This window comes from Canis lupus, chromosome 32, assembly GCF_011100685.1.
Source record: "Canis lupus familiaris isolate Mischka breed German Shepherd chromosome 32, alternate assembly UU_Cfam_GSD_1.0, whole genome shotgun sequence".
NCBI classification, from domain to species: domain Eukaryota; kingdom Metazoa; phylum Chordata; class Mammalia; order Carnivora; family Canidae; genus Canis; species Canis lupus.
Window position 1 is genome coordinate 9,721,792 of NC_049253.1, and position 124,232 is coordinate 9,846,023.

At 38.1% G+C, this 124,232-nt stretch overlaps 1 protein-coding gene, 1 long non-coding RNA gene and 2 pseudogenes across 2 annotated transcripts; 2 read left to right on the top strand and 2 right to left on the bottom strand.

Annotated features, from left to right (window-relative positions):
- Positions 1-1,884: 1,884 nt before the first annotated feature.
- Positions 1,885-95,546, bottom strand: EGF (epidermal growth factor). The gene is given in 24 exon segments (NM_001003094.2): positions 1,885-2,905; positions 4,821-4,926; positions 7,894-8,011; positions 11,040-11,204; positions 16,342-16,486; positions 18,063-18,185; positions 21,482-21,607; positions 22,301-22,417; positions 26,900-27,022; positions 30,189-30,338; positions 31,027-31,194; positions 35,676-35,899; positions 37,140-37,244; positions 41,420-41,568; positions 43,832-43,968; positions 45,043-45,168; positions 46,060-46,182; positions 51,616-51,738; positions 53,016-53,141; positions 65,856-66,058; positions 66,991-67,224; positions 67,593-67,774; positions 69,893-70,092; positions 94,878-95,546. Coding segments are annotated over 24 exon segments (3,636 nt in total). The 5' UTR covers positions 95,005-95,546; the 3' UTR covers positions 1,885-2,669.
- Positions 47,841-48,171, top strand: LOC119867203 (annotated as a pseudogene).
- LOC111093671 lies at positions 61,742-62,793 on the top strand. The gene is made up of 2 exons (XR_005382646.1): positions 61,742-61,989; positions 62,444-62,793. It is a non-coding gene; the product is annotated as an uncharacterized LOC111093671 (long non-coding RNA).
- A 10,373-nt stretch (positions 95,547-105,919) lies between the features above and the next one.
- LOC119867235 lies at positions 105,920-106,026 on the bottom strand (annotated as a pseudogene).
- Positions 106,027-124,232: the final 18,206 nt, after the last annotated feature.

Consider the following 124,232-nt stretch of genomic DNA (forward strand, 5'->3'; position numbering starts at 1 on the left):
GTGTCTCTGCCTCTCTTTCTCTCTGTGTCTCTCATGAATAAATAAATAAACGAATCTTTTTAAAAAATAAATAAATGCCACATATTTTCCTATGGAGTTATGCTGTCGCTTGCGTATGGCTACTAGCTACAAAAGTCCTATCAAGTTCTAAGCGGGAAAGTACTCTCTGCTTCAGGAATGTCTAAATTTGGAAAGCTCAGGTCGAAACAATGCATACAGCTAGAGTTTCTCATTTAAAGACAAAAAAAGAAGGAAAAAGTAAAACAAAGCAAAAGATAACAACATGTTGCCTCTCACAGCTACTTAAAATGACTGGGTATCTTCCTTTTCTCCCCAGATTACTTTTTAAGGATTTATTATTTAGTGCTTTTAACACAATTATCACACAATAATAATTGATTTACATGAAAAGGACATGAGCTGGAAATTAAGGCCAATAGTAGAACTTGTTTTAAAAGAATACAGTAGGGATGCCTGGGTAGCTCATTGGTTGGGCATCTGCCTTTGGCTCAGGGTGTGATCCCGGGGTCCTGGGACTCTGCAGGAAGCCTGCTTCTCCCTCTGCCTATGTCTCTGCCTCTCTCTGTGTGTCTCTCATGAATAAATAAATAAAATCTTCTTAAAAAATAAAAGAATACAGAGTAGTCAGCCTTCATTAGATGCTAGAAAAGAGGGTGGAATGCCCATTTTATATGTAGTAGGCAACATGTTAGTCAAACAGAATCACAATCAGGCATTGTGCCCAATGAGACCATGAGAGTTAGGAAATAAAAATATTCAGTTTGGAAAAAATGAAAATCAAACATCTCAGATGAAAATGCTCTTTTCTAAAATAATTTCTTAAAGGAGGATATTTCTGGTAGAAATGTGGAACCATAAGAAAGGGAGCTATCTCTTCATGGTGACTTGGTGATTAAAGAATGCAAAGTACGCTTTTTCTTTAATCTGACCAGGAAGCCAGTGTTACCACCTCGTTTGGGATTTAACATGGTCCCAATTTATGAGGTATTAGATTCATTGAAAGTCTTGAAGGAAAAGGGATTATCTGGTTCAAAGATAATGTTACGTTATGAGCTACTATGGTCTCATGTCATCTCTTTAGTTATCATTGAAATTCTAAAAGAAAGAGGTAGTAAAATTTTTAAAAATTGTATAATCTGTACCCTGAAAACTTCAGAAATGCTTGATTTTAGGAAGAAAAAAAAAGATTCACATTTCAGAATATAATGTCGCCATAGTTGGGAACATTCTGAGTATTGTTTTCTGAGGTCATTTCACTCATTAGAAAAAAAAAATAGGTCTTCTAATCCTTCAGGGTACCCACTGTCAATTAAAGGAAAATTTTATACAGAATAAAGAAAAATCTGTATTTGTATAAATCTGTGAAAGGGGTCACACTGAATAATTATCTAATATAAGTTATCCTCCTCACCACTAAATCTTTACCAAAATTTCTAAGTATTGACTTGAAGAGATGTGCTTCAAATCCTTTTTATGCTGATTTCTGGCCTAACCAAAGTCTAAGGAGTTGAAAAGAAATGCAAGAAAAGATAAGCAAAAGAGCCAGCTAATGCATAAACTGAATAATCCAAAGGCCCAAATAGTCTACACTTACTGTATTAGGTTGTGTGATTTATAACAACGTCTTAGCTATAAGAATAAGATTGAATTAGAACACCTTGTGAAGTTTTACTTTACAAAGTTACAACAATACATTTCAAAACTATTTTTAGAACTTTAACAATAGGAAGCTCTGACAATCACCTTGGCAAATCACTTTGGTTCAACTTTAATATCCCTTAGAATATAATTTATAACTTAACCAGGAATACAAGAAAATGTTTATGTTTTATGATGATTTTATTTAAATAATTAGAAGATATTCGTTGTTCAAAATGAAAATAAATCTGAAAATTTGCTTGCAATCTCATATTTGAAAAGAAGTAAAAATTCTGTGCCAACACATGAAAGGAAAATTTACCGTTTTCATTAAAAACATTTCATGGGGAAAGAATAGTAAAGCTTGAGAAACACCGACGTCTCTTGAGTTATTTTTTAAAAATAAAATATTTTAATTCAAAGATTTTAAAATAGAAAAAATAAGCCAACTCATTCCAAAGAAATCAGGTTCTAAGTTAATACATTTTTTGGTCAATTTATAAAAATTCATTCCATGAAATTAACAGCATGGACCACACCGATGGTAGGTTAGGTACCTACAATGTATCATAACAGCAATTTTAATATTCTAATCATTTTTATAAGATTGAACTAAATATTCTGTCCAGATAAAAGGAATTACCTTATATAAACAGACAAGTGTGGTTACCTGCTTTCACCTAATTTCTTCTGGGGCTGCAGAGAAAAAAAAATCTGTCTGTATTGACTACAGAAGATAACACAGAGTAATACTGTGTTCCAGTTTCTAATGAGTTCCCTAGTGATTCTCCCAGTTGCTCTTACTTGAAAATCTGCAGTGGGACTGCTTGAAGGAAGAAACAAAAGCACAACTACATATTTGTCTCCAGGACCCTGGGTTGGTGATTAGTTGAAGAGATTGTGGCACCAAAATCTGTATTTTCCCTCTACTTTTTGAAATGAAATATTACCGTCTATCAATACAGTTTATACTTTTTGACCTTTTAATTCCAGTTGTCACTGAATCAGCTTCATTTGGTGTGGTGGATCTGGGGCCCTTTGTTGCAATAAGGGTTAGCTGATAGGAGAGACTGTGGCTTCTCAACCCCCAAAGCAATGGGCTGTGCCTCATAGGAGGGGACAGAAAAGCTCTGCTCCATTGACTGAGAGCCGGTGCCTCTATTACTGGATGGTGGAGTGCAGCAGCCTTGCTCTGTGTCCTTATATAACTGGTGTTCATTTCTCCATGAGGTCCGTTTTACTGACCCTATACAAAAGGAATAAGAAACTTTAGGGTTCACATCATTCACAATGTCCATTCGCAATGTCCAGCAAGAGAGGCCCTAATGATAGTGATTAGAGAGTAGGCCTGAAAGATGAGACACAAAATGAATCCATTCTCAGACTCTCTGGACCCGATTTCTAAAAAATTAGTCTTGGTTGGATGAGATGATTCAAAGGCCATGCTTGACATTCTTCTGACATTCTCTGTGCATTTCTCTCCCCTTCTGGGAGACTTGAGAACAGAGCTGAGGTGCACTTGCATGCCTAGCATGGTACTTTGCCCATAGCATGGTGCTAACTCAACCTGCACCAATTGATGTTGGTTGAGGTCAATGAATATGGTTCCTTGGATCCACCGCTAGTACAGCCTGTGTTTTTATGGGTTTTCCAGGAGCAGAAAAGGAATTGGCTCAGAGCCAATCTCAATCTTTTATCTCATTCTCCATTCTACTTCCCTACCTTGGATCTTTTTGTGCACTTTTATCTCGTGCATTTATGAGACAGCTGGCCGTGATCAGAGGGTGTGATCACTCAAATTGGGAGACAGTTTTATGAATGGCCTACAGAGAGTAAGTCAAACCACAGTAGAATAAGCAAAAAAGCTATTCTAATCTTTTCCTGTGCACTTAGCTAACCAGATCCTGAGTTCTTTTCTGAGTTTAACCATACCTTGGTCAAATCATTGTGCTACTGATTAACTGGAAAAATTATATATACCTCCACAGTGAATTACTTCTGTAACAAAGAATCATGTGCTTTTAGCTCCTCAAGAAAAAGCAATATATAATGATAGGATATTCCATTACTTTCTCATAACATTGGTAATAATAACAAAACCCAAGCAACTTTTGAAAATGCCCAACGTTTTCATTAAGTGGGGAACAAACCTGGTAACAGTTTATATATAAAATTTTATTTATTGTAGTTTTAATATTCAATTCTAAAGTGTACCTTAATATCCAAAGCCTTCACCAAAGGAAAAAAACGTTCTACTGAATTTGGGTTACATGGCAATACACGTATGAGACAGATGCAGAGTGAGTTTTGTAAAACAAGAATCCTATGTTCTCTCTTTAGGGAAATTTGAAGAGGAGAGTAACAAGCATATTCACAAAGGGCAGACATCAGAAAATATAAGCAAAGCTGAAACCCCCCCTCAGCACAGAAACTGGTTTTGTTGGCTCAAAGTTTCTCTGAAACTTTCTAACAGCGTATGATTCAAACATGTTCAACCTTGTCCTCTGAGTTATGAAATAAAATTGATATCTGAGCCCCATGCTCAAGATGTTTATCATAATGCAACTCTTGGCAAAAGTATTATAAGGTATCTAATTCCATTTCCACCTGAAGCAGATTGAATTCCAGAGTAGTCTGAGAACCTGGGTTGTTTTTATGGACCCTCTCCCAGTAGCCCGAATGGACTTCACAGATGGCCAGGCATTTGGCTGAGGGCTGGCCCTTGATAAGATGTAAACACTCCCAAATCCCCAGGAAGACCCTCAGAACAACTTAAATTCACAGGAACCTTCCTACTAGAACATGGAACACGTTTTCTTGGAGTCATTTACAATTTCACCAGAACTATACCTATGGCTACCAGTACAGATCCCTAACCCCAAGAATGATCTAAAAAATGCAGCTGAATTCAAAATAGTCACTCATTGTGTGTTTGCTCGAAGTGATCTAGCAGACTGGTATGTGACCAGAATTTTGAGCGAACATGGTAATCTCGTGCAAGATAAGAATCTAATCCAAATGCATTTCTCTAAAGGTCTATGGCATTTCACTACAGCTCAGCTGCTCACATAGCTTATACAGTTTAAGTATTGTATCTGCGCATCCGTGAGAATTTCACATTCAGGAAAACACTCAGGATCCAGGTAAAGATAGCCACTCACCTGGCTCTGGAGAGGAAAACCGGCTAACATCTGCTGACTCACCATCCTTGAGGGCCATAGGTTGACTTCCATTCCTGAGATTTTGATGTTCCTTTATAACCACAAACTGCAGAGTATACAGGGGAGGAAGGGAGGGAGAGGACATAGCTATAACTCATCAATGATTTCAACACGCATTAAGTCAAAGTCTATGGCTTCATTGTGTTCATCATATGGAAGGTGGAAGCTGAAAGAAAGGCCCTGTCAAATTTCTCTCTCTTGCTAATAAAAGATTCAGTTTTCAACTGGGAGCCTTATGTTGATTAAGGCAGATAGGCACTACCAATGCCTTTACTGAAGATCTATTCTAATTCTGGTATCCTAACTTTTGGGTCATGGATCCCAAGGGTCCCACTGTTTTATTTAAAGCAATCCAAGAATCCCTAAGTGTTCTAAGCATTGCCCAAAGACCAGACAAATAAGAGCTCATATATGTATGTACTCCAATTTTTCAAATACATGTGTTTGTTTAGTTAATAAAATTCATTTAAACATGCTACCAAGTTCTGAGGAGGCTGGGGTCATTAGCAGGTAATAACAACTAATAGCATAACTACTGTTTTGCAGGAATCCCCCAAATGCCTTTTCATAGTTGAACACTTTAGCAACAAGAATTCTAAAAGGCAGGCCCAGAAAGATTCAGCATTTCTCTTTGGTCAAAAAAATTATTATTTTTGTCCTTATTGTATCACCCACAATTGATTGGGCACTTGGAGTGTAGGCTGACCAGAGTCCACTGGCTCACATTCACACTAGATGGATTAGGTATTAAAATAGATCGATGAAAGAAAATAGGTCAATGCTAAAATGAAAGAAAATAAGTTATCTCATGCCTTAGGACAAATAATGCAATTTGCAAAAGTCCTTCCTCACCAATCAGTAAGGGGGACTGCCCCCAAGATTTTAGCTGATCATGCTCTCTGTTGGTTCAGAAATGGACCCTCCACAGGAAGAGTCCATAACTCAGAAATAAAATAAGGAAAAGGGAATTGAAAAAAAACAACAAAACCCTCCCTGCTCATATTTCTCTTTGAGAAAAGTGTAGGAAGCACAACGACTGGAGTCAATTAGGGAGAGAAATGTTGGCGAATCCCATGAACATGTGTTTCCATTTTCTTATTTTCCACAATGCTAATTATCCTTCACTGCTTTCTCTTCATTAATGGTCTCTCTGCAGTGACATATTGCAAAATCGTTACACGATCCATTGTTTAAGGGCATACGCCATTATTTCTGACTAAAATCTAAAGCCAGCCCCTCTGCACTGCAAATTTTCCAGCCACATGTTTGTCTGCCCAGAAGAACATAGGTCCTCAGATTCTGGGATGAGATGAGAAAAGCAGCTGATGGAACCAAATTCGGTTCTGCTGCTTCTCCTGCCATCTCAGAGGCTCAGCTCTCTCTTGCTCCCACTGAGATCTGTAGCAGCAGCTGGTGTCAATGACAATTAGAGTGGACGGTTATGATGGGTTGGGGGGCTGAGCTCAGCAGCCCAAGGCCTCCTCCTACAGCTTGGAGCCAACAAGCTGCTAATGACAGTGGCAAATGTTTTTGATTTTTTTAAAAACTAGATACAGATGGTTTCTCCTTCTTTTCCAATGATTTCAAGAACATGAATTAAAGTTGCTACTCAAAACCTGAATGAAATGCCATAGAGCCCAACAGGTGCAATACAGGTCAGTCAGAAGTCCACACAGTCATGAGCACTCAAAGAACTGAGGATGTTCTAGAGGTAAGCCCACCAAGAAGCACACACTTAGGGATCTGAAGATACAGAAGGAATCTCAGAGGTCATCTAATCCACACCCCTCAGTGTCCTGAAGAGGAAACAGGGGATAAGTAACCTACTGAAGATTCAGACAGCCAATTAGTAGGAGTGTAAGGCTAGACTTCACATTTCTTGTTTTATTTTTGTATTTTAAGTCGTAGCCAGAAAACAAGTATACACTGAATGCCTATAAGAGGCAGGATCAGTGATGACCTGTTGAGCAAAAGCATGGCCACAGGAAAGCTATTCTCTGGGAAAGAGTATGGTGGGGGCAGGGGAGTGGGGGAGTGGTGTGGGAAGGAGACATATGTTGCCTCTGCCCCTCCAAAACATCCCCTAATAACCTTTTCCCTATTTGCCCACAGGTTTCAATCCCCCAATGGATCTGCCACGTATTAGACCAGCCTCTTCTGCAATATATGCCCCCAATAATACCAGCAGTACACACTGAACCACTCAAGTTGTCTCTGACAGGTGTCTGGAAATGGAAATTCCAACAGTTTCAAGGAAGCTTAGCCTATCTAAGCTTGCCCTATACGGTTTCAAGATCAGTTACTGAAGTGGGTGATTTATGAAGCATTTTGAACTTCCCAATCACTATGCTTTTTGGAAAATGTATAGGTTTGCCAGATAAAATACAAGACACCCAATTAGATTTGAATTTTAATGTGAACATTCACTATAAGTATGAACTTATCTAGGTGTCCTGTATTTTTATTTGCTATACCTGGCAACTATTTTGCTGCTGAAATTTAGGGATTTAAAATGTATGTGAAGAAAAAAAATATTAAGAAAATTAGAGGGATCCCTGGGTGGCGCAGCGGTTTGGCGCCTGCCTTTGGCCCAGGGCATGATCCTGGAGACCTGGGATCAAATCCCACGTCGGGCTCCCGGTGCATGGAGCCTGCTTCTCCCTCTGCCTGTGTCTCTGCCTCTCTCTCTCTCTGTGTGACTATCATAAGTAAATTAAAAATAAAAAAAAATTAGAGCATCAGCTGTGTTTCAAAGAAATGAATAAACAAACGAACAAACAAACAGCTACAGTGAGAAACCAGAAGAAAAAAGAAAGAAAAGTAGAGCATAGTCTTGGGCTTTTAAGAAAACGATTTGAAAGAGATTACCTAAAAATTGGGAAAGACTTTTTACATAACTCACAAAAATACAAGTTAGAAGAAGAAGTTACAGGATAGAAGAAAATTATGAGAAAAAATTAACTGGGATCTACATGAAGCCAATTTCTTGCTTCATGTACTTTGGTCACATTACCCAAGGTTGGGGACAAGAGGCCATCCTAGCCTCGCTGTCTGAAGGCCTGCTACTGCTACCTTCTCTGCTTGGCTCTTCATAAGGATTCTTTAAATTTTTTGATGACAACTTCTTAGTCCTGCAATAAAGCCAAAATGTGAGACAATTTCAAAACAACACACAACCAGTAGCCCACTCAGTGATGGTCAGGGACAACCACTTTTGCTATTGAAATATAGGTACCTAAAATGTCTGAAAGAAGAAATATTAAGAAAACTAGGAGCATAACTTTGGGTTTTCTCTGTATTCTTTTCTGCAGAACTTTCCAGATGATATTTCATTTTTTTCAAGGTTCTGTGAGATGGCTGGGTTCCTCCCACTAGTCTGGTTGCTGAAAGGCATCAGACACAAGAACACAGAGTGGAGGACCCAAGAGAATACTATCTCATAATTGCCAACCTAGGAAATAGGATAGGTCTCTTGCCTCTAAATCTAGCTTCATAAATACTTGTTTGACAAAGATGAAGCACAAAGTCTATAGAAGGCATGGTGTCATGCCCGAGAGGAAGGGGAGTAAAGTGGGAGAGATCTAATAATAGGCTGGGATACCTGTCCCCAGAGCTGTAGCTTCTAGAGGGAGAGAGAGAGGTACATAATGTATGGAGCAGCCATTGAAAGGAAGGCAATGAAGGAAATGTGGTGGTAAAGACCACTAGCCAGGGACGCCTGGGGTGGCTCAGTCGTTGAGTGTCTGCCTTAGGCTCAGGGCATGATCCCGGAGTCTCAGGTTTAAATCCCACATCAGGCTCCCTGTGGGGAGCCTGCTTCCCCCTCTGCCTGTGTCTCTGTCTCTCTCTCTCTCTGTGTCTCTCATGAATAAACAAATAAAATCTTTTTTAAAAAAAATATTAAAAAACCACCAGCCAGCCCAAGATTCCAAAAATAGTGCTGCTATCTTGGGCAGGTGGCAGCTAAGTCCCTCTAGGAGACAAAGAGTATCAATGTTCAATCGAGACAAGAGAGGCAAGGAGTGATACAAAAGGAGGAAATAACTGATTCTAACTCTTTAAGGAAAATCATTCAATATGCCTCACTTAAAAACTCAAGGGTAGAGCTGTATTTATCGGTATACTTTGGTGACATGACAATATTTAGACTAGAAGTCTTAATTTGATCGTCTCAGAATCAATACACCAAAGTACTGATGCAGTCAAAAACATAGTCAAAAATTTGCAGGGGGGTAAGCTGCTCCACTGATCAGAGCCATTAGGTAAATACCCATACATCTGCTCAGAAAGAACTTTACAACTTTGGATGCCTTTCAGTAAAAAGAAAAAGAGAAAAGGTTCTGAGGAGTTTTCTTTTCGAAAAAATAATGCTTATCACTTTTGATTTAGATATATGGGGGTCAGAAGCTAAAAATGTTCTTATTTGTACATAAAGTCTACTCTAACCAGCTGAGCTGGTCCTTGAATTCTAAGTCCAAAGAGCCAGCAATCTGACATTAGCTTTCAATCCAGAGTTCTGAAGAACATCAGCAGAAAATAAAATTTATTTATTATGTCATAACCCACAGAATAAGAAAAAAATACTTAATAATTATGGCACACATGAACTTGAGTTTCCTGCTTCAATTCTTTCTACACTATTTGCCAAGCATCTACTTTTCTTTTGGCATTCTGTCCAATGGGACAAATCTTGATTATTTGATACTCTTTCTACAAGTCCAATACCAAGCTAAAAAGTGACATAAATGGTTACTGTTGAACTTCTGAACTAAAAATTTCAAGAGAACCTTGTCTCTCAAGGTGTAAAAGAGGTTCAGAACATGTTACTCTTGGTGGGAAGATTATAGCTCATAACAAATCCCCATGATAATAACATAGTGTTTATTAAGTCCTCTATGCCAGTTCTAAACTCTTAACTCAATTAATTTTATAATAACTCTTGACATTATTACTGTTCTTTGTTCCCATTTTATAGCAAAGGAAATTAATGGATACAGAGGTTAGATAACACGCCTGTTATGACTTCAGCATGACTGGGACTTGTACCTGCGTAGTCTGATCCTAAAACCCATGCTCTTAACCAGAATGCTAAGATACAGCAGGATCTCAGACGAGCACATCTTGGATGATATGCTGAAATTCTCCATAATACATGACACTTGCCATCTGAGTGGCTGCATAGCACTGGTAAATGTGGTTGAATTTTATTCTGCAGGTGGTCATGTAAGTACGTACTCCCTACATTTTCAGAGAATTGGGACCATTAGGTAAGTTGGCCTTAGGTTCTTCAGCCATAAAATGATGAAATGGAGTTAGATAATTCTACAAAGTTCCCTTCAGCCCAAAAGTGTAATGACTCAATAATTTTGTACAACACAAGCTCTAACAGTACATAAAATGCTTGTCAACATTGATGATAGTGGAGGATGAAGCCCTTTTCAAGAAAAAGGAAAATGATCCCTTCACCTTAATGTAGTATTTTTTGAGATTAAATGTATAAATATTTTTGCTCCAGAGTTTTCAACTTTTACTTTGAAATTACTGAAAACGCAAAACCCAAGGACCTTCCAAGTGAGGGAAAACACTGATTCTCTTGAACAGAAGTTAATGCTTTGTGGGAAATCCACTGCGGGGGAAGGCAACCATGAAAAACTAATTATGCCGCCCACATGCGAGCGGGGGTGGGGTGGGGGGAAGCAGGTGACGCCTAAGAGAAGAAAAGTGGACTATGAAAGTGCATTATGCTCAATAAAAACCCCATAAATGGTGCAGATAGGAGCACCCGGGGGGTTCAGCAGTTGAGCATCTGCCTTTGGCTCAGGTCATGATCCCGGGGTCCCAGGATCGAGTCCCGCATGGGGCTCCCCGCAGGGAGCCTGCTTCTCCCTCTCTCTCTGTGGCTCTCATGAATAAATAAATAAAATCTTTTTCAAAAATGCAGATATACCGACAAAGACTGGAATGCAACAAGGACAAGGAAAACCATCGATGTTTTAGAGCAGCCACATCCTCAGCCATTTCTTGTTTTCTTTTATGGTCATTCCCCCTTTCAAATCAATGTGGCAAGTGTGCAGAGAAGGTTCATCTCCCGGAGGCAGGCATGCCCTCGGGCGGGCGGCGCTAGAGCCAGGTGCAAGGTGCACGGGAGGGAAAGGTCACCTGTAGCAGTGCGCGCCCCCCAGCCCGAGCAGCAGCAGCAGGACGAGCACGGCCACGCCCACGGCCACCGCGGCGACCTGCCGCTGCCGGCCCTGGCCCGCGTGGCGCAGTTCCCATTTCAGGTCTCGGTGCTGACATCGCTCCCCGACGTAGCCAAAAACACAGCTGTAACAACACACCAAACACAGGTCAGCCGCAAGCCCTGGCCAAACACGCAGATATTTTTCAGATTCTATATCCTGCTTTCAACCCCTGCATTCCCCAAACTGGGCTCTCTAGAAGCATATGGAAAATCCATCAGGGGTCAGTTGAAAGCACTGTGATGGACAAGTTCATGCAGCATGGGCCCCCGCCCCCCTTGGTCTGTTTGCACCCGGACTGATGAGGGATTATTTGCATGCCGCCTCTATAAGGCATTGCAGAACATTGATTAAAGATCAGCTTCTGTTAGGCTAGAGAAGCTACCTTTAAGACCAACGCAAAGCAACTCTGCCCCGAGAGCCCAGAGAGTTTTTGAACAAATGTTTGGCCAGATTGCAGAGAGTATAGGTCAAAGGAAGGAAGAATTTGAAGGCAGAGTGAGTCCCTCACTGGAGACCAGGCTTATACAACAATGTGTAGTCTCTGAACAGGAAGGGCAGCCTAGCCGGCCAAGGAAACATTTCTTTTCTTTAAAAAAAAAAAAAAAAGCAAAACAAAAACAAAACAAAACAAAAAAAACCACCACTGGCCCGAGAGAAAAGGTCTCAGTGAGGCCACACGGACATTTGCGTCCTTTCTCCAAGGGAGAGAAAAATAAGTGGAGGAAAAGGAGCTTTCAGTGTTTCATTAGCGAAATGGTAACTAGAGTCACCAGCCACCCGCGGGAGCCACGGCCGTGTAGGTAAAAGTAAATGAAACAATGCTGCCATCTACTGGGAATGTATACTTCCAGAAATTATGGGATCGTGGGTACAATCGTATTCTATTACTCTTCACAGGAGCATAAAAGTCAAAAATATTCCTTTGAGCATTTTGAGCTACTCACTTGTTAGGAATTTCTCCCCCCCCCCCCCCCCCCCCCGCCCCCAGCCCTGGGTCAGTTATCTATCTGCGCCTCATTCCAAAAGGACCTGAAGAATGAATGCCCAGGGAATTGATACTGGTTCTCACCGGGGGAAGAGAGCTTGGAAAAAGCATGAGATGAAACTGCAAAAGATCTAGATCCGGGGATCCCCGGGTGGCTCAGCAGTTTAGCACCTGCCTTAGGCCCAGGGTGTGATCCTGGAGTACCTGGATCGAGTCCCACATCCGGCTCCCTGCATGGAGCCTGCTTCTCCTTCTGCCTGTGTCTGTCTCTAACCACCCCCCCATCTCTGTCTCTCATGAATCAATAAAATCTTTAAAAAAAAAAAAAAAGATCTAGATCCTAGTCCCAGTCTAGCTTGAGTTGGTCATAAGAGCGTTGGAAAGTCACTTTCAGAGAGAAGAGGAATGAAACTAGCATTTGTTAGGCAGCCTATGTATCTGACACCATGCTAGGCACTTTTACTCGCTTTACTTTCAATAGCAAATTCCCATTTTACAGATGAGAAAAGTGAGGGTCAAAAGAGTTAAGTAATTTGTATCAGGTCTGGCGAATGGCAGGGCTTTGGTTGGTTGGTTGGTTGGTTCAGCATAGCTGACACTGTTACATTAGTTTCAGGTACAACATAAGGATTTGACAAGAGTACACAGTATGCTCTGCTCATCACAGATGTAGCTGCCATCTGTCCCCACGTATCCCTGTTACGATGTCACTGACTATACCCCCTTATGCTGTGCCTTTTATTCCCATGACTTATTCATTCCATAACGGGAAGGCTGTATCTCACTCTCCCCTTCACTCATTTTACCCATCCCCCTACCCATCTCTTCTCTGGCAACCATCAGTTTGTTCTCGGTATTTACAGGTCCCATTCTGCTTTTTGTTTGTTTATTCATTTTTTTTTAGATTCCACGTAGAAGTGAAGTTAAATGGTATTTGTCTTTCTTGTCTGACTTATTTCACTTAGCGTAATATACTCTGGGTCCCTCCGTATTGTTTCAAATGGCATATCTCATCCTTTCTGTTGCTGCATAATATTCCATCACAAACACACACACACACACACACACACACACACACCATCTTCCTTATCCATTCATGTATCAATGGACACTTAGATTGGTTCTATATCTAGGTTATTGTAAATAATGCTGTGATAGATATCTTTTTGAATTAGTGTTTTCCTCTTCTCTGGGTAAATACCCAAGAGTAGAATTATTAGATTATATGGTATTTCTATTTTTAATTTTTTGAGGAAATTCCATGCAGTTTTCCACAGTGGCTGTATCAGTTTATATTTCCATCAGCAGTGTATGAGGGCTCCTTTGTCTCCACATCCTTACCGATACTAGTTACTTTTTATCTTTTTTGCTTTTAATCAGTGAATGGCAGGTTTGATCCAAATGGTTTTCTGATTTCAAAGCCTGTGTTCTTTTTGCTACATTAGGCTACTTCCTTTTTTCTTGTTTTTTAAATTTTTAAAATTATTTTTATATATTTTTTAAATGAAGTTCGATTTGCCAACACATAGTATAACATCCAGTGCTCATTCCATCAAGCGCCCCCCTCAGTGCCCATCACCCATCCTCCTGCTCGCCTTCCCTTCCATTACCCCTTGTTCATTTCCCAGAGTTAGGAGTCTCTCATGTTTTGTCACCCTCTCTAATTTTTCTACATTGGGCTACTCCCGAAAAGGGTTTTAAGCTCTGTGCACCTCAAGTTATTCTTCTAGAACGGATCATGAAAGAGATAACAGGATCTAAGTGTAGGAAGAATAACAGACTGTCAAGTTATTTCAGGCTTTCCTGGATACTGTTTTAATTCTAGCTATCTTTGGTTATAGTAATTTACTACCAATGCCTAGCAGCCACTTTTAAGCTGTTGGATGTTAATCTTAGAGATTTTAGGGTCTCAGGAAATATGCCAATTACATGGGCAAGAGTCCTGGGCAGCCAAGCCAAGCAGTAATATCAGGGCCTCTCTGGGCCATATAAGGCCCAAAGCAGTAAGCCAGCATTTCACATGGATGGGCCATCCACTACTAGTTCTTGGCATTATTAATTAGTTCTGTTTAACCAAGCAAAAGATTCTTGGGTTTATCTAATCGGATAAATTATTCAAATCTGAGTTTTTTTTGGTCAAATAATTTCAAGAAATTCTAGATTGAGAAAAGGTCAACAAAACTTTTTCACATTGTGGTGTATGTACTATGATCAAGAACTGAGGGCTAGAGTATGCAGCATTTCTCAGACTGATTTGACCACACAACTCCTTTTCCATGAAACATTTCACAACACTGGTGCTGGGGCAGCTTGATCTCAAGAAGACCTAGCCAACCTGTGGGTTGGTTCAAAGCCAAATCAGAATGAATGAGGACCTCCTTTTAGCTCAGGGGGCTTGGTCTTCTGAGAATCTCCAGACCAGGGAAACTTTGAGAAAGATGTGGGGTGTGGAGACTTCAGTTCTCACATCCTCTGCACCCCAGGCAGCCAGGGGATCTCTGTATCTGAGGGGAGCTTCCACTGCCTTCAAGCAAGGAAAGAAGAGGAGCCCTTTATAAACCTTCTCATGGTATTCAGAACCCTGCAGAATGATGTCCAGGAGGTGTTTCTAATAAAAGTTGGAGTGGTGAGCACTCCTAGAGATGTGTTATCATAGAATTTAAAAAATACAAGGTGAGGTCATTGAGGCAAAAGGAGGAAAGGGTTGAATGTCTGATTAAACCACATTTTTATTTAATGTAGAATTTAAAAACAAAGTTATGATCTAGATTAATGGGACCTCTGGTGATATTTTAAATATTGCTTTTGATTAAAGGTCCTTAAATATGAGTGTTATCTCTAGTTTAATTGTCATTTTGTAGCAATTCATGTTTAAAACCTTATCAGGGAACAAGATATTTTCATCAGGATTTAATGACAGAAAAGCAGTGTACTAAAGAGTTCATAAATCATTTAATGAATCGATGCCATCGGGTCAAATGAAAATAATGTACTAAATGCAATTCGTAATTGTGAAGTATCCCTCACATTATTGTAATATCTCTCATAATCTAAAGTATCATAGAGATAAACAAATCATGATCTAATAAAGTAGGACATTTATCTTCATGATTTCATTATTTTGGATAATAAGGAACCATGAATAAATAAAAAATAATTTATTCTTATCAAAATCAAGGATAACTACTGTGAATATGGATTTATCTTAGGTTAGAAAAATTACAGCGTCTGAATATGAAGGTAGAATTCTATGAGCATTGAGTCATTTTCACTAATATTCACGAGTATTTTTCATTATTTTTGTCTGGCTGATACGATTTATAATGCAAGGCACTCCTATTTAGACTATGTTTCTGCTGATTATTATTCATAAAATAATAAAAGCCTTTAAGCTTATAGCATCTATTCATGAGGACCAGAATATTTTATCACTTCTTCCTTAGGCACAGGGAAAATCATCAATGAGTCAGGACTCTAGCCACAGGAGACCTATTTATTTTTCTGGACCTATCAGCTCCCTCTGATTGACTTCAAAATCCAAAATCCATTAAAAGTAAAATTTGATGCAGAATTAGATACTGCCAGAAAGGAAATGTTTTCTGAGTAAGTATGGTAGGAAGACTCATAGTCACCCTTAAATCTACTTTTCAGTTGACTGTGCCCACTATTGAAACCTTCACAGGGATGAGGAAGGAGCAAAAACAGCAGGCCCCATTTCCGGCACTTGTTACTAAGCAACCGAAATGTAAACGCCAATATTAGAAACTGAAGAAAAATATTTTTTTTCCAGTTTTGACAATTGAAGGTAAGAAGTCCAGTGTGTATATATTACACTTTTGTAAATTCAGAAACATATTGTGGATGTTCTCCACATATGCAGCGGGAAACAATTCAAAGTTTTCAGGGATTCTTTCACAAACTCAAGTTTTCAGCTAGAACGAGAGGTTTAAGCCCCAGACTGTATCAGTAGTAACATCAAGTTAAGTAAAAGGGAAAATCACCAATTCCTTAAATGTATATTTACTATTGGCAGCTAGGGGGTTGGGGGTGGGGTTTGCAGAGAGGGTGCAATACATGTACACACACACGCACTTTATATATATATGTGTTTATATATTTTTCCCTAGCAAAAACCTAATTATAGAAGAACTTCCTTGATACAAATTTTATGAATTAGCAAAAGGTTACAGACTGCCACATCATACCTCTTTGCCATCACAAAGACTTGACTTACTTGCATGCGTATCTGTCGACTGCTTCAATGTACATACACACACCATTATAGAGGCAGTACCCATCATAGGATGAGGGGCATTCCCGATAACCATTTCTCACAGAATAGTGACTGTCCTCCATGGGATGAGAAGGCGGAGTAGAGTCTACAAAAATCAAAGACATTAATTTTACTTTCTGAAGTGATTAGGTCTTTCAGGTATCAATATCAGGAACTAGTCTCTGTGAACAATTTGTGATATAGTGTCTTTTAGTGACAAGAACTCAGAAGCAACTCTAGTTTCACTTTCCTAACCAGACTTCACATCATTCACCATGAAGCCAGCCATTCTTTCTTTAGGTTCAGTATTATCTGACATAAAGCATATTGGAGGCAAGTAAGGGAATGGTCAATTCTAAATTATTGCAAGGATCCCGAGTCACTGGTCTCATTATAAAAGTCATCTGTCATCCACAAACACACACTCATGGTGTGAAATGACAGCCAGCTTTAAGAGGGTCTCACTGAACAAAAGTACCTCTTTATGGCTTATAAACTACCAACCAATATACAATCCATTATCCCCAGTATCAAAAATTTCTCCCACACAATGCTTCTAAAAATGATTTAACTTTCAAGAGGGACCTTCAAAGACAAGACCAGCAAATTCAACAGAAAAGAAATGCTACCGTGACAGAGGGAATGTCAAGGTGGTAAGGTCCCTTTTATTGAGTGGTTCTCCACTCATTAAAAGGAAAACATTAGGGTGTATAGTTGACTATACAAATATTAGCAGTCTTTCAATGCCTTTAAGAAAAGCAAATTATGTGAGAAAAATAATATATTTTTTAAAAAAGACCCAAGTAAGTACAGAAATTTCCCTTCTTAAGATGTTTCCTGCTTGCAGAGCTGAAACAGATAAATTGCTGGCAGTGGTGGCGACAGAGTCCCTGATCCTGGTTTCCAGGGTCAGGATGAAGCCAGCTCCCCCCTTCTTGAGTGCAGATGCTGAGAAGATACTGCCCTTTGGGGAAAGCCTTGAGGAAGCACAAGTAGACCATTAACATTTAAAAAGAAAGAAACAAGAGGTGCCTGGTTGGCTCAGTCAACCGAGCATCTGGCTTAGGCTCAGGTCATGATCCCAGGGTCCTGGGATCAAGCAAACAAGCCCCCCCGCCCCCAATACACACACATATTGGGCTCCCTGCTCAGCGGGAAGCCTGCTTCTCTTTCTCCCTCTGCTCCTCCCCCTGCTTGTGCTCTTTCTCTCTATCTCAAATAAATAAAAATCTGGAAAAAAGAAAGGAAAAAGAGCTGAAGTTCCAATTCAGATCAAGAAATACTAGTTTTTTAAGGTAATATTTTAAAAGCTTTAAAAGTGATTCAAAATGTTAAGGGTCCAGATATCCTTCCTGATCTGCCTTGACCTGCAAAATTTTTCCAGCAGCCCCAGAAATCAACATTACAAATTAAGACATTAGTCGCATAGTTAAAGAGAACCACCTGTATTCCCACCGTTATTGAATTGTGAGCAATAAAAAAAAGAATTTATTCCAGATGCTATTAAATTAAGAAAACTTGACTATTTTACATTCCCAAGCTTAGCATCAACCTAATCAGGAATATAAACTCACCAGCTCAGTTGAATTGAATATTTCTAGAATCTCTAGAGAAATACATAGGGGTATAGAATTTTCCGAAATTAAGTTCCTTCCTTGGACTGAGACCACCCACCAACCTACCAGCACATATCTGTCCAGGTTCAGACAGGCTGCCAGCGCACATGCAGGTATAGTTTCCCTCCATATTTGTACAGGTGGCATTTTCCCCACAGGTGTGCATGCCCAGTTGGCACTCATTAATATCTGCCAGAAACAAGGGAGTAGGGAAGAGAAAAGTGAGGTACAGAGTAAAACCCTAATGACGGGCAGTCAGCTTCTAGTCTTCTACATATGCAATCCAACCCACCTGTTATGAACTGAATTGCATCTCCCCCCAAATCCCCATGTTGAAGCTCTAACCCCCAGTGTGATAATATTTAGAGATAGGGCCTTCAAGGAAGTAAAGTTAAATTAAGCTATAAGAGTGAGGCCCTAGTCCAACAGGATGGAATTTCTTATAAAAAAAGGAAGGGGGACACCTGGGTGGCTCAGTGGTTGAGCATCTGCCCTCGGCTCAGGTCGTGATCCCGGTGTCCTGGGATCGAGTCCCACAACGGGCTCCCCACAGGGAGCCTGCTTCTCCCTCTGCCCATGTCTCTGCCTTTCTAAGTGTGTCTCTCATGAATAAATGAATAAATAAATCTTTTAAAAAAATAAAAGAAAAGAAAAAGAAGAGACACCAGATCCCCCACCCCTGAACTACAGCAGAAAGACCATCTGAGTACATAACAAGAAGGTGGTGGTCTGCAAGCCTAGAAGAGCTGCCATCAGGAACTGAATCAGCCAGCACTAGATCTGGGACTTCTCACCTCCAGAACTGTGAGAAAATAAATTTCTATCTTCTAAGCTAGCCAGTCTATGCTGGCTTCTGTCATGGCAGCCTAAGCAGACTAAGACATTACCCTACCAGCCTCGGTTTCTGTTTCCCTCACATCTTCACATGAGCATTAGTGCTCATTTAGGCTCTTCTCTACCCCTAAATAGACCTGTCATATGTTCATGCCTGGAATGCTTTCCATTCCTTCCCATTTCTGCCTAATAAAAATTTACTCATGCTCGAAGGTCCATCCACAGTGATACTTCCTTCATGAGGTCTTTCCTAATACCTCAGACAGATATTCTTCCTGTTGGGAACTTTCATTGTAGTTTTGACTTCTCTCATAATACATACTTTCTTCACCACTTATCATGGCTCCCTGTCTGATCCCACTCTTCTCACAAGCAAGCACTACCTCCATCATTCTGGTATTCCTCACACTTCTGATTACTGTGTCTTTGCACTTAATAGGGCCAAATAACTATTTGTCACATTGAACTACTATCCTGAATGGCTCAATTTTAGTCTTTTTTTTTTTTTTTTTTTTTACTTCCATCCTGTTAAAATTTCTATGGACTGTTACCTTGAGAGTCAGAGAGAGCTTTTCCAAGAAGCAAAGACAAAAAAACAAAACAAAACAAAAAATGCTCTTGGCCAAGAAATACAACCACTCTTAAGAATAACAACAACAGGGATCCCTGGGTGGCGCAGCGGTTTGGCGCCTGCCTTTGGCCCAGGGCGCGATCCTGGAGACCGGGGATCGATTCCCGCGTCGGGCTCCCGGTGCATGGAGCCTGTTTCTCTCTGCCTGCTTATCTCTGCCTGTGTCTCTGCCTCTCTTTCTCTCTCTGTGACTATCATAAATAAATAAAAATTAAAAAAATATTAAAAAAAAAGAATAACAACAACACTTTTATATAGCACTTATTATGTACAGGCATGGTTAAAACACTATATCCACATATATATGGAAGAGGAGAAAGGAAGGAAGGGAGAAGGAAGGGAGAGAGGAACAGAAATAGTGGGGAAGGGAGAAAGTGAGGGAGAAAGACACACAGAGAGGGAACAGGAATAAGCCCATTCTTCCATGTGGCCTGAGGACTCCATGCCAACGAGGCAGGCTGGGCCATGACACCCTGTTGCATGTACACTACTGGAAAGAGGTAGGTTAGTGACAGAGAATCCAGAGATTAATGAGTTTATACATCCAAAATGTATACCTCCCTTTCTCTTCAAAGTAAATTAAATATAAAGCCTGTTTGTCTAAATCATCTATGAGTCAGTTTAATCAGAGCAGTGACATTTTCCTGACTAACAGCCAAATATGTGCTTAAAAGAATATTTACAAATGACTGTGGACTCCACAAAACTAATCTGATAAAGGTCTGATTTAAACCAACCAGATCCAAAAAAAACTTGGTAGTCATGACTGATATTTCATCTTTCACCTTAACATGTGGGAGAAAGCAGTATCATTTTAGTTTCTTATCGGGTCATCTGCCCTTCACCGTGAAAAGATTTGCATGTTTTCAGAAGGAAAAGAAAATACTGAAAGAGACATGTTAAAGCCCTGTTAAACTCCAGGGAAGCACTTCACTGGGCCACAATGGTTCAGGCAGGTCCCCACTTGTGCTGCGTTACTGTACTACTGACACCTGGAGTGGTAGGAGATGTGCACGAAGTGAGCTCCCACCCCAGAGGCCACACCCAGACCTTGGCAGAGGACGGTGATTATGAAAGAGGTCTTTTTTTTTTAAATTTTTATTTATTTATGATAGTCACACACAGAGAGAGAGAGAGAGAGAGGCAGAGACACAGGCAGAGGGAGAAGCAGGCTCCATGCGCCGGGAGCCGGATGTGGGATTCGATCCCGGGTCTCCAGGATCGCGCCCTGGGCCAAAGGCAGGCGCCAAACCGCTGCGCCACCCAGGGATCCCATGAAAGAGGTCTTAATCATTCTCTGCTTGTATCTAAATGTCAGCGGCTTGACTCTCCCATCTACTGAAACTTAGCATCAATAACTGCTCAATGAGCCTTCCACAGAACCACAGCCTCTTTCCAGGAGGCATGCAGCAGTGACTTCCAACAAGCCTGCAGTTCCCTACTGCTCAACTGCAACATTCAGTGACAACACGGGGCACCTGGGTGGCCCAGTGGTTGAGCGAGTACCTTCAGCTCAGGTCTCAATCTTGGGGTGCTGGGATCCAGTCCTGCATCAGGCTCCTTGCAGGGAGCCTGCTTCTCCCTCTGCCTATGTCTCTGCCTCTCTCTGTGTGTCTCTCATGAATAAATAAAATCTTTAAAAAAAAACAAAAACAAAACCCAAACCATTCAGTGACAATGAAAATGCTGGATGACGCCCCCATGACTGCTGGAGGTGTGGAGTATTGATGAGGCACTTGGAGTCACTCAAACCCCAGAGAAAGACTTAGAAAGGAGAGGGGCACAAAACCTCTGCAGGGTCTTGCAGGTGACTAGTGCAATCATATAGCATAAGGGCTCAAACCTGACTGTTCATCAAGAATTGAGATCTGTCCATTTGAACAGGTCACACTATTTCTCTTTTAGTCTTAATGTGTGTGGTATCTAAATTATATCCTTCTCAACGCATCACACCCACGGTGTTTTCTGATCCACGGAGGCCTGCCTCCACCCTCCTCCCTTGGCACACATGCTCTCTTACCCAGACAGTGGATCCCATCGCCTCGGTAGCCTTCTGAGCACTGACAAACATAACCACCTTCAGTATTGACGCACTTTGAGGAGGTAGGAGGGCAAATCGTGATGCCCATCTCACATTCATCTATGTCTGTGGGCAAAATGATGAACTAGTGAAATATGTAGACAATCCCAGTATAAGTGAGAATCATAGGAAAAAGAAGTATATAAGCTTGCAAACAATCATTCAGCCACTTACAGATACTATTTGGAAATTTAATGCAAACTCTGCATCTTGGTCATAAAGTTCACTTCCGAATCAATTTTTACAGATTGCTTAGGTGTCTGATCAGCTAAGTATGGGTAAATAAATCACATTGTGCCAGAGTTTCAGACTGTAAGAACTGAGATTTTTACAGTAATCACTAACAAAAATTTCAAGGCTATCAATATAAAATGGAAAACTATCCAGCACAATCTACTTATTAAGCTGAAACTTATGACCTAAGATTTTAGAGGGAAAAGTTGTTTTTATTGGAATTGTTGAATTTGTGAATTGACTCAAATTCAGATTCATGCTTTTGAAGCTAATTATAAATTTTCCTCCTTACTGTCAACTGCATACATTATGTAATTTTAATATAAACTCACTGTAATATAACAACATATTATCTATTTCATATACACTATATGCCATCCATCATCTTTTTAGCTAATATCAAATAATTTTTTTCAATCCTGCTGATTACATAAATCCCCTGGAGCTTTTGAATCAGTATTATCTGAAAGAATGTTTCTGGTTCACTATTTTCCAGATATTATGTGTATTGGCCTTTGCTCTTACCAAAACATAGCTTTCCATCCCCAGTAAATCCTTTCAAACACTGACATGTGGCATTTTCTCCCTCTGAAACACACTCAGCCCATGTACTGCATCCCACAGGAGCACAGTCGTCAGCATCTGCAAACAGCGAGAACCCCATTAGATCATTTGCAGACCTCCAAGGGAAAATGGACTTGAAAGTTTTCCAGCACTTCTTTCTGAGTTCTGGGACAGGTTAACCTCCAAATAGAAATACTTAGTTGACCTGTAAGCTATATCTATATTAAAGGACCTACAAGGTGCACCTGGGTGGCTCAGTGGTTGAGCGTCTGCCTTTGGCTCAGGCCATGGGTCCTGAGATCGAGTCTCGCACCAGGCTCCCCAGAGGGAGCCTGCTTCTCTCTTTGCCTATGTCTCTGCCTCTCCCTCTATGTCTCTTGTTAATAAATGAATAAAATCTTAAAAAAATAAATAAAGGATCCATAAGCCATGTGTTCCCATTTATATGCTCTCAGTAAATCTGTAGTCTTAAAGAACTATTTGGTATTCAAAGAGCCCTGTGTGAACTTGTTTATAATTTTTTTAAAACATTTGCAAATTTGAACTATAAAATCTCCAGGAGTAAAGGGGCTCAAATATTAACAGTTTTGTTTATTTGAGAATTCCCAACCACCATGACATACAATAGAGGTCAAGTATTCTTATCCCCCAAAGAGACATAGACTAATATATAACAAGTCGATCTGTGTACCAACATGACAGAGGTACAATAAATAAGAGTTTATTACAATCAAGCAAGATACAATAAAAAGACTTATTGTCAATTTACTAAAATTATGTTTCATATATTACAGAATATGTATGTCACAATGTATGTTTATTGTCAAGATTTATGCAGTGACTTGCAAACCTCAAGGCACTTTTATAAAGTCATGAACCATATAAACTAAATGCTGTAAATGGACCATTTTATTTCATACTCCATTGAAATGCAAATGCCCCAGGGGACAGAGCTGCATGTGGAGGCATAAACATGAGTAAGTTGGTTTTTTTTTCCCCTTTACTACTTATGTATATAATCATTCTCCAAACGCCACAGTTGGAGTTGGGGGGATCTAATATACCACAGCAGGATATAACCTATCATCTCACTATTCATTGGTAAGTTTGCTCATCTGAGTATAGAAGAGGTAAGAGAAGTCTTCTAAACTTGCCCGTAAATTAAAGAAAGTTAGATGAGTAGGATTCAGATTCTATGTGAATGCAGTTACGTTGGGTAACTGCATTTGATTTGCTTAGCTCTTTGAGTAAGATTTCTCTTGTGGGAACACATGCCCTTCATTCTTGCTTGGTCATCTCTCACTCATGACTTTTCAAGATGGACAAGTTCAGACTAAATCAATTATCCATTTGATTTGGCATTTATTTGGAAGACTAGCTCTCAAGTCACAAGGCTGTTCAGCATATGGTGGACAGTATCCAATTGCCCAAGACATTTTAAATCACTTGCAGAATTGCCTTAAATTAGAATATGATTCAGGATTTATTTGGTAAGTTGCAAATCCCAAGGCAGTTTTTGCATAATGAAAAGCAATAAATATGCAGTTGTAGGGGGAGATGGGCTATAGCCAAAGTGCTCCCTGTCACAAACTAGCTCTGGAAGAGACAAGTGCCTGGGCTTCACATTCCTGTTCTCCAAATTACATACAGGTGACACTTTTTGTCCAGTCTACTTCACGTGATTATTGTAAGGACTTGGAAAAAGTGATTAAAAAAAAAGACCTGACAATAATAAATTTTATATGTATGTAAATAAGGATGATAAAGAACAAGAGTATTGTGACACTCTGAATCAGAATTAGACTTACCTGATTCAGATAAGACTCAGAAAAGACTCTTGGGCCTATTATTTAAACTAATAAAATGAATTCATTTAAAAGTACCTTCTACATGCCAGATCCTAGTGAGAACAAACAATACAGAGACGGAGAATATACACAGGGGTTCTGCTTCCTTGTGTAGTTATTGAAGTACAAGTGTGATAAGCATGCTCAAAAAAAACAATACCAGGTTCTAAGACACCTGAAATAACTCATCTCACCTGCTTAGGAGACTAGGAAAAGCTTTCAGAGTGAGAGTATATTAAGCTGAGACCTGAAGGATACACAGGACTTGGAAGGGTGTAGAAAGAGCACTGTGGACTGAGAACACAACATCTGTCTGTTACAGGCAAGGCCAGTGTAACTGAAGCCAGCCAGAGAAAGTCAAGGACAGAAAGGCACACACTGAGGCTGGTGAGGTGTGTAAGGACTAGTTCACCAAAGCCCAACAGGCTGTGTTAAGAATTTTAAGTTTTATTCATGAATTTAGAACTCATTATTTTAGTAAACTCGACAACAAAACCTTTTTATGACTGAATTTCTTTGCCTTGTTGGATACAGATCTAGTTGCTATATACCAGTCTGTGTGCCTCTGGGGACTAAGAATATATTGATCCTAACCTAAAATCTATTATAGATTTTTCAAATTCTTTTTAGCATAGACACTTTAAGTGAAATCTCACTACAAAACATAAATATGACCCCTTAGCATAACACGAGTAGAACAAAAACCTCATAGACTAAGACAAAATAGAACACAATTCAGATATGGAAAAATGAGGTAGTTTTCACAAAGACAATCACTTCCATCTATTCTGCACAAGGTATAGTTTCATGTATGAAACAAAACACAGCTTATTATACAGTATACATATTCCAAATCTTTGCATCTCATCACTCCCCGATCCCACCCATGTGTCTAATTTACTGTCATTCATCTTGGTCTTTGAATCTCCCAAACATTAGTCCTTCAAAATATGCTCTGAACCTTTAAGGATCCCTAGCAACTTTGAAATTGTTCTCAATACTATTATTTATATTGTTTATAATAATTTATTTATATTGTTTTAGTCTATCATTTATTTGTCTCTACTCATACGGTGAGCTTCGAGAATAGGGCTATATTAGCTCATCATCATATCCACAGTGCTTAGCATAGTGTATAGCAAATAAATAATCACTAAATGAGTAATATTCCTAATGTGCTAATGCTTTCCAGACTTTTTCTTGACATGAGTTAAGAAAACTTGAGGTAGCCTAATTCTTGTATACATGACCAAAACTATTTGGTCATGATTTTCAAAAGTCGTTGGTAAAGTCAGTACCTTAATATATCTTAGTCTCAGTTTTCAAATCTATAAAGTGATGGGTTGTGATAAGAATCAAATTAGAGGGGCACCTGGGTGGCTCAGTTGGTTAGGCTTCTGACTCTTGATTTTGGCTCAGGTCATGATATCGGGGTTGTGAGATCAAGCCCCATATCTGGCTCTGTGCTCAGCAGGTAGTCTGCTTGAGGTTCTCTCTCCTCTCCCTCTCCCTCTGCCTCCCCCTGCCCAACTCCCTCTTTCAAATGAATAAAGAAATCTTTAAAAAAAAAAAAAGAATCTAATTAGAGGGTATAATGCCTGGTAACTCTAAAGCTCCATAAAAATTATTATTACCAAAAATATCCACCTCTGTGCTGATATTTTATAAAAAATCATACCAATAAGTTCTTTTTTTTTTTTTTTAAGAGAGAGAGGGAGAGGGAAGAGGCAAAGGGAGGGGGAGAGAGTAAGCAGGCTCCACTAGGTGAGGAGCCTGATGCAGGGCTCTATCTCACAACCTTGATATCATGACCCAGGCCAAAATCAAGAGTGGAATCCTTAACCAACTGAGCTACCCAGGCATCCCTGTACTAATAAGTTCTTACAGGGAGAGGTGAGAAGTCTCCAAGGTCTTGTACACAGACAAAACAGTCTGCAGACCACAAAAGTTGGATGAGCATTTTAAATGTATCTAAGGTCTTAAAGGGGAGCTTTCAAACTTATTTTTAGACACAGACACTTTGTTAAAATAAAATCTTAGTCAGAAATATAAGTAAATAAAATGTGTCAATGTAGAGCAGCACTGATTACAGGGTAGAGAGCAGAATGAAGGGGTGAGGTTTTCAGAAGTTCCAGGGCTGAGTGAAGCCCACTTTGAAAACCACTGACCTCATGAGTGAATATAGAGTATACAAGAATTAGGCTACCTCAAGTTGTTATATACTGAACAAATTATTTAGCATTTTGGTGATAAATGTGCAATATAGAAGAGAACAATTCTAACATTTGCTGTTTGTAAACTTGGAGAAGCTGAGGCAACCAACCTATATTGCTTCCCAGTTACTATCTACTTTTCACACTAATGCAAGTATAGCTAAATGGGCTAAATATCAAAATTACTAGGTATGGATGGGGATGGACTCAGTCAAATCTGTCCGGTCTTATTTTTTCACCTTTGTTTCCAAGTTAGATTTATTCAAAGAAGTTTCCATTCAAAGATTCTGAATGAGTAAAATTCATGTCCAGTCTCCTATGGGGCCATCTTCCTTGGGCACATGATTCAGAAAAGAAGAAGGACCAAAGTTTGAGTCCAAAGTTTGGCATCAGGAGTTTTGTGTAGATTTTGTCAAAGTTAGAGAGCTAAGTCAAAATTCTGATTGGTAAGATGGAAATTGTTGGAACCAAACCTATATTGGAGAATTCCTTATTCATACCTGACACCATGATTTCGGCCACTAGCATATGCTGAGATTCTGTAATGTTATCTTCAAATCCTTCACTTCTGGGTAAGACATCCCCTGGCGTTACGTGATTACTTAGATCTGCTTCACTACCTACTGAAGGTCAAAAGATACAGAAAATACAGTTAATTTACCTTATATGATTCAAGAAGTTTTGATTTAATTTACATTATAGCTGTTTGTTGGCTGTAAGTTCAGACTTACTCTTACAGTAAGAACATTCAGAGAAACTAGCAGTGTCTTGGTGACTTAGAAAACCTTGCCTGCTCTCCCACACCCTCCCAGCTTCACTCAGTGCACTTGGTTGAGGGTTGGGGGAGCCAGTGGGCAAAAGAACAGGACTCTTTTAGGTACTGGCAAAACCAGTAAGAGTAGAATAACAAAATTCTTATGCACATAATCAACTCACAGTCAACAGCCACAATTACTAAGGACAAATTAGTAAAATAATCTCCCCAACCTGCCTTCCATTTATACTCCTTCCTTAGGCTGCTTTTGATACTTATTTTAACTTTATTTTACCAGTATTTAGAAATATGGAAAGGTATAAACAAGCCATAATTTAATAGGTATGGGACCTATGCAAATCCCCAGTACATGGGAAAATTGGATCCTCTAAAACATTAAGTGTGTTCTGAAAGCGTGGTCAGTGAACCCCCGGGTTCCCATTGCAGAGTTCATAAGGTAAAAATTATTTTCACAAAATGTAAATACATGTGAAATTAGACATTAGGTAAAACTGTTGGTGCCTTAGCATGAATTAAGGCAATGGCACCAAACTCAACTAATAATCACATTCTTCACTGTACACATTCACACACACACGCACACACACTCTAGTTTCACTTAAGAAGAACCATGATGAAGTAGTAAGAATTATTAATTTTTTAAAGTTCTCAACCATGGCATACTTGGCTTTTTAATATTCTATGCAATGAAGTGGGAAGTATATCTAAAACACTGCACATTCAGAAGTTACGATGGCCGTCTGGTTGTCGGGGGGGAAAAGCACGTGTGTACTCTGAGCTGCAAACTGAAACTGGCCTCTTTTCTCATTAGACATAATTTTTACTTGAAAGACTAAGTATGTCATAAACACTTGGAAATTTGGCAAGCATTTTTTCAAAAATAAAGTGAGTCTGTTGTTCAAGAAAAACAATTGGCAGTACTTATTGCCAATGATAAAATTTCAACTTTCAAGTGAAAATAAAATTCTGAAAAATTTTTGCCACCACCATGACCTTGATGAAAATCCCCAAACTCAAAGACTTGTCTAATGAATTGACGGTAATAATTAATAAATGTGATTTGTATGTGTGTCACACTTGGAAGATATGCGCAACTCAGCCAATCCGTATGTTCAAATGACCAACATGATGCCACAAAATTATGCACTAGTAAAAGAGCCACTCAAAGTACAAAATAGACCACTGGATTTTAATGTAGTCGGTGACAAAAGTTTATTGATGTGGCTTCAGATTCTGCACTGCAGCTACGGCTTAAGAAACTATGACCCGTCCAGTTCTGGCATAGTATCATCTAAAAAGGCTATTAAATTATCAATCCTCCCTTTTCCAAATCCATGTCTGTGTGAGGTCAGATTTTCTTCATATCCTTCAAGCAAAACAACACAGCAACAGATTTAACATAGAAGCAGACATGAGAATCCAGCTGCCCTATATTAAGCCAGATATTAAAGTTATACCATAAAACAGTGCCATTATTCTCACTACATGTTTTTGTTTTAGAAAATAGTTATTTATTTCCCTAAAAATATGCTATGCTTATACATATGGAATATTATTATGATTTTAATATATACATGTTTAAAAGTTTTAGTTTTAATTTCTAATATTATTGATAGATATAACCCACTTTAACAGAAGTTCTTTGGGGTTTTCTATCATGTTTAAGAATGAAAAGGGGTCCTCGGGGCACCTACATGGCTCAGTTGGTTAAGTGTCCAACTCTTGATCTAGGTTCAGGTTATGATCCCAGGGTTGTGGGGTCAAGCCCTGTGTCAGGCTCTGTGCTCAGTGGGAAGCCCACTTGCGGATTCTCCCTCTGCTCCTCCCCCTCTCACGTCCTCTCTCTCTCTCTCTCTCTCCCTCCCTCTGCTCCTCCCCCTCTCACGTCCTCTCTCTCTCTCTCTCTCTCTCACACACACACTCTCGAAGATAAATAAATCTTAAAAAAAAAAAAGAGTGTAAATGGGTCTTAAAACCCAAAATATTGAGAACTGTTGTTCTAAAGCTACAATTGATAGAAAATTCTGAAAATCCAAAATAACCAATTCTGGTCCATAGATAACCAATCCATTTGTTTGCTATTAATCTACCACCTAATTTATACCATGCCTACTAGATAAATGAATTTAAAAAACATTTTTAATACAATTTAAATTCTCTTTGGTATGAAGTTATCAAGGGATGAATTCAAAGACTCCCCAATTGCTTGCATGCACATTCAAGGTAAGCAAATCAGCACTACTGGTTACACATCACATTTGATTTCCTTTTCCATCCTCTTCCTCAAAGTCATATTTAGTTCTTTAAACATGGACCACAAGCCTTCTCAGGCTACATTCCCTACACTTATTTACTATTCTAAAGTTATTTACTACAAAGGACTTTGCTTTTCACATTAAAACCAGTTATAAAAAAAAACAGTTATATGATAGGAGGATCGTATGTGATCACCTCTAAAATTGAGGCCATAAAACATCTAAACAAAATGTCTCTGATCATTATCTGAGGTGGTAAAATGCTGGCATTTATTTTTCCAAGTTTGGGCCACTCCATTGTAAGTGGGGGGCCAAAGGACTGGAACCTAACATGTTGAATATTATCATTTGTTCATTTTACTAGAGGAGGTCAGTTGAATTTAGTCTTTAAAAAGGAGACCAAATTCATCAGAGAAAACAAACAAACAAAACAAAAAGACTTGGCATCCCTAAAAGCAGGGAAGCTGGGTTTTTTTGGAGGGGAGGAGGTGCAGAGGCAGAGGAAAAGATGGAATCTTTAAGCAGGCTCCATGTCCACAGCAGAGCCCAGGGTAGGGCTCGATCTCACAACCCTGAGATCATGACCTGAGTTGAAAGCAAGAGTCAGATGCAGAACTAACTAAGCCACCCAGGCGCTCTGAAGCAGAAAATCTTTTAATAATACAAAATACTGAAAATCAGCAATAGCACAAGGATTGATAGAGAACTATATTCCTGAGCCAAAGTAAGATAATTTAGCCATATAATTTATCATCTTACCTGCCGGTATCTGATGGCCATTCAGAGCCAGACACATTTTCCCATCTGGGGCTTTCACAAAACCTTCACGACACAAACATTGAGCAGTTCCAAACCTCTCTTTGCAAATATGTTCACAGCCTCCATTTTGATATAAGCAGGGCTGTGCTCCTTGTGGGGGAAAAGAGGTACATTCACAGATGGGCTTGGAGATTGAAAAAGTGCCATTGGTACAAACCACAGCATTATAGCTTTTGGGGAGAGAAACTCGGTGTATCTAAATGGAGCCTATATCAAGAACTATTTCGGGAGAGTTCCAAACAGAGCCAGTTCTTGGGTAAGTTCAGAATGTTATTACCTTATGAGTATTTATTGAATATAGCCAGTACTTTTGTTCAAGAAGTTTTTTAGGCAGATATAATCCCTATTTCCTGACTCATAATCTAGTCAAACCAACAAAGAGCAATTCAGAAGGAGGTTATTAGAGGACACTGGAGGATGCTCACTCCCTGGCACTCTCAAGGGCTAGGAAAAGGCCCCAGAATAGATAGAAGCTTTCGCCTCAGGTGTCTAAACTGTGCCCCGCCCCATCCCCACCCTCAGTGCCTTTAACCCAAGGAGTCTGTGAAAAGGAACAATTAAGTAGAAGCTGGTCAGGAGAAGTAAACATGAGAATGGGGAGACAAAGCCCAAATTCACTACCAGATTGTCTTAGTTTAGACCCAACCCAATCTCAGGAAATCTTAACATCTACCTAAATTAATGAGAATTGCAATACCCCCCTCCGCCTCTCACATCAAACAATTAAAATGGTTATAGATGCCAGCCTAAGAAAGACTGTGTGACATGGCCAGTGTACCTGGTTTTGCCAATGGATGAACTACAACCAGTGATGAAGGCTTCAGCATGCTGCCTCGGAGACGTACCCTGTTTTTGCCAGTCCTCTTGTCCACTCTTATTATTGATGGCATAGTCCAATCAGAGAACCACACGTGATCCTCAAACACGGCCATAGCAAATGGGTGACCTGGAAGCAGTTTCAATCCATTACACACATCTTGTCTTTGCCATGAATATTTTTAAAAGAACAAGGCTTACAACATGCTCACACGATTCCTACACTGCAGCATTCCTTTCACATAGCTGCTAAGCAAGATACTTGCGGCTACCTCCACCTGCATCACGGAGAACCCACAGGTTGAGGGAACCTCGTCTTAGAATGGGAGCCTGGTGGTAGGAGGTCCCAGCGTTGACACACAGCATCCGCAGAGTGGGGGAATGTGGGCTATTGACAGAATGTCAAGGAGGGGGAGGCCAGGGTGACAATGTTTCCATGTTTGGTGACTTGGTCACTATAGGCTAAGCTTCAGTAAGTTATTTTATCTCTCTTTGCATTAGGATTCTTGCCTTTTGAGCAGCAACAATAAGTGATAGACTAAGTTGCCACTGGTTGTTGCAAGGATCTTTAACAATTTGAAAGAATTGAGTAATAGTGTCTCCTTAAATTCCCATCTGCAGCAACACATCTCCCTGCATTGGATCCCTGCACTGGATCCCCGCCTCCTTTCCCATCTCTCCCGTTACCTGGTATTAGTCCATTGGCCTGTCCTCCTGGGCTCATTCTTCCTGTCTCCTCTCACACCTGGTTCTGTCAATTACCCTTCTCTTTTACACCTTCATTCTCTTCATTCTACTAGCTTCCTTCCCTTAGCTCATTAATATCCTCATCTTCTTGGCTCCTCTAGCTTCTTTTTGTCTTTTTCCTTCCCTTCTTAGCCAAGCTGTTTAAAAGTATCTATTATCTCCTGCCTCCATTTTCATGGCTCTTATCAACCCCTAAATGGCTCTTCCGACCCCACCTCAACTAACCACCTCTCCATGCCCCTGGAACTGCCCTGATAAGATATTCAAGTATTTATAGTAAGCAGGGAAATGCTGTAATACACTATCTCAAGTGGTTAGAGGCTAAAGCTGCAGAGTCCCACATTTGGAAGCTTTAATCATGTCCAGTCACATTTCCCAAGCCAGTTTTTTTTGTTGCTGTTGTGGTTTTTGTTGTTGTTGTTGTTGTTTGTTTGTTTCTTTAGCAAATGAGCAATGGATTTAGTAGATTAGAATGAATGTCTCCCTCTTTTGGCAGCAAACTCAAAATCACTTATCCTGGGGACAATGAGTCTCCAATCATCATTATTGACCAGGGCCATTAAGATGCGTTTTAGTCTCTAGCCTTTGTCCTTAACTCAAGCAATAAATGTAGCAAGGAAATTTTTTTATACAGCTGTGAGGTGTTTGGTTTTTGTTTGTTTGTTTGTTTTGTTTTGTTTTGTTTTGCTAAGGCAAAAAAGATTTAACATAAAATGTATCATCTTAACCCGTGTGCATTTCAGTATTGTTAAGTATCTTCACTTTGTTGTGTAGCCCATTTCCAGAATTTTTTTATCTTGCAAAACTGAAACCGTATATCCATTAAACCACAACTTCCATTTCTCATTCCTTTTAGTCACTGGCAAATATCACTGTATTTTTTCTTCCCATGACTGTGACTAATCTAGATACTTCAGGTAGATAGAATCATATGTATTTGTCTTTTATGATTGGCTTATTTCACTCACCATAATGTCCCTAGGGTTCACACATGTTGTAGCATGTGTCAGAATTAGCTATGGTTTTTAAAACCTTTAAAAATTTTTTTGTTTTTCTCATTTTTAATTTTGAAGTATACTTGATGAGAATTAGTGAGAGTTTTTCAACAAATCCTCACACTAGACATAATTTTCCTTATGTTTTTAAATAGTAGAGCTACAGTTGAATGTTAAATAAAAAATTAGTTTCTTCAGGGGCACCCGGGTGGCTTAATCAGTCAAGCATCCATCCCTTGATTTTGGCTCAGGCCTTGATCTCAGGGTCATGAGATTGAGCCCTGCATCAGACTCCACAATGAGCATGAAGCCTGCTTAAGATTCTCTCTCTCCCTACTCTGCCCTCTGCCTCTCCTCATCACCCCCACGCACACTCTCTCTCAAAAAAAAAATGAATGAATGAATCCAATTTTTTCTCTTTAAATTTTTATTCTGTGAGTTTATGTCTTTATTTCACCTCCCTTGCAAAATTAAATTTTAATGTAATATATTATTTAATTTTATTTCAATTCAATTAATTAACATATAATGTATTATTGGTTTCAGAGGTAGAGGTCAGTGATTCATAAGTCTTATATAACACCCACGGCTCATTACATCATGTGCCCTCTTTAAAGTTCATCATCCAGTTACCCCGTCCCCCCATCCTGTCCCCTCCAGTGACCCTCAATTTCTTTCCTATGATTAAGAGTCTCTTATGGTTTGTCTCCCTCTCTGATTTTGTCTTGTTTTATTTTTCCCTCTCTTTCGCTATGATCCTCTGTTTCATTTCTTAGATTCCACACATGAGTGAGACCATATGAAAATTGTCTTGATAGCTCAGTCCAATAAGCATCTGCCTTCAGCTCAGGTCATGATCTCAGGGTCCTGGGATCGAGCCCCGCATTGGGCTCCCTGCCCAGTGGGAAGTCGGCTTCACCCTCTTCCCTCTGACCCCCCATGCTCTGTCTCTCAAATAAATAAATAAAATCTTTAAAATAAATAAGTAAATAAAAAATGTTAGTTTAATCCTTAAATCTTTACATTAAAAATTCTGAGTTAGCAGCTGAGAAGCCACCACTTTTATGCCAGTAGATGGCACTGTAATGATGTAAATGGTCACTTAGATATTTTCATATCAAATATTTGATAACTGCTTTTAATAGGAAGTTGTATTAGTCACATATTATAGCACCACAGAAATTATTCACTAAGTATTTGCTATGCTTTTTGGTTTAGCATATGGTATCTTTACATTCTGATTTGGATAATTCAAATCCCTTTATACCTCCATATAGCGAAGCTATAATTTTCCATTTATTTGGGTGATGTATTTTTTAAATAATATATGTCCCCACATCCCAGGCTCCAGGACTTCACAGGAACCATTTTTATTTTACTCTCTACTGTATCTCTACTTCCTAAAATGATTCAATAAATATCTGTTAAGTGCATGGATGAATAAAGTCTATGATCTTAGATGGGCTTATGATTTATTGTAAAGTATACTTTTAATTTTCAAGGAAACTTGGAAGTATGCAAGATTTTCAGTTTTACTTATCATGACCTATTTAATGTATAATACAAATCTAGAAATTCATATCTTCTAAGCCAAAAAGAATGACAAAAATAAATATCTTATGCGGATTATTAGTCAGCTTCTTCATAAAAGAGATAGACTATATTTTTGTATCTTCTCAACCAACCAGTTTCTGAATCTCGGAAGCATCTTCAACATCTTTCTGGCTCTTGTGCTGATATTTAATCTATGACCAAATCCTCTAAATTTTTCGTTCATAGTAATTCTTTTTAATACTCTAATCCTCCATTCCACTTTGAAATGGCAATGTTCTATCTCAGGCTTTCATCAACTGTTGACTGGACAACTGTTGGAGTCTCCTGACTAATTTCCTTCTCTCCAGATTTCAATCCAACCCTTATACTGTTACTAAGGGTTACAGTGAGGTGCCAGTCTTATCATACACATTTCCTGCTCAAGAACATGCAATGGCTTCTGGTACATTCAGTATTTCGCTCTCTGTCTTTTTAAAGGATTTATTTATTTATGAAAGTGAGAGCATGCGTGAGTGCACACGGGGAAGGAATGAGTGGAGGGGCAGAAGGGAAGTCGACTTCTCGCTGAGCAGGGAGCCCCACAGGGAGCTCACTTCCTGACCCACAGATGATGACCTGAGCTGAACCAATAGTTGTACACTTAACTGACTGAGGCACCCAGGCACCCCCAGTATTTCTCTCTCTCTCTCTTTTTAAAGATTTTATTTATTTATTCATAAGAGACATAGAGAGAGAGAAGCAGAGGGAGAGGCAGGCTCCATGTAAGGAGCTGGATGTGGGATTAGATCTCAGATCTCCAGGATCACGCCCTGGGCCCAAGGCAGGCGTTAAACCGCTGAGCCACCCAGGGATCCCCCAGTATTTCTCTGTTAACACTTAGCATAGACTATAGCATTTTAAATATATTTATGAACATACATGACATCCCATGAAAAATCGGAAAATATAATAGGAAAGAAAACTATATTTATTAATCTTTGCCTAAAACATAAGAAATGACAACAACTGAACCAAGTTCTTATTCCTAGAGAAGTCGTAAATTTTTAATATTTTCATTCTGATTTTGGGAAATCTTGGCAAAGAGAAATGATTATTCATCACAATGTTTTATCCAGTATTCCAATGTGAAGGTAATCTTTGTAGCTCAGACATTCCCAAAGAAGTCTGTCTCCATATCTCTCTCACAGGTGAGTGTATGTTTGTGCGTGTGTGTGTATGTGTGTGTGTGTGTGTGTGTGTGTATAAACACACTTTTTATTTAACACGCATCAACACTCAGGTCAAGATGAAGAAATCACCCATCCCAAAGTCTCACCTACATCGTTCTGGGCAAGTCTTTGGCGTTTTGAACCATCCAGATTGGCCATCTCAATCACAGACAGCTTGGTATCACACCAGTACAATTTGTCAGTTACATAATCAATCGTTATTCCACTGGGCCAGACCAGATCAGAGCTAGCTATAACCAGTCGGCCAATGCCTTGAAGGGAAGAACTTTCAATTCGTGGATTAATCCCCATATCAGTCCAGAATAATCTCCTTTAATCAAGAAAGCATACAACAAATAAAATTGCATGAAAAAATTCTTCCATTCTTTCAACACTGAAAACATCAATGTAAAATCATTTTAGAATAAACTGAAGTAGTACACCAAGGAATACAGAAAGTATAACAGTGTACATCGGACAAATAATTCTCAATAGCAAAAATTATCTTTTTATGTAGAGCATCTTGGACAGGTAATGCTGAATTAAAGCTCAGATCATTGGATAAAGAAGAAATTATTAGTTTGAAAAATTGTACTATATTACCAATTGAAAGTGTGTTCAAGAGCATATTCTTAAATTAGTGTTTCATGCTGCAGAAGGCAATAAAATCTTATTAGCCTGTTCCTTTGCTCTGCATATGTAAAACTTACTATATATGTAAAATTACAGCATAAAGGAAATAGCATATTTATCTGTTATCTAGTTTCATACAATGTACTCAGTTAATTTGGTTGATTTTAAGTTCCATAAATCAGATGCTGAGGCACATTTTTTGAGGTCAATATGGTTCATTATCTTTTATGCTAGTTTGTTTAGAGATGGTTACATTTTCACTTTTTTAATCACGTGGCTGGCTCCAAATCAATTACCAATTACTACCAATATATTATTTCCCATCACCCTCATAAAATTCCCATTATAAATTAAATAGGGTTAGTTTTTAACCCTTGTTTTTTAACAACTAGGAAGGAATTCATTATTCTACTTAATTCTCTAAACCTGAACCAACATTTGTCAACAATATGTTATTAATTCACAATTAGCAACACAGTCCTCTAACCTTCCGTGATTTCTTTTTCCAGTTGTCTAAATCTAGGAATGACCTATCATTAGAACTCATCCTATGATTTTTCTAAATAGAATTCATAAACCATACAATCTAAATACCATACTTTGCTCAGGAAAGCAATAATATAGATTTTTAAAGGAAGTAGTTTTATGGGTTTGCATCTATAGCCCACTTCTTTTTTAAAAAATTAAATTTGCTTAAAAGGAAGGTTATCTGAATAACAAAATGTTTATGTAAGAATAGAAAGTCAAAAGACATAAAAGGTTGGGGAAGTCATGCTAGTTATATCATTTCTGAAAGTTTGAACTAATCTCATGGATTCTCTTGATTTCTGATTCCACTGAACACCTGAGATCTTAAGAAAAATTCTGAACACTAGTATATCAAACATGAACTGTCTCATGACCTCTATGGGCAAGTGCCTTATTTTCACAAAACTTACTTGGCCATTGGATGAACAGCAATTCCTCGTGGCTGAGAGATGTCTTCCTTGATGATTACCTCACGATGTTTTCCATTTAAATCACTCCCTTCAATAAGAGATTTTCTAAAATGCATGCAATATAAAGGAGCTTGTTATATCAACTTTAAATATCAACTTTTTAAACAAAAATACTCCTTTTTCTCTGTTACTTAGTGAAATGCACAAAGAGGCACTCTAAACCACCTCCACCACATGTGTGCACACATATACTCTCAACACAAGTCAGGACCAACACATGTACACACACACACACACACACACACATCAGGACATACATTCACAAATTCTATTTTTTTTAACACAGTCTTTCAATCAGCATCCCAATATTTATCCCACACAACTAAAATACACAGTGAAAGGATAAGGTACAAGGCAACTGTGTCAGGGGTCTGGCAGGGACAAAGTCAGGAGCATAAATACCACCAATCCTTTTTCTTCACAACATCCCAGCTCCTGCTGAACCCAATGAAAGCCAGAGGGGGAGCTGTACTTCCTGGTTACAGATCACAGGAAAGAGAGAGAGTAGGCCTCAAAGAGCCAAGAGACAGCCAGCATGAGGACAGCAGAAGGGAGATTTATGTTGACTTAATTTTCTTCCACATAATTCTAAGACAAATGGGAGTACTAAAATTATTATTTGCTCATCTTTACATTAAAAAAATAATAATAACCCTTTGGGTTCTGGCAGAGGAGAAAATCCTTGTTTTCTGGTTTTTCTATTTATTTGTTTGACTTTCATTATCAAATAAATATTAACTGAGCACCTACTGTGTGTCAGAGATTGACCTCAGCATTGGAGACGATAGTAAACAAAACCCTGTCTTTGTCTTTATAGAGCTTAGAGTTTGGCAGGAGGAGAGGGAATTCTAGTATAGAGAATGTTAACAACGCAGGTGGCAGACCCAGGGCAGATGCTTTAGTCCAGCACACTCTCACCCTGTATACTAACCTGGGCTTCCAAGCAGCATCCAGAAGCAGGTAGGACCACAGGCTGAGGGGAGAAGAAGAACCTCCCCTCCCTACCATGTGGTGTCCGCTCAGCCTGCTTCCCTAGCAAACTAGAAAGTATGGTTATTTTTAATTCATTCAACGAACATCTGGAAGGGCCTAGCCCTTGTTCTTGTGGGCCTTCCCAGAAACACAGAGCAGTACTATTCCCCTTTCCCTATTCTACTAAGCACTAAGGAAGTCTCTGGGGGGTTTATCCAAGTGTGGTTACAAGCACCTGGTGGGGAAGAGGCTTCATAGATTCCTCCTCATAGTTTTTATGAAGGAGAGAAAGCAAAGGTAAAATTGGCTCAGGGCTTGTGCTGGCCAAGGACACTTTGCAAATCACTAACTCAGGGCAGTGGATAATTTGAAGCCATTTGTACTCCTGTGCCACTTTTAAAGGATAATTCTATTCCCAGATGAAGTGATCATCGGGAAGGTACTGCCGGGTGGACGATATTTTTGAATTCGATGTGTCAAATTCACTCAATCACAACTGTCATTGAGCCTGTCCCTTGGTGGGAGGGAAGGAATTCTGAGGCCACTTGCTTGTGACCAGGGGAGATAAAACTGTCAATTCTGGTTTCACTGTTACATCATCTCTGAATTCTTACTGTTTTGAGCAGGAGTGAAATGATGAGAATCAGAGTGACATAAGCTCCTGAATCTGGAGCTGTCTTAGGTAGGATTGCTGGAATTTACTTTCAAAGCTCCCCAAGGGGTTCACCCAATAATACACATCTATTTGATTCAGCAGAAAACAAATCCCTAACTCCAGTGTTGGTAATGAGAAAGCAAAGACGAGCACAGATATTTGGGTGCATAGGAGTTCAAGCATGACCCTTCATCTAGTGGAGCATCTTTCTCTTTTTATCCATGATCTAATTGGCCTGGATGCCACTGGCATGCTCCAAAACCCACCCTGTTTCCAGCATAGCAGTTATCCATCTGGAACCCTAAAAGAGTGATTTATTCCACCTGGTAGGTATCAATCATGAGCAAACATATGTTTTTACCCTCCTGATTCATTTTTACTGGGCTTTTGACTTTAAGAATCAGGATTCCTCAATGCTAAATAATAGTATTGCCAGTAGAATTATCAATTAGCTTCCTTCCTATTGTTAGATGTTAATTTGAATCTGTCTTTTCCTCAGCCAATATAAACTGTAAGCATCCACTCTGGCTCTTTTAACTGGTTAAAAGTTACCATATAATCTAAAATCATGAGCTTGGAATCTCAGTTATTTAAATCCAATTTCTAGCTAATATCAAGGTTTTCAAGCTATAAACCTCTCATTTCCAGACAAATTAAAGGTTTTCTTTTTAACAGCTGCTGTTAGAGGGAAGAGGACTTAGAAGGGCTTGTTATTACTGAAGCCAATGAACTAGGGAATTTGAGGTCTGACTCTTTGGGACACGGAGGTGTGTGACTAGCTCCTGAAGGCATTGCCTTGCAGGAGGTACCATGAGGCCATTAATCAAATGTTGTTAAAATTAAAGGTGCTGTGCAAATGTGGGAAATATGAGGAGACCTGGCTCCTCAGAGAGACCAAGAGCGGCTCACATCTGCTGTCCTGATCAACGTTTACCCTTCGGAGAACAACCATGGACAAGCTCTGTTATTATGCACAGCTGACATTTTAAAATGTCCTTTTAAGTAGGTTCAACACAGAAGAGGTTGCTATTATGATTTTTATCATTACTACAACTGAAATTCCAGATCTACCTTTTGCTGGCTGTTTGCCATTGGGAAAGGTACCTTCCTCTTTAATTCCCAATTTTTTAATCTTTAAATTGGGGATAAGAAAACTTACCTTTTTTGGGATTCATAGTGTTATGGATATAAAGCTATTAGCACAATGTCTAGTGCATTCCAGTTATTCAATAAATGGATATCCAAAGAATAAAGGAATAAAAGTATGTTTATGTAAACCAAAATGAATGAATGAATGAAAATATACTTACCCTGGACATAAAAGTACCATGTTATTGATAACTGCACACCACTGTACAGTTGGCTCATTTTTAAAACACCATTTGTTTCCCATGTTTCTAGGACATAGAAAACCTACCTCCAAGCATATAAACCTGTTCCCTGGGACCTCTCCTTCTGAATTGGGACCGCTGATTTCATAGAGATGAACTCCTAGGTGAACTCCTAATTCTATCATCTTCTTTTACTTTAACTCAGTTGCATAAGTTGGCTACCATTACACTCTATGGCTTTAAGTTATTCTGAGAAAACATGCTAGAGCACAGAGAATTTAAACACTATCTTGTGACAGCTGCCTATACTCTGTGGTTAGCTGTCTCTCTTGGAAGCAAGGAGAGGGCTCTCATTAGCACACATAGGAGCACCCACTTCCTTCCTTCACCCTCCTCCTGTCACCACCACTCCTGGGGCTCACACAGGCCATACATACACCAAATGCAACTGCCCCTCCTACAGCCCTAAAAGCATTACCCCCAGGGTGGCAGACACATCAGAGTTGTTGTTCTGTTCTGTTCTTTCCCACGTAAGGGAAAGTAGACCATCTCTCCAATCTTGTGAGGACTTTGCTCACAACTCCCATGTGAAGCCTTGCTCCCTCCTTCATGCTCATTCACAGGGAGACAGAAGGTGAATTCCGGTCTCTAAAATGAGGGGGGTTGGGCTACTTGTTTCCTGGAACCTCTTCCAAAGCTCCCTCTGGGTGTGGACACACTTCATTTGGCAATTATTTATGCCCAGCCTTATTTATATATCTCTTGTACTGATATGTAGAACAAGCATTTGTACTGGTTTTTTTTTTGTTTTGTTTTGTTTTGTTTTGTTTTCTTCTGGGTCCACGTGCCTTAGCTCCCTGGCTAAACTATGAGCCTACTGCAAAGATGGACACTCCTCAGGCTTCTTTGCATCTCCGTTACCCAGGACAGGGCCTTATCCATATCAAAAAATTGATTGTATTCAGACAGTCTTTGCATTTCTCCGATTACCACAGCCTACAGTGCAAAAACACATGTTGCTTTCTTGGTCCTCACCATTCTCCCTTGGATATAGATCCAGTCTTGATGAGAAGAGGAACATCCTGCTTGGTAGTGTGGAGAAAGTGGAGGGAAAATGGACAGTGTTAGGGGCATCTTTCCTCCAGTCCCACTCAAGTGCCCAGCAATATTTTCTTGGGTTCAAAGTAGAGGATGAGGCCAGCAGTATTACCTATGCCATCACTCCCATCCCACATGGCTTAAAACTAAAGGAGGAAGCATACCCGCTGTCTGTCCAGTAGAATTTACGGTCAATCCAATCTATGGCAAGACCTTCTGGCACATCCACTCCTTCCTCAATAAGCCTTTCTCGCTGGGAACCATCCATGTTAGCTCTCTCTATCCACTTCAGGGCTGTATGGGCAAAGTATATCTACAAAAAAAGAACATAGGCATTTCTGTCAGATTTGTTTTTAAAAATTCATGTGGAATATATATAAACATGGTTATTAAATCTTCAGATCATATAGTGTAATCATTAAGAGCTTGGCTTTGGAGATAGACACAGTTGCAAATTGGATTCCACCTTCTACCTCTGCTGCTTCCCAGATGTCTGTAAACATAAGCAAGTTCCTCCATGTCTCAGACCTTCAGTGTCCTCATTGGTTAAATGCGGATAATATTAAACTAAAAAGGAGTTATATATACACGTGTGTGTGTGTGTGTGTGTGGTCCTGTAGCCCTGTGCCTAGCACACATTTCTATTGCTACTGGGTGATTTATTAATCTTTGATAATTGGTCAATAACAAAGCCATTGTACTTAAACTCTAATGGGTTCTACAGCCTGAAAGGGAGCTATGATGAGCAGTTTAGTGGGGGCTACAAGCCAGGCTGTATCTTCTGCTGTTCAATCTGCAGACTACACTTCACTGCAAGCCTGGACCTACAGGTTCCTCTCCTGGTTTGGGCCCTTCTTTGTTTAATTGCGTTGGCCAAGTCATTAACCTTAATTTTTCTTTACTGTAAAAATGACAAAGTCTAGATATTTGCTAAAGTTTCTTTGATCTCTGGCCATATTGAATTTCATTTTAATTAATCCACCTTGGTCAACAGAACCTAACTTGCAGGTGCAAAGCCCTTTTTTTAAGTCTCCTATGCAGACTACCAAACAGATACAAGAATTTTGTGAGAGTTTTAAAAACAGTTGTCAGCTGACAATTTAATGATGGCATTGGTGGAATTTTAACTGAGTATGTATATGTACATAAACTATAATAAATGATGAGAATGTTCATACAATGGTAATTTATTAACTAGTGGATTATCATCTTTGTAGATAAAACAGAAAAGGTTTTATTCCATAATACAAAAATGGGTACTTCTCCTATTAAAAAACACTAAGCTAGAGCTCTTCTCAAACTCAAATGTGCATGCGAATCATCTGGAAATCTTGTTAAAATGGAGATTCTGCTTCAGGGGTCAGAGGTAGAGCCTGGGAGTCTGCAATTCTAACAAGTTCCAGGTGATGTTGATGCTGCCAGTCCAAGGACCACAGTTTGATGAGCAAGAGCAAGAGAACTTAACCAGGGAAATGAAAAACAGCCACATGACTGTAAGTCCATTCTGGGTCTAATGCTGACTGTGTTGAGGGAAAAAAAAAACACACACACAAAATTAGTTTGGTAATAAATGAATCTTGAACTGACTTTTTTCTATTAATTGTTTATTTCTACAAATACAATTCTTCCATGGAGTCCAATAGATTCAGTTCAAGGAAAAGAAAGAAGGGTTTTTGTTTTTTTTTTTTTGTTTTTTTTTTTTGCTAATGTTTGAGTATGAAACTTCTAAAATAGTTATATTTGGCTATCAATCCATAGCAATTACACACAGAATCAACCTGCTTCACTCTGTCTCTTTTGACCATTTACCAGACTGCTTCAAAGCAGGAAGATACAAAAATACAAAGTTTAAAATCCTAGAAATTAATGCACTATCTAGTAATAACTAATTAACTAATAACTATGTATATTTATAATTACCGTGTGATTAACCTCCAGAAGACACCATAACATCTTGTTTTAAGTACATGCTAACCGAGGACAAATATAATCCACCCAACCTCTCACTCCTTCTGCTATCCGCAAATACCTAAAAAACTATTTATGGCAGTCCTCCTGAGTGTACGGCACTGTGCTAGCCTTCCAGACTCATCTCCAAAGAGAAGCTAAATTTAAGATCCTGCTCAACCGGGGATCCCTGGGTGGCTCAGCAGTTCAGCACCTGCCTTTGGCCCAGGGCGTGATCCTGGAGTCCCAGGATCGAGTCCCACGTCAGGCTCCCTGCATGGAGCCTGCTTCTCCCTCTGCCTGTGTCTCTGCCTCTCATTCTCCCTCTCTCTCTCTCTTTCTCTCTCTATCATGAATAAATAAATAAAATCTTTGAAAAATAAAGATCCTGCTCAACCATTCTCAATAAAATGATTGAATCACTGTAAGGACTAGGCTAAGGTTATGAGAGTAAGAGTGTCCTTGAAATTTCCCAAATTACGCTCCAATGTCTGTATGTACATTTTTCTATGCTTATTCATTCTGAGCTTAGCACAGGATTTTCAAGTAGCTCAGGTCATCTATTAGGATAAAATCCTCTACTCTGCCCTTAAAGCATAGCCACATCTGTTCAAGTGACAAAACCATACCTTATTTTCCACAGGGTCGTGATCAAGGGCAAAAACCATTCCCATTTGCTGGCTGAGCAGGGTTCCATAATCTGTTCCATCAAAATGCATGTGTCGAATATCTTGAGAATTGGCAAACAGCAAAAATGGTTGTGGTCCTGTTAACCAAATTCAAGTATGGCTGTATTTAAAATATGCCTTGGAACCCGATAAGCACTTCTGACTTTTCCTTTTCACTGTATCCTCTTTCTACAGTTTGCCTTCTTAATTTCCCACCAAATGTGGTATAGGTTAAGACAGTCAAGAAGATTTCTTCTATGAGGCGATATTTTATCAGAATTCCATTTTACTGGATTCCCCTCTGTCTGGGTGCCTGCTTTTAAAATGCAAATTACTTATAAAAAGAGCCAGCATTAAATAGCTAACCCCACAGCTAGATGATGCAAGTCTTAGTCCCATAATCTCCTTGCTTCACACATATAGAAACATCTTAATATTAGCAGATTATATAAATTCATGTCCAAATAAATACCATTCTCTGACCTGGGTACTTCTGAAAGGGAGGCATGATTATTCGGGTTAATAACAAGGCCTCTGATATTTTCAGAGCTCAGATTATGCTATATTCACTAACGCCCTAGGAAGTTAAGAGTCTTGGGCTCTAAATCAAGCTCTTCAGGCTCATCATTATGTCATCTCAGATTACAAGCATAATTAACCTAGGAGAGATAACATCAATTTGGTATAAATCTAGGAATCCAAGGCTGCTGAAAGATTAAGAGATGTAATATCAGAAGATGAAAAAATTATTCAAGCATTCAGCAACATATTAAATTTTGACATAAAAAGGACAGATTTTGTCAAAGTATTATTATAGTTACATTCACTGGAGAGATGAAAATCAAATCAATCAACAAATATTTATTAAACACTTCTAAACTATAAAGTATTTTAAGACTATTCTGGTCGTGATTTTCGCATATACTGGAATGCCATACTAAATGTCATGACAAATCTTTGCTGAGTACTAGTAAACTTAAAAACATTCCTCAAAAACATGATTTTTGTGATTCTTATTTATATTTACAATGTTATTTGTTTTCTATCTCCAAAAATAAGAAGTCAGACATTCTACTCAGAAGCCAAAAGCAACATAACTCTCCATCTTTCTAAATAAAATGTTTCACATAATCTTTTTGCAGCGACACACTTTCAAAGTCCGCAGCACTAACCTGATGCTGCACAGCTTTGTTTGTCCAGTTGTAGGTCATACCCAGGAAAGCAACCACATTCCCAGGATACTGGGCTGAGAGGGAGGCAGAGCTGGCTACATCCACCATTATCAGGTGATGAACAGCCTACAAAAACAAGCAGTTGTTAATGATGCGTTCAAAAATAAAACAATTTTTCATCAAAATAGTGAGTGAACTAAGTATATGTTGATTTTTAAAATCATTTCCACAGTCTTGTATACTGCTGCAATCAAATTTATTTTTCAGAGACTAGGAGCAAAATGTCATCATATTCCATTTTCCTATAACCCCATGTCTTGAATGTTAACCCTTCACAACCCAGCAACCCTTGGCCTCTGTACTATCACTGAGTTTGAAAAACAAGTGTACTGACAGTGGAATAAAAAATATATTTTGATGAGTTTGACAGCTGGTCTAATTCTTGCAAGTGAGTAATGTATTTTTTTCTCACATATATTTCTGGCCCTGTGATTTTTTTTTTTTTGCTTTCTTTATTTAAAAAAAAAAGCCACACATAACTATATGCTAATTTTAAGTTATATCCAGCCCTCTATATGCTTAAATCTCTATGAAGATAAAAGTAGAGAGGCATTAATTCGCTACAAGGAATAAACTAAAGACTCTGCATCCATCATCTTGTTCAACGCTGGCCACAAATCCAGGAGGCAGGTCTACTAACTTCCACAGATGAAAAAAAAAAATGAAACTAAGGGAGGGCAAGTAGTCCAAAATAACACTGCTTGTAACAGGTAATGAATGCTACCTCAGAGCTGTCTAACTCCAAAGCCCTTGCTCATAACCACCACGCTATGCTGTCTAAAAGCAAAAAAAAAAAACACAAATAAAAACCTGACAAAAATCTACATACTATTCTGCTGCACCAATATCTTTTCAAGTATAATGTTGGAAAGTCTCTTCTCCATTATATCAAAGATCAATCTTTAGGTGTCACTCAGAAAGTTTGTTTTCAAACAAACAAAAAGTAAATAAACTTACCACTACATGTTTTTCCATCTGCCTCAAGCACTGAGCCTTCAGGACAGAAACATATGGGACCATCTGATGTCAGAACACAGTCATGGCTACATTTAGATGTATTGCTCGGACAGGCAATTAATTCTAATCATTGAAGCATAAGGTCAAGATTAGTGTTAAGTCAGATTTGTGGAAATTTAGCAAAATCAACAGCTAAAAAATGCTACACTAAAAAGAGTAAGTTAATGACATTTCATAAAGACATTTATGAAATGCTGTGGTAAGGGTGATGTAAAAATACAGAAAATCCTCAAATCTAAAAAATTAAAGAAAGACTTCTCTTTTTGGCAAATGACTCTAGCTTCCTCTAAGTTTCTTCTATGTCAAATAATATTTTCAAAGTTATTAATCATCAAAATTCCAAAATATTTTAAATATAACTTAGCCAAAGGATTTGCAAGTTCATCTGGAAAACTAATTGTATACGTAAAAAAACTAAGAACATGGTATGAGTGTGGTTAGGTGTAGGAAGAGAGTGAGAGGCTCTTAACAAATATCAAAATGTATCATAAAGGAGCATTAACTAAATAAGTGCAGGTATAGACAGAAAAGATAATAGAGCCAGAGAGAAAGCTCATTTTAAAAAAAGACTCAGGTATGCATAAGAATGTAGTATATGATAAATGTATTTTTTAAAGATTTGTTTATTTATTTGAGAGAGAGAGCTGGCATGCATGTGCACACACAAGTTGCAGGAGAGGCAGAGGAGGAGAAATCTTCAACTAGACTCTCCATTGAGTGTGGAGCCTGATGTAAATCCACAAGCCATGAGATCATATGACCTGCACCAAAACCAAGAGTCAGATGCTTAACCACCTGAGCTACCCAGATGCCCCTGTGGTAAAGGTATTTTAAATCATTGATCATGTGAATGATCATCCAACATGGCACAGAAATAACTGAGAAATGATTTGAAAAGTTACATCCCTACCTTACACCATACATCAAAATAAATTACAAGAAAATCAAAGATTAAAATAGAAAATACATGTACTATAGAGGTCTTAGAAGTTTTGACAATCAAATGAGATTATGCATGTCACATAGTGTATTCCATAACACATTAACATCATGCACTTAAGTATATTTGCCAACTGGTAAATTACATGGTATTAGAAGGGAAAGTTCCAGAGACAGGAACAAATGTAGTGGGTAATCTCATTACCATTACCCATGGTAAATTCATTACCATCCATCTATTTTTAAATGCCTTAAATGTCATAAGCACTTACCACACTCAGACTGATCTATTCATCATCATCTCTGGAACAGGGCTAGACAATGCATATGGTCTTAAATATTAATTTCTACTTAGCTATGTTAGTAGATTCAATAAGAAACCTATAAGAAGGTACGAGAGTATGTAATCTTAAATTGAAAGTGGGCATGTCCATATAAATTTATACTTTATTTCTCTCTTTAAAAAGTGTTTTCCTGGCTCTGATGGCCTGAAAGGCTAGACACAATGACTAACCTAGTAGTAGCAGATTATGTTCTCTAAATGTAATTTTCTCATTAAAAACAAGTATCATTCTTTAAGAAATTGCTAATGCCAGGTCTAGAACATAGAATATATAAGATAAGCCTGGAAAATATATCTTACGAGATAACAAGGAAATCTAGGATATTATTGTTAATGGCTGCTACAACCATTCATTGAAAGACTGTTGGACTCTTTCTCAATTTCAACTACCTTAGTGGCTGTTCTTGTTTGGAAACTGTCCTATACCTAAGGTGGGAAGATGGTGGCCTCACAGCACATGAAAAAGTTGCTGGAGTAGATCAACTCTAGGCTCAAACTCATTATGAAGAGTGGAAAGTACAGACTGCAATACAAGAAAACTCTGAAATGATTAGACGAGACAAACAAAACTGGTGATCCTCACTAGCCACTGTTACCCAGCTTTGCAGAAATCTACAGTAGAGTACTGTACCATGTTGGCCCAAACTGGTGTCCATCACTAGAGTGGCAATAACATTAAATTAGGCACAGCATGTGGAAAATATCAGAGAGTACACACACTAGCTGTTACTCATCCAGGTGATTTTGATATCATTAAAAATATGCCCAAACAGGGGATCCCTGGGTGGCGCAGCAGTTTGGCGCCTGCCTTTGGCCCAGGGCGCGATCCGGGAGACCCGGGATTGAATCCCACATCGGGCTCCTGGTGCATGGAGCCTGCTTCTCCCTCTGCCTGTGTCTCTGCCTCTCTCTCTCTCTCTCTCTCTCTCTGTGTGTGTGACTATCATAAATAAATAAATGAATAAATAAATAAATAAATAAATAAATAAATAAAATATGCCCAAACAACTTCCATGGAGGGTGTCAGAGTAGGAAGATACTAAGCTCACCTCATCCCATGGATAAATCTAGATAACACCCACATCGGTGTAAATAACCCAGAAAACAACCTGGAGACTGGCAGAAAAAAACTGTCCACAGCTTGTTGTAGGGACATGGCTAGGACCCAAAGTGACATGGCAAGACATACCTTGGGAGGAAGTGCCAATGCAAGCACAAAGAATGGAGAAGAGCAGACCCTCACCTCCGGCTCCCCATCCCAGGCATGGGGGGACCCACACTGGGAAGATGAAGTACCATAACATTTAGCTATGAAAACCAGAGAGGCTTGGCTCAAACAGCAGGACCTTTAAATACCAGTGAGCTCAGCTGAAGCTGAATCCCCACCCTTGAGGAGACAGCACAACAAAGAGCAAACTGAGATACAGCATAGAAGCAGCAGTTAGAAAAACACCTGGAGTATACAAAAAGGAGATTTATTTACTAATTTCAAAATGTTCACTAGAGGGAAAAGGATCTTTAGGAGACTTCTCCAGGAACAAAAGAACTGGCTCATGCTATTTCTCTCCCCCACCCCTGGCCCAGATACACAGACACCTATGGGAATCAGTAGTGCCAACACTCTCCACCTAGCTCACTAACAATACATCCTGCCCCCACGCTCTCCTGTAGACCCCTACTGCATCTAACCTGTCCTAGGCAAGAGTTCTCCAAAGTGGCTCCACAAGATTGGCATAATGCAAAGAGCCGCATCAGAGGCCAGCACCACTTAAAAGTGACTCTTGTGTTGGGGAGAAGGGAAGATAACCACACACATGTTTGACAGCAACTCGGGATAGACATCAAGTCTGACTGCGAGCCCCAGCCACCACTGAAAGCCTCTCAGGAGACAAACATAGGGAGAGTACCCTGCAGTTTGGTGCAGTCACAGCCCTGGCAAACATCTGTTATGACTCAACTCAAGGCCAAAGTGGTCCCAGACTGACCCATTAATAACACAGGGGCCAAGGATGTCCACTCACGATTTTTATTCAACATAATACTGGAAATCCTAGCCATAGCAACTAGGCAACACAAAGAAATAAAAAGTATCCAAATTGGTAAGGAAGATGACTCTCACTATTTGTAGATGACATGATACTACAGAGGAAAACCCTAAAGACTCCACCAAAAAACTATTAGAACTGATAAGTGAATTCAGTAAAGTCACAGAACACAAAATTGATCTACAGAAATATCCTACATTCCTATACACTAATAATGAAGCCACAGAAAGTGAAATTTAAAAAAAAATCACATATACAATACCACCAAAACAATAAGATATTAAGGAATAAATTTAACCAAAGAAGTGAGAAGCCTGTACCCTAAACACTATAAAACACTGATAAAACAAATTCAAGATGACACAAATAAATGGAAAGATATTCCATGCTTATGGATTGGAAGAACCGATATTGCTAAAATGTCTATACTACTCACCCAAAGCAATCTACAGATTTAATGTAATCCTTATCAAAACATCAATAGCATTTTTCATAGAACTAAACTAAAACAAATAATCCTAACATTTGTAGGGAAACACTAAAGACTGAATAGCCAAAGAAACCTTGAAAAAGAAAAGCAAAACTGGAGGTATCACAATCCCAGGTTTCAATATGTATTACAAAACTGTAGTAATCAAAACAATGTGGTACCAGCACAAATATAGACACATAGATTAACAGAACAGAATAGAGAGCCCAGAAATAAACTCATAATTATATTGTCAGCAATCTTCAACAAAGGAGTCAAGAATATGCAATGGGAAAAAGACAGTCTCTTTAACAAATGGTGTTAGAAAAACTGGATAGCTACTTGTAAAGGAATGAAACTAGACCACTCTTTCGCCATCCACAAAAATAAACTCAAGATAGATTAAAGAACTAAACATAAGACCTGAAGCCATAAAAATCCTTAAAGAGAGCACTGGCAGTAATTTTTCTGAAATTGGCCATAGCAATGTCTAAATATGTCTCCTAAGGCAAGGAAAACAAAAGCAAAAATAAGTTCTTGGGACTACATCAAATGAAAAAGTCTCTGAACAGCAAGGGAGGCAATCAATGAAACAAAAAGACAACCACTGGATGGGAAAGATATTTGTAAATGACATATCTGACAAGGAGTTAGTATGTAAAATATTTAAAGAACTGATACAACTCAACACCCAAAAAACAAAACAAAAAAATCCAATTTTAAAATAGGCAGAAGACATAAGCAGATATTTCTCCAAAGAAGACCTACAGGTAACCAACAGACGCATGAAAAGACGCTCAACATCACTCATCATTAGAGAAATACAAATCAAAACTATAATGAGATATCACTTCACTCCTGTCAGAATAACACTACTGGATATTTACCCAAAAAATATGAAAACACTAATCAAAAGGATACATGCACCCCTATGTTTATTGCAGCATTTTGACAATAGCCAAATTATGGAAGCAGCCTAAGTGTCCATCAACAGATAAATGAATAAAGGAGAATTGGATGTAATTGGATGTGTGTGTGTGTGTGTGTGTGTGTGTAATGGACTATTATTCATAAAAATGAAATACTGACATTTGCAAAAACTTGGATGGATCTAGATGGCATAACGCTAAGTGAAACAAGTCACTCAGAGAAAGACAAAAAGAAGAAAGAAGTGAGGGAATCTGCAGAATAAAAGTGAAGTATTAAGCTAATAGAATACATAGTTCTTGTCTGGATGGTTAGTTAAACGAATCAACTGTTTAAAAAGACCTTTTAAGGTAATTTGAACATCTAGACAACATTTAATGTTATTAGGGAATTATTGCTGATTTTTTTCAGGTGACAATGGTATTGTGATTATACCTAAAAACTAACTAGATAATAGATGATAACAGGGAATCACAGCTAGTGTTTTAGATATAATAAAGTATCATGATTGAGTTTTTACATGCTTATCTTTCAGAGATACACAGTAAAATATGGATAAAGAAACAAGAAATATATATATAGATAGATTTATATACGTGTTTCCCAACCTTAGAGGTTTTAATTTAATAAATCTGGGGTCTAGTCATTCATGTACATTCTAAAATATCAAGATAATTCTGATGCATACTGCTGATCAAGGACCACCAACCCAGATCATAGCTACCTTAGAAACATCACTGAAAATGAAAGAAAATAATGCGATAAATACTTACGATGACACCGTTTCCCATCAGGAAGCAGAATAAATCCTACAGGGCATGTGCAATAATAAGATCCAGGGATGTTTTCACACCCAAGAGTACAGCCATGATTCCAAAAGGCACATTCATTGACATCTATACAATGACGACAGTAAAACATAAATGGTTATTTTTTAAATAAATTGTAATATTACTAATAAGCACAAAGTATAATATCTCACACTTGTATTTGCTATAACTGAGAATGGAAAGTCTGTTTTTTTTTTAAAGATTTTATTTATTTATTCATTAGAGACACAAAGAGAGAGGCAGAGACACAGGCAGGGGGGAGAAGCAGGCTCCACACAGGGAGCCCGATGTGGGACTCAATCTTGGGTCTCCAGGATCACGCCCTGGGCTGAAGGCAGGTGCTAAACCACTGAGCCATGTGGGCTGCCCTAAGACTGTTTTTGCTACCCTGGCAAATAACGAAATAAGTCAGTTCATTGTCACGAAAGTCATTTTTATTGTCACAGTTTATGCTTTCAAATAAATCTGTATTTTCATACTAAAATTGCCTTCAGGAAAAAGTAGTACAATTTCCCATGAAAAATGTAGCCATTGAAGTCAGGGACTCTTGAAAGTCCTTGATCAGGAAATGACATCCCCTGCTCTGCTCTTCAGCACTCTCGGGGCTGACAGGAGCCCTTCACTTGAATACAGGAACATTCCCCAGCAGATTCACTGCGGCAGAAACCCAGCTTTCAGGCCAATGTTCTATGCAATGGCTCTCCCCCACTAGTCCCAGGTGAGCAGAAGGCATATACTTAACTTATACTTAAATGTCAGCTTTACCCGACATCTCACCCCAACTAATTCTACTGAATGAGTGCTACAGTCATTGGATGCTCTTAATTAGTAACTCACTGGACTTCCCAGGAGAAAGGATACAGTATTTCTCCTGGGTTCACTGAACTGGACCTGAAGCTTCAAAATAGGAGGAACCCCAGATAAACAGTCTCAATGCACAGTTTCCCAAATTCCTACCAGAACGTTATGGGATATGGTATGGAAGTCACTCTTTGAGGATCGAATGATAGTCATGGAACCATACTACCTTAAACAATTTGAAAATACTGACATTTTGCACACTGTCAAACCCACCGAGGTCCACGGAGTCCACTCAGAGAATCCCTGCCTTATATTAAGTTCTGAGTAGCCTCTGTGAGTATTTGATATAGGAACATGACGCATAAAGATCTGAAAGTTATTACAAAAACTTTAATGGAAGAAAAATTAAAATCATTTTTCTGGAGAAAAAGGGGGGAAAACCTCAAGTTGGTTTTGCTTTGAGGCTCTAGATGACCCACTGAAGACCAGCCACTGGCTCAGGTGGGCTGTCCTTGCTTTTAGGTAGCTACCCTGCACATTACCTTCACAGTATTTTCCATCTTGGCTTAAAGTATATCCCTCTGCACACGTGCATGAATAGGACTTTGAATCTTGACCACACGTGCTGCCTCTGCAGTTACCTTGCTTCCATTTGCAGAGTTTCTGATCTAAAAGAGAAGATGGGGAAAAAAAATAAATGAAAGAGAAGATGGTTTATTTGGATTGGGGATGCATTTTGACAGGGACACTCCTTGATCCTTTGTGGTTTTTAGAAGTCTAATTTCCCTGTGACAAGAGCAGGGGTGTTGTCTTTCACAGTGGTGGCACTGCTCAGGAGCCAAACGGTACTAGCCTGGATTCTGAGGCATTCAGAGAGGCAGCCCACTTATTTCTCTAATTGTGTTATTCCTACCAAAGTACTTGGGATTGGACATCCTAATTAGCTGGAGATTTCATTCCTTGGATTACAAACACTAAACACATCTTACTAGATTTTTCATTCTGCTTCATTTATTTTTTTTAAAGATTTCTTTATTTATTTGAGAGAGAGAGACCGTGAGCACACAGGGAAGGGGGAAAGGGAGAGAGAGAGAGAGTCTTAAGCAGTTTGGCACTGAGCCTGAACCCCTTGCCCAACTGAGTCTCATGACCCTGAGATCATGACCTGAGCCTACCACATGAGCAGAAACCAAGAGACAGTGCTTAACCAGCTGAACCATCCAGACACACCTCTGCTTTACTTTTTAATATATGTTTATATTTATACATATATAATTTTATACAATTCTCAGCGTTCATCAAGGTAAGTGTACTCTTGGGGCACCTGAGCGTCTGCCTTTGGTTCAGGTCGTGATCTTGGGGTCCTGAGATTGAGTCCCGCATAGGGCTCCCCATGGGGAGCCTGCTTCTCCTTCTGCCTGTCTCTGCCTCTCTTTCTGTGTCTCTCATGAACAAATAAATTCATAAATAAATAAAATCTTTTTTTTAGAAAAAGATAACTGTACTCTTAATTCCCTTTATTTCACTCATTCTGGTTTACTTTTATAAAAAGAATATAATAAAGCATATAAACAAAAATTCTGAAAATGAAATATCTGTTTAAGAAAAAAAGCTTTAGGGATCCCTGGGTGGCGCAGCGGTTTGGCGCCTGCCTTTGGCCCAGGGCGCGATCCTGGAGACCCGGGATCGAATCCCACGTCGGGCTCCCGGTGCACGGAGCCTGCTTCTCCCTCTGCCTGTGTCTCTGAGCCTCTCTCTCTCTCTCTGTGACTATCATGAATAAATAAATAAAATCTTTAAAAAAAAAAAAAAAGAAAAAAAGCTTTAATCCTAAGAACATCTTTTTTTAAGTATATAAGTTTGATATATATATATACACACATACATATATATATGTATGTGTATATATATATGTTTTTAGGCTGTTTTTAGGATCTTTATTTAAAGAACAACATCTTTCAGACTTAAAATATGCCACTGCCATATGTCTTATCCCCAAATTTCTGAGTTTATTGCTGCCAGTATTCCGTGTTTTACAAAATAACCCATGGTAAATAGTAAAATCTGCTTAGTAGGGTATGTGCTTGGGCTGAATTAGCCAAATATATGGAATAACAAATGGCCAACTTTGCACCTTTGATTTTCAGAGCCAAGATCAAGAGACAAACTAGTAACAGATATACCCTGTTCAAATTTTGCTCCATCTTACTTTTTGCCAATTTTAACAATGACAGGACCTTTGTAAAAATATTCTGGGAAATACAGAGTTAAACTTGAGTCTAAGGGAAGATTTCAGGATCCAGGTAGATATGGAGGCCAGAACTCTGGCAAGAGGTGATAGCAAAGGAAGAAGACCAGGGTCATGGATCTGGAGCCCTGGCAGAGATGTGATCACTGACAGCCTATGAATAATGAGAAGTGTCAAGGACCCAAAGGAAGGACTGCTAAAAACAGTCTTGCTGTGAATGACACAGGGACCAAAACAGCGAGAGCCTGAGCTCACCAGTGCAAGAAATTGAGACCATTCTCCAAGTAGGGCTGTCCTCTGGTCTCTGCTTATATACTTAATAAAGATGTGTCCTCACTCTAACTCTACCAATTTCCTTCTAGTTCAAGTCACTAAACACTCTTCTTGACCAGGAACACCATGACACAGTAAAAACATATTCTTGCCCTCTTGAAAATGTCACCAGTGTGCATTGAGACTACCTGGCATTTTACCCTTTAGAGATCCTGATTTGGTGAATCAAGAAAAAGGCTCAGGAATCTGCATTTTCAACTAAATCTGAGTGATTCTGTTGTCAAGAGTCTTCATACCACACTTTGCGAAACACCTGCCTAATGTATTGATGAAACATCCCAACCTCCCTACAGTTATGAACACCTCCCTTTAGCAAGTCTGTTATGAACTTAGTTCTTTTAAACTTGTTTATTCAGATGTCATGACAGAATTAAATACAAAAGCAATCTTGCCAATTATTCAATACTGTTGCATTATTATGTACTGAATCAGTTCAGATCTACACTAAGTTTCTTGGATATTGATTCCAAACATTTTGTTTCTTGTCTGTGGTTTTTACACCAATCACACATGTATAGCTACATTGCCTTCAGATTCCTACATGCTTCAGATGTTAAAATTTTAACTAAGTAAAACGAAAAAATAAAATGATCCAAATTTTAAAAGTAAATGACTAAACATAGGAGACTAAATACATCCACTTTGAATTGCTAAAAAAAAAAAAAAAGGACATGTATCCTTCTGAACTTTAATTTTTATAAAGTTTGAAAGGGAATAACAACAATAAAAATACAGAAATGTCTGACTTGGCCTTTCTTTTTTAATTTGAAGATCTAACTGGCTTTATTAAATGATTTGTGAATGCAGCAGCACCCTACTAGGTGAAGAGCCAATCCTCTGATTCTGCCTTTTAAAGGCACCAAAGTGTTACCACTTTCCTGAGGTAACAAAAAATTGAGGAATTAGGCTTCTTAAAAATATCCCTTAAAAAAATCTTGCCAAACCCAGTATGATAGGTGAGTACTGGATTAAGGACTAAGAAAACCAAGTTTTCTGGTTCTGCCTTTACATCGATCATTATCTCTTTCACCTTGGTTTCCTAATCAATGAAATAAAAGTGTTAGAATAAATATTCTGAGTTCCCTTACTTAAAAAAATTTTTATGGTTCTATACAGAATCAGATGTTTGTGGTAAATTCCTCTAAGGAGTCTCAAACCTTAATTACTGCTTATAATGTGTTGATAGGGATTCAAACTGCTTAGTGAAGACAAACAACTGTGTCCAGGGTACATGAAATACTCTGTTCTTATCTAGATCCACTATTATTTATCCCTCTTTTGTACTTTTCTCCTTCCTCTCTCCTATGCTTACCTGTGCTCTTATCATCATTATCATCATCATCATCATCATCATCATCATCATCACCATCTCGTGTATCTCATTCACATTTTATAGCCCAGAAAGCACACAGCATAGTGCCCTTTCACAACTCAGGTATGCTACAAACATAAAATTAATGCACAAAAAAAACTGTGATCATGTCACTTGCAAGGAGGAACTTTTAGTTCCTCCTTGAATTTCCAGTCAACCTGAGGGTTAGAACTCAGATGGACTATGCTAGCCCAGTACCCCTTCCATGCTACCATGCTGCTGATGGTTTGACTGGTACTCATTAGCAATATATTTCACTCTTTAACGATGAAGACGGGCAACAAAACAATCACCATTTTCCTCTAAATGGTTAGGCTAAGAATGCGACCTGAGTTCAGGCACTAAACACTTTAAAAGGTCATTTTAGGAAGTGGCAAAACATAGAGGATTGAAGGCTATATTTTTGTTTAATCTCTTTAATCTCTGCTGTTCTTTAGCTTCAAATTAGGCCAAAGCTAGCACTCAAACCGCTGCTACTGACCTCAGATAACACCCCTTCCCAGAGCTCAGCAGTGCGGCTTAATTACCTCTGAGATCAAATTAAAGCTCCTAATCATGGAGTTAATGTCCACCACCAACTGCACCTTCAATAACTGCCTGCCTAACACACAGACTTTCATGAGCTTTTCTGCACCAAGAAAATCTATAGACTTTACCCTGGTTCACTTCTGAAACAATGCAGATGGGATTCCCCATCTACTGATCATCTTCCCTCAACCTCAAATTCAGTATAAGACTCGCTCATCAACAAAGCCTTTCTAGTCTCTTCCATTTAAACCTATTTACTTTAACCAGTCTTATACTGCAATATTAGCACCTCCAGTATTTAATATATTAATATATAATATTAATAACGTTTTATAAAGCATTTACATGATCTCATTTAATTTTCATGACAAGCCCTTGAGCTATGCAGAGCACATATTATCTTTCATTTTATTAAGAAACCGTATCTTAAGTAATAAGGGGTAAACCTGAAAGTCAAGCTCAAATCTTCTGGTTATAGATCCCATCTCTAGATACATAGAAAGACAGACAGACACTTGTGTGTGCATTATACATGTATACTTGTATGTATGTACATATATGTAACTATAAATTTTTAAAGAAAAATAAATATTACATATACAATATTATATATTTTCTTTTTTTAAGGTTTTATTTATTTATTCATGAGAGACACACAGAGAGAGAGAGAGAGAGAGAGAGAGGCAGAGACACAGGCAGAGGGAGAAGCAGGCTCCATGCAGGGAATCCGACGTGGGACTCGATCCCGGGTCTCCAGAATCATGCCCTGGGCTGAAGGTGGCGCTAAACCACTGAGCTACCCAGGCTCATATCTGTTTTCTATAAGAAACTAGTTATATTTTTGTTTCATTTATTTATTGTCTTCCTCATCAATGAGTTCCCTGAATAAAATGACTTCTTCAATTTCCTCAAAAAACTTCCCAGACTGTATAATGTAGGTTTATTCTTCTTTGTTCATAGAAAATAACAAGGAAAACAATACAAGAATAGTCTCTTGGAATTCCTAATTGCAATGAAAACAAACCCCACTTAACCAGAATTCAGGTACTTTGGATCCTTATCCATCTAAACCCCTCTAAGAATCAGAAAGTAAACAAATCAACAGCCTCTGAGCAGTTAAAAAATACATGCTTTTTACTCTCAGATGAGCCCCGTGGGCCCACTCAGTCTTTTCTTATTTTGTACCCACTTCTTACAAGTGTGATTATGACCAGCCCATAGCATAAAGATGGAGATGTGAGGTGTTCATGCCACTCTCATTGTCACCACCCATCTCAATTGCATTCCCCATTGGTACAAGTGACTACATGATTCCAGTGAGCCCAGAGGTAGCCTCAGCCCAGCTTTCCAGACTGCCAGAGACAGCTACTGGGAGAGGGCAGCTGAGATCCCTATTGGTCTTCTCTCCCACAAAAACTAGAAGCCTCAATTCAGGGCTCCTCCTGGAGAAAAATGGTACAATTGAGAGTCAAATGATAATAACTGTAGTGAATGAAACATGTCAAATATTTTTTTAAATCTATGAGTTTATCAAGCTGCTTAAAAAGATACCCTTTATCTGAAAACAGATAAGGGAAAGAATCAAACATTTAATTTACTTTTCCTATAAAAGATCCTCCCCAGGGAAATCATAGCTGAAGTAGAAAACTCCTTCAGCTAACAAATGCATAAGCAGTTATAGAATTAGAGTGTCACCTCTTTGAAACTCTAATGAAAAAATGGCTCTAGGCAATGATAATCAATAGCTTCTAAAACTATTATGTGGAAGGCTGATGGGAAACTTTACAATGGATGGACCACTTTGGCAACACCTAAACTGCTGACAAATCTTGAACATCACAGTAAGAACTAGAATTAGCCACTGCATGCTCCCTGGTGTGATCAATAGAAAGCATACAGTACCACCTTTAAGTGATCCTACAAAAAAAATCTGAATCTGATCAGCCTTCTAGGCCAAAACTACCTGTTTATAGGAAATATGGAATCATGTTAAATGACACCATGGGGTTATAATCTGCAAAGTCCAAAGTGTGGAAAATTATACAGGACAAATATTCTTGTTTCTTCAACAAATAAATGGCAAAGAAATGCTTCAGATTAGAAAATAAACAGAGTCCATGGTTAGGCTTGTGGAAATCAGCAAAAAATGAGAGCCAATAGCAAGAAAGAAGACAGAAAAATAATAGAGAACCATTCCAAGTACTTAAAAGACATTTATTTCAAGGGGCAAAAATTTGGTATCAAGGCAAACCTGCATTTAAAACCCAGCTGTGGGAACACCTGGATGGTTCAGTTAGTTATGCGTCTGCCTTGGCTCAGGTCATGATCTCAAGGTCCTGGGATGGAGCCCTGCATCAAGCTCCCGGCTCAGTGGGGAGTCTGCTTCTCCCTCCCTGATAATGCTCTCTCTCTCTCCCCTTCTCTCTCTCCCCCTTCTCTCTCTTTCTCTCTCTTCCTCTCTCAAATAAATAAATAAAATCTTAAAAAAAAAAAAACCAGCTTTGCCTCAAACCAGTCTGATGATTGTCCCACTGACATTTATCTTTGTGCGACCCTAGTTATTAACAAAATGTCAATAACCATCTATAAATAATGTTAGGAAGATATAATCATCCACATTTTGCTAAGATTTCTATGAAAAATAACAGATTTGGATGTTTGAACTGATCATTCAAAATTACATGAAAACAGAAAATAAGTGTTGGTGGAAATATAATATGGTATAGCCACTGCATGGAATATAGTATGGTGGTTCCTCAAAAAATTAAAAATGGAAATATCATGTGATCCAGCAATTCACTTCTGCCTATATATATCTGAAAGAATCAAAAGGAGAGTCTTGACGAGATATTCGTACGCCCATGTTCATTGCAGCATTATTCACAATAGCTGAAACATGGAAGTAACCCACATACCCATGGGCAGATGAATGCATAAACAAAATGTATACCACATGAAATTAGAATCTACAATTAAAGAATACAGAAGGACACCTGGGTTGCTCAGTGGCTGAGCGTCTGCCTTTTGCTCAGGGCATGATCCCAGGATCTGGGGGTCTGGAGATGGAGTCCCACATTGGGCTCCCTGTGAGGAGCCTGCTTCTCCCTCTGCCCATGTCTCTGCCTCTCTCTGTGTGTCTCTCATGAATAAATAAATGAAGTCTTTAAAAGGAAGGAAGGAAGGAAGGAAGGAAGGAAGGAAGGAAGGAAGGAAGGAAGGAAGGAAGGAAGGAAGGGAGGGAGGGAGGAAGGAAGGAAGAATACAAAAGAAAGCAAAAATATTTGGCACTTTTACAAAATAAAATCTATGAACAGTAAAACTAGTTGCAAAAATCCCCAGAAGTTGAGTCTGAAATAAGGTCATTAACATTGCATACAAAGGAGTTCCCACACTGGCTCTGAGATTCAATATAATATTGTAGGTGTTGGGCCAGCCAGGAAAGTACTATTGCCTAATAAGTTTAATCATGCCAACAAAAATGGGAGATCAATTCTGTGACAGTCAGAAGAGAGGGGTGTGTGTGTGTGTGTGTGTGTGTGTGTGTGTGTGAGAGAGAGAGAGAGAGAGAGAGAGAGAGCAAGAGAGAGAAATAGCTTCTGACCCCATGACCTATGCATACCAAAGCATTTAACCTCCAGAAGGCCATGGATAGATAAGAATACGCCAAATTACAGGTTTTCTCCAAACAAATAAGGCAAAATCTAAGATACAAAATGAGAGAGAATAGTAATTATTATTGCTATTATGTAAAAAATTGCTGAATTTCTTTCGTGTGATTGGGGAAGCAGCTTGGTGTCACTCTGCCTAGGTTCAAATCCCAATTCCCCCACAGGGTGCCCTTGAACAAAGATATGACATTTCTGCAACTCAGCTTTTTAATTTATAAAATGGGAGTAATAATCATACCTAGTTTATAGGATTGCTGTGAAAATTAAATGGAGTGATATAGGGAAAGCCAGGGCAGATAATTCTTTACACACTCTATAATTATGACAATTTCTGTTATTTCTAAGGATGTAGATTTCTAAGGAAGCCTGTATCATTTTCCTATTTTATCTCCTATGTAGCAGCGCATGTGGCTCCCAAATCTATTATTTTTGGTTCAGACCTCTTTCTTGAGATCTAGACAAATCCAAAGAAAAAAGAAAAATACACTGAGGCATAGTGAGAGTTAAGTGAGAAAACTGATTTAAAACATTGGGGGGCAGCCCCGGTGGTGCAGCGGTTTAGCGCCGCCTGCAGCCAGGGGTGTGATCCTGGAGACCCGGGATCGAGTCCCACGTCAGGCTCCCTGCATGGAGCCTGCTTCTCCCTCTGCCTGTGTCTCTGCCTCTCTCTTTGCTCTCTCTGAATGAATAAATAAATCTTAAAAAAAAACATTGGGGATTTAGTCATATCAAAGGGAGCGGACTGTGTCAGATCAAGGGAAGGGGGGCGCTTACAACACTTAAGGAAGACAACATGTACTTAGAATGATAACCTTTTAAAAACTTGTTCGTTAGGATATTATTTAGGGGAGAGAGTGATAAAGGGTGATTATCCATTCTTTTATTTTTGATTGTGGAAGAGGCTATACAAAACACTTTGAGCATATCTCTGGGCTTCTTGCAATTTCTTTCTTTTTTTTCCCCAACTATTATTTATAAAATGTCCTCTAGGCACTGAGAGTACAAGGGAGAGGTGTCCTCCTGTCCTCATAGGAGTAAGGAAGTTTAGGAAGACGAACAGTAAGTGCCAAGTCAGGGAAATGTGTTATTCTGAGAAAAGCTAACCGAGGTTCACCATGAGTGGGGCAGGGAAGTTGCTTCTAAAAGAGGTAACGCTTGAGCTACTTCTCAGAGGACCAGGAGAGTGAGCCAGGGCAGAGAAAGCACGTTTTGGAACATGCTGAGAAGCCTGGCGGGGGAAGAGCAAGCACGTCCTGTGGGAGGAACTGAAATCTCTGAGCATGGCTGCAGCACAGAATGTAACGCAGACAATGGTGAGAGGTGTGAGAGGTTCAGCTGAGAACGTTCTGTGAACAACTGTGAACAGGGTAAATAGACCGGATTTTCATTACGGGCAACAGAATTGTTGATTGGTTTTAACCAAGGACTAGCATGATTGGGCTCTCATTTCTGAAGGGTTATGCTACAGCCTGGAGAAAGGAGGCAGGGATACTGATTAAGCAGACGTTAGGGATGGATTGCTGCCAAATAGGGCACTAGTGGTTAGATGGCAGGCTGGGGAACTGTTGGGGGCTGGAGGTAATTTCATGAGGTGGGAGTGGGGAAAGAGAGAGGAAAGGGTCACACCCAAATTTCTGCCTTGGGAGATGGACATGAGAGGCCACTCACTGAGATAGGGATATTGGCAGGGGGGAGGTGAAAGTTGGCAGGTCAATTATTTCCTTTGTACCTGAAGCACTTGCAAGAAATCCAAGTAGAAATGCTCCAAAGGCATGGAAATCTACGGGCTTGATAAGGAAATTTTCCATGTGCCCACTGCAGGACCCTGAGCCTGGAAGGTGCAGACAGCAAGCAGGTGTGGCCCAGTTGAGGGACCTGAGTGACCACTCAGGAAACTGGTCAGAAGTATCAGAAAACCAGCCTTGATGGTGAAACCGTGGCTCTCCTGCGTGGACATGGGGCTCAGCCCCTGGTGGTAGCCAGCTCCTCTGTAACCAGCCAATCCGAATCAACAAAGCAAGGATTATTTTAAACTGAGAAATTACTGGAGTCTTCTTTGTGAAGTTCTGTGGCTTTGCTTTTGTAAATCCCACCCTTGCCCTAGCGTTCACTGGGGCTGCTCACATTCTTAGGAAATGAATAAATCAATTTTCTCTGCTGCTTAACTCTCACTGTGCCTCAGTCTCTCTCTTTGTTAATTGGTCTAGATCTCAAGAAAGAGGTCTGGGTTAGAAATAATAGATTCGGGAGTCAAGTGGGCTGCTGCATAGAAAATGAATTAGGAAAATGCTATAGGTTGTATGAGCTTTAGAGACTAACAATGCACTTAACCATATGAGTGGTTCTGAGAAGTCACTTGGGAAAAAGACCCCTTGTTTAATTTTATTTAACCCAGCCTGTCTAAATCATTTGACCCTGAAATTTTTTTACTCCCCGCCAATAATGCCATTAAATCCCATAGAACTAGTGTTTTGTAGAACATGCTTTGATAAATGCTACTTAAGGTATTTTGCATGAAGTAAGTTTATTGATACCATTATGTGTACAAACACTTAAATTTTATGTAAAAAATAATACCAACTAGGTTATATGATTTTTCTCGGTCATCTCCCCATTGAAGTAATTTCACTACTAAATGCCTTGCAAACCAAAATACTACCACCATCCACCTCTCCAGAGGAGCTGAAGTTGTAAGCTCACTATCCAGGAGGAACTAGCTAGCCTCTAGAAGTAGTAGGTCCTTAAATATGAAGGCACTTGAGAACCTGGTGACAGCTCTATACCACCTTCCTAAGGAGGGACAACTGCATATTTTCGTCTAACCTATCCAATCAAGAGATTCACAGTCCCTAAATCCCACCTAAAGAATTACTGCTCTACCAAGCACTAAAATAATTTAAACCTATTTAATGATGGCTAAAGTAACAGTGCTTTTGAAATCAAAAGTCCTTTGCACTTAAAGTATATGTGAAGCACGTTCTTTGGTCACTAACTGGAGCCATAACTCCAATACCAACTGCCTTCCACATTTCAGGTCTGCCTGTAGCTCTCCAGCTGGCAGTGATTTCCCAACCCAATTCTGTGATTTTCCAGGTTATTTTTTTTTTCTTTTTTTTTTTTTCCAGGTTGTTTAAAGCTGTTCTTTAACGAATCACTATAGATTTTCTTCTAGAATTCATGCTTTCAATGTTTGTATTTGACCTCTCTATCAAAAAACCTGAGCAATTGTGGAAGATTCTGAAGAACTAAAGTATTTATGATAGAAAGAACAATAAACTGACCGACTTATCACAGGGATTTTTTTCTCCCAAAACCCATCATTAGTAATCTGTGTAATCTTGGAAAAGTCACTCAACTTCTTCTCTAGGCTTCAGATTTCTCAATTATGAAACGAGTACGGTAATTTCTCACCTTTCTGTTTCATAAGGTTACCAGGACAAACCATAGGATAATGCTCACAAAAAGAATTTGGGAAGCATGAGGTTATACACAAATGTAAGAGATAGTGATGGACATGTCTATAATAATTACCAATGAGACTCAATGATTACTTATTCACAGTAGTGGTTAGTTCTAATTTTGTGGTGAGTCATCACCACTTGGACAATGAGTCATATGTGAAGACAGCTTGAGCCAAAATTCCCCATGGGAGGAATTTGGCAGAATTTGCCGCCTTCCTGCATGGAATACGGTCAACCATCTCAATCACAACACTGCCACCAGGTTGTTACTTACTGTTCTGCTCCAGTCCACAGTCAAATTATTTCCCACAACTTCTGTTTTATAAATTCAAGTAAATCAGTTCTCAAAGAATAAACACTTTGTTTATCTGAATAAACACTCATCTCGTGGATTTATTTTATCCTTGGAAGTCCCTCATCACTCAAAAGTAATTACACAAATTAAATTATGGTTTCTACCAAAGTCTTAAAGAAATCAGTTAAAAAGCACTCACACTATTAGTTACCTCCTTGACCATATAAGAAATACTGATGTCAGTTCCCCTAGATTCTCACCTCCCTTCAGCAACCTCCTGCCTATCCTCCTGATCAGCTCTCATCAGTAATTCTGTCTAGGGCAGAAATAAACACATTCATCTACCAACTGTGGCAGGGACTCACAGTCCCCACCATTTCCCACACCACTACCAAATCCTAGTGGCATCCAACAGAAAGAAAACAAGAATTCTGCTTCAGAACCTCTTCTGGCTAATTGGGGATTAGATTGAATGTATGTCAAATCCTGCTTGAAGCTAGCCTTTTTTACATACAGCAAATCTTAGTGTAATGTCATTTGTGTGGTTTGTAAACCATAATGAAGAGCCTACCTAGAAAAAAGTAGATGCTAAAGAATTCAAACAAACACTACATTTGAAAGTAGAAATTTGGGGCTATGACTGGATTCAGTCAAACCATTCATTTTACTAACGTTATCTAAAATTCTTCATTTATAAATAAATCAGTAACCACTGAATATAGGGAGCTTTAAACAAACAAACAATCAAACAGGCATGGTTCCTGCCTGCATGGCATTTATAATAAAGTGGGAGAGAACATAAAAAAGAAAGCAAAATAATATGTAATTACACCTTGGGATGAGTTCAATGAAGGGTGTACAGAGAAAAAAATTGGAGGTGAGAGGTAAGCCTCCTTACCTCCTCTTGATTGGATGACCAGAGAAGGCTTCCAATCATAATGGAAGGACATAATACTTAATTAAGCTCAGAACTTCAGAAGAGAAATCTAGGCAGAGAAAGCAATGACTACAAAAGCCTAAAGGCACAAAGGGGAAGACATGTTTGATCAATTATGGGAAGACTTGATTCAGGTTCTGGCCCGGGGAGAGGGGGAATGTTAGATTAGTTTCATCAAATAATCTTAGGCCCAGTAAAATGTTGCATTTTAATCTAAATGCAAAGGAAAGCTTTTGAAGGATTTTAAGCCAGGGAGTTAATGGATCAGATTAACTATTTAAAGGCAAGAGGAAAAAAACCCGGAAAGATTAGTTGAGTGGCTACTACGACAGGCCAGGCAAGAAATGCTGGTTGTTGAACTGCAGTAGTGGCAATAGAGGAGAGATGTATTTAGGAGATAGAATGGAAAGGATTTGGTAGATTGAAAATTGGGGCTGAGGCAGTGGGAGAAATCAAGGATGGTTCATGAGTTCGTGGTTTGAGCAGGTGGACCAGTGGGGATGAAGTGCTAGACCCTGTTCAAGGTCAAAGATGACTCACCAGGTGCCCAAGTGCCACTCTCTGCCTTGGGCTGTAAGAGTGGATGCACTACTTTGATTCCACCAGGTGGTACAAATGATGAATCTAGGTTAATTCTAACCATATCCTTCCCACTGTGTTTGTTAGCTATCCAAATTGTCTTCTTTTTCCATGTTGAATAGAAGATCTGATTCCCAAAAAGGGACATTGCAAAAAAATTATGCCTGAAAAACAACAGAAAAAAACATAAAGAATAGCAGAACATTTCCTCCCAGGCTTATTAACATTTCACTCCATTTCAATTAATTGACTGAATTTTAATTACCTACCTTTCAATTGTATCTCATTTAGGTTTAGAAGCAGATGTTAAGTTTAAAATTTTACTTATGTATTCATAATCTGAACTAATGGGATATAATTTTTGGCTTCAGGTTCATTGTCTCATTCTTTCCTAATCAACATTTAAGTGTAATGAAAATAAAATAGGGAAGAAAATAGGAATACTCTCAGAGTGGATTCTGCTTGAATCTATTTCACACTTGACTAATTTCTGCCTCTTACCACAAGCTGGAGAGTCAGTTACAGGCAAGATAGCAAATCAGATGAACTTTGATTTACACATATAGGACATAGTAATTCCAAAAAGATAACTAAAACCTATAACCAACATGTGAGAACTTCCAAATGCCAAAACTGTTAATTATTTTTATTTGCATTTCTTAATTAATTTTACTTAAGTTTCACAATAACCCCAAGAAGTAGCTACTATTATTATCCCCACATTAAAGGAAACTGAGGTGGCTCAGTCTGTTAAATATATGCCTTAGGCTTGGGTCATGATCTCAGGGTCCTGGGATCAATACCTGCATCAGGCTCCCTGCTTAGTGGGGAGTCTGCTTCTCCCACTCCCTCTGCCCTTTCCCCCTCCCACTTGTGCTCTCTCTCTCTAATAAACAAATAAAATCTTTTTTAAAAAAATTGGAAACTAAGTAGAAGTCATGTAACCATCCCCAAATCACTTGTCCAATAAATGGTAAATCTAGGACTTGTACTCAAGTCTTTTGGACTTCCCAGTCTGTGCTAAACCACTCCACCAGTTTAGCCAGACAAACCTCAAATGGAGATTGCTTTATTTTACACCAAAACCAAAACTTACTGTGTAAGATGTTTGCTAAGATGGACAGAACCTCCATCATAATTACAGGAATAAATATGAGAATTGCTTCCATCTCTGCTGTACTGAATCCAAAAAAGCTGTTTATCAAGCACATCCAATGACACAGCTGTTATTCTTTCTGATGTCTGTAAAAGAATCTTCTCTTCCACACCATTGAGATCTGCTCTGTGAAGGCTGCCAGCCACTGCCACCTCTGAAGACCAAAATATAAACCTGAGAGCAAACACATTACACAGACACATAATTGAAGGCAAAGTCACTGAAACGGCCAACTCTTGGTGTTTCAGCAGTCCTCGGATGTCTGCACAGGATGAGTTTGACTATTTTGAATGAAATTCCAGTTCAACAAATATTTATTGCTCTGCTATGGGAATTCTGTGTGATTTCAAGTTAAAAAGGAATTATGCTTCTCTGGCAAGAAATCATGGTAATCGGAGCACCATTTGCAGAGGGACGCCTGCCTTGGTTCAAGCCCAGGCAACCTTCTCAGTGAGAAGGTCCTTCTGAGTTCAAAATGTTATAATTCTGTGAATTATCATCAGATTTTGATATATATTTCAATGCCTGAAAACAGCAGTTACCTTTCTATTGGATCAATTGCTACATTTGCAGGATAGTTTAAGGCTCTTAAGAGAACTCGCGAATTGTTTCCTTTCATATCTGTTACTGTGATGATTCCTTCCTGTTGATTTGACCAAATAAGTTCTTCATTTATCCAATTTATTGCCATTCCTGAAACATTTTTCTCTATATTGCATACTCTCTGCAAAATCAAATTTCAAAATATTAATACTTTCTCATTCACATAAACATTGTTCTTATCTTTATGCATAAAAGTCTATTCTTTTAAGTACTTGTCATGTTTGTGCATTCATAAAACTATTTAAGTCATAAAACAGTCACAGATATGGTGCCATTGTTTTGATAGAGCAATGTTAACCCTCACACATGAATATTTCTGGGCACAGTATTTATATATTGACTTTAAGATGGAAAATTATCCTATGCATATTGAAATTAAGCAATCAGCCATAATGTATTAATAATTACAACTGTAATAACAGTGAAATTTCCATGTTATCTTAAAGACAGTTTGTCCGTTTGCTAATGGAATGGTCCATATTCCCACCTGAACCCAAGCCTAAGCTTTGCCAAAATCTGGCAAGAAGCCCTTGACATTTGTGCATAGAGCTCTAAAATAAATGAATTTCTCATTAGAGCCCCACTTTCCTGGCTGCTCTCCTCTTCTATCAGGCCCCACCTTTTCTACAGGTCCTCGATGCCCTCCACTATAACCCTATGGCCCAAAGAGCAGGGCTTCTTTTTATGCTTCTTGGGTAGTGTTTCCTGCTCCCTTAAAATAATATGACCAAACAAAAACCTTGTTTTTTTTTTTTTTTTTTTTTTTTTTTTTTTTTTTTTTTTTTATCTCCTAATTCCAGTGTGTGCAGGTAAACTGGTCAGTCTTCTTGGGTGGTGGAGGGTGGGAGGTGGAGAGACAACCTAATCTGTGTGGTTGCAGATTTTCTTGGTTTATAAAATATTCCTGCCCTCCCTTATTGTAAATATTCCCACCATAGCTGATTTCTAGCTACCAACGTGACATCATGGAACTCAGACTGGGCAGAGGTCAGTCTCACCAGCTGGCACTATTCCTCTACTTCATACAAAGTAATCTAGCCAATCCATTTAACCAGTTGCTAATATATTAACTAACCCAGGCAAATGGTATTTTAGCAGGTATCCTTTGTAAACAATGTTTTAACCCAAAGGAGGGGATACAATGATGGATTTTAGGCATTAGGTCAATCCTTTTCTAATGACTTGACACAAATTCACAAGTGTTTAACTTTTTTTCCTATTCCATGACAGAAAACCCTCCAGACTTTGAGACTCAAGATTTTTGAAACAATTCTGTGGATGGCTGGAAAATGAGTAGCCATCCTTGTTAAAGGTGACATTAATGAGTATCAGAAATGTGACTAAAGGGATTAGCACTTAATTGAAGCTTTTAAGAATAAATGGAGGGAGAAAGGTTTGGTTTGAAGAAAAACAAAACAGTGAGCAATTTGTGTGGGGATAAATGCTTAAGGTTTCTCCAGTTACTTGTCTCCATAATCCATCCCTCAGGAATCCAGAGCACATTCCTCCTGGGACTCATGTAAGGGTTCTACCAGTTATAGAGAAAGAGGAAAGATCTTTTGTATGTACTTGAACCAAAATACTTTATGTATAACACCTGCTTTATTGGGTTTTTTTTCCAGTGTGAAAACACCTTAAGAATCAAAAAGATTTTCTCCGAAATATCAGGAGATAAAACCCATGACAGACATTTTAGATGAAACAGGATCCCCAAACTCAGCACAATTGACATTTTAGGCCACATAATGCTTTATCATGGGGGCCATCCTGTATAATTTAGGGTGATTAGTAGCATCCCTGGCCTCTGCCCACTAGATGCTAGTAGCGCATTTTCTCTCCTTCCCAATCCAGGCGTGAAAACCAAAAATGTTCCAGGACATTGCCAAATATCCCCCAAGGGACAAAATTGCCCTCAGCTGAGAACCACTGGAGCCAAAAATAATCATGTTAATAATCTGTTTTAACCATAAAGTGATGATCTGACTTAGTAAACTTACATGTTTTCAAAATTCTGTTAACATCCTGACTCCTTTTGAGGCCTTCTGAATACCAGTGCCACATGTATGAGTTCATTCAGTAACATGCCACGGATGCAAATTAAACAAATATTTATGAATCTACAATTACATTCCATTTGAATTGGAATGTAATTTTTGTTCATCTATACATTACAAATTATTGGTATTGTGTTTGTCAGCCTATATAAAAGTCCCCTAAATACTTTGAGGGTGTACTTTACCTCTTGCCTTGTCCCATTCAGAAAAACTCTTTGCAAAAGTTGTCTTTCTGGATCTACCCAATAGATTCTTTCTTTATTATAATGAAAATCCATGATCACTGATACACCAGCATCTGCCACCAATTGCTCATGATTAGTGCCTTCCAGGTCAATCCTAAAGATACTGATTCCATGGGAGAAAATTAAGAAGGGTGCAGGACCTGAGTGGGAAGAAAGAAACCAAATTGTATATTTTCAATATTTTACCTGATTTAGACAAAATATTTCACCATGACAACCACTACAAGTAGACTGAATGTTTAATTCTTGGTTTTATATTTTAAATAAAGAAAATTGTATGAAGAACAAGTTCCTGTAGATGTTCACAATTAATTTTCTAAAGCATCTTCTTCACAAATTATAAGAAATGAACATTGCCAAATTATGAAAAAACTCTTTGAAGAGAAAATCATTTACTACTCTCATCTATAAAATGCCATTTTATGTTAAAAAAAAAGGAAACCATCTCTATTGTGGATAGGGTCTGGATGATTGTAAACTTTAATTACGCAAATTGGGAATAATATTACAGATGTAAAATAATATCATTTTGGAAATAGAACCCACCTCCTCTTCTTACCTTATGAACAGAACCTCAGGGTAATGATAGGGAAGAAGATAGCAAAAACAAGAGGCCTTAAGTGGAAGCAGGGAAAGCAGAAATGCCATCTTAAGCTCTGACATGTTTTGTCCCTGTTAGCATTGCCACAAAAAAAATACAGGATGCCCAGTCAAATTTGAATTGCATATATATATTATGACACATACTTATACTAAAAAATCATTTCACTGTTAACTTGAAACTTAACTAGTTTAATTTTAACTAGTTGCCCTGTATTTTTATTTGCTAAATTTGAGTGGTGGACCTCACTGGATTTTTTTATTCCCACAGGGCCTTGCCCTGAACCCTAACCCTATGGTCTCCTGTTCCAGGTGATGGCTGCCTTCCCACTCAGACTCTCAAGTGTTCAACACCTGCTTGGGAATCCAATACCTCTCTTTGGAAATCTCAGCACAAATTATTGGCTCACTCTGCACAGAGCTTGCCTTTGATGCTTCAAGGGAATGTCAGAGAATAGCTTCATCTCCTGCAGCCAGGTTAGTTGCCGTAATCTCCCCTGCCTGAGTGTGATGAGGCTCCTTCCACTGTGCCTTTAGATAACTCTGGAACTTCTGGGATGAGTCGGGGATTGGAGATGAATGCTAATGTATTCTTGCTTCCCCACTAGGGTTACATGATTCTGTTTTCACATTAGACTTTATACCTTACTGTGACACAGTAAATGTGTCTATTGTTCTATGGATTAAATGAAATGATGGATTAACCTCCTCTTACTCAGGGATTATGTTCTACAGTCAGAAAACGTTTACTCTGCTTTAGAGGATATCCGAATAGTTAACAGAGGAAGGAAGTACAAGATCATGAGAGTTTGAAATAGGTGCCAGCATAAGTGTCGAAGAGAATTAGCCCAAATCACCCTTCTTGTGTCTTTCCTATGATAGAAGAGCCCTGCACAGGTATGGAGGAGAACCCATGTTTTATTGCCTCTCCAGGTGTGAAACCAGAGGTGTCAGAGAAGAAATGGGAAGGGCATTGGACTGAGAACCAGGAAGCCTTGTTTCTAGTCCTGGCACCATAGCTTTCCTGCACAACTCACAGGACCTCCCTGCCCACATCAAGGGATTACTGGGGAAAGAAATAAAATTTTAGATGAGGAAGTATGTTATTAATCGTGGAGAGCACTATGCAAATATAATTTGCCATTGCTGATTTCCAGAACCAAGGTCTCACTCCATAGGTTTGTGCCACTGTTCAGGTTTGAATCTCTGGATGAGAACCTTGGTGTAACTCATCTCTTTTTTTAGTAATGTGTTCTGGAGAAAAGGAAGACATAGCAAAAATCACCCTCAACTGATAACTACTGATCTGTGAGCCTGTGGATTTATTGCTAGGAGTCATCTCTTTGAAATGTGTATCATGCATTCTCTGTAAACTGAATAAATGTGCCCAACACATATTACCAATATTCTAGTGCACTGATACATTCATAAGATCAATAAAACATTTTATTCATTTGACAGTATTACTAAATGGGGGCATCTGGCTGGCTCAGTCAGAAAAGCATGTGATTCTTGATCTCAGGGTTGTGAGTTCGAGCCCCACATTGGGTGTAGAGGTTACAAAGGAAATAAATAAAACTTAAAAAAAATGACTAAATGGGAGGTTTCCAGGTTTTAAAAAAAGGAGAATGAAAAGGCACTCTAAACATTTTAGACAGAATATAACATAATGCTTTGCACATAACTGGCACTCAAAATTTTTGAATAAAGAAATCATTGAGTTTTGCTCATTTGTCTGGCTTTAACCATAGGAACAAAGCTGAAGACAACAGCATATACATCAAATTCAAAAAAGCAGAGTTAGTCCTACAGTAGTTATTTTACTAATAGTAATAATAATAATAATAATAATAATAATAATAGCAACAAACTTTCACAACCTGATCTCATTTATCCTTAACACCATGAGCTAGATAGGTCAGATATTATAATGAATAAATCAAAGAGAAAAGAGAAATCTGAAAAATACCTAGATTCATAAAATGTAAACCATAACATTAACTTCAGTAACTTTTCAGAAAATAAGTAGAAAATATTTATTAAAATACTAAGTATGAATTAACTAATGAATTTTCTCTTCAGATTTTTCCCATTCACTGATGAATCATGACATCCAGGGTTTATTATAGCCTCTTAGGACTGAAAGGATCCTAAATATTACCTAATTCAGAGTTTCCCAAAATTGTTCAAAAAAAAATTACACAGGATGCTATGAGTCTATGTGCATCTTTTGCAGATCCCTTCCTTCAAGATTTTAATTCAATAGGGCTGGGCCAAGGGCTAGCAATCTGTGTTTTGAATAGACACTCCAGATGATTCTTACGCTTGGTGAATTGGAAATCATAGATCCAGTTCAGATGAGGAAATTCAGTGATGTTCCCCAAAGACCTACCACTGCTTGGTGGTAGAGTTGGAATTAGCAGCCAGATATTCCTGCTTTCCTGCCTTGGTCTGGGATGTCATGTGTCGAGACGTTGCAATCTTCATTTTACTTATGTAACTGATTTTAATTCCACATTGTTCATTTTTTTTTTCCTACACTGTCACATCATTTTGTGTATACCAAGGCCTGGGTAAGTATTTGTAGATGTGAAATGTAATTTGATTTTTTTTAAATGGAAAACTTCAAGAAATTAGGATTGGTGAAATAATCATTCTGTACTACCACTGGAAATGATAAAAAGTTAGGGTTTTCAGACCTGTCAGAGACTCTGTAAACATCGATGTGTGGTACAGTCTGTGGATTTGAATGTCAGCAGGGTGCGCATGTTTGAACAGCTAAAATTTCCCATGTCAAAACCTATGCCATTTATTTTGGGTGCCATTCAGTAAGAGGGAAGTCCACAGAAAATCAAACATCATGTCTAAGAATACAAACCCAAAGACAGCAAACAGGTCACAGCAAATCAATCGGAACCTCTGACTTCCCAGCCTTGGGGATTAGTAGGGGATCTGCAGAAATTAGAAAGGAGGCCAGAATGTTTGGAGCATACTGAAGATTTTTATTAGTGACTCCAAGAACTGGCTCAGAGGTCAGTTAGGACAAGTAGGACAAGTAGGTTTTGATTGAAGTGGACTGCAGAAACAGAATATTTCATGACAGGCACCTCTTCATCTGCTCTGAGATGGTAAATGAGAATGAGAAATGAGAAGAGAAAGTGAAGGTCTTCTGCACCCTGGAGGCAAAGACTCACAGGACTTAGTTAACAGAAATGATTCTGGCAACCAGATAAACAGAAAATCCTCCTCTTCTCTCAGGCCAGCATGGTACCCTGCTCTCCCCACCCCAGGTTTCCTGCCTTAAATCTGGTGACAGACTGAAGGTTCACAGTGAAAAGGGAGCTCTGGACCTTCAGGATTCAACAACACCATGGAAAAAGAATGTACATTTAACCTGAAAGACTGGCTGTAAGAAAGCCTGACACCTCCTCTCACTGTGCCTCCCATAAACCCCCAATAAAAGTCATCTATTACTACCTCTCAAGGGGCTGATTTGAGTGGTAACTTGGGTTTTAAGAAATGCAGAAAGTTTTATTTCACTCTAAAGCACTGTTTCCATCTGTTTTTCTTTTAATTACCATACTTAAAGAGCACACATTTAATTTGGGGACTATCATAGCTTTCTTCTCAACTTATTCATTAGTGTCAAAATTCAAGGCAGGTGAAAGAGAAACCAATTGACAATACAATTGAAACAATACATCCAGAAAAGGGAGCCAGAGAGGTGAATTTAAATCTTAATTCTGGGTGCTCATGGGTGGCTCAGTGGTTGAGCATCTGCCTTTGGCTCAGGTCATGATCCAGGGGTCCTGGAACTGAGTCCCACATCGGGATCCCCACAGGGAACCTGCTTCTCCCTCTGCCTATGTCTCTGCCTCTCTCTGTGTCTCTCATGATTAAATAAATAAAATCTTTAAAAATAAATCTTAATTCTGTAAGACAAGCTCTGGGGCTTAATTTTGCTCCCTGAAATATGTGAATGAAATTTGCCACCTAGTCCCAGAGTGGTGGTAGATATGTGTCATCTAAAGCAAAAAATAGACCCTATCTAACCCTCAACTGATTCTCATTGTCAAATTTACGAGCTCTACTCCCAGGTTCTCAGGATAGTACCTGAGGCTAGAAGGTTCTGCAAAGTTGTTTGTTCTTTCCAGTAGAACTTCTTGGTCTGTAATGTGCTATTACATTTTTTGATGCTCCAAGAAGGTAGATGGTGAATATCGCCAGAATAATAATAGCCACCATATTGGGCATTATCACTAGGATAGCACATTGAAAGTATTATTTCATTTAATACATAAACACATTAGGAGGTAGGGGCTCTCAGTATTTTCATTGTACAGAGCAGGTAACTTGTCATAGTCACATGATCAATAAATAACAGATTCATATCACTTATAAATAATAAAGCCATGTCTTTCTGATCATCACACTGTACTGTTTATCTCAAACTGAATTTAACAGGAACTCTTACTGGATAGTATCTTATAGTTCAACTGTGTCAAGAAACCCACTTCAGGAACACTGCCCTAGGCATGTTCACCCTAAAGCCAGATTCTCGACATTCATGTTCCAGGAACTGATTAGAAAGTAGATCCCTTTAACAAAGGAGCCAAGAATATACAACAGAGAAAGGACAGTTTCTTCAATAAACGATGTTGAGGAAAACTGGTACAGCCATGTGCAAAAGAATTAAACTATACTACTATTTATACTATAAACAGAAATTAATTCAAAATAGACCAGAAACTTGAATGCAAGACCTAAAACCATAAAATTCCTAGAAGAAAACAGTAAGTGGTAAGCCCCTTAACATTGGTCTAAGTGCCATCTTTGCGGTTCTGACTCAAAGGCAAGAGTAGCAAAAGCAAAAATAAAGAAATAGAACTACATCAAATAAATGCTGTGCAGCACAGGAAACCATCATCAACTGATAAGGCAACCTACTAAATAGAAGATATTTGCAAATTATGTATCTGTTAAGATGTAAGTACATAAAATATATAAAGAACTCCTACAATTCAACAACAACAACAAAAAAAAACAACTCTATCTAAAATGGGAAGAGAATCTGAGTCTACATTTCTCCAAGGGAGATATAAAGATGGCTAACAGACACATGAATATGTACTCAACATCACTAATTTTACTAGGGAAATGCAAACCAAAACCATGAGATAACAGCTCATACCATCAGACTAACTATTATAAAAAAGACAAGGAATAACAAGTGTAACAAGTGTTGGTGGGGTTATGAAAGGAAACTTCATACTCTGTTGGGATTGGAAATTGCAGTTACTACAAAAACCAGTATGCAGTTTCCTCAAAAAATTAAGAATAGAACTACGATATGAACTGGCTATTCCATTTCTGGGTATTTATCTAAATAATATAAAAACACTAATTCAAAAGATATATGCACTCCTATGTTCACTGTAGCATTATTTACAATGGCCAATATAAAAAAAAACAGATGGAATGTCCATCAATATACGAATGGATGAAGATATAGCACATATATATACAGAATGGAATATACTCAGCCACAAAAATTGAAATCTTGCCATTTGTGACAGCATAGAAGGACCTAGACAGTATTACACTAAGCAAAAAAGCAAAAAAGTTAGAGAAAGACAAACACCGTATGATTTTACTCCTATTTGGAATCAAAAAGAACAAAAAAGAAAGAAGGAAAGAAAAAGAAAGAAAGGAAAGAAAGAAAGAAAGAAAGAAAGAAAGAAGCTAAACAAATAACATAACATAAAATAAAATAAAATAAAAAATAAAATAAAATAAAATAAAATAAAATAAAATAAAATAAAATAAATAAGACAAAGTTATAAATACAGAGAACACACTAGTGGTTACTAGAGGGGAAGGGGGTCAACTGTGTGTGACAGATACTAACTAGACTTGTGGTGGTGATCACTTTTCATTGTATACAGATGTCAAATTATAAAGCTGACAACCTGAAATTTATATAATAATAATAATAATAATAATAATATTTTAAAAGTGGGTCCTTTTAAATGGATTCCTGTAATTAATTATATCACCTGGATTACTGCATCTCTAATTTTATAATCTATTGCATCTCATATACATGTACTCTCTATGTCTAATGTATTCCTTTACCATGTTTAAACCCAGCAGTGCAGACTCTTCAAATCTCTCTCCAATTCCACTGCCTTCTTCCTCCTTTCATGTTCTTGCCTCTCTCTTATAAGACCCTGGTACTTACATTTAGAATCCTTCTAAATAATACAAGTGATCCACTCCATCTGAGGATCACATTTGCAAAGTCCTTTTTGCCATATAAGGTAACATTACAAGTTTCAGAAATTAAAACATAAACATACTTGGGGCCACATTCAGTCTGTAACAATTAATAATACTGAGCATTTTTACATGAACTTAGCATCCTTATGTTCTCTTTGGTGGTCTACTTAAATCCTTTGCCCATTTTTAACTATGTTATTTATTTTCTTATTGTTGCATTTGAAAGTTTTTTAAAAATATATTTTGGATGCAAGTGCTTTGTCAGATACATGATTTGCAAATGTTTTCTTCCAGCAGGCAGTAGGTCTTTTTATCTTCTTGACATTGCCTTTTTTGGCAGAGGAAAAGTTTTAATTTTGATGAGGCTCAATTTATCCACTTTTTTTTCTTTTGTATATCATGCTTTTGGTGTCATTTCTAAGAACTATTAATCCCAAGGCAAAAATTTCTCCTTTGTTTTTTTTTCTAAAAATTTTATAGTTTTACAGCTTAAATTTAGATCTATGACCCATTTTGAGTTAATCTTTGTATGCAGTTTAGGTTGAGGTTCGTTATTTTACTCATAGATACCTCATTGATCCAACATCATTTGTTAAAAAGACTATCCTTTCTCCACTGAATTGCTTTTGCACCTTTGTCAAAGATCAAATGACTGTATAAAGTCTGTTTTTGGACTTTCTAGTCCATTGCATTAACATTTTTAAATTTTAAATTTATTTATTTATTCGAGGCAGAGACATAGGCAGAGGGAGAAGCAGGCTCCCTGCGGAGAGCCTAATATGGGACTTGAACTCAGGACCCCGGGATTATGCCCTGAGCCAAAGGCAGATGCTCAACCACTGAGCTATGTATCTATCTCCTGGTTAATACCACAGCTCAGTATAACTTTTTAAAAACTCGTAAAAATGCAGTTTGTAGAACAGTGCGTCCTGTTATAAGGTTCCTATGCTATAGGTAATCCTTCATCTCAAATAAGCATGTTTAAATAACGCTCATCTTGACAGTATAAATTATGCTCAATTTTATTTAAAGACTGCTACTACAAGACTAAAATGCATTCACCAATATTAAAGTGATAAAAAAAAGTTTTTCTGGATGTTTCACACACACACACACACACACACACACACACAATAAGACTCAGAAGTCACTATTTTGACCTGTCTTCTGAAGTTTTTCTACTATATTTCCTACTCTCTGCTGAACATTTCCAGCTGGGGATACCCCACAGCCCCAAAAGTCCCTCTGCATGTGGAAAATTGAGTTTATGCCATATTTTCTGATTAGATTGCATTTACTAAAAACATTGAATGTGACATAAGAATTTAAATTTAAAAATCTGACTTAGGGATCCCTGGGTGGCACAGCAGTTTGGCGCCTGCCTTTGGTCCAGGGCGCGATCCTGGAGACCCGGGATCGAATCCCACATCGGGCTCCCAGTGCGTGGAGCCTGCTTCTCCCTCTGCCTGTGTCTCTGCCTCTCTCTCTCTCTCTCTCTCTCTCTCTGTGACTATCATAAATAAATAAAAAATTAAAAAAAAATAAAATAAAAATCTGACTTAAAATTCAATGTCTTGATACTTAAGACATAAGAATTTTTAATAGGTGGCATATTGACATTAGGTTGTTCAACAACCTACTCACACAACAATGGAAATTTTTCCAAACACCTGTTTTCAAACTGCTCTGTTCATATACAAGTTTCTTACAAGCAGTCACTTCCTCATTGTTAAAATGTCACCTTCAATCTGAAGGGATAAAGTTCTATTGTTTTAGTTCTTTTTTGAGTAGCATACTAGTAACATCTATTTGTCACCACAGAAGAGAGAAAGAAAGAAAAGAAAGAAAGAAAGAAAAGAAAGAAAGAAAGAAAGAAAGAAGAAAGAAAGAAAGAAAGAAATAAAGAAAGAAAGAAAGAAAGAAAGAAGATGTAACATTTTTTAAAAAAGAAAACTATATAACATGTGCTCTCTTAAGTGCTTTGCTTCAGGATACTATATGGAAAGCCTGTGTGAAGAATAGTGTTTCATGGTTACTCCGCATGTAATACAAAATATTATGAAGAATCCAGTTTAGAGTATCTGGGTGGCTCAATTGGTTAAGCTTCTACCTTTAGTTCAGGTCATGATCCTGGGGTCTTGGATCAAGTACTGTGTAGGGCTCCCTGCTCAGTGGGGATGGAGTCAGCTTCTCATTCTTCCTCTCCCTCTGCCCCTCTCTCCCTGCTCATGATCACTCTCTCTCAAATAAATAAATAAAATCTTTAAAAATATAAAGAATCCAATTTAGTCTTGTTTTAGAGGAGTAAAGACATTAGTGATATCCCATAGTCCTTTGTGCAATTCCCATTTCGACTTCTTGACAAAACTGCTTCCCTAGGAGACTGCCAAGAACCTGTAGTATGGAATGTAGTAGTATAGGACCCACTATTATCTTACTGAAGAATCTTTTGTTGTTTTTTTTTTTTTTTTTTTTTTTTATAGTCCAGTAAATGCAGTGGCTCCATTGCCACTGGGTACACTTACACTACTTTTTCTTTTTGTAATACGTTTGTCAGTATATAAAGAAGTCATTGACTATGGAGAAAATTTCTTCTCTGATGCATTTTTCCTTTATTGGTTAATGAAAAAGTATTAGCTCTTTGTGCATTTCATCGTTGAAACAAAGATAAATGCAAGAGTGACTAAGAACACTAGCAATGGGGACAGAAAACCCCTGTTGATTGTTTCCTGGCTCCACTGTTTATTAGCGGTGTCCCCTTTAGCTCATTACTTAACCTCTCTATGTATCAGTTTTGTCATCTTTAAATGGAGATGATGATAGTACTTACCTCATAGAATTGTTATGACGACTAAATAAATTACTTCATGCCATATGCTTAGAATTTTTCCTCACATATAGTAAGTAGTCAGTTAAGTGTTGCTATTACTTTCTGGAAAATACCATAAGCCAAGATATATTAGAAACACCTTTACTTTCATTCAACTGTGTAGTTTTTATAATACTTTTTCTTCAAAATTTCAGTAATGCTTTCTGTGAAGTTTTCAGTAGTATCTGCTGACAAAAGAACACATTTGAGTCCATTGTCATGTGGTTTTCCATGTATTATTTTAGCTACATTCTACCACAGCAGGAAGCAGGAGAAATATGTATTTCACTAATAGAAAAAGGCTTGTCTATTTTTGCTGTAGTCAGAAAATGCAAGAGCCTTCTAACTTTTTATTTTACAGATTTTGTTTATTTATGAGAGAGTGAGAGAGAACATGAGCAGATGGAGAGGGAGAGAGAGAATCTCAAGCACACTCCCCACTGAGCAAGGAGACCAACATAGGCTCCATCCCAGGACCCTGGGATCATGACCTGAGCCAAAGGCAGACCCTTAACTGACTGAGCCACCCAGGCTCCCCACCTTCTAACATTTTATCGTTAGGCTTCGTCTCAGATATCATAACTTTGAAGACAACTGTTAAAATCAGGAAAAGTCATTTCACATTCCTGGATACTCATTTTAAAATATCTTGCTTGTCCTGAAAGCTTCATGTTACCATCAGCTAACATTTCAAGGCAAATTTTACACTTGTGCAGTTCATCACTAATATCAGTAAACATAAATCCAGTTCTCAGGTTGTCTTCTTGTTAATTTTTCTCTTTTTTTTCCTATTTTTTGTCAAGTCTAAAGAGATTTCCATTATTTATGTCTCTTATACAACTAAGAAAGAGCTTATTCTAAGAATAAGAGAAAGGTCCTTCTGTCTTTCCCTCATTATTCTCTAGAGCTTGAGTTAGTAGCATTGTCTGCAATCTTTAGTTTCTTTGTAGGAAGGTTTTCAAGCCACTTGTTGGATTTTGTCAAAGTAAGTTTTGGTAAATTCAACGAATATGATCCATAAGTCATCAGGTAAACTGTGGCCTGCTCCACTCCTGGCTCTCTGAGCTGGGAACCCCACTGTCCCCTCTGGAGATCCTGGGCATTTGGATCAGTGATGTCGCCATTAGTCCAAACACATAATTAATGTTGAATAAATATTTGTTGAATTGATTTGAATTAATTCATTGATATAATTTATATAAAAGGAAAGCTTAGTCCTACTTTCAAGGTGCTTTAAACATAAACAACTAGAGATATTAAGAGACTTAACTTAAACCAACTTAATATTATTAATACTTTTTGGCAGGAAGAACTAATCATTACATTGGTGGGTTTCCGACAATCAGTCATGAGAGATGGCATGCACATGGTAAATTTTATGAGTGTAGGGATGAGTTACTTCACCTTTCTGAATCTCAACTTCTCATCAGTAACAGGAGGCAGTTAGTTGGGCTAGATGATGTTACAGGTCTTTCTAATCTAACATTATCAGTTCAATTCCTATCCTCCTGGTCTTCTAGAATTCAATAGTTTCCTTGTTTATGGCATTTTGTAAAGAAGCCCAAGCTTGTGGTAAATTCATAAATAGATGTTATTCATCTTAATTCCTATTTTCTGCTTCTTTAGATTTCAAATATCAAATTAATAATGTGCCACTATGGGCTCTACCAAAAGAAGTAAAACAATAACCTAAAACAAATAACTCCAACCCCTGTAGTGACACTACGAGTTCAGCCCTCTGAAGGAAGTCTAAAAAATTGATCAGCTGATTAAGTCTGTAAAAAAAATATTAGAGGTACAAGATTTGGTATGCGTCTCATTTGTAACTAACACAATTATCTTCTTTAACTACCTTTAAAATAATGTTTTTCAAATTACAAGGCTAAATAAATAAATATTTGCCTATAGATACTACGTTCTGAGCATCCCTAGACAAAGAGACAAAAACAAAAGAAAATTAAGAAGTGTTGGTCTCTAGATGTTTCCAGGGTCCAGTTTTGTTATTCTTATTAATTTCAGCCTGACCAACACTTAGTCCTGGGCCCCAGCTGCACGTATAGCCAGGAAAAAAATACTTCATATAATTTCTTTGGAATGTTGAAAGCAAATGTGACAAACAGAATAATTACTTAGAAAAAATAATTAATTGGGGATTTTGTGCCATACTTTATCATTGAGGATAATAACAAATCACAAAGAATAGTGAGTAAGATGATTGTGAGGACTTGGCTCATCCTAAGAAATTAATTTCAGATTTCTCTAAGCATCATTACAAATTTGAAGAAACAAGTATTAGAAAAATTTCACAAAATGGAAGTGTTCCTAATGTCTCAGCTTATGGTCTTTGGTGGAAAGTAACAGCTAATATATACTGGAAACTCACTAAGTCAGGCAAGATTTTAAGCACCTTGTATGAATTAATTGAGTCTTCATAAAATCCCATGAGGTAAGTACTGCGCTCATATCAGCTACATAACTTATCCATTTCAAAAGCTGAGGCCTAAGACAACCTGCCAGGCACAGAACATCAGGCTGGAGGTAAGGGAATGTTTTCATGCAAAATGAGGCAACAAGCATGACACCAGAAACACCGGGTCTGCAACTGCTTCACTTTTTCCTGTAACAAGATCAACGCGCTTGTGTAAGCACTCTGCTTAGAATGTGTCCTTTGTTTCAAAAATGACCTTTCCTCCTGTATATTGGAAGTAACAAAACCTGGTCATTTCATATGCTTCCACACAGTTTATGATAAGAGGGTTATCCATACCCTGTGCTTTTTTTTAGCTTTCTGTTCCAGAAGATAATATATCAATATTGGAAGACAGTCACCTTTCATCCTTTCTTGGGCATCGTTGGGTGCTTCTTAAATGCATTGAAAATTCAGATGAAAATTTTTCTTCATGTACCTTTTTTCTTCTACGTGGAATTGTTTCCATGATTCATTAGAATAGCCAAGACATATAAAATTTCAGTTGATTTTTCAGATTTGTTTTCCAAAATATAATAAACATTTGGATCTGATTAGAGATTTTAAAATGCTCACTAATGTTGCTTGAATCTAAAAGATGTACATTTCCACATACTGGGTAAATTAAAGTGAATGACAATAGCCTTTGCAGGCTCCCTGCAGACCAAGGAGAAGTTAAATTCCTTTCTTTCAAAAATTCTACAATAAACAGAAAAACTATATGCTTCAGAGAGAAAGTGAAAGACACCAGAAGATTCCTGGTAGCTTCTGCCTCTGTGCCTGTTTTTTGTTTGTTTTTTAAGATTTTATTTATTTATTCATGAGAGACACAGAGAGAGAGAGAGGCAGAGACATAGACAGAGGGAGAAGCAGGCTCCATGCAGGGAGCCCCACGTGGGACTCGATCCCGGGACTCCAGAATCTCACCCTCCTGGGCTGAAGGCAGATGCTCAACCACTGAGCCACCCAGGCATCCCTTCTGTGCCTGTTTTTAAACCTCAGAAGGGAAGGACCCATAATTCACAAGATTGATGTCAGCAGCTACATAGTATTGAGTTTGATTGATCTCCTACCATTGATCTGTTTATACAAAGATGGAATCTATGGAAGAAGGAAGATCCTTCTTCAAGCTTTTGAAATTTAACCAGCAAAGTATTTAAATTAATAAAATAAAACACTATTTCTCAACTGCCACACCATGTGCTGAAAAACAAGGCAGCTGCCATGATGTTTGGACTATCTGCATCCTAAAAACCATCTACAGCAGCAGAACCTGGTCTATAGCACCCTAATGCAAAGCTGGTCTATAGCACCCTAATAGGCTATTCTGAATGGAGGAAGAAGGTAGTACTTTTCTCTGAGAGGCCTTTTCTATCCTGTCACTAGGAGAGTGCTTGCAAATAAATCATGAATCATTGTCACAGGGTTCTGCTGCCTCTCAAATGCCTTCACACTCACACAAATTCCAGCATACTAAGTATCCTGGGAAATACTTGGGAAACCCAGACACTGAGAGACATTAGCATGGTTAGCCAGGCTTGGGAGAATCAGAAAATCAAGGTCATAAAGTGAAAACAGACACACACACCAATTCAAACTCCAGACTTAGAAGGAAGGTCAAGAGGTGATGAGAGCAAAAGTTTCTGCCTAGTATTTGGCTAAAATAACTGAAGTTTCCATACATTAACTAAATTCCAGCATCAAAAGTGAGATAGGGATACTAAAGGGCTCCATAAAATCTGCTTTTTGTTCCTTTTCCTCTATCTATTCTTGCTAGGACTGTACCCTCACTTTACCCATGATCCTAGTACAAATGATGTATGTCTTCCTTGTAAGGGGCAAGGAGTTAATGATTTCTTTAGAGTCTTCCAGCACAATAGATAACATCTAAGGAAGGACTAGGCAAGAATGACTGGGCGAGGCCATCCTGTGCACATTCCAGACCACTGGGGCTAGACATTTCGACGCCGAGACCCCCTGGCTCCAAGTGACTTATGGAGGACACCTGGGCCCTTGTCCTTGATCTGACCAATTCCTGGATGCCTGAGAGGACACATATACCAGACCACAATCCTTAGAAAAAAAACCCAGACCCAAACAAAGATGAGACTCTTTCTCCTTTTCCTTGCTGAGTCTCCCAGACTCTGTACTTGGTCTCTCTATATCTTCAATAAACTCTGCTCTCACTCCTCCCAGCTCATGTTTGATATCTATCTTGCATGTACCCAAGGACCCTCTTGGCCGATCATGCAGGACCCTCTCTGGGTTCTTGGATCCAGCCTGCCTATGTCAAAGGTAAATATTTGAATTGAAGGGGTTCAGGACAGGCCCTTCAAGAATATGCCACTTTGGCACATGGGTTATTTGAGCTGAAAGCACTTGAGACCCTGAATGCTTAAGAGGTACTTTTGCCCCTCCCTTAACTACACAGAAGATTCTAAATTAGGGGGTCTTTCCCAGAATAAGTGTTATTAACAGAAATAAATTTTATCTCAGTGACCCATCCACATGGCAGGGAAAACATCTAACTACCAAACATCTGCTCTTCTTATTGCCTTGTGAAGTGCATTCCTTTCCTCTGAAGTCCCACACCCTTACCCCCTTCTTAGTTCAGAATGATATATATACCTCATTTTGCCTGTCTTTGGAACTCCCATGTCAATGTGGATTCCCCGTACATATACTTATTTCTCTTGTTAATCTGTCTCATGTCAATTTGATTCTTAGTCCAGCTAGAGGGACCTTTAAGGGGACAGGAATTCTTGTTTTCCCAACAGAATGATGATGTCAAGAAAAAGAACACCTAAAGAAAGATATTATTTACATGTATTATTTCACAACAACCGTAAGAGGTTAGTAATGTTAGCTGTACAAGTTAAAGTAGAAATGTGTTTTTGAGACATAGCAAGATCTTTCAGGAAGTATAAAGATCCTGTCTGTTTAAAGTAGTTCTAGGGATCCCTGGGTGGTGCAGCGGTTTAGCGCCTGCCTTTGGCCCAGGGCGCGATCCTGGAGACCCGGGATCGAATCCCACATCAGGCTCCCGGTGCATGGGGCCTGCTTCTCCCTCTGCCTATGTCTCTGCCTCTCTCTCTCTCTCTCTCTCTCACTGTGTGCCTATCATAAAAAAAATTAAAATAAAAAAATAAAGTAGTTCTTTCTTCTACACCTGACAAAAATGTTACTCATTCTTCTAAGCCTGGATCTCAGTCATCTTGTTTTGGGCCCACGAGCAAATGGCACAACTGGGGATGGGACTGAAATGGTCATATGCCATACCATTATTTATTAACATTATTGTTAATAAATAGTTTCTACAGAATGAATCTGCATTCTTGGTTCACCTAAAATCCAAGTAATACCTCCTTCATGGTGAGTAATATTAGCATTCTGGATGAAAGTATTGACCTTTAAGCAAGAAGTAAATAGACAATAGGGGAAATTGTGTTCCAAAGCTTTTGTTGCACTGTTGTTGTGTTGTTCCTGGTTCTTTCTCAAAGTTAATTCTAACTCTATCATTAAAAACTATAATATAACAGGGGCACCTGGGTGGCTCAATGGTTGAGCATCTGTCTTCAGCTCATGTCATGATCCTGAGTTCTGGAATTGAGTCCTGCATTGGGCTCCCCGCAGGGAGCCTGCTTCTCCCTCTGCCTATGTCTCTGCCTCTTTCTCCATGTCTCTCATGAATAAATAAAATCTTTTTAAAAAGAGACTATAACAAAATATTTATTAACATAACATATATGACATAACATTCTGTTCCCTAGCTCTAGGATTGCTCAAATTTGGAGTAATAACTAAAACTGAACTAAACACTAAATTGCTTCATGAAATTTGAGAATTTCTTGAAAAATATTTAGAAATTCCTTGGAAGAAAGTATATTCTTTAAAACTGACTTGGACATTCTGGAAAAGTTCTCCAGTGTAGTATTTTCCAGCTGTTGAGATTAGTTATTGAGTCTTACTTTCTGTATGTTCATAACAAGTTTACAAAACTACCTCATTAAAATAATTGCTAAAATATCTTAAATTGAGTGATTTATATGTGTTAAAAAGTTACTAGTATCTTCCACTACAATCAAAATGACTAAAAGATTAAGAACATTAAGCAGATTCTCGAGGGTTTATTTTTTAGTTAAGAAATATGTGTTACCTTTTATCTGAGGTCTAGTGTTTGATTTTATAACCGTTTGGATTAAGAAGCAACAAAAATTAATCTGAATAGATTAGGACAACAAAATCTACAAATCAATGATAAAAATAAGAGAGGAGAGGGACACCTGGGTGGCTCAGTCAGTTAAGCTTCTGCCTTCGGCTCAGGTCATGATCCTAGAGTCCTGGGATGGAGCCCCACATTGAGCTCCCTTCTGAGCAGGCAGCTTGCTTCTTCCTCTCCCTCTGCCATTTCCCCTCTTTGTGCTCTCTGCCTCTTTCTATTTCTCTGCCAAATAAATAAATAAAATCTTAAGAGAGAGAGAGAGAGAAGAGATATACTAATTGATTCACAATTCAAATTCTCCTAATATAGTAGTTTCCTCTTATCAATGAGAAATACATTCTATGACCCTCAGTGGATGCCTGAAACAACAGAAAATATTGAATCCTATATAAACTATGTTTTTTCTTATAATATATAGGTATGATAAAGTTTAATTTATAAATTAGGCACATTAAAAGATCAAAAACAGTAACTAATAATAAAATAGAACAATTATAATAATATACAGAAATAAGTTAGGTGAATATGATCTCTCTCAAAATATCTTATTATACTGTACTCACCCATCTTATGATGTGAGATGATAAAATGCCTATGCGATGAGAGGAAGTGAGATGAATGACATAGGCCTTGTGATGTTGTTTAAGCTACTACTGACCTTCTGACCTTATGTCATTCACCTAAAACAGGACTGACCTTTTTATCTTTTTTCTCAGTACAAGTGAGATCAATCTCTAACTTTTATTAAGACTCTCTTTAAAGACTGGGGATAACAAGAAAGAAGAACAACCCATAGAGTACCTTCCAATCACTAGCCAAGGCCAGACCTATGAAGGTTTCATTTGAAGTCAATGCCTTGCTTCACTTCTGACTTGGCCAAAGAAAGGGCACTCCCCACCCCTGGAATTCCAGAACCCTGGACAAGCCTAAGAGTCCAAGAAAAAGTCTCCTATCCAGGTAGTACTGCCACCACCTGGGACCTGCCTCCAAGAATCTTCACTTATGTCTCAAAATTAACATTCTCCCATTGTGGAAGAAAAGAGAAAGAAAAAATGTTTCAAAACCTGTGGTCTCTTCTGAGAAACAGTTATTTCATGTATTAAAACACTTGATGATGCTATTTAGTAATTTAAAAACTTTTTTGTTATTTAAAAAGGGAGGCCCAGGATCTGATCAGAAAACAGAGTTGGAGAAGGAAGAAATCTAAAATGTTCTGCAGAAACAAATGGAAGTGAAAAGAAAGATGGGGTAGTGATATAAGTGATACTTGTATCAGAAAAAATAGACTTTACAACAGAGACTATAACAAGAGACAAAGAAGGACACTACATAACCATAAAGTGAATAATCCAACAAGAAGATACAATTGTAAATATTTATGCACTCAAGATGTGAACACCCAAATACATAAAACAGTTAATAACAAACATAAAGGAAGTAATCAATAGTAATACCATAATAATAGAGGACATGAACACCCTACTTACATCAAAGAATAGATCATCCGAACATAAAGCCAACAAGGAAACAACAGCTTTGAATGACACATTGAACCAGATAGATCTAACATTTATTCAGAGCATTCTATCCTAAAACAGCGAATACACATTCTTTTCTTTTCTTTTCTTTTTTTCTTTTTTTTTTTTTTTCCTTTGGATACACATTCTTTTCAAGTGCACGTGGAACTCTCCAGGAGAGATAACATGTTAGGTCGTAAAACAAGTCTTAACAAATTCAAAAACGATGTAAGTCATATTATACATTTTTTCTGGCCACAATGCTATGAAACTAGAAATCAATCACAAGAAAAAAATCTGGAAAGAACACAAATACTTAGAGGTTAAATAGCATACTACTAAAGAATGAATGGGTCAACCAAGAAATCAAAGAGGAAATTTTTAAAATACATAGAACAAATAAAAATAAAAACAATAGTGCAAAATCTTTGAGGTGCAGGGGTGCCCAGATGACTCAGTCAGTTAAGTGTTCAACTCTTGATTTCAGCTTAGGTCATGATCTCAGGATTGTGAGATAAAACCCCACATCCAGTTCCATGCTCAGCCGGAAGTCTGCTTGAGATTCTCTCCCTTTTATACTCCCTTTCCCCTCCTCCTGCACTCATGCTCTCTCACTCTCTCAAAATAAATAAATAAGTCTTTAAATAAAATCTTTGGGATGCAGCAAAAGCCGTTCCAAAAGGGAAGATCATAATAATATAGGCCTACCTTAGGAAGCAAGAAAAATTTCAAACAAACAATGTAACCTTATACCTAAAGGAGCTAGAAAAAGAACAAACAAAGCCCAAACCAGTAGAAAGAAGGAAATAATAAAGATTAGAGAAAAAAAAAAAAAACAAAAAAAACCCAGACCTAATAAAACACAACAGAACAGATCGATGAAACCAGGAGGAGCTAGTTCTTTGAAAAAAAGCAAATAAAATTGATTAGCTTTTAGCCAGATTCATTTAAAAAGGGGGGAGAAACCCAAATAAATAAAATCAGAAATGAAAGAGTGGAAATAACAACCAACACCACAGAAATATAGGAGTTATGAGAGAACATCTGAAAAGCTATATGCCAAAAAATTGGACAACCTAGAAGAAATCAATAAATTACTAGAAACATAGAACCCCCCAAACTGAATCAGGAAGAAATAGAAAATTTGAATGGACTGATTACCAGCAATGAAATTGAAGTAATAATCAAAAAACTCCCAACTAACAAAAGTCCAGAGCCAGATGAATTCTACCAAACATTTAAAGAGTTAATATTTATTCTTCTGAAGCTACTCCAAAAAATAGAAGAAGAAGCAGAGCTCCAAATTCAATCTATGGGGCCATAATTATCCTAACTGATAACCAAATATATAAAGAATGTATATAACTCAACAGTTACGCACACACACACACTCCAAATAAAAATGGCCAAAGACATGAATAGACATTTCTCAAAGAAGACCTACAGATGTGGGCAGCCCAGGTGGCTCAGCGGTTTAGTGCTGCCTTCAGCCCAGGGCCTGATCCTGGAGACCCTGGTTCGAGTCCCACATCGGGCTCCCTGCGTGGAGCCTGCTTCTCCCTCTGCCTGTGTCTCTGCCTCTCTCTCTGTGTGTCTCTCATGAATAAATAAATAAAATGTTTAAAAAAAAAAAGACCTACAGAAGGCCAACAGACATGTGAAAAGACACTCATCATTCATCATCAGGGAAATGCAAATCGAAACTACTACTACTCTATGATCCAATAATTCCACTACTGAGTATTTACCCAAAGAATGCAAAAACACTAATTAGAAAAGATATATGCACCCCCTATGTTTATTGCAGCATCATTTATAATAACCAAATTATGGGAGCAACCCAAGCGTTCATTGACAGATGAATGGATAAAGAAACAGAGGTTTCCCCCTAACATAGGATGGAAGCACAGGACATTTTTATTTAAAAATCTAAAGATACAGTGACCCCAGCAGGCCATAGAGCTTGGGAATATCAGAAACTCCAATTCCTCCTCAGGGATGTGGCATGGCCTTCTAGTCCTTATGAAAGAATCTTAGCACAGCCTCGTTGCATTTTTATGTTTTCTCTTCTACACTCTGAGAAAACTCACTCACTATGAATAAGTCCTCTTTATTAAAAAAAAAAAAAAATAGCCATCCTTTTGTTTATCTCATCACACCTAAGAGAACAGAGAGGAGCTAATAGTGAAAAAAGATAAAGCATTTGTTCTCTATTTTATTATTTCTCTAGAACAGTCTCCGTTCTGTATGAAGATATACTATTGTGTGGTAAGGAAATATTAGGAATTAGTATGTGTTATGAAATGTTCATAATAGTGGTATTGATAACATATCAGGAACTGACCAATAAACACATCCTGGGAGTATGTGCCCACATTTTTATTGTTTACTCAATAGAGTGGAGTTTGGAGCCTACTGATGTTTAAAAAAAAAATAGAAAGAAAGAAAAGAAAGCAACTATTCATACTAAACAAGAAATGATCTCAAATGGATTTTCATGAAGGCAAATTTGTAGATGATAAAGCAAGATTCTGAATTTATGTGAGCTAAATTACTAGCCCATTTACTTTTTAATGGAAAACAGTTGTTCTCTTCTTAACATAAGCAAAGAATTCCCACCTTCCAACTTCTAAGTTGAATGTCAAATATTTGGATAACCCTAATTTGTTTAAAAAAAAAATGTAAATTCATTTAAATAATTATTTTATTATTTCTTCGTATGCCCTCAACACCTTTAAAAATCTTAGAGAAACTGGTTTCAAATAGAAGACAAAATATGCAAGAAATTTAAATAATCATTTTCAAGTGGCTTGTTTTTGTTATTGTTATTAAAATAGGGATCCCTGGGTGGCGCAGTGGTTTGGCGCCTGCCTTTGGCCCAGGGCATGATCCTGGAGACCCGGGATCGAATCCCACATCAGGCTCCCGGTGCATGGAGCCTGCTTCTCCCTCTGCCTGTATCTCTGCCCCCCTCTCTCTCTCTGTGACTATCATAAATAAATAAAAAAAAATAAAAAAAAAATTTAAAATAAAATTATTGCTGGTAAGAAATCTAACAAGCAGATTTAATTTGTGCTTAGCAGAATTTTTTATCAGTTGATATCACAAAAAGACAAACATTGCAATTGCAGTTCCACAAGGACACTGACTCCAGTCATTTTGATATGTTTTTGTATTTTTACTAAACATTTCTTCTAATTACAAAAAATATGAGTTATAAATGTTGAAATTATTATTTTTTAAAAGATTTTAATTTATTTATTTGAGAGAGAAAGCATGAAAGAGAAAGAGATCATGAACAGGGGGGAAGGGCAGAGGGAGAAGCAGACCCCCCGCTGAGCAGGGAGCCCAATGCAGGACTTGATCCCAGGACTCTGGGATCATGACCTGAGCTGAAGGCAGATGCTTAACTGGCTGAGCCACCCAGGCACCCCTGAAATTATTTTGACTACATTTTTTAATGTGGTAAAACTATCATCAAGTTTTTCAATGCAGCATTTTTCTGTGTGTAAAAAAAAAAAAAAAAAAAAAAAAATTCAATTATTGTGGAAGAAGCCAAACCACATTTAGAAAATACTACTACGGTTACCACCAACACAAATAATTTTTATTAATTTATTAGTGTTAAAAATATTAATAGTAGCAAAGACTTGCTGAAGTGCTGATTTTATGCCAGGCTCTGTTTTATGCTCTTTGTATGTATTATTTTAGTGATCCTGAGCTGAGGCTGCCTCAGAATAGGAAGACTAACAAAGAAAATGATGCCTGGATTGCACCCCCAGAAGAGATGTTGACCCAGATGGACCAAAGTGACAACCCAGACACTGGTGATTGTAATGCGTGGCCAGCATTGAAAACAAATACATTAACATAATCCTGACAACAATCCTGTTTTGCACTAAGGAAAATGAGACACATGATTCACAAGCTTCAGAACTGGGATTTGAACCCAGGTTGTCCCCTAAACTTAAGCATTTTACCACTAAGCTCTACTACCCTTCAAAGACCACAAACCAGTGAGCACTTGAGGGGGTGATTTCATTCACACTGTATGCATAAAAGATCATTTCAGTAATTTCTCTGCAGTTAATTAAAAAAAAACTTTTGCATAACCTTGGCTGAAAAAACAAACAAGATTCTGATCTGAAATATCTCTGCTCTGCACATGACTGGGAAGCTGACCAAGCCTTAGCCACCGCTGAAATCAGGGATTTCACTGTTTACTGCTAGGAGTGATCTCCCCAGTCGGCCAACATAGTACCCCAGGATCCCTCCTGTTACAGCCAGGTGTCTCAGGGTGCTTCTTCCTCACCCTTTATTTACCAAGAAAGTTCAAATAAATAATACAGTTCAAATAAAAAATACATGGCAAACAGGAAAAGTTCCTTTTTTCAATTGATTTTTCTCCTCCAGGGCAAACAGACTTGAAAGTTCAGAAGCCACTTGCCAGCAGTTTTCCTTATTGCTCTGCTCACCTACTTCAGCTCAAATAGAGGCTAATAAAACACTCATTCAATTTAAAAAAAAAAAAAAAAAAAGGCAGGAAGGGTGGGAGGGTGGAATGAGAAGAAAACCGGACTCTGTTATCAAGTGGTTTACCTGGCTAGCAGTCACGTGAATGACAGCCTTGCATAAAGTAACCTGAATCTTGTCAAACGACAAAGCATTCTTCCTGCTGGCCAGAGGTGGTCTGGCTCAATGCCAAGGGCAAGTAATAGGCAAGAAGAATTTAATTGGGAGAAAAATAGATGATAGCACTCTATCTATTTAGAGAGGAGAAATACTATCCTCTGAAATGCACGGGGGCCCAGGGTGTGACCCAGGCATTTATCAGCTAACATGAGATGTAAAGTGTAAAGTAGGGGGTTTAAACCAGTGACTTGAAAGGAACGAGGCAGCAGAGGCAGAGTCACAAAGTGGCATCCAGACATTCTACCTTCTATGAGGTCTGTGCCATGTGATTGTACTCAAATAAGGCATCTCATGGTATGATTTGATCAAAGGGTTTTAGCCAAGACATGGAGGAGCCACGGGGACAGTTATTGACCATGATCTACAAGCCTTTATGCTAGGTTCGTTTTATGTGTTATCTCATGTGATCCCCACAACAATCCTGAAGGGGTGGGTATTAATATGGGGCAGCATTCCAGTATCACTCAAGTATTAAATAGGTAGAATGGATTTGCAATGAAGTGTGTTTGCTTCTAAAACCTTCTACTCTGTGACACGGTCCTGCTCTGCTCACTGTCTCTATCCTGGGCTTCATTTTTATTTGGTGCAACCAGCCTCAGTGAAGACACTTCTGAGCCACCAGCAGGGGCAGCGGGGAGCACAAGGCAGAGCCTGGTTTGCAAGCAGGAATGGGGTTGTTCCTGGAGACTCTAAAGTTTCGTGTAACAGTTCATTTCTGTAATTCTTTTGCTCTCTCGGGTTCTGCTTCTTGACTGGCTCCTACCATCTCCCCTCACATCCCATACAGATGGCAGTGCCTGTCTCTGGTCAGTTGCCAACTACTCTCAGAAAATTCTCCCGTCCCAGAGAGGCTCCAGTCCACTTGACATAACTGTCTAAAAGCTCTTACTTCTGCTCCAACAGCTGAGTAACAGGTTCATGGGGTCATTTTGCCTTTTGCAACCCCTTTTTGTAGCTATTCTCTAGGACTAGGTGGTTAACAGGTCAGGGAGAGACTTCTCATTCATTTAGGAAGAATTTATAGAGTACATATTATGAACACGGAAATGTTCTAGGTGCCAGAGACACGGAGATCACTAGAATTCAGTCCTTCCTTCCAGCATCCTGGGCTTCCGCTCACTTGTTACAATGAGCACTGCCTGGAGACAGGGTCTGGGACTCTGAGCAAGAGCACCTGATTTCCTCATTCGTAACTTCCTTCATGGGAGAGCCAGGGCAAGAGCCCAAGGTCAGCAGTTTGACTCAGAATTGTTCTCTTTAGTCCTATTATTTTGTGCTGTCTTCTAGAGGATTCTCTTCTAGAAACTTTACTGTGTTTCCCTCACTCTACCTCTTTTAGAGAGCCATACCCCTTTCCAGAAGATCAGGATGACAGAAGAGGTACATCAGGACAGTTATGCCCTCTAATGAATGGAAATGGCTGTCTCGTTTGAGCAGTAGGTTGAGACCCACCCAAGGAATAAATGAAATAAATTAACAGTAAGAGAGGGAGAGGAAAGGCAAGAAGGGAAGAAGGGAGGGGGAGAGAGAAAGATGTTTTTAGGCAAAGTCCTTAAACAGGATGGTTATTTGCATTTGGTAAAAGTCCCATTTCTCTTGTGTGAAAAACCCGTTTAATATGGGAGGGAGTGTAGCATATTTACTCATTGTCATTTCTTAGCAGTGCTCAAAGTTTCAATGCACCTGTTACTCGAAAACTGAAGTTGCCGTCAGAGCAACTTCCAGAAATGGCAGGAGAGGGGAGAGAGGAGAGGACGTTTCGCTTGGAACTTAGCTGGCAAAATGATTGAATCTCGTTTGTTCTCTATTCCATTCCCATTTTTTCACTGGTGTTTTAGCAACTTCTGAGTTCTCATACAAAGTCATCAGAAAGAAAGAATTTTTTTCTTTATATCTTCTATAGAAACAGTTCCCCCCCCCCAAAAAAAAATCCACCTGTTCCAATATAAAGGTGAGGATCTAAATGAGTAGTTGCTCCTCCCGTCAGAATAAAGACAGAGGTTTACATGAAAAGAAATGCTCAGTTACTTATAAATGAGACATAATCACTCACACGCACAAGAACAGGGAGAGCTGTGAATTTTTATAGTTGGGTCGCCGATTCTCTCTAACAACCAGGAAGGAAATAGACATGCCTTAGATAACAAAAAGTAAGCAAATATGCACACTCCGAGAGAAATCAGGCAGAAAAAAAAGGCTCAGGTATACAAAACAGAATGAACAGATATATGAAGGCAGTTTCTGGGAGGAGGTGAATCCCTTTTCATGAGATTACTTACCCACACAAGCAGGGCTCCCCTTTCCTGAGGGAGAGACTTCAGGACAGTTCCAGTTCTCCGGGTCTGAGAGACTAGCAAAACTACATTTAAAAACTACCGGCCACAGAATGATAAGGGGGAGCAGCATAATCTTGAGGGGGCTCGAACTTTCAACAGAAAAGAACTTGCCTTCGCTCGAGCATAGCCCGGGCAAAGTGGGTGCGTCTGACCCCAAGCGTGTCCCCCTGGGTTGGCCCGCAGCCCCGGAGCATCTTTTTCTCTGCTCCTCTGCCGTGGTCCTCCCGTTCTTCCTCCTTCAACCCCGGAGAGCGGCCTGCAGCCTGAAACGGACGTTCAGGAAAGATTTCTTCATCTACGTTCTTGGCAAGTCAGTAAGAAATACCTGACACCCGTGTGACAAATTTCGCAGTTCCAGGGCCCACTGTCCAGAGGCCTGCCGCTGACTTCACCGTGACCGGCAGAGCAGCCTGGGCCACCGCGAGAGAGGGAGGAAGGGAGAGAGACAGAGAGAAAGACAGGGACAGACAGAGAGAGAGATAGAGAGAGAGGGAGAAAGGAAAGGGATGGAAAGTTCCGACCACAACCCTCAATGGGGCTGCAGGAAGAAATACAGAGATAGGATTCCTCCCCAAACACCGGGTCTCTTTTTGCAATGTAGAATGACTCCCTTTCCTTTTTAAAGCCCTTTTAGCTCCACCTCCTGCCTCCTTTAGTGACACTTGAGTGAGCCTCTGTTTGCGAATGTGAGTGTGGGCAATTGCACACTGCAGGAAAGCAGGGACGGCTGCCAGAGAGGAGATAACTGGCGACTCACCATAAATATTCCGGGCAGAACCAGGGAGAGAGCAGTGAGGGGGCTGTGGACTCGCTCCTGGTGTCTTGGAGGTACCTGCTGAAAAGGAGCTGGGTTTGAATCCCTTGAAGGATGGACACTAAGTTGAACTGAGCCGTACAAATCAGTGGTGAGCAACAGCGCTGATAGTTCAGACCCAGGGTAATTGATCATTCACATGAGCAATCTTCAGACAAAATGTCAACACCAGTGCACATTCCTGGAGCTTTATCTTCTTTTTTTTTCTTTCTTTCTCCTGTATATTTTATAGCGGAATTTGAAAGATTATTCTTTCCAAATCAAAGGGAAATCCCTGAAGCCAAATGAAGAGGAACAGTATGCACAGACACCTTTTCTTTCAGCATGAGCACAATAAAACACCACGAGGGGCCAGGAGTGCAGGGAAAGGAGTGGGTTGTTATTATAGAGCCGCGCTGGAAAAAATAAGCTAATAGTGCAAAATCTGGAAAGCACTGAAAATCCAGCAGAGCTGACTGCTGTTCCTTCTCAGACAACTTAGGCAATCTTTTCACATATCAGGGATAGAAAATAAAAGCTTGAAGTACCCGTTAGCTGCCTCCTCAGTTATTTTGTCAGGAGTGCACGCAGGGCCCAGAAATATCTGGTTCAGGCAAACCATTTACACCAGATTTGATGAACAATGGAAATTTCTGCCAGTTTACTTCATCCTGGAAAACAAGCTTTCATTTAAGTTGCCCAGAGGTAGTGTTGCAAGTGCTAGTCAAAATGTAGATAAAGCGAGAGTCACAAAAACAACAGCCACGTGAGTGAACACCCATTCTGGGAGAGAATGGGAAGAACTCCAAGCCTTTCACTCATATTTAATTATGTCCTCATCATTCCTCAGATACTGGGTCACTTTTTGAAACAGCTAAAGGCAGGATTTCTCTGATTTTAGCCGGCCCCTGCCAGACAACTCTGATTTCTCATAGGAGAAGCAGACCCTGGCCAGCAGCAGAAGTCACGTGGGGTGGGGGTGGGGATATATGGAATATTCCATTGCTTTCTGGACTCACTTGGACTCAAGACTCGGAATGAACGTCCTACAAATAACCTGCACTAAGTCACTAACCTTGTTAAGCTTCCCCTTCAGCAAAATGCCTTGTTAGTGTCACAGGGGACAACAAATAGAAGGACAGTCAAGCATTGGGCTGGGTTAGTGGGGAGGAGGAAAGTGATATGAGCACAAATAAGAAGTAACCCACGACTATATTCTAGTTGGATGTGGACTCTCTCGTATTATTTTTGGTTGTAAAAAGTCTCACTTTCCTAATTACATGTCACCTGGGCTAATACAGTTATTAATGTTGAGTGTAAGCCCCTCAGGAGATGATGGAGTCAGCATGGCTATGGTAGACATCAAGACCGGTGACTGATGTAAAAGATCAGTCTCAGCTAATCCACAGAAAATCCAGGGTTGCCCAGATAGCAAAATCTTAAGACAGAGCTACCCATGCAGAAAGGACTTGCAGAGATATTTTATTACTCCATATTCTTACTTCTAGATAAAACCGAACCTCTCTGGGGCAAATGAACATCATTGGCATTTTAAAGTTGCCCAGAAATCAGTTTTACAGGCCGAATACCCATTTTAGTTTCTGGAATTGAGTCAAATTAACTAATGCATTGATTAATTAAACATCTACTTGTGATAGGGCACTGTACACGAAATAGAAGCCATGGTCCCCTAAGTTCAAGAGCTTGCTTAGGTTGATTAAAAACAACAAAACATGGTTTATGAGTAGGAGCTAATGAATGGCCAGTCACCAATTATTCTGGAGAAGTCAGGAAAGAAGGGGCAACTGCAACAAAATAGGGACTGCGGCATGCAGTGAAGCTTCGTGTGATCAATAGGAAGTCTCAGATAAGCATGCACAGGAGGAAAGCCGTACTGACAATAGGATGTGGACCAGGAATGGACAAAGAACATAAATGCTTATTTATTAGATCCTTAGATCCTGAGAGGACACAGATGGATGGGAGGAAACCCTGCTGGCAAGTCACCGGAAGAATTAGGCATTAATGGTAAGGAGACAGCTCTGAATGTTTTTAAGCATAAGTGAACATCACTAGGAGAAGGGAGGCTATTGGGAGACATGGTTATATGTGCTGGGCACCATTATTACTTTTCAGGTAAAACTTTTCTATTGAAGCACAGAGCACCTAATTCTTCTGGGTTATATATTTGCTTCATGTACAGCTGCTATTAGTCATCACTGCCACCACACTATCAACAGATTGTTCCTAGTGATCCAGGCATCTAGGAGGTAGATGCTTTACTCACATCACCCCCAATCTTCCACACCACCTTGCCATTCACAAACAAGGTCCTTTTCACAAATGAGGACACTGGAGGTCAGAAAGACTGAGAAATCTTCCCAGTACCACACACATTTATGAAGGGTATGAACTATGAAGTTATTATTGTCTCCTTTTTAACAGTGGTTTTGATAGGAATAAACAAGCTGGGCCATCATCAAAAGTAAGAGCAAAACATATACTACGCATGTGCATATGACAGTAGGAACCAGAAGTGACAAGGCAGTGTGTTTTGGTGTGAATAACTATTAGCACTTAACATCCACCTGCAGAAACAACATACAAACTATTTCACAGGCTGCTTCTAACAATGACTATCAGGTGTATCAGGGTAGTTCCTATAAACTTGAAAACATTTTCTTGCTTTTCAAAGAGAAACTTGTTAACGTGTATGGTATTCTTGTGATTCGTATGTGACAGAAATTGAAATGGCTTTAAAGGAAAGAAATTGGGAGGGATATAGACGTCGGAGTTAGCTACACAAGAGAAATTATAATTTATCAGGATATGAATAACAGATGTAAAAGTTTTCTTGAAAAAGAAAGGCAGTTGTGCTCCTTAGTATTTACCCAATGAGCTGAAAACTTAGGACCACAAAGAAAACCTACACACAAATATTTATAGGGGCTTTATTCATAATTGCCTAAGATTGGAAGCGACCAAGATGTCCTTCACGAGAAGAATGGATACATAAACTGTGGTATATCCATACAGTAGAATATCATTCATGAATAAAGTGACCCATCAAGCCATTAAAGGCATGAAGGAATCCCAAATGCATACTGCTAAGTGAAAGAAGCCAATTTGAAAAGCTACATACTGTCCGAATTCAATTTTATAACATCCTGGAAAAGGCAAAATATGGAGAGAGTAAAAAGATCAGTCGTGGTCAGGACTTGCGGAGGGAAGAGATCAATAAGGGGATCACAAAAGATTTTTAGGGCATGAAAACTATTCTGTGTGATACAATAATGGTGGATATATGCCATTTACATTTATATATTTATCAAAACCCTTACAATGTACAACAACAAGAGTGAACTCTAAACTATGGACTTTAGTTAATAACAATATGCATCAATATTGGCTCATCAATTGTAACAAATGTAGAATACCAATGCAAGGTATTAATAATAGGGGGAAGCGAGGGAGGAGAAGGGATATGGGAATTCTCTGTACTTTCTGCATAGTTTTTCTGTAAGCCTAAAACTGCTTTTATAAAAATAGTGACTTTTTTTTTTTTAAGGACAGGAGGGGCGTCACTATCCACTATCCAGTTTAGCAATGTTCTGCTTAATGCACAGATTAAGTAATGCCATGCTTCTATCAAATGAAATCAGATTTTAAAAAGCACTTGACAGGGGCACCTGGGTGGTTCAGTGGTTGAGCGTCTGCCTTCCGCTCAGGTCATGACCCCGGGGGATTGAGTCCCGCATCAAGCTTCCCCCAGGGAGACTGCTTCTCCCTCTGCCTGTATCTCTGCCTCTCTCTCTCTGTGTCTTTCATGAATAAATAAACAAAATCTTTAAAAAATAAAAGTAAATAAATAAAAAGCACTCAATAAACAAGAGTGAAAGAGAAATCCTGACCATGTTCCATTTTTCAGCAAAGTCCACCCTAGTCACCTAGAAAGGTTCCTCTGACCAAGAGGAAGAAACAAGACTCCAGAAACTGGACAAATAAAAAAAAAGCATAACAATCTATAATATATAATTTATAATTCTATGAAGCAGCAGCAACATTTAAAATTAAAAGAAAAGCTCATTTTAGACTGCATAGCATTTATTTACATAATCTCAGCCTGCTTGTTGGTTTTCGACCTGAGGAGTTTCTTGGGTGAAATTTGAAACTGACCCTGTACCAGATGGGCAAGGAGAGACTGAAGAATGGGACAGGCCCCTCCAGACTGGGAGGGGTCAGTTTTTTGTTTTATTCCTGAAATACAGAATTTTACTTAGAAACTGTTTAAAATGGGAAAAAAAAAAAAAAACTTGTCAAGAAAGATCAGGTGGAGGGGCACCTGGGTGGCTCAGTCGGTTAAGCATCAGACTCGATTTCAGTTCAGGTTATGATCTCAGAGTTGTAGGATCGAACCTTGGGGTAGGTTCCGTGCTGGGTATGGAGCCTGCTTAAGATTCTATCTCACTAAAAAGAAAAAAGGAAAGAAAAGAAAAGAGAAAACAAGACAAGACTGACCAGGTGGAAAATGGGTTTCTAATAAAATGGAATTTGGGGGCAACAAAAGTATAAAAAGCCACGACAGAGAAACGGCAGCACTGCTTTACTTGAACGATGGCTAATTACTTGCATTTTTTGGCATTGCTAATCACTGAATCTGGGTTTTCCTCTGCATTCCTCACAGAGCATGCACTACACAATTTTATCATAAAATACCTGCTTTTTAACACACGTTTTAGGATAAGCTAGGGAAGTGGCAGTTTTAATAAGCAAAGGAACTTATTAGAAGTTTTATCACAAGAGGTTGCAAGACAACTGGATCTCTGCACTCAATCACCAGAATCTTAAACACTTATCTAGAAGCCTTAACAGGATTCAATCACATATATATCATAAATATCCTACAAATAGTCTCAGCAACACATTACTCTCTCAAGGTTGCATCCTTGAAATGGCTCTGGCTATAGAAAAGTGAGCAGAATGGACCTTTCAAGGCCAGGAGAGGAGGTGAGGAGCCTCCCACTGCCTGGTCCATCTGGCAGATCAACCAGCATCACGTTTTCTCAATGACCTCCTCCAATAAAGCCTCCTTCAGCGTTCTCTCAGGTATCCTTAACTTCTAAAAACTTTAAAGTTTAGAGAGAGAACTCTGGCTTTTTAAAAATCATCCATAATACACCTTTTCCCCTGACCTTCAATTCCATTGAAATAGGAAGCATGGTTCCATTAAGTACAGACCGTTTGGAGACACCTGGGTGGTCGGTCAGTTAAGCACCTGCCTTTGGCTCAGGTCATGATCCTGGGGTCCTGGGATCGAGTCCTGCATTGGGCTCCTTGCTCCTGGGGAGTCTTCTTCTCCCTCTCCCTCTGCCTCTCCCCATACTTGTGCTCTCTCCCTCCTCTCTCTCAAACAAATCTTTAAAAAGAATTTTTTAAAAAAGTATAGACTTTTTGAAGGCTGACAGGAGTACTAGAGAACTAGAGATGCTATAAACTTCATGTAATTAGAACTACTCGCTTGGGACGCCTGGGTGGCTCAGTCAGTTAACCCCCTCACTCTTGGTTTCAGCTGGGGTCATGATCTCAGAGTTGTGGGACTGAGCCCTGTGTCGGGCTCTGCACAGTCTCCTTGAGGTTCTCTCTCTCCCTCTCTTCCCCCCCCCCCCAACCACTCGTGCTCTCTCTCCCTCTCTCTAAAATAAATAAATGGAATCTTTAAAAAAAAAAAAAAACTTCTTGTAAACTAATGAAAGCCATAGTTTGCAGTTCTTTCTTTGTTCTTTTTTTAAGATTTTATTTATTTATTCATGTGTGAGAGAGAGAGAGGCAGAGACATGAGCAGAGAGAGAAGCAGGGTCCATGCGGGGAGCCCGATGTAAGACTTGATCCTAGGGCTCCAGGATCATGCCCTGGCCGGAAAGCAGACACTCAACCGCTGAGCCACCCAGGCGTTCCCCTTTCTTTGTTCTTATAATATTTATAAAACTGTGAAATAGTTCTTTCCTTTCTTCTACCTCCAAGGATAGAAATTATTGGGGGAGGGGAATTATCATAGTTTACCACTTAAAATTGGCAGGATGTACAAAATAGATGGTGTAAAATATTTGAGTAAATGATATTTTTTTAAAGTTTCAAATACCAGAGAAACAAAATAAATTAACTTGCTTTCATTTGGTTTTCCTAGCCTGACTTCCAACTGAGATGCATTCATTTTTCATTTTTATTAAAATAAAATTTATGGAAAGAGAACAGATCTTATGTATAAAATCTAATGAGTCGGGATCCCTGGGTGGCGCAGCGGTTTGGCGCCTGCCTTTGGCCCAGGGCCTGATCCTGGAGACCCGGGATCGAATCCCACGTCGGGCTCCCGGTGCATGGAGCCTGCTTCTCCCTCTGCCTGTGGCTCTGCCTCTCTCTCTCTCTCTCTCTCTCTCTCTCTCTCCCTCTCTGTGTGACTATCATAAATAAATAAAAATTAAAAAAAAATCTAATGAGTCTTGGTAAATGTATATATACATTAAACCAACATAATGACCAAGATGAAAAATGCTTCTGGCACCACCAAAATGTCCCTTGTGCTCCCTCCAGTCAATCTCACCCACATCCACAGGCACTCATTGTTCTGATGTCTATCATAGGTTAGTTTTGTCTGTTCTTGAACTTGAAATGAAAGAAATCATACAATATGTTCACTTTTGTATCTGATCTCTTTTTTTTTTTTAAGATTTTATTTATTTATTAATGAGAGACAGAGAGAGAGAAGCAGAGACACAGGCAGAGGGAGAAGCAGGCTCCTTGTAGGGAGCCTGATGGGGGACTAGATCCCGGGACTCCAGGACCACGCGCTGAGCCGAAGACTGGCGCTAAACCACTGAGCCACCCAGGGATCCCTGATTTCTTTTGTTCAGTGTGGTTTTGGCATTCATCCATGTTGCGTGTATTAGTACTCCTTTCTTTTTTTATTGCAAGAAGTATTCTTTAGTGTGAATATATCATAATTTGTTTATCCATTCTCCTGTTGATGGATGTTTGGATTGTTTTTAGGTTTGGCTCAATGAATGTTTTTATTTCTGTCCAGTTAATAACTAATTGCTGGTTCATAGGTTAAGTATATGTTTAACTTCATAAGAATCTGCCAAACATTTTTCCAAAGAGGCTGCTCCATTTTATACTCTCACCAGAAATTCATGAGAGTCCTTGTTGTCCCACATTCTTATCCACATCTGGTATTGTCCATCTCTTAAATTTTAAATATTTTAACAAGTGTGACTTAATATTACATTACAATTTTAAAATGCCTTTCCCTGATGAATAATGGTGGTGACCATGTTTTCATGTTAATTGATCATGCATCTTTTGTGAGATGTGTATTCATATCTTTTGCCCATTTCTTTATTGGGTTTTTTCAGGGTTTTTTTGTTTTATTGGTTTATGGTTCTTTGTATATATTCTAGATATAAATTCTTATCTATGCATTACATATATAATATGTATGTCAGATCTATGTCTTACAAATATTTTCTCCCAGTTCGTGGCTTGCCCATTCATTTTCTTAATAGTTTCACTCATGAGCAAAAGAGTTTAATTCTGATGAAGTCCAAGTTATTAATTTTTTTCTTTATGGTTGAATTTTTTGTATGTATTCAGTATACTCTGTTTTTTTCTAGGCACTCTTAGAGTTTTAGCATTTATGTTGTGGTTTGTGATTCATCCTCAATAATTTTTGTATATTTTGTGAGGCTGGAGTAGTTTATTTTTCTCTCTCTCTCTATATATATATATTCACTGAATATATAGTTCAATTTGGGAAGAACTGACATCTTAACAATACTACCTCATCCAATCTATGAACATTATATATTTCTCCATTTATTTTAAGTCTTCTTTAATTTCTCTCATTAATGTTTTTCACTTTTCAGTGTAGAGATTTACATACCTTTCATTAAATTTGTTTGTATTTTATGTTTTTGAATGCTCTTGTAAATGAATAGTTTTCAATTTCATTTTCTACTTGTTTGATGCTCTTTTATAGAAATAAAATTGAGTTCTGTATACAGACCTTGTATCCTGCAACCGTGCTAAATATTTCATTATATAAGGATTTTTTTTTCAGTGAGTCCAAAGCCTAATGTTTCACCCACAAAAGCAGAAATAAAATTAAAAATAGGATACAAAGTCATGTTTTTTTCTTAAATATCATCTACCTTTGCTCGCCATCAGTCAGGAGCCACCATCAGCAAAAAGAATGAAAAAAAAACCTCTTCCTGGCCCTATGAAAAGTAGATATTAATTCCATTTTTATGGAAGGTAAATGTGAGCTTAGAGAAGTTCAAGATCTTGCCCAAAGTCTCAGAGCTATAGAGTAATGGAGATGCTATCAAGTGATTGAGAGACATACTCCTCAAGTCTGTCTGACTCTAGAACTTGTGCCTAAACCTCTAGTCTCTAGGGCTTCTTTCATTTTGCTAATAGTAAGATGGGCTCCCCTCCCCCACACCAGCTCCTGAGACCAGGGCACCAACAGGAAGATATGGGTTACGGTACCCATTCTTCTGTTGGCTTTTGCCAACTTCTTGGTGTCTACACTGCTTTGAGAATTCCATCTGATAAGGTCCCTCTGGCTTCTGGTTGTGTTATTTGAGAAATAAAGTAGTCTTTTCCAGTGATCCATAAAGATGTGCCTGGAGACTATAAGAAAAAGAGGCAGCCGTTACAGTAAATAAACAGATGTCCTGATTATCAAGGAAGTTTAATTCAGTGCTCAAGACAGGGAAGTCAAATCTGTATGTAAGAAAACAACCCAAAGAATGCATGTGAGTGTTTGTGGAATAACAAATAAATGATGTTATTCCAAACTTTACACAAAGACTTTACGTATATTGGAGAAAGAAGAGAGGAAGGGATTTGGCCACTTTTGCTGAGGACCAAGACATCCTGGGGGCAGTTGTTAAAACACTGAATCTCAGATCCTGTGATCATTCACCTGAATTAAATCCATGCCATGGAAAGGATTCTTCTCTTGTAGGTCACCTGTGATTCCAGTTTCCCTGGGTGCACTCATGTATTCCTTTTAGCCCTTTCATTAAATGTATCTGCTAAACCAAGAATAACAAAATCATACAACTGTGGCATTGTACAGATAGAACTTCTTGTGCCTGGTATTTTTAAACTATGCAACAGAATCTGACTACCTTATTTCTTAAAAGGAAAAATTACCTTGTTTCCAGGGAGTTTGGGAGCTAGCTGTAATCTTCATTTGTTATCCTCTCAAATGAAGGAATTACAAAATAAAATTGAGCTCCCTATGCATGTATACAAATAAAACTATGGCCTCAGTCCTCCTACTTATGCTGAGGCAAAAAAAAAAAAAAAAAAAAAAAGCATTGAGATAACTTCTCTCGGCATCAGGCTACAACTTGCCCAAAATGTAACTTCCAGAAGGGATCCACTTTAGAATTATGACCAAAACGAACAGAATTGAGGTTTGTGAATGCCTGGCCCATTCACAATATGGCAGACTTTGGCATGATTCCTGGATTATATTCTTAGTCTATGTATTAGGAAATGATATGTTTTGTTTCTCACCAGTTGAGAAATGGTTAGTTTAATATAACACATATGTTATTCCTGTATCAAAATAAGCCTGACCTTTAAAAGCCAACTTGCATTTGGTACAACCCTTTTAGCAAGCAATTTGGCAACACATTTCAGAGCAGTAAAAATATTCGTAGGCGTTGACCATATAATCTCACTCTTGGCAATTTCTCCCTAAAGGAATAATCTCTCTACTAAAAAAAGAAGCTATAATCATACAAAAAGGTATTGTAATGTTATTCATGGTAGCAAAAATTAGAAAGAGTTTTCATTTACAGTAACAGAAGTAGTTAAGAAATTATTATGAGATCATGACATACTCATTAAAAGGGACATGTTTGCCACAATATTAATAGAAAAATATATAAACTCTTATCTGTAATTATAGTATTATAGTATTTATTATAGTATTTATTATTTATGTAAAACAGATAACAGACACAGAAAAACTGATAATAATTTATTTGAACAGGCAGTAAATTTATGCAATTTCCCTCATTTTTAAGTTACAATTTGGTTTCTAAATTGTAATTTACTATCTTTATTTATTGCCCATAATCAAAACTTTATTGAAAATCTGACTCCAAAATAGGAGATCAGTGTGTATACCTTACAAAATTAAGCATAATTACCTTATCTTGGTAGAGTAATTGAATTACTGAACTGATACTACACTTGATCTTAGCCAAAAGGCCAAGAAGCGATGAATTACTGAACTGATAGGGCGTTCTGTGATATTACACAAGTTCAAGAGGTCATGTGGATAATCTAGTGATCCTTTCTTCTAGGTGAACACCCTTCTGTGAGTCTGGCCTCTTCTGTTGGCTGACACAACAATGTTGAAGCACCATCTGAGCATGGCTGAAAACTGTGGTAATCTTGTAGCAACCTGGACATCTTACATCCATATAATAGGAATTTGGGCTTTGAACTAGCCATTTCTTTTTACCTTTTTTTTTTCTTCTTCTTCTAAGGATGATGTAGTGAATCTGTAGCCAAAAGTATGTTGATCCTTCTGCAATCCCAGCTAGTCCCAATCTCTAAGGCCTAAAGTTGTAATTTCAAAAGAGACTTAGTAAGATTTCCACTGACCTTTAGATGAAGAGCATTACATTCAGTTTTCTTATAACCTAAAACCCCTGCCATCAGGTGTGCTACCTCTGGTAGGCTCTCCTTCAGACTGCCTTGTTTATTAAAAGGAAAATTAGCTTTAGAATGTTATTCCCTTAGAATGTTTCCTTTCCTCCAACAAAGCCACACTTAAACTACTCAGAATTCCGTCTGGAATTCAGCACCTCACAGGTAAGGATTCTATATCAGCCTCAGCAGTTCATGTCAAGAACATTCAAGAGTCCAAAGCATACGTTCTGTTTAAAAACTGGAAATAAGATAAAATGATTCTCCAAAGGATGCTTAGTTTAACATTTCAAGTCCCTATCTTGCCCATTGTTAGCAAATTAATTTTTATCCAACATACTACATATTTCCAACACAGGAAGAAAAACATAAGAAGCCTTGACAGGACAGTTTTTCCCTGACAATTACTAAGTAGATGTTTATTTGACATAATTATTGAATTTAGGCATGCGTGGGTACTGCCCTTAGTACTTAGTACTGTCTTAAATGATAATTTCATAGTTCTACCTTCCCTAACTAGTTTCTTTTCAGCCCATTTTTTAATGTATACATACAGATTTACTAAGGCTTTTCCTTTAAAATTCCTCTTGAGAATATTTGGAGTTGGCCCACCACTGTGTCTCTTCAAGATGAGACTTTCCATCACTTCCCATCAAGCTTGTCTTTTTAATAATGTCAAACATTTCTCTTTACTCAAATATGTGTTAAACTAGTAATGTAGTACAATTATGGGGCTTTAGGACAAACTTCCATGTGGAATGTTTCATGTGTCGCATATATTAGATACATAATAATCTTTGTCCACATCTGAGTCTTCATCCAGAACAACTGGTCTCATGATTCACCATTTAAGAAAAAATAAGTGCCTAGAGTAGAAAATATAGCCCCTGGGAGAGTAGTCAAATCTGAATTATATTGGCCTAGGGATTAAAAGACAAAGGCAGAAATTACAGCTATAAATTGAAGATTTTTAAATTTATGGAGAGAACCATAATTTTTTATCTCCCCACTTACAGAGAGGTATACCAAAAGCATAGAATCAAATTAAAAGTTAGAAATCATTTTTAAATGTATCAATGATAATTCATGTATGAAATTATAAGGTCTTCCGGATTTGAAAAAAATATTTATAATAGACTCAGCATTTATCTGAAAGGATTGGTATGGTTTGAATCATTCTTGCACCACAGGAATCATGTTCTATTTCCAAAACCAAAACACCCCTTCACTCTGAGGAAAAGATCAACTACATTAATTAACTCGTGATCAAACAACTAAGAAAACTGATGCTGGGAATAGTACTTGGATATTATAAATTTCCCATTTCCCTTATGTCTTTCTAAAACTATTATTTCTTGGTGACTGGCTTATATATTTAAGTTTTTAATTCCAGTTAGTTAACACAGTGTAATACTAGTTTCAGATGTACGATTTAGTGATTCAACACTTACATACAACACCTGGTGCTTATCATAAGTGCCCTCCTTAATTCCCATCACCTATTTAACCCATCCCCCACCCACCTCCCCTCTGGTAACCATCAGTTTGTTCTCTGTAGTTAAGGGTCTGTTTCTTGGTTTGCATCCCTCTTTTTCCCTATGCTCATTTGTTTAGTTTCTTAAATTCCACATGAATAAGGGGCATCTGCATGGCTCAGTCAGTTAAGTGTCCAACTCTTGGTTTTGACTCAGGTCATGATCTCAGGGTCCTTTGGGCTCTATTCTCAGTGTGGAGTCTGCTTGGTAACTCTCCCTCTCCCTCCGCCCCTCCCCCTGACCTCCTGCTCACTCTCACTCTCTCAAAATATATAACATCTAAAAAATAAATTCCATATGAGTGAAATTTGTCTTTGTCTTTCTCTGACTTATTTCACTTAGCATTATACTTTCTAGCTCCATCCACATGGCAAGATTTCATTTTTTTATGGCTAAGTAATCATGTATATATATCACTTCTTCTTTATCCATTGATCAGTTGTTGGACAATTTGGCTATTGCAGATAATGCTGCTATAAACACTGGAGTGCATGTATCTCTTTGAATTAATATTTTTGTAGTCTTCAGGTAAATACCTAGTAGTGCAATTGCTGGATCATATAGTAGTTCTATCTTTAACTTTCTGAAGAACCTGTACACTATTTTCAAGAATGACTGTACCAGTTTGCATTCCCACCAACAGTGCACAAGGATTCCTTTTTCTCCACATCCTCACCAACACCTGTCATTTCTTGTGTTGTTGATTTTAGCCTTTCTAACAGGTTTCAGATGCTATCTCATTGTAGTTTTGTACTTCTCTGACAGTGAGTGATATTAAGAATCTTTTCATATGATTGACTGCCTTATTTTTATTTAAAGTTAATTATCTCAGAGGAACTACTCCAAAGTACTCCTACCAGATTGCTAAGTCACATGACCAAACATACATCTTGTCAATAAAGAGATAATGCCTGGCACAGGGCAGGCACTCAGTGTAACTTTGTCAAGTAAGAAATGAATGACTACATGTGAAAAGTAAAAAGAAGCAGAGGAAAACACACACAGTGTGTGTGCACTCATTTGTGCATGTATGAATACACAAAAATCTCCCCACAGGCAAGTAAGTTTCCTAAAACCCAATAACAGAAAAATCTTCTGTGAAGGTGATGGTTATGTTAAGTGCCTTTCCCCATAGAAGCCATCCTCCAAATACAGCATCAACCCTAGGTAAAACCCCTCCTCATCATTTAGAAAATTCTGAGGAATCCTAAAAGGGAATGGAGATACATCACTTCTACCATAGGAGGAAATGAGGCCACTGGGAAGGTGAAGCTGAGCACCCATGTGAGAAGCACTGTGACCCCACACAACCTCCCAGCTGCCTAGGGAATAAAGCCAATATGTGGATCTCAACCTCAAATGCCATGATGAGAGAGAATCTAGCATGTGGCATTTGAGCCCCATAGCCAGAGACACACCCTGTTTTCTATCACAGCTGTCCATGCTGTTCTTGGATGGGGACAAGGAGGAGGCCAACTGAGAGCAAAGTCAGAGGGCACATGAGTGAATTTGTGCTTGGACTCACTTAATATTTAAACAAATTGATCTTTGCTAGAATTAATCCATTTAAACCAGAACTTAATTTGCTGGCTCTGTTCCTTTATTTTTTCCAGCATGACACACTGCTTAGAGCAATTCACACTTATTGACTTTGTACTTAAATTCATCTGAAAGTTACTGATAAAATCAAGAGAGAACACCAAGCTCACCAAAACCCAACAGTATACCTTTTACTTAATCTGCTGTAAACATGCTATTTGTTCTAAAGTGAATAGAGGAAATTTTTCAGTATCTTAACAGTCTATTTCACATGCTTTTTTTTAATGTTTCTAAACATCCAGTTAATCACATTCCTAAGAAGGGTGACATTTCTAGGGCACAGAAAGAATGGTATTCACAGATATTTCCCCAATCACATTTACTACCTGCTGCCAAGAATGTCCAGTTGATTGCTCAAGGGAATGTATCTCACCTGAAATCCCTTGAATTGCATTATTTGTTTTATGCTCATTGTGTTGAGTCAAATTCTTATTGGGTATTCAGTCCAGCACTTTTTTTAAAGATGTATTTATTTATTTTAGAGACAGTGGGAAAGCACACAGTGGAGAGGGGCAGAGAGAGTCTCAACAAACACTGTGCCAAGTGTGGAGCGCAATGCAGGGCTCCATCTCAGGACACTGAGGTCACAACCTGAGCTGAAACCAAGAGTTGGATGCTCAACCAACTGCCCCACCCAGGTGCCCACTAGTCTAGCAACTCTTAACAGAATTCTGTTCTCCTAGTCTACAAGAGCTGCACCAACATGAGGAAACCTGAGGACCAAGGATGGCTCTGACCTTGGATAAAATTCCCATCCTTCTGGGTGCTGGTTTCCTTTGTGTACCAGACAACTTCTAAGGTGTCTTTTGACTCAAAGATAGTGTGTGCTGTGATTGGTAGTGAATTGCTAATTACAATTAGTTGTTCATCTCCTGAAAGGAATAAATCACAGCATTTTACAGAGAATCATGGAAAGCTAACTCAATATCCTTTGTCACCAAAATAGGAAAAATGAGGCCCATAGACAAAAGGTATCCCAGTTAGTTGCAGAACAGACTGAGACAAAAATCTTTTGATGTGTTAGCAGGTACGTCTACAACAGGCTGTCAAGCACACTTGTCAAATCTACTAAAAATGGAAGTCTGGTATAAACTAAGAAGTGGAGGAGTCAAATGTCCCCTTCTCTCTCTTCTCATTGCTCTTTGCTAATATTTCTCCTACCACTTACAACATTGGATTGTAATTAGTTGAGTGCAGGTTTGAACATATACATAGAGACAAGCATGCTCATCCCCACAGGCATTTATGCACACTTAGATTGTGAACTCTTTGAGGACTTTGTCCACTCCAAAGTGTTTTACATATGGTAGACTCCCCATAAATATTTGCTGGATGTCACCCATGAGTTGCTTCTAGGAGAAGGTATGAGAAATAGGGGTACCAACAATTTACTCTTCCTCTATTCTGGTTCTACTCCCCTTCTAGATTTTGCTCCAATAACCCATTAACACAAACCATCGCTACATACATGGAGATAACAGTGACAGCCCTATTACTAGAGCCACAGTAAATCTCAACCTACAGGACACCTTGGTCAGGATGGACTAGCAAATATGTTTTGGACATAGACCCAAATGAGGCTTCATGCTTCCTCCCTTCTTCCTCAGAATGGGATGAAATGATAAATGGACAAAGAGACTAAGAGAATGGAGGACCACAAGCTACCTTGACAGCCACCCCAGTGAGCACAGAGCATACAAGTGGACCTGTCTCCTCCCTAGGCTGAGAGTGCACATCACAAAACAACACACTGGATGCCTGGGTGGCTCAGCGGTTGAGCGCCTGCCTTCAGCTCAGGGAGTGATCCTGGGGTCCTGGGATCCAGTGCCGCATGGGGCTCCCTGTGGGGAGCCTGCTTCTTCCTCTACCTATGTTCTACCTCTCTCTCTGTGTATGTGTCTCTCATGAACAAAACAAATAAATCTTAAAAAAAAAAAAAAAAAAAGACCAGACACCATGGAAAACATCTGGTCCTGACCACCTCATGAGGCAGGCAGTGCAGGAGGTGGGGGGGCAGGCTCAGGTGTGTGAGGCTGTTGCCTACAGCTAGGACCCAGTTGATACCTGACTTCTGCAATAGCAGCCCCTCTTTGAAAAAGAGGCTTGAAGGAGAGGAGGAAAAAAAAAAAAAAAAACCAGAAAGGAGAAAAAAAATACCAGAGGGCTCATGGTTATATCTCCTTACATAAAAATATCAAGATAAAAAAACAAAGTTTCATGGAACGTAGGTGGGTCAGTGGGTTAAGCTTTTGCCTTGGGCCTGGGTCATGATCTCGGGGTCCTGTGATCCAGATCCTCATGTCCGGCTCCCCCACCCCCCTGCTTCTCCCTCTCCCTCTACTCCCCTTTCCTCCTGCTTCTCCCTCTACTTCTGCCCCTCTCCACTGTTAGTGCTCTCTCAAATAAATAAATAAATAAATAAAATAAGTAAGTAAGTAAGTAAATAAATAAATAAATAAATAAATAAATAAATAAAATCTTTTTAAAAAAGAAAGAAAAATTTCTTTCTGAAATGATTATTTAAATTGTGAAGAATTTAAATCAAATAAAAAATATAAAATAAAATCCTTTTTTAAAAACAATACTACTTAAATGCTTGAATTGGTTTTATAAAATAAAAGTTATTGAGAGTACTTGGGTGATTTATATGAGCCTACTATGAATTTTTAATTAGTTTAAGTGTGTATTTTTCCTTTATAGAAGTAATATAGGATTATGGCAGAAAACTTGGAAAATATAAAAACATAGCAAAAGGGAAAAAATTAATTGCTCATAGTCCCAACTGTCTGGAGGTAAAAACTAATAACAAATGCATTTCCTTCTGCATATTTTTTAAGAGTTGTAATCACATCATATAAATGTAAATTTTAAAAATTAACATGACTTTTGATGATAAAAGTAATATGCATTCATTGTAAAAAAAGCTCTTGACAAATACAGAAAATAAAAATCCCTCTAAAATTCACAATTTTAGGTTATGTGACTTTATATAAAAAAGAAAATGAAACCTGAACACATCTGTGCCAAAGTTTCACTTTTTAAAGCTCTTTATAGAAGTCTCTGATTTTGAATCTGCAAAGAAATCATAGTAGAAAGTTGTATTTCTAAAGTGTCTATAGTTATTATTTTAAGATAAATTCATATATTTCTAAGATAAATGCTAAGGTAAATTTGCTTTCTCGTGAGAAATTAATTCTGAAAACTTTTTAGATACATCACTACTTCAAATCTCTTAAATCCATTGTCTACACAATGCACCCAGAAGAAAGTAAAGATTATATCCAAATTAGTGCCAAAGTCCTAGTGGTTTCTCTGGGCTATACTCAGTTAAGATTAGAGGCCAGAGATGGAAGGGTTTTAGAACTAAAATTTAGATACATAATTTTACTTGAATCACAGCTAAGCTTTAAGCAAATAGTATCAGACATCATTAAGAAGCTCTAATGCAGGAGTCTCAACCTCAGCTGTGCATTATATCACCTGGGAAGATTTTAAAATCCCACATAGGTAGGTCCAGACCAATGAAATCAGAATCTCTGGGGACTGGCAACAGCATTTTAAAAAACAGGTGATTCTAATGTACATTCAAAGTTGAGAATTTTGAGTTAGGGAGAAAACATTGCACTTCTGCCCCCAGTAATGCTTAGAATGCATAGAATGTCTTTCAGGTAGATGGCCATGCATTTGTTCCACAAAGTAGGTAACTAATCAGACACCAGGTGTATTTTTTGTTTTCCAATTATATTATTTTTTAAGAATTTTCATTATAAATATATTTCAAACACAGTCTGATCCTTCCATTGTAAAATTACAAGACATATTTTTAAATTTACAAAACTAAGTTAATTTTAATTCGCCAAAAAATTAATTCACCAAAAATTTGGATTATATATGCTGTGTACTTAACATCATGCATAAGTTAAAATTGCATATAAATTAAAAACTTCACAGTAAAATACAGCTATAAAAAGTTCAGGAGGACATTTGGAGAATATATATGCAATTTGAGGACAGGGAGGACTTTTTAAGTACAGTAATAAGGCCAGAAATTTTAAGTGTGAATATGAACTGATTTAACTACACAGCAATGTAAAACTTCTCTATGAAAAACACTATAAATAAAGCTCAACAGTATATTAAAAGCAAGGGGAAAATATTGGCAATATGTATCACAGATTAATATCCTTAATATTTAAATATTCTTACAAATTAAAAAGGTAAAGATCAACCCAATAGAAAAATGTGAAAAGTCAAACAATAAGGTCTTCACAAGTGAATAAACAACCAAAGTATACGAGCAGATAGGTGTTCAATCTCAGCAAGAAAAAATTCAAGTTGAAATAATAAATGTTTGGCCACTTATCAGACTATAAGGTGATCTTGATTCTCTTGGTGAGGAAATAATTCCAAAATATCCTTTATCCAGATTCACCAGTCGTTAACATTTTGCTACATTTGCATCATCAATCTCTTGTGCTCTTTACAAATACATATTGAAGAATAGGTTGCATACATCATAATATTTCATTCCCCTCTACTCCTCAATTTTACATGTGCATCTCTAATCTATTATTATTCTTTGTTAGAATTTGTTTTCTGTCATCAAGTAAAAAGTTAATAATTTAGCTCATACTTGCTAAGTACAAGTGGATATCAGAGCCATAAAACTATCCAAAAGAATCCTTGGTCATCATGATAATACCTATTAAACAATCATGTGACACCTAACAAATTGACAGACATGGTCACTTCCTTCTGAGAGTTTGGCCTCTGAAACATGATTACAGTCAATAAATTTGTAGCCATACATCAAGAACTCTATTTGAATTCCAAGAGAGCACTAGAGGGCCAGTTTATCAAGGAGCAGACTGCCATGCATGCGCATAAGCACGGACACACTAGATGCACACGCATATTCAAAGAAGCCAAGAAGCCAGGACACACCCGTTGAGCTATGCTTTGAAAACTAAAACCCCAGGTGTCCAATTTTACAAATGTGCAAATTGCTAAAGTGAAATAAGATTCTGCTAAGAGTAAAAGGATATCAGGATTGGCAGGAGTGTGTGAGGAGGTGGGGGAAGGAGTCCTGAGGAAAGAGCATTCAATGAATGTTGAGTTTGTAAGTATTTTCATGGGCTAAGGAAACTACTCCATCTGTCCAGAAGAACGGGAATCAGCTGCTGTGTTTGGGCATTGGCTATACATATAGTGTGTTGGGACATATGGCACAGATCATGTTTAAACAAATACCAAAAATGCCTTCCTAAAGCGGCTGTATTCAAATAATACATTGCACTATTGAATTCTAAGGATGCACCTTAATTGCATTATTATCAAAGTCAATTTTCAATTTTTCAGTTTTTACTACTTCTTGTTAGTCTTTCCTAATAAACTAAGAAACCTGATTTAACCACATACATTCATTGAAGTTCTGTTGTTTCTTCCAGCACATGTTGCATATGTGAAAGACGATTATAATCTTAAACTCTGCCAACCTGAACAAAAATCGTTTCATTCCAAATTTCTACCCATAATTCAGAGATGGGACTTTAGCAGGGTTTTCATTTCCTACTTTCATTCTAATCTTTGATCCACTATCCTCCATTTTTAAAATTTTTTCTTACTTTGAAACAATTTCAAACTCATAAAATTATAAGTTACAAGTGAGCTTCAATATAGCCTTTATCCAGATTCACCAGTTGTTAACATTTTGCCACATTTGGATATTAACCTCTTGCTCTTTCCAAGTGTATATTGAAGTATAGGTTGCATAAATCATGACACATCATGCCCCTTTACTCTTCAGTATTCCATGTGTATCTCTTAAGAACATGAGTATTGACTTTATTCTCTTACATAACTTCACTACAGTTATTAAATTCAAAATACTTAACATTGATATAACACTTTTATCTAATCAATCATCCATATCCCAATATCACCAGTTAGGTCCTTTATACTTTTTCTTTCTTCAGAAAGTCCAGGATCCAGTCCAGGATAACATACTGCATTTAGTTGCTATTTAGTCTTTAATCTTCATTAATCTGGAGCATTTTGTCAGTCTTTCTTTATCTTTAATGACGTAAATACTTTTAAAGAATACAGGTCAGTTATTTTCAAGTGTGTCCCTTAATTCAGGCTAGTATGCTGTTTTCTCATAAGATTCTGTTCATTGCATCCCCAGCCAGAATACTATGTAACTGATACTGTGCCTGTCTCAGAAAATCATATATCAAGGCAGGTTATGTCTGTTGCCCCCTTACCAGTGATACTAATTTTCTTTTCCCAATGGTTTGTTTTGTATAGTTATCATTTGTTTCCATTGCAATAATGAGCAGTCTGAGAGGAGACATTTAGAAAACGATGCAAATACCCTAATCCTCCTCAAACTTTGCCTCCTAGATTTGTCATTCATTGGTAATTCTTGCTCAAACCAGACTTTGGTATGATGATCACAAAGTGGTGATTTTCCAAGTCCTGATTTATCAATCAACTTTCTACTATAAGGAAGAGCTCTGACTTCTCATCCATCTATCAATCTATCTACCTATCTACCTACCTACCTATCTACCTACCTACCTACCTACCTACTTAACTACCTATTTATCTGCTATATACTACCCATGGATTGACTCATGGATTTCCATTTTATTTAGTAGGTTATAATTCATTAAAGTCTTTACTCATTTTTATGCTCAAATTGTCCCAGATTTAGCCAGGAGAAGAACCTTCAAAGTGGTTTCAAGGGGGCTCTTGACATTATCCATCACTTTTTTTGAGAACTTATGTATATTCTAACACATAAGAGGCTTGCAGTTCAACTCTTACCTTTCCTACCAGTCTTGAAATTAGCAATTTCAATGAATGTTCCTTTCAAGGGGAATGGTATTTAGAAGGCAAGATCTGGTGGGCCGATTACTTTTGGAGTGTAATTGCTTATAGCTAGTTCAAAAGGTAAAAGAGCTAAAAGAGGCAAAGATATGCAGATAGATAGATGGATAAAATAATCAGTTCATACATTCAATTCCAAATTTCAATTCACCCCACCAAGTTCTCTTCTTGCCTTTCTTTTCCTCATATTTGTATCTCCCTGTGCAGTAAAATCCTGGTTTCCAAGAATATCAACCCATTCACTTATCACTTATTCCTACAATGCAAAGGAAATAATTTTAGAATTGTTATAATATTCAAAAAACAGAGTTCAAGATTTGTTAGTGGGTCTTTCCCCCGCCCCCCCCTTAGGCCAAGATTATTTTATAGATATATATTACACAAAAGTTACCTGGGAAAAACTTCCACTTCTAGTAAGATAGAATAGACATACTTTATTTTATTCCTTCTATCCAGTGCAATTAAAAAACATGGACTTTAGGGGCAGCCCCGGGTGGCCCAGCGGTTTAACACCGCCTTCAGCCCGGGTGTGATCCTGGAGACCTGGGATCGAGTCCCACATCAGGCTCCTGCATGGAGCCTGCTTCTCCCTCTGCCTGTGTCTCTGCCTCTCTGTCTCTGTGTCTGTCATGAATAAATAAATAAAATCTTAAAAAAACAAACAAACATGGACTTTATACTTAAACAGAAGACTCTGAAAGGTGGAGAAAAGGCAGACTAGCCAGGTACCTCAAGACCCAGGGGACAACATGATGATGAGTTCTCTGGCTTTTCTTTTTGACTTCTGTATGCCACCTTTGGAGCTAAAGAAGCTGGCAACCCAGAAATGCCAACAAGCATAGACAAAAACAGCCAAAGGCTGCTTTCTCTAGCCAAAGGATTAGGAAAGGGCAGCCGAGCAAGACAGGAAACTTTTGGACAATAACCACCATACTCCAGTCAAATATCACAGAAAAACTGGGGCCCCATCTTCACCCCTTTATCACCGCCAGCAAAGGCCAAGTGAGGAGACTAGACTTCCATACCTGCCAGGCAGGAATGAGGCACCCTAGCCTTTCCCCACTATAGCTGCATGTGAATCTATGATTATCTCAAAATTAAAATTTTAATTTAAAATGAAAATGAAAAAATTATTTAAATTATTTTTTCCTTCCCCCTTTCAACATGGACAGGTGATGAATTGGAAATACAGTTGGGGTTCATTTGTTTTTGTTTGTATTTAGTTCATGTTTTTATTTTCCCAGCCTTGAGGTTTCAGTGTTAATTTTTGAATATGTAGAACATTAATATACTTTCAAAAGGAAAAAATTTTCAAAAAGGTATACTCAGAGAATATACCTCTCTCCTTTATTCTTCCCACTCTAAATCACCCCTTCCCCACTCTCTGCCTTTCCATACACATCCTTAATTAGTAGGCAACCTATTTCATTGCTTTCTTGTTACCTGTGGTTTTTTGTGAAAGAATAAGTGGATATGTGTGTGTGTTTTATTATTTCCCTTTTTTTCTAAATAGTAGGTGCCTAGCTTCAGAAAAATAAAGGGTTTGTTGGCACTTTTATTGGGATATTAAATTTATAAATTAACTTGGAGATAATATATCTTGATGATGATGAAACATCCTAATTAGGAATAAAGACTGTCTTTCTCTTTGTTCAAATTTACTTTCATATCTTTCAGGTATGATTTTTTTCCTTAAGAGAATTTTAAATATTTCACATTTCATTTTTTCCTATTTTATTTACTTAGTTATTTTGCTATTATAAACAGGAGTTTTTTTTCCATAATATCTTCTATTGGCTATTATTTGTATATACAAAAGTTATTAAACTTGGTGTGTTGATTTTATATACTGCTACCCTGTTCATTTCTTTGGGGTTTTTTAAGTTGTTTTTATCACTAATTCTTTAGGTTTTCCAGCATCACTATCAAATCTGCAATAGAGATAATTTTACTTCTTTCTTGTTATTGTTCCAACTGTTATACCCCTAATTGTTTTCTCTTGTCCAATTGAGTTGGTTAATACCTCTAGTACTATGTTAAATAATAGTGGAGGTAGTACGCATTCTTGCCTTGTTCCTGTTTTTGATGGGTATGCCTTTGTTTCATACTAGGTAAAATGTTGCCTTTTTATATACCTGTGTGTATGTATGTGTGTTTGTAAGTGTATAAACACATACACTTATACTTTATGTGTGTGTACATTAATATATGTATGTGTATATGTCAACCCTAATCATATCAATGATACATGACATTTCCTAATCAATGCTCTATGATATATGAATATCATACATAAAGGAAGTATTCACTCATTTTTATTTTCTGGGGAGTTTTTCTTAGCAATAAGTGTTGACCTTTTTCAAAGGCCTTTCAGAACTCTTAATGTATTAAAATAGTAGTATATATTAGTAGACTTTCTAATATTGCACTATCTTTGCATTTCTTTTAAACCCTTCTTGGTAATGATGTTTTTTTTACTGTGGTGTTGAAGTCTCTTCATTAAAATTTTATTTTGGATTTTTTGCATCAATAGTTATAAATAATATGATCTGAAATATTCCTTTTAAATTATATTTATCATATTTAGATATTAGTAGTATAATTGCTTTGTAAAAAGAATTTGAAAATTTTCCTTCATTTTCTCTGAAGCAGGTTAAGTAGCATTAGTGCTATCTTAGACTCTCTCTTTTGGTCTCTTTTGGAGAATTCCCTTACTATATCATCTGGGTCCAGTGACTTCTGTTGGCCAGTTCCTGGATAGCTTCTTCTAACTCTATTATAACTGCTTTTCTTATGCTTTCTATAAATACTTGGCTCCATTTTGGTAAATTGTATTTTCCTACAAAATGATGCATTACCTCTAGGTTTTCTAATTTATTTGCATATTGGTGTGCAAAGTAATCTGATTTTTAAATTTTTCTGTGTATCAACAGTTATTTCTCTCTTGTCATTTTATGTTCTTTATCCCTTTTTAAAATTATATTTCTTAGTGGCCCATCTCTTTTGGTGACTTTTTTTCAAAAGAACAGAATTTGATTTCCTATTTTTCTATTTTCTGCCCTAGTAATGTCTGTTTCTGCCTTCATTATTTGCTTCCTTATGCTTCTTTTAGCTTACTTTTTTCCTTTTCTATTTTTTTGAAATTTACTTATTTTTATCCATTTTTATTGACATATATATTTGCCAGTATGAATATTCTGCTGATTGCTTTTTTAAACTATCTTGATTTTTATGTGTAGAATTTTAAATTATCCCTACTTTCCAGAAATCCTGAACTTCTCATATTTTAGCTTTTATCAAGAGTTGTTTATTGTTTTGTTTTTTAATGTCTAGGTGGGAGGTTCTACTTGTATTTAAGATGACGACCATACATTTTTTACACACTTCTATTGACAAGCGGAGTCTATTTACCTTCCCCCTTGATTATGGATAGGGACTGCTTAGATCAACAGAGTATGTTGCTCTTGGTATCTTTTTTTGTTTTTGTTTGTTTGTTTGTTTTGTTTTGTTCTTGGTATCTTTTAAGAGGAGTGTCAGTTTCTGCTTTGGTTTCTTGAATTCCTGAACCACCACATAGGAATCTAAAAACCCAGCTAAGAGACCACGTGCAGAGGCCCTGAAACTACGCAGACAAGGCCAGGGACCCAACTATATCCAACCTTCCACTGTCCCCATCAGTTCACAGACATGTGAGTAGAGAAGCTATCTGGGAAGTGTATTCTTCAGTCTAAGCCATCCCAACTAACATGATAGCTTCAGAAATGAACAACCCGGCTAAGCTTTTTACAAATTCCTCCCTGACAAAATCATGTGTAAGTATGCTTTAAATCACTAAAACTCTTAGGAAAAGGGGAAAGTCGCTTCTTATCTCCTATAGCCTTAAAGGGTAGCTTAACCGTATAGAAAAATTCCTGGCTTGCATTTTCTTTCCCCTGAGTTTCCTCAAAAGGCAGCTCTACTGTACATTGTTTAGTATGTTGTTTTTTAGAAGTCTAATGGCTACCTAATTTTCTTAACCAAATAAGTAATTTGACCTTTTTGCTTGGAAACCCTGAGGATATTTTTCTTTGTCTTTAAAAACAAATAGTTTTAATCTTTTTCTATTTCGTGTCTTGCCTTTTTTTTTTTCCCCCCTTTAATTTCACTTGGCTTTTAGAAAGGCATGCATTTTCTTCTTGTTTTAAAGGGTATTTTATAGTGCTCTTTTCTTCTTTCCTACTTAACAGTTTACTATCTGGTCTATAATTTTTAAATGGTATCCTTTGACTTCCACATATTACTTACATAGCAGGCAATTAATCTTCTATTCTCCAATTTCTCTCTTCCTTTTCCCATTTCTTATTTGCATTCTTCCTACCCTGTCAGTTTGTACACTGCTTACAGACAATTCTTCTACTCATGTACCCACTTAGTCTTTGCTCTACAATTAAATGTATTAAATGATCAATGTCAGTGCATTTGCTTTAATTTTCCCTCTCTTGCTTCTTTCTTTTCTTTTAATCCCATGTCTTTGATGAGTACCACTGTGCTCCAGCTCCTTCTCACCTACAAGCAATGCTTTTCCAAGCCTTCCAACTCTGGTCCCACTCACTTTCACGCTTCTTTCCTGTAGCTCATGCTAGAACGATCAAGTCTCAGACACGAGGCCCATATACTTGCTTTTTGTTATCTGGTGATTTTGTCTTTGCTTCACATATACTCTCGACTGTCTTCTTTCTTGCAGGCCTTTAACATTTCCTTCTGCTGCTCTCTGGACTCACCAGTTTGCAGCAATGGCAGGACATTCATTGGAATTTGATGTTTATTTCTTTTGCAGGCAATTTGTAGCTCATGGTATTCTCAAAAATTGCTGCTTAAGGACTGAATTGTGCTTATAAATTGTACCAAAATAATACATTAAACATTGTGTGTGTGGGTTTCCCATGAATAATTAAGAAATAAATCATCAGTGTTACATTCTATGCCAAAGAGAAAAAAAATTATAATAACTCTTTCATCCAACCACTTAGTTGAAATTAATTGCATAAAAGGAAAACAGCATCAACATATGCACTGTTTAAACAATCAAGAGGCAGATGTTTGTATAAAAATCAATTTTATTACAAATTGAACAAAAAGGTGGCTACTCATAAATACAAATATTAGCATTTTCTTTCCACTAAATCCAATGAATATACTTTTATTAATTTTTCTTTCTCTCTGCTATAGTCCAAATGATTGACTAGAGAACTTTTAATCTACAGTGTCCTTCAGTGTCCCTTCTGTATCATCTCTGACTCCTGGAATATCCATGAATGTCCTGGGTAATATTATTGCAGTATGCTTTTCTATGCTGTTTTCTAACTCCAGTTGTTACCAAGAAAGATTATTGGGTTTTTTTTGTTTTGTTTTGTTTTGTTTTAATGTGGAGCCACCCTGCTTTTTTGTAATTCCAATACTGCTTCCATATCCATTGCATAGAACAGTGTTTCTCAGAGGCTTTGCCTCACCTGCATCATTCCCCTGGGTTGAGTGTCAAAATGCAGCTTCCAAAGCCCCAGGCTGCTAAATCCAAATTTCTACCTGCAGAACCCAGTAGCCTCCATTTTAACAACCTAAACAGATGCTACTCAGCACCATGTTGCAGGACAACATTTAGTGCCATGTGCTGCACTAAGCTAGTCTGGTCTCTTCACAGTCTGTGCTCTAGGTTTTAACCCTTTCTTGCATGATAAAATTTCTAGATGCTTGGTAGTCTGTTTTCTTCCTATGGATACTCCATAGTTTATCGAGGTCCCTGTTAAGTTTGGCACCCAAAATTAAATTTGCTCCTGTAAAAAATGGTTTATTAATGCAGAGCATGGAGAGACTGTTACTTTTCTTGATCTAACTACTGCTTATATTAAAGTAATTTAATGCTACTATACTTAGCAATTACATAACTCTGTTGGTTCTTAGGATGATTGGAATCATTCTAAATCTAAATTAAAAATCATAAGTCATGGATTTTTTATCACTTGAAAACTGACCGATATCTGTACTAATTTAAATGCAAAATTTTATATTTATTTCTGTTAGATTTAATTCTGTTAATATGCCATCTTATTAAGATCCTTTTCAAGATTTAGTGTCTTATTTATCATATAAATGCATTCATTGATGGCTTTATTCAGAATGAAATAGCCTCTAAAAGAGTGATAGTTCTCTGGTTTTTTACCCTATTCTATTTGAGGTTTTTATGATTGACTTGGATGAAGATAAGCAGAGCACCTCTGGGGAATATGTGCCAAAGTATTCAAAGGCACAGGGATGTCAATTTTTACAAAGAAGAAGAAGAAAAAAAAAAAAAGAAGAAGAAGAAGAAGAAGAAGAAGAAGAAGAAGAGGAGGAGGAGGAAGAAGAGGAGGAGAAAGAGAAAAGAAATTGATTAGACAGATTTATATTTTTAAAAATCTTGAAATAGAGTGGAAAGTCACATGGTTTTTAATTAAGACAAAATAATTCAGAGAAATGTCTCTCTTTTGGCAGCCCGCTAGGATAATTGCCCTGGTTTCTCAGATGTACATGTTTACTTTCCCCTTCCATTAGGAATAGTCTGTGGAAAATTTGAGAAGCACCAACATAAGATACGCTGTCTATTTTCATGTCCTCTGCAGAGTTGAGAAGTCTATGTTCATCTATCATTTACAAAAATGCTAAATAGAGAAAAGGTACCCTAACAAACACTTTCTTGTGTTATTTAAAGCCATTACTAGACATTCTTGAGAGGAAACAACACTTATTACTCCATTAAGGCAAGACAAATAACAATAGCTAGCTACTGTTTGATTTTCAAGCAGTCCTTTGATCTATCTGCCCAGTAAGCTCATAAAAAATAAGCCATACTGGTTTATTAAAGCTTCTCCTTAGTTGGCATTTGTTGGCTGCTAATGACCATAACATTCATTTCTGCATGCTCAAAAACAAGCCTTTTATCAATCTGTTGTCAATTCCTCATGCATATATCAAGCTGCCTATAATTTCCAGAACCTACCCTATTCTCCCTTTCAAAAATAAAAATGAAAGTTAGTCATTTGTGGTCTATGGTATCTCTCCTATTTGTCATGACTTTTCAAAGACTACTAAACAGTAGCTCTGAGATTATGGCTGAAAATTCTATTACCACCCTGGTAATTTATCTGGTCTCTTTAAAATATCTTGGAGTTAATTTACTAATCCCTTATCTATCTTGAAATTTTTCACTTTTCATAGCTGCTTCTCCATATTCAGTTTAAAAACCCGTTTAGAAAAGAGGAGAAAAAATAGGAGTTGAATGATTCTGCTACTTCTTTGATAAACTTTTTCTTATCGTCTCTAAACAGTAGACTTATTATTTCCTTTTTCTTTTTAACAACAACAAAACCCTTACAGTTCCTTCTGGTCAACTTTACCATAATTTCAATGCTCAGTTTATTGGGGGCTTTAGTTTATAACACTTTCATAATAGATTTGCTACACCTCTACCTTCATCTTTGGTTATTCTTCCTTCTTTATATCTTCTACATGTATTATTTAAATATTCAGATTAGTAGACAGCCATTCAACTTTCCTGAGTTGTCTCCTTTTTTATTTAAATTATTTCACAATTGGCACCTGGGTGGCTCAGTGGTTGAGCATCTGCCTTTGGCTCAGGTCGTGATCCCTGGGGTCCTGGGATCAAGTCCTGCACTGGGCTCCCCACGGGGAGCCTGCTCCCTCTGCCTGTGTCTCTGCCTCTCTCTGTGTGTCACT